Source organism: Chrysemys picta, chromosome 1 (assembly GCF_011386835.1).
Source record: "Chrysemys picta bellii isolate R12L10 chromosome 1, ASM1138683v2, whole genome shotgun sequence".
Lineage (NCBI taxonomy): Eukaryota > Metazoa > Chordata > Testudines > Emydidae > Chrysemys > Chrysemys picta.
The window spans coordinates 189,680,711-189,824,889 of NC_088791.1; the positions used below are offsets into that span (position 1 = coordinate 189,680,711).

Genomic DNA, 144,179 nt, shown 5'->3' on the forward strand with positions numbered 1-144,179 from the left:
GGGGGCACGAGGAGACGCGACCCAGTCCGGCCCCCCGGCCGAGCGGCTCCCTCTGGCGGCCAGCCAAGAGGCTCTGGCCCCAGCGGGGCTCAGGCCCTGGGACGCCGGCCAAGCACCCCCAGCCCCGGTCGCTCCGGCTCGGCTTGGGCCCTGGTTCCGGCTGCCGGCTAGCGGCCAAGCACCCCCAGCCCCGGTCGCTCTGGCTCGGCTCGGGCCCCGGTTCCGGCCAGCGGCCGAGCACCCCCGACCCTGGCCGAGTGGCATTGGTCGGCGGCATCCCAGCTTGCAGCCGCCTCCTCCCGGGCTCCGGCTGCTGCTGCGCTGGGGAGAGCGGCGGGAGCCGGGAAATTTGAACCCCGGGAAGGAGGCGGTCCCCTTACCATGCCTCCCTATTTTCCAGAACATGTTCGGCTTTTTGGAAATTCCTCCCGGACGGGGATTTGAGGACCAAAAAGCTGGACATGTCCGGGAAAATCCGGACGTATGGTAACCCTACTTTATGTATACACAGGAATTCAATACCTGAGTGAGGTACTGAATGTCCTCAACTCCCAGGGACTTCAGTGTAAGTTGAGGGGTGATTAGCTTTAGGATCAGGACCTCAGTGCATTCATGATCCAATAGGTCTTTTAAATCTCTAGATTTTATTATCCTCCCTTGTATATGTCCCTGATTGACACTATAAATACCTGCACATACTGTGTACAAAAGAGGGAAGGGGAGGAGAATGGAAGGGTCTGATTTCTTCTCCCTTTGCCTGAAATGAGGAAGATCTGCACAGAAAGGATTGCCCTTGCTCCACGCTCCACTAAGGGGGATACAGTTTATAGGAAAGAAGCTATACCAAATAAAGTTATGTTGTAAAATGCAACTTGGAATTAATCGGTAAAAACAAAATCAGGGTAGAGAACTTAAAAATGTAGAACCCACTTGTAAATAAAGTGATAATTTGAACGGAAGCAAAAGGGTGGTACTCGAAAAGCTGCATAGGAACTGCATCGGCACTCTCTGGATTTATTAACAACGTGGGGGGGGGGGGGAGAGTATTCATGCACTCACTAGCAGAGCTGTCACGATCTCAGCTCTGGAGCACATTCCACCAACAAAGGAGTGAAAAAACACACACCTGAAGTGTTCATAAGCAGAAAGGTGGGGAAAGCGGCGCAGCATAAAAATATTCTCAAGCAAGAATAAAACATGAGAAAATAAAACCACACGCATACATGTCCAGAAAAAGCACCACGTAGAATGGCTGTATCTGGCTGGGAGCTGGGATTTGCAGTCTAATTATATACAGAGAGGTGCACCGTCATGAATTTCAGGTGGCTTTTCTCTCTGGGAGAGGGTTTTTGGGGTGTTCTGTTTTGAGAGCCGTGCACTAGCAGAGGGGGAAGGAGGGGCGACCAGCGTTTGAAAATGTTCAGGCTGCTGTGCTGAGTTTAGATCACATCTGTTCCCGCCGCGTGTGATCGGATTAAATTACTGCACATTCAAACGGAATGAAGCTTTTCCCCTCCCTCCCCCATCCGAGAGGGCGCCTCAAGCAAAGAGAAAACACCTCTCGCTGCACAGTCCAGGAGAGCGAGGGAGACAGACACACACAGAGAGAGGGGAGGGGTAAAGAGAAACAGACCCAATAGGGAAACCGGATTGCACGGGGACTGGAGACAATTGATCTGCGGGAGCTGGCTCTCGCTTGCTCCTCAACGTGATGCGCTGTGTGCCAGCATTGCTCGCTCGCCTTCAGTAGTTGCTAGGCTGGCTGCACACTGCATTGTTGCCGGCGCTCTCCGGAGAGGATCGTGCTGGAGCGGCCGCCCCACCTCCCCCCCAATCTAGCCCGCGGCTGGTCGGAGGAACTTTTCTCCTTGCCTCGAGAAGGCGCCTGAGCAGCGCCCCCCAGCCCCCAGCCCCACGTGCGCTCGGGAGGCGAGCGCCTGGCTGCAGCCTCTCCGCGGGGCTTGCAGAGCTGGGAGCGGGCGCCCAGAGCCGCTGGCCACGGGGGGACCCTGCAGAGGCGGGACTTGCCCCGATGCCCAGTGAAGGCGCCCGGCGGCAGCAGCAGTAGCAGCAGCGGCGGCGGACGGGGCAGAAGCGGGGCAGGAGGATGCCGGCGGCTGCGGGCGACGGGCTGCTGAGCGAGCCGCCGGCGGCGGGCTTCGGCGATGGCGGGGAGCCGCGGAAGCCGCCCCTGGGCTCGGAGGGAAGTTTCCTGGCCGCCTGGGTCAGCGCAGCGGGCGCGCGGGAGCGGCTCCGCGATTTCCAGCACACCAAGCGCGTCGGCAACTACCTGATCGGCAGGAAGCTGGGAGAGGGGTCCTTCGCCAAAGTGCGGGAGGGGCTGCACGTGGTGACCGGCGAGAAGGTACCGACCTCCCCGCACCCACCCCGCCAGCTTCCCTCCCGCTAGCCATCCTGCCCAGCCCCGGCCGCTCCCCCCGTGCACCGCGACCCCGCTCCCCGGGGGGCAGCTCCCCCCCACCATGCACCCCGCTCCCTGGGGGGACGTTCTCCCCATGCACCCCGACCCCGCTCCCCGGGGGGCAGCTCCCCCGTGCACCACGAACTTGCTGCCAGGGGCAGCTCCCCCTCCCACCATGCACCCCGACCCCGGTCCCCGGGGGGCAACTCCCCCCCCGCCATGCACCCCGATCCCTGGATGAGCTCCCCTACTATGCACCCCCGAGCCCACTCCCCGGGGGGGCAGCTCCCCCGTGCATCCCGACTTTGCTGCAAGGGCAACTCCCCCCCCCCCCCCACCATGCACGCCGACCCCGCTCCCCGAGGGGAAGTTCCCTCCCCCCCCGCCATGCACCCCGCTCCCGGGGGCAGCTCCCCCCCATGCACGCCGATCCCGGAGGCAGCTCCCCACTATCCATCCACCACACTCACCCTAACCGCTGGGCAGCTCACCACTGTGCATCACCACCACGGGGCAACTCACCGCTGTCCACCCCATCCCAGCCACAGGGGCAGCTTCCCACACTGTCCCTCCCCAGCCACACTCACCCTGGCCACAGGCACAGCTCCCTTCTGTGCACCCCCCACCAGGTCGACTCCCGAGGGCAACTCCCCACTCCCATTTCCTTCAATGTGCTCAAAGGGCTAGGGCTCCTCCATTCCCCGCAGATTTACTAGAAGGGGCAGTTCCCCCCCGCCCCCAACAGATCCCTCTTAAACCAGCCCTTCTTCTGGCAATAAATATTGTGGTGTCCCTACAGTTATGGCCCCAAAGGCTCCCATTTACAGTTGTGATACCGCAGTGTTACTGTATGTGTGTTTAAGTTCTCCTCCTCTCACTCCCCCCCCCCCCCCCATCTCGCCCATGGACAGCTTCCCTCCACACTTTGAGAACAGCTTTCCTGCTCGCCACTCACAAAGAGAATGCACTTTTTCATTTGAGTTTTGGGTCAACTCTGCTTATTTAAGGGCGAACTGAGGCGACTTTCCCCTCCTTGTTGCTGGCATGTTGTGGACAGCTCTCTTGCAGATTGTATTTGTTCCTAAGTGGGTTCCTGGGATTTGGTTGCCTATGTGAAATGAGTTTGGTGTTCCCAGTTCCGCAGGGAGCAGATAAGGGTCTGCTACACCACCCCTTCCCCCCCATCCCAATTGGTATCGTTGCTGGCAATCTGAGCAGAGAGATGCTCCCACTAGGACTGAAAGTTACCTGTGATTGAAAGGACAGCAATTGATTAAACTGTCCTTTTTGCTAGCAGTAGTCCCTCTAACTGGATTGAGGCTCATTGGCTGGGCATTATGCCTGTGCTCTACTATTTAGATAGATGGGTACTTGTGTCCGCAAGAGGGCTATTAATCCAGCACCCAGAGGTGCAAAATGAAAAATCATGGGGTTTTTGAGGGTCACTTCCATTGATAGATAACATTTTATGCCTAAGAAAAAATTAACATGGTTCTATATGACAGTAAAAAGAAAATATCTGAATTGATAGTGTACTGAACTTTATGACTAGTTTGACTATCTAAACATTCAACACAAAAATAGTATTTTCAGTCTGTCAATAAACTAAGATTTTTGATAATTATAGATTTTGTTTTTTTCTTAAAACGTCTTAATCACTATAATACAATATAGACTATTCAATTTTCTATCTTCACCTTTTGCTTTTAGTTACAAATATGCTTTAAACATTGTGGTAAAGAACACAGCCTCTTAAACTGTTGCAATATTGTTCACTATGTGTAATCTGGTATGTCTACAAGCAAGACAGATACTATTTTCTTATTGAAATGAGAGCTAGTTTTTTTTTTTTGGTTTCAGAGTAGCAGCCATGTTAGTCTGTATCCGCAAAAAGAAGAACAGGAGTACTTGTGGCACCTTAGAGACTAACAAATTTATTAGAGCATAAGCTTTCGTGGACTACAGCCCACTTCTTCGGATGCATCCGAAGAAGTGGGCTGTAGTCCACGAAAGCTTATGCTCTAATAAATTTGTTAGTCCACGAAAGCTTATGCTCTAATAAATTTGTTAGTCTCTAAGGTGCCACAAGTACTCCTGTTCTTCTTTTTTTTTTTGGGTTGACTGTGTTTATGATTAGAAGTTGTTGACCTTGTCACACGCTGGAAGGTGTAGCACATAGTTTAGTTTTAGAGGACATTAGTAAGAGATGAAGTCATCTTATGGAGACTCACTTTTGTTTGTTTATTACTATCTTATACAGAATCTTTTAGTATAAGAATATAAGAATGGCCATGCTGGGTCTGTCCATGTAGCTCAGTATTCTGTCTTCTGATAGTGGCTGGTGTCATGCTTCAGAGGGAATGAACAGAACAGGGCAATTACTGAGTGATCCATCCCCTGTCATCCAGTCCCACTTTTTGGCAGGCCGAGGTTTAAGAATACCCAGAGCAGGGGGTTGGGTCCCTGGCTATCTTAGCTAATAGCCATTGGTGGACCTATGCTCCAGGAACTTATCTAATTATTTTTTGAACCCAGTTATACTTTTGGTCTTCGCAACATTCTCTGACAATGAGTTCCACAAGTTGACTGTGTGTTGTGTGAAGAAGTACTTCCTTTTGTTTGTTTTTAAAGCTGTTGCCTACTAATTTCATTGGGTGAGGCCTGGTTCTTGGGTTATGTGGAGGGATAAACTTCCTTGTTCATTTTCTCCACACCATTCATGATTTTATAGACCTCTATCATATCCCCCCTCATTCATCTCTTTTTCAAGCTGAATAGTCCCAGTCTTTTTAATTTTTCCTCATATGGAAGCAGTTCTATACACTGAATAATTTTTGTTGCCCTTCTCTGTACTTTTTTCACTTATAGTTCCTACAGCAATCAAAAATGAGGTCACTAATATTATTAAGAATAGTAACTACTTGGTTTGTCAGTATTAGGAGCATTGGAGGAAAACCAGCTTGTTGACAAAGAGCAATACAATTAGTCCGCCCTTGTTTGAGCCCATAAGTCTGTGCCTTTTTCTAGCCAGTTTGTCAATGGAGAACAACCAGACTTGTCTAATGCAGGACACTTTGTGATTACTAAAACCTCATTAGACCTATTGAGCAAAGTTCATTCCTGGTGTAACTCCGTGAAACCAAAGAAATTATACATCATAGGTGTATTGGGCTTTTGCATAAAATGTGTCCGGATAAAATGGATATGGTGGCAAAAAACAAAAAAGGGAGCACCTTCCAGCTAATGAAAAACTATTAATTTTGAGATAATCTGGCCTTCCTACTTATGTGCAACAAGTGATGAAAAAATTACTAATGTCAGTGTCCCACATTGACCTGAAACTTCTCTCCAAGGAAGGTTTTCACATAAGCCCTTTAAAATCTTTTTAATTTTTACAATTACTATGGAAATATAGTTGAGTAACAAAAATGGAGGCTTACTTTGGAGACAAAGTGGTCTAGTGCAGTGGTTATCAACCCGCGGCCCAATCAGCACACAGCTGTGACCCATGTGACACCCCCAGGGCCATACAGGTAGTATATATGTTGTGTGGCTGTGGCCCCCCCCCCCCATAACACACAAAGAGCTGCATATGCGGCCCATAATGGTAAATAGATTGTAGAACTAGTGGCAAACATACTACATGGGGATTCAGGAGACTTGGGTTCTAGTTCCAGCATTGCTACTGGGTGGCTGGGGCAAGTCACTTCATCTCAGTAAGCCTCTTTTTCACTTCCTATCCTTTGATTTGTCTATTGAGATTGTATGCTCTTTTGGGGCAAAGGCTGTTTTACTGTGTCTGGTGTCTCGCGCAATGGGGCCCCAACCTGCATTGGTACCTCTTAGTGCTACTGTAATGCAAACAAATACAAATAATAATAAAATGGGTTAAAAAATCCTAAAAAGAGTTGTCTCTTCAGTTGTTCAGAGTGGGTTTGACAGCTTATTTTAACCAGTCAGATCACGGTAAGCAAATGACAAGAGTATAATGTACTCTAATTATAGTGGCGCTGTAAATGCAGCTATCGTTAAGATTGTCATAATTTCCATTATAAATTCCTGTGCTCAAGTTTTTAACTGCAGTTGTAGAAGAAATTTGTTATGGGCTGAAATTTAACATGACACTTGCCCTGAAACTCACCATGGCAACAATAATAGGGTTAGTGATTATTATGTTATAGGAGTGCAAAAAAAAATTTCTTCCCTGCTCTCCTCTGTTACCAACCTCATGTTTCTCCTCAGTAACAAATACATCTAATTCTCTGGCTGATAAAAGACACCTACACATGCATGTCCTTCCCACCTCCCCTTTTCTGGATTGCTACATTCACTTTAGTCTGTTAACAACAACAACAAAAACAAAAGAGACCCACCACTGGCCTCTCTGTCTCAGTTTCCAGACTCATAGTTTCTTCATTGTCTTGAATAACAGCAATTATAACAAAAGAAACAAACAGTGAAAGTGTTGGAGAAACACCTTTCTCAGTTACGTGGGCTAGCGTCCTTATTTGTGGACAGGCAAGTTGCTTTCTTCCTGAGCTCCCCAAGTCAAGTCAGCAAGTCATAGATGGGCTGACCCTGCACCATGGAATTCATTGGAAGTTTTCATTGCTGACTTCAGAAGGCACAGGGTCAGGCCTGTAGCTTCTAATTACTGGTTAAAAGGCCCACCTTCCCAACAAACCCCCTTGTTTTATTCCTGCTCTCCTGGATAAACCACTACATAGGGAGATGGGGTGGTGGTAGAGACCAGCTTGGGGTGGGATGTTGTTATCTCAGAAGGGTTCTGCCCTAACCCCTGAGGTTCCAAATACATTCTATCACACCCTCCCTATCAAATCCTCCCTGCTCTTCTCAAAGCTATCAGTGGCCTCTCAATTTTTCGTTTCTTTACACCTGTCAGGGCCCCCAACCTTGAAACCCCAAGTTGTTTTCTGGGACCTGCATCTTTCATACAGTGAAGAACTAGATGTGACTTACTTCTGAGCCTGTCATCGTTGGACAGAAGCATTGATGTTGAGTGTTCAAGGCATCCATCTTTCTTTAGAGGCTGAGCATTCCACCTCCCTGGCATTCCAAGCCCTGGCTGGCTTGTGTCAAGTAAGCCTCTAAGTTGTTATTCAAAACTCACGTGAACCTCTTTGCCTGAATAATCGGAATGTTTTGGTGAGAATGTGAGTACATTTTGGAATACTGGAGTTGGAAGTACAGGGAAAATTGCTATGATATTTGGCATCTCCACTTTTATTTCTGGCTGAAACTAAGGAAGAGCAGGAGTGCATGGAAATAATAAAATAATAAATAATAATGATAGTGATGTGAACTTCTCTGAGCCCCCAAAAGGTTTAACTTTAGCCAGATCAGTTTTCACATACAGTATCTACTGTTTGTCCTGGGAACAAAAAGCTGCAACAATGTTCCCTTTCAGGTGCACGCATGACCCCCGACCTGAACTTCAGCCCCTGCATGGAGCTGATGGACACGCAGCTCTCCTGTACATACTCCTCTACTAAACTTCTGATGTAGCCTCCAGCCAGCTTACAAAGGCCTGGTCTACACTAGGCGTTTATGTCGAAGTTAGCGCCGTTAAATCGAATTAACCCTGCACCCGTCCACACTGCGATGCTATTTAGTTCGACATAGAGGTCTCTTTAATTCGACTTCTGTACTCCTCCCCGACGAGGGGAGTAGCGCTAAATTCGACATGGCCATGTCGAATTAGGCTAGGTGTGGATGGAAATCGACGCTAATAGCTCCGGGAGCTATCCCACAGTGCACCACTCTGTTGACGCTCTGGACAGCAGTGCGAGCTCGGATGCTCTGACCAGCCACACAGGAAAAGCCCCGGGAAAATTTGAATTTGAATTCCTTTTCCTGTCTGGCCAGTTTGAATCTCATTTCCTGTCTGGACATCGTGGCGAGCACAGCAGCACTGGCAACGATGCAGAGCTCTCCAGCAGTGATGGCCATGCAGTCTGTGAATAGAAAGAGAGCCCCAGCATGGACTGATCGTGAAGTCTTGGATCTCATCGCTGTGTGGGGCGATGAGTCCGTGCTTTCCGAGCTGCGATCCAAAAGAAGGAATGCAAAGATCTACGAGAAGATCTCTAAAGACATGGCAGAGAGAGGATACAGCCGGGATGCAACGCAGTGCCGCGTGAAAATCAAGGAGCTGAGACAAGGCTACCAGAAGACCAAAGAGGCAAACGGACGCTCCGGATCCCATCCCCAGACATCCCGTTTCTACGAGGCACTGCATTCCATCCTCGGTGCTGCCGCCACCACTACCCCACCAGTGACCGTGGACTCTGAGGATGGGATACTGTCCACGGCCGGTTCCTCAGACATGTTAGGGGACGGGGAAGATGAGGAAGGAGATGAGGAGGGCGAGGCAGTTGGCAGCTCTCACAACGCTGATTTCCCCGACAGCCAGGATCTCTTCATCACCCTTACAGAGATCCCCTACGAAGCGTCCCCAGCCATTACCCCGGACACAGAATCTGGTGAAGGATCAGCCAGTAAGTGTTGTAAACATCTAAACATTTATTTTTAACAAAACAGGAATATTAACAATTAAAAGAATGGGTTGTTCATGATTAGTGTGCCCTAGGCGCTTAACGGTTTAGTAAGGGGCAGTGCAAGTTTTGAAAAGAAATCTAGCAATGTCCGGTTTTCAGTGATTGTCCTGCACAAGCCGCTCTACTGTGTATTCCCTGCTACTGCAGCTACAGTAAAATGCGGTCTATATGTGCGGGGATAGAGCAGTAATCCTCCTGGGACATCTCGATGAAGCTCTCCTGGAGATAACTTGAAAGCCGTTGCATGAGGTTCTTGGGGAGAGCGGCCTTATTGGGTCCTCCGAAGTACGACACGTTGCCGCGCCACGAGATTATCAGGTACTCGGGGATCATTGCTCTGCACAGCAGGGCGGCATACGGCCCTGGTCTTTGGAGGCTTTCCCGGAGCATTCTCTCTTTGTCGCTCTCGGAGATCCTCATCAGGGTGATGTCGGCCATGGTGACCTGCTTTTAATTAGGTAGGGGAATGTTAGTGTTGGGACTGCTTTCCCGTTCCTTTACAGAACTGTCACCGCTGGTTTGCAGCCACGCGGTGGAGGCGGGAGAGGGGCAGCCGAAAGGGATCGTTCCCGGGGACAGCCGCGAGGGGGTGGGACAGGGGCAGAGTTCCCGCTTGCCGGATTGCTGGCAGCAGGGACTGACATTGATTTAAATGTGAAATGAGGCCAGTGGTAATATAAAAGTTTTAAACTGCCACAAGTGTACGGCTTACCATGTCTGCCTGCAACAGAAATTCCGTTGTGCTGCCTCGCTTCTCAAATGTGCTGTTCAAGACCCCAGGCACAGAATGCGAAGGCCGAGAATTCGACCTTGTGCTGAGTGCGCATGTGAAAGGTGCTGTGCATGGTCTTGTTCACAGAGAAAGACTATGTTCTTTGTTCACAACTACATTTATCTTTCAGAGGAATTCACTCCCTTTTTCCCATTTCCACAGCCCCGTCTGCGACTGTCTCACAACCTAGCTTGGAATCACACTCCCAGAGGCTAGCGCGGATTAGGCGTAGGAAGAAGAGGACACGGGAGGACATGTTCTCTGAGCTTATGGCCTCTTCCCAAGCCCAGGCAGCACAGCAGACCCAGTGGCGGGAGAACTTGACCCGAATGCACCAAGCCAACATGGATCGGGAGGAGAGGTGGCGGCAGGAAGACCAGCAGGCGACTCTAACGCTGCTTGGACTACTGAGGGAGCAAACGGACACGCTCCGGCGCCTTGTGGATGTTCTGCAGGAACGGAGGCAGGAGGACAGAGCCCCGCTGCAGTCCATCTCTAACCGCCCTCCCCCGCCACCAAGTCCCATACCCACCTCACCCAAAGTGCAAAGAAGGAGAGGCGGCAGAGTCCCTGCTAACTCTCACTCCACCCCTGCAGAGAGCTCTAGTAGCAGAAGGCTCTCATTTCCCAAAATTTGAAAAGTTCTTTCCTTCCCGCCTGACACAAGCCCACGTCCAAGTTTCACCTCCCAATGCCATGTGTAGTTGATAATAAAAAATTCGTTTCTGTTAACTACTGTTTCAATCATGTTCTTTTGGAGGAGGAGGGGAAAGGGGGTTGGAAATTGGACAGGACAGTCTCCTTTGGCAGGGTACATAGTCGGGGGCAGGCACAGCAGCAGGGCACATACACAGTGCAGTGATGCAGTGACTAGTTGCCCCGGTTAGTCTGGGAGGTTGTTTTGATGTAATGTTGGGGGGGGTGGGTTGCTCTGTGACTTTGTGGCGGGGGAGGGCAGTTACAGATCTTAAGCGCCGGTCCTTAGACAGGATCACAGAGCCACACAGCATGGGATCTGTAACCGTCCTCCCCCTGCCACAAAGTCAAATAGACCTCCCATACACACAGTCCCGATCAGGAGGGGTGACAGGCTCCGTTGAAACAAGCATCCCACCGCAGCGGAGCCTGTCAATCCTTGAGTTTAGAAGCTGCATTCGCATCACAACACTAGACCCGCCCCGCACCACAGTCTGCGTCCCAGTTTTAAAAAATTCCCGCTAAAACAGTATTAAAGAAAACGGTGTGCTTTAACAAAGTAGAACTATTTTTATTTCGACACGTGTGTTGGAGGGGGGGTGAAGGGGGTATGTAACTGGATAGGATAGTCAACATTACCTGGGTAAAGAAACGGGGGCAGGTTTAGCTTCTCAGTACACAAACTATAAAATCACAGGTTACCCTGCTCACTCAGGAACTTTGCTTTCAAAGCCTCCCGGATGCACAGCGCTTCCCGCTGGTCTCTTCTAATCGCCCGGCTGTCTGGCTGTGAGTAATCACCAGCCAGGCTATTTTCCTCAACCTCCCACCCCGCCATAAAGGTCTCCCCCTTGCTCTCACAGAGATTGTGGAGCACACAGCAAGCTGCTATAACAATGGGGATATTGGTTTCGCTGAGATCACAGCGAGTCAGTAAGCTTCTCCATCTCCCCTTGAGACGGCCAAAAGCACACTCCACCACCATTCTGCACTTGCTCAGCCGGTAGTTGAAGAGTTCTTTTTCAGTGTCCAGGGCGCCAGTATAGGGCTTCATGAGCCAGGGCATTAGCGGGTAGGCTGGGTCCCCGAGGATGACTATAGGCATCTCCACATCCCCAACAGTTATTTTGTGGTCCGGGAAGTAAATACCTTGTTGCAGCCGTCTAAACAGACCAGAGTTCCTGAAAACACGAGCGTCATGAACCTTGCCCGGCCATCCCACGTAGATGTTGGTAAAACGTCCCCTGTGGTCCACCAGTGCTTGCAGCACCATGGAAAAGTATCCCTTTCGGTTAATGTACTGGGTGGCCTGGTGGTCCGGTGCCAGGATAGGGATGTGAGTTCCATCTATGGCCCCACCGCAGTTTGGGAATCCCATCGCTGCGAAGCCATCTATGATCGCCTCCACGTTTCCCAGGGTCACTACCTTTGGCAGCAGTACATCAACGATTGCCTTCGCTACTTGCATCACAACAACCCCCACGGTAGATTTGCCCACCCCAAACTGGTTCGCGACTGACCGGTAGCTGTCTGGCGTTGCAAGCTTCCACAGGGCTATGGCCACTCGCTTCTGTACACTCAGTGCAGCTCGCAACCGGGTGTCACTGCGCTTCAGGGCAGGGGACAGCAACTCACAAAGTTCCAGGAAAGTTCCCTTCCGCATGCGAAAGTTTCGCAGCCACTGGGATTCATCCCAGACCTGCAGCACTATGCGGTCCCACCACTCAGTGCTTGTTTCCCGTGCCCAGAATCGCCGTTCCACGGCATCAACATGACCCATTGCCACTGTGATGTCCTCGGCGCTGGGTCGCCTGCTTTCTGACAGGTCTGTGCTACTCTCAGACTTCAGGACATCACCGCGGTGCCGTAGCCTCCTTGCCTGACTTTTCTGCATCTGCCTCAGGGAAACCTTTATGATAAGCTGCGAGACGTTGAGAGCGGCCACAACTGCAGCGATGGTCGCAGCGGGCTCCATGCTCGGAGTACAGTGGCGTCCGCGCTGTCAATGACTGGAAAAGCGCGCGAACTGTTTTCCCGCCGGCGCTTTCAGGGAGGGAGGGCGGGAGTGATGGACGGATGACGACAGTTTCCCAAAAGCACCCTCGACTCATTTTGTTACCCAGAAGGCATTGCCGGCTACACCCAGAATTCCAATGGGCAGAGGGGACTGCGGGAACTGTGGGATAGCTGACCACAGTGCACCGCTTCGAATGTCGACGCTATCACCGTTAGTGTGGACGCACAAAGTCGAATTACTGTCCTTAGTGTGGACACACACGTTCGACTTTGCAATATCGATTACAAAAATTCGATGCAAGTAAAATCGAACTACTCTCGTAGTGTAGACAAGGCCAAAGAGTCCAACACAGGCAACTGAGCCCTGACTGCAGCATGAGGTGGGGAAGACAAACATCTGCTTTCCTGGACTCCTTTGCTTGGTGTGTGGGGTTTTGGGGAGGAGATTAGAGCAAGCACCTCCATGAATGAAATTGGAAGAGAGAGTCACTTGGGGAGGAGAAATAAAAGTGGGAAGGGAATGACACCAGTGCACAGGTCAGTAACAAGGGAAGTTTTACTTAATAAGTAGTTTGTTGCTATGTCAATGTCCTTCCCCACCTGCATGGTAATATACCAAGAGGCAGATTAATTTACTTATTCATCAAGCCTTAATTTTTTAGGGCTGGAATCTGCCAGCCTTATATTGAGTAGTTCCTTGAGCATTCTCAATGACTGCAGTGGGGCAAGTTGAGGAGTAGCGTACTACTCAACACAAGGGTACCAGAATCTTGCCCTAAATGTCTAAGGCTTCAATACTGCACTCCTTACACAGATCAGTCAGCCAAAGCCACATTGAAGTTAATAGGAGCGCTATTTTAAGGCATGTAAGACCAGCCTCTGTATGACAGTTTCTTTATTGATTTCCCCTTGCCCCTCCAAATTGCATTTCTGATTGCTTTGCAAGAAATGTTCACTAGGTGTGACATCTTACTTGTCTCATTGTACAGTTAAGAGGGAATGTTGAGCTTGGTCTGGAGTCTGGACTAAAATCCAGGTATGCTGCCTGGCAGTGCACAGCTCTCACTAGGCCAGAAGACAGTTGTGTAACACCTTTTAGCCCATGTAGATTTAAAAAAGAAATCATTTAGGGCTCAAACCTGTAAGCTGATCTGCATGGGCAGACACTTGTGCCTGCAGGTGGAATCCCACTGACTTGAGAGAGGCTCCATGCTGGAATAAAGGTCTTCTCATGTGGAACAGTTTGCAGGATCATGGTAGTTTCTGTATTTTTCTAAACTGACATTTTTCAGGCCTGTGATTCCATGATGCTGATTAGTGCCCTTCATATATTTTGGAAAAAGGAAAAATAAATTAACAATTGATTTTGTTTTGTAAAGCAGTTATTGAGCAAGGGCACTGACTTAATTTCAATAAAAATGCCATAAAAATGTGAAGCCTTAGTGCTAATATTTGGTGGCTGCATTGGCACAACCTGAGCCCATTACAGTAATTCAAAATTCCAAGTAAATTAAGGTACCCAAAGAGACATGATGCAGGAGACCCTAACCGCTCTGGAGGAGTTAATACATATTATTGTTTCATAAATGTATGTACTTAGGCATTACATTTTTGGATTAATGAAGACCCAACTAGGTTCAGATGCATTACAATGCATTGTGTTATAGCACAAGATCAAGGCAATACAAAGTGAATGCCAAAACTCTGCTGTTACCTCACCCCATCATTGGTAGGTGTTTCAGGGACCTTAAGACAGCCTGTGATATATGATGTATGTTGGGCCAAATCCCGGTAACCCTACTCCCTAGAGTAGTCTTGCTGAAACTAATGGGACTACACTTGTGAGTAAAATAACCTGGCTTTGATCCTGTACTTCTTGCAAATACCTAGGCACAACAGGGTGAATTAAGGTTAGATTTTACAGCTTTAGCTATGAATGTCTTTCCTTTTGGAGGGTTTTAGGTCAAACCTTTTACTGTTCTTTTTGTGGTTTAAGGTTTCCATAATAACAGGCATGTGATTACTTTCTAGTCTTGAAAAAAGATTGGCTATGCTTGATGCAATTAAATGCATTTAGGCTGAGTATAGGAGAATATTGAACAGATTATTTTTTCCCATTGCTGTTTAGATGAAAATATCACACACAGCCTACAATCTGAAAATTTTTGGGGACAGGATTGATTTGTAAGATTCCTCAGTTCCGACAATCTTTCTTGCTACTTCTAAGGAAGCAGTCTCTCTTTTAGTAGCACACTAATTTTGTTTTATTCTTAAATTGCGATGATGAAATCCTTGTTGAGTTAGCTATACAGTAATTCAATGAATGATAGGAGGCTCACTCATGGTATTTTCTCAGGTAGTCTCGAACTCAGTGTCTTTAGACTCAGAATGGCCAGCCACTGAGCAATGAAAATTTGCCAGAAATAGATTTCACAAGATATTATTCCTTATGGCATTAATGCAGACAGAAGAGGCTATGTCCCTTTGAATATAATTGAGTGAGACTGTCTGTTTGTACTTTCAGTAGATTGAGGAGGCTGGATGATCTATTGTGTACTCTAATACAATATATGAAAGCCTCTGTGTCGAATCATAGAATGACAACATATTAGGGCTAGAGAATGTTTTAGAGCTGAAGGTTGTATAAAGGAACTTGAACTGAAATTACATTTAATTTCATTCTGGGATAGGTCTAGGCACTACAGAAGTAGTTGCAGAAATTGAGTTGCTTGATTCCTAACCCACTGAAAAACCTATTTATCAGTTTCTTTAGAGTTATTGTTGATCTTAAAAAGGTGCATTTTTAGGTCCTGGTAATCAAGTGTTTTGCATGACAATGCTAACTACTTAGTGGGAAGTAGCTACTAAAAATATAGTTTTCCAGGTTCTGCCATAAAGGTAAAATGACTAATATTAGAGGTGGCCTTTTCACAGAAAGTTCTGTTTTTAGAATACATTTTTGTAGCAAACAGGTGCTAACTTGTGTATTTTAGAATCCTGGAAATGCGAGGGTGGGATACGTGGGAAGAACAAGCACTCTGTAGAGAGCTGGAAATTCCTATTAACCCTCAGCAGGTACTCCTTGAATGAAGCAAGTATTTGTAAAAAGCACCTGCATAGCAGGTCCTGTAGAATCTGTCATCTGTCAATGACAGATTGTTCTGCATACAGTTTACAAAATTACATACTACTGTAGCAGGCACATTCTCTTTTGAACTTCATGGCCTGCTTTACCTTTTGAAGTGCTTATGAATGATTGAAATAGGCATATAGGGAATAGTATAGCTCCAGATCTTCTCAGCAGGTGTTGAGTCATAGAAGCGCTATTTGGCTTCCATAGAGTCTAAATGAGATTCACTCAGAGAGGTATTTACACTGTGGCTGTTCTAGACCAGCCCAGGCAATCATGTGCCAAGAATTTACTGTGAATGAAAAGACACAGGCTGCTATATTAACAGCCATTTACATTTAAGTGTGTGGGGATACTTAGAATGTTGGGAGATTCAGTATATAGGAGGGTAAGTCTCTATCTCTCTCATATCACCTACCTACCCCAACACCACCCTACTGTTCCATATGCAAACGCTTGAAGAGGCTGTAGATTGCAGCCAGTGTTTTTCTGGGCGAGACAGACAGAAGAATGACCATACTGGATCTGATCAGTCGTACATCTAACCCAGTATCCTGTCTTCTGACAGTGACCGATGTCAGATGCTTCAGAGGGAATGAACAGAACAGAGCAATTATTGAGTGATCCATTTACTATTGTCCACTCCATGCTTCTGGTAGTCAGCAGCTTAGGGACATCCAGAGCATGGAGTTGCATCCCTGACCATCATGGCTAATAGCCATTGATGGACCTATCCTTCAGGAACGTATCTTTTTTGAACCCACCTTGGCCTTCACAATTATTTCCACAGGTTCACTGCATTGTGTGAAGAATTACTCCCTTATATTTATTTTAAACCTGTTGCCTATTAATTTCATTGGGTGAGCCCTGATTCTTGTGTTATTTGAAGGGGTAAATAACACTTCCTTATTCACTTTCTCTACACCGTTCATGATTTTATAGACCTTTATTTTATTGCCCCTTAGTCATCCTTTTTCTAAGTTTAATAGTTAAATCTTTTTAATCTCTCCTCATATGGAAGCTGTTCCATACCCCTAATCATTTTTGTTGCCCTTCTCAATACTTTTTCCAATTCTAAAATATCTTTTTTGAGATGGGGCAACCAGAACTGCACACAGTATTCAAGATGTGGGAGTACTATAGATTTATATAATGCATTATGATATTTTGCATCTTATTATCTATCCCTTTCCTAATGGTTCCTAATGTTCTGTTAGCTTTTTTGATTGCTGCTGTATATTGAGCAGATGGTTTCAGAGAACAATCCACGATGACCCCAAGATCTCTTTCTTGAGTGGTAACAACTAATTTAGACCCCAACATTTTGAATCTATATTTGGGATTATGTTTTCCAATGTGCATTACTTTGCACTTACCAATATTGAATTTTATCTGCATTTTCATACCCAGTTTTGTGAGATCCCTTTGCAACTCTTGTCAGTCAGCTTTGGACTTAATTATCTTGAGTAATTTTATATCATCTGCAAATTTTGCCAGTTCACTCTTCATCCCCTTTTTCATTTATGAATATGTCATGCAGTACAGGTCCTAGTGCAGATCTTTGGGGGACCCTGCTGTTTACACCTCTCTGCTGTGAAAACTGACCATTTATTCGTATCTTTGTTTCCTATTTTTTAACCAGTTACTGATCCAAGAGGACTTTCCTTCTTATTCCATGACAGCTTTACTTTTGCTTTCTGAAAGTCCAGGTACACTAACTCAACTGGATCATCCTTGTCCACATATTTGTTGACCTCCTTAAAGAATTCTAACAGGTTGGTGAGGCATAATTTCCCATTACAAGAACCATGTTGACATGTTTTTTTTCACACCCCTGACCAATGTGACCAACAAAATGATTCAGCTGTTTCGTGAGAACAGGGCTAGGAAAAAATACGTTGTTTTCCCCATTGTGACCCTAACAGCATCTGTGTATCAGGAAGCAACTGCCTCCCTGGTTTCTGGCAGTGATTATCAGCTGGCCTGACTGGCTTAGTGTACCCCAGCTCACCAGCAGGGGAGAACACAGCATGGAGTCTACACCAGACAGCATGGCATCCACACCCATCCGGGGAAAGGAACTTTATCTGGGGATACATTTCAGAAGAATGTATTTCAAAGGTTTACGGGACTATAAAAAGAGGGGGAGTGACCCTCCCCTAAGTTATCCTTTACCTGAGGGACATGGAAAACTAGTGCCTTGGGAATCCTTGTGGGGCTCCTGATCAAAAGCTAGTCAGCCATTGCTGGAAAAGGAAGATTGCTGAGGAAACCAGCTTTTACAAAGAATGTAGCTTGTTAAGTTAGGTCTTAGCCATTAGAAAGTGTATTTTACTGTTGTTTTTTTCTAACCCTTTCTATCTTTATCCCATATATTTGAATTCCCTTAAAACCAATCTCTTTTTAAATAAATTAAATAAACTTGTTTTACTTTTTATCTCCAATCCAGTGCTTTGATTGTATGGAAGTGATTGTTAATTCCAGTCAAGGCAACAAGTTGTTGTTTCTGTCTCTTTAAAGGAGCAGCAAACTTAATCTCTTTTGTTATTGCACCGTGATAAGGCCTGTGCATTTGAGAGCAACATCTCTGAGGCGCTCGGGGGCTAGAGTTCACTAATGGTTATCTGCTAGGCAATGTTTGGGCTGGGAGAGCCCTGAAAAGTTTGTTGGCAAGGCAGACAAGCTGGTGTGCCAGGCAGTTGTCACATAGCTTAGGTGCCACAAAGCTCCCACTTACTGAGGCTGAGAGGGGTAGCACAGTGTCTCACAGCTCTGGGTATTCCCAGCAGCTTGCCAGACCCATGTTAGTAAATTATGGTGACCTTTTTTTTGAAAAGCTCTAGCGCCCCCATTCTTTGGAGCAGGAACTTGAAATTTGGCTGGGGATTGCAAAAAGCACATACCTGACATAAATGTTCGTGAAGCACTCAGATACTGCAGTGATGAGCACCACAGAAAAACCCATGAGGAAATGAATAATTCTGTTGTCAGAGCAAGATTTGTGGTGTTGGGCCACGTATACATTAAACTTTGAGGCTAAAACAAAATATTGAACAGCTGCTGTTTAAGTGAGGACTGGCCATTCTGCGCATGGAATGAAGCAGAGATCCTGTGGAACAAATTCTATGTGATCGTATAATTTAAGACCATATAATAACACAGATGTACAAGAGGGCTAAATTAAGGTTCGCCAACCATTTTAATTCTGCTTAGCTTTTGAGTGCTTGACTTTGCAGTTGTAATAATGTTCTTTTCATGTAGTTTTCTTGTATGTAATTTTTATTTAAATTATTGAACGAATGCCTATGTAAATGTGAAATACCGTACTGTATCAAATAATTTTATTTAGAATATAATTGGAAGGATTTTAAGTCAAAGTTGTAGTGACTTCAGTAGGAGTTTTGCTTGAATGAGCACTGCAGGATTTGGCACTTTGTCAGCACAGCGTGGCATAACGCATGTTATGGAGCATTTAAGGATTTTAACATAAGGCAGGATAAACACCAGGCTGCTGATGTGCAATCACCTGTTCATTATTTCTTATGTAATCACCTGCTTGTAATGGATTCATCTGGAAAATAAGCAGTTTCAACAGGAGCCTATTACAAAGCTGAACTCTTCCCTCTAACCCCCTGTTGTTCTATGTTTCATGTTTGGAGTAAGTAAAATGGTCTTTAATAGTCAGAGAGGCTGCTCACTATTCCAATCTGTCTTCCAGGAAGCTTGTTTTAATATTTTTCAGCTGTAGCTGTCACATGTTCTGCAGTGGTCTGAATTGATGCACATGTGGCAGTTGCTTATCCTCTTGAGATAATCTGCTTTCAAGTTTACATTCAGCAGTTTTAAAGGCATCGCTAACAGTGCACGTCAGTAGTGCTTGATTTTTATGTATACCATCATTCTTTTAGTTATTGGTGGCAAATAGAGGGAAATATCCAGTGTTTAGATTAAATTGACACCAGGTGTAAGTTTTTGTGTGATTCTCACATCTGGGTCCTTGTATTTGCTTTAGAAAGCTTTGTATTTTTAACATTTTTAATGAAGTGTAAAGCTGTGTGCCTGGTTTTGGAGGCATGTGTTAAATATAAATGTCTTGTTAATTAAAATGTGTCCCGCTCTCTGTGTCTCAGAATGGGCTTTATTCATCCCTGGTATATGCTCTTGAAGTTATACCATTGTTGCTTTTACACTGGTGAATAGTGGGTTGCTACTATTTATCTTCATACATTTCAGAAGACATAAAGCAACTCACTTATATTTCCCCTTCCCTTTGCCATTTGCAAGTTATGTGGTTATCCCAAATGCAGGAAAATGGAAGGTAATAGTGTATAACATTTATCTTCATTATTTCGGGGGATGATGTAAATTCCTAAGTCAAGCAGCCACTTAACTGTTGTGACAAACCATCCCGTAACAAGTGAATTGTAATAGTCTATCTAAAACTGAGTAGTTACGTGTTGTATAAACAGCAATATAAAAAATGAACTGTTAGTTATTATGTTGATTACACCCTTCTCCACGTTTTTCAAGGGAATATCTACAATTATCTGAAGAGTGTCAGTGCCAAGGTAGAAGAGGAATTATGCAGGGTGGTCTGAGGGTGTTTCAGTAGGAATAAATGGATACAACAGAGCAAAGGAAAACTTGCATTGGCTTTCAGCAAATACTTCTTAACAGCGTGATTTATTTGCCTGTCCAATTGTTTCCCATGGGAAGCGGTGGAAGATTCAGTACTAGGGTTATTTAAAACTCTATTGGTCAACCTCTATCCACCTCCATTGAACACTTTTTGGTATTTGAATTCAAATCACAAACAAGATTGAAATGCTGAAATCTAATGTTTTGAGGGTAAACATTTCAAATAGTGTTTTAAATAAATATATTGGCTTTCTTATCCCTTCCATCAGTAGCAACCTCAGGCACAGGCTGAGGGTTGTATGGTCATAAAGGTTAGAGTTGGAACCATCTCCTAACTACTATAGTGTGTCTCTCTCAAACACTTTCCCTAATACCTTTCAAAACAACATTTTGTCTGCTGATGGGCAGTGGGTTACAGCCTATGACTTTTCTAGCTGGCTGGTTCAGGAAGTGCCAATAAAATGAATGAAAATGCTTATTTTGGTATAGTTCCTGGAGTCACTGATCTCAATATGAGCAACTTTATATAGTAAAAATGTGTGTCCACACTGGGGGTTTGTACTACTTTAATTATACCTGTTCTAAACTGATATAGCTAAAATAATACAAAAACTGTGTGTGGACCAGCCCTTAATGGAGGGAACTGAGTCTAGCCCAGGGATCAGCAACCTTCGGCATGTGGCCTGCCAGGGTAAGCCCCCTAGCTGGCTGGGCCGGTTTGTTTACCTGCCGCGTCCGCAGGTTCGGCCGATCACGGCTCCCAATGGCCGCGGTTCACCGCTCCAGGCCAATGGGGGCTGTGGGAAGCGGCGCAGCCGAGGGATGTGCTGGCCGCCACTTCCCGCAGCCCCCATTGGCCTGGAGCAGCAAACTGCGGCCAGTGGGAGCCGCGATTGGCCGAACCTGTGTATGCGGCAGGTAAACAAACCGGCCCAGCCCGCCGGGGGATTTACCCTGGCGGGCCGCGGGCTGAAGGTTGCCGATCCCTTGTCTAGCCCATCCTTCACTACAGGGAAGGTTAATGCAGTAAAGATCCTATGAGAGGTTTACAGAGCCTGTGAAGAGGACCACCTGTGAAAAATAAACAGAAAGCTGAAGTTGCACTTACTAAAGATTCCTTTTTTTATGAATGCTTCACTCCCTTGCCCTGCCCTTAGAAATGATTTTTCGTTTTCGATCATGTAATGCTGTTCTTTGTTTTAGTATAGGATCAGACGTGTTACTGCTATGGAAAAGGTCTCCAAATGAAGAGAATAGAAAAGAGTAATACATAAATAAAATTTCATGACTATCTGCCTGTTGTGTTTTTTTTATATAAATCTTCCACATTCGATTTTCTGTGTGTGATATCCATGCAGCTATGAGAGACAAAATATGTAATCATTGTGCTGCCTTGAAACACTTCTTCTCTTGGTTCTCAACATTTGTGAACTTTCTGTCACTCAAGTTATAATGCCACACAAATAATGGTGCTGAGACTTAAACCTTCTGTGCATCAAAAGCAGAAGTATTTATTTCTCTGGTAAGTGTAAATTTTCCTCTAGAAAAACTATAAAGCTACATCAGCATTAAAGCAATTTATTATATGAGCGACACTGACTTTTCTGCATACCTAGTTATGCATTTCATCACTGAAATGTGAAACTGGGACAGTTTAATGTGTAACATATTACAAGTCCATGAATGTGAATGTTAGAAGATTCATAAGCAGGGGCTCTCATGCAAGGGTTGTTGTTAACGCAACATTATTATCTGGTATCAGTTCTCCGTTTTTGTTTCCCCACATGTAACCTGAGAGCCTCATCCATCTCACTGTGACAGACAAAATTGTCAGTATTAAAAAGGCAAGTTTTACTTTATCAGAAACAGCTGTGTAGGATATGGTTCATTTGTGACCAAGGCATAAACGACACTTTGCTGTATTTTAGACATAGCTGTTTTATGTTGTTCTTACAACTTAAAAGGGCCATGTTTAGCTCAAGAGACCTCTGTTTTGTAACAGTTGTCACGTTGGCTTCCCCCATGACCAGTCATGTGTAGCAATCAGTTTGGTCAACACAGAATAGGGACCACACTTGCCTTAACAAGTTTTCCATCTGCCACGGTGATCACATATCACTCCTCATTCATTTGTGTAACAGCCCCTGAAAATTCCTTTCCTCTGACTTGATTAAACTTTGTGCTCCAACTAGTTTTCTTGCTGAGTGACAGAGAGTATTATAGCAATGTGAGCTTTACCTTATGTCTGGGGAGAAATCCTTCTTCAAAAAATATTCAATATTTGGAGAGTGATATTTGATGAACACTTTAAATTGCCAGGCAAAACATGTTGTTTCAGACATTCAAGTGTATATTTTCTCCTCGCTGTGCCTAATCTAGACCTTAAGGGCTGGTTTGACAGGCTTGTAAGGATTTCCTGTCCAGTCTATGCTATCATTATGGGGCCATCATTTATATTTGTCCCTGGCCTTCTGCCTTCTCTACCTCCATCCATCTCTGCCTAATCCTAGTCTATTTGTATATAGCCTTAGATACCTAAGAAGTGAAAATTTGCTGATGTCACTGGGGATACCATTATGGCCACCCCATTCATTGGTTGACCAGGAGAGACTGAGAAGTCAATGGAACCTTCTTCTTTCTATCTAAGACTGAGTGGATCTCTTCCATGACTCTTGAAATCCTACTTGACCATGGAGAGTCACATCATCCCTCTCATACCCAGGTTTACAATGTAGCAGTGCAAAATACTGCATTCCAGTCTACTGGGCCAGACACTGGCTACATGACACCAAAATGTTGCAACTCATTGCTCCTGCTTTGGAGCCACATATTCATGGTTATTTGTCAGTCCGTCAGAGTGGAGGTGAAACAGACAGTGATTATACTTGTGGACAAGTCTGCGTTTGCAGATTGCTGTTGGCCTGGCTTATCTCTGATTTCCTTGAAATGAACAGCTAACCTGTAAGTAGGGTGAATAAAGAGTTGGTTAACTTTCTGTTGATACTTTTAAGGAATGTCTGCAATTTCCTCAGAAATCATAACTTGAAGGATGCATAAAAACACAAAGCACTAACATCTATTAAGGAGACTTATTGCTAGGGAAAATATGATGTTACACAGGATGGTAAAAAAATCCCTTAGAAAATTGTAGTAAAGGGATTCACAAAATATGCCACTTTAAAATTTACAGACACAAATAGTTAATAATGCTTTATGAACTGGGTGCTGTAAACCCCTGGGTATTTAAGCACATGCCTGACTTCAAGCACATGAGTATTCTTATTGATTTCAATGGGCCTACTCACGTGCTTAAAGTTAGGCATGTGTTTAGTGCCTTACTGAATTGGGATCCTGGGGAAAGAAGTCTTATTATGATACAGCAAAACTATGAATTCCATCTCTTGAGAACAGAGCAGTCACAGCTGGATATACACTTGTCACATTTTGGCAGCTTACATGAAAGGATTTTCTTTTTTGTTCAAACAATGGCAATGTTGGTCAATTTCAGTAATGGATTTGCTTGAAAAATCTTTGAATATGCACACCTATCTTTTAAGACCTTGGAACCTGTCATCTGAAAGACAACATTTAGAAACAAATAACTAAAGACACCACAGAGCCTGAACAGTCTTCTAGAACAAATGGTAAAGACCCAGCACTTAATGAATCTGACATTTTCTAATCCTTAGATGCTTCTAATTCATTTATTGAAAGCAATAGTCATTTTACTGAAGAAAAATCACAGAGACCTACATTTTCAAAAGTGACAACTAGTCAATTTGGGTGCCTCAGTGTTTGGGTGCCCAACCTGAGATACCTTAAAAGGGCCTGATTTTCAGAAAGCTCTGAGCATCCTACATTCTAAAAATTTGGCCTCTTTAACATGTCTCAAGTTGGACACCCAAAATCACTAGTCAATCCTGAAAATTTGTCAGATATTTTTTAGTTAAAGTAGTGTTAAATATAAAGCAAAGCTACAGGTGATGTAAAATATGTAGCCCAAAGAAAATCACCAGGGCAAAAAAGGGCAAATCCATGCTTTATAAGTATCTTAAAAAATACAAATGGAGATGGACTTACATAAATGTATGTAACATAGTCCATGCTTACACAGTGGGCCTCTTTGTTTCCCTCTAGTGTCTGGACTACATAGAGGTTTGAGTCAGTTTATAGATCTGGGTGTTTTACTTCAGGCAGTAAATGTTCATACTTTCAGATCTAGAGGACCTAGGTTCAATCTCTGCATCTCATAAACCATCTGGGGGTGCCATGTTACATCTACATCAGCCCATAACTGCAGTCCATGAAGTTTCTTCTCTCGTGTTATATTTATTACTTAGGGCCAAATCCTACAATGCTTATTTGGCCCTTACTAAGGCATACCTCCTCTTAATTCTGTGGGAGTCTTGCCTCAGTAAAGGACTGCAGGATTTGACTCTTATTTGAACTTATAAGATAAAGTGTGTGGGATAAAGAGGAGATTCATTCAAAATTATCTTTAAATTGTTAGGCCCCTATCCTGCAAATGAATGTGTGCGCTTTTACTCAAGTGTAAAGTTATACATATGCTTAAGTCTTATAGGATCAGGGCCTAAGTGTGCAACTGTTTTTCTTTTGGTAAAGGGAGATTCTCAAGCCTCTCACCTCAGACCCTGTCCACTACACAGTGACCCCAGCCTCATGGCCAGTCCCTTCAGGGATTTCGTGTTCTGCAGCCAATAGGATTTACTTCCACTGATGTGCATTACACATTCCTGTCTGACAACCAAACCTGGTTTTCCCATATGCTAGTGCAGTGTGTTACTGACCAGCCACTGGAACATTTTATAAGAGGTTCCACTTACTTATTCAGTAGAATGATAGTTTGTCTTAACTGAAGCAAGTCTTTGAGGTTTGTCATGGAAAGTTATATAGAGGAATTGGCATTTTTAATGTAAAAACATCTTGGATAAAGCTTTAGCTGCTAAAAGTACTAATGCCTTCTAGCAATTTTGTATGTATTTGAAGATCAACTCTGCAGTGAGCTCGTCTTCTTTTTTTTTAAACTTTTTTTTTGTTGTTAGCATCCTACTTTGTGATGGGATCCAACATTTGGTTTCCCACCAGCAGGACATTTCAGAGATGCCATGACTTGAATTACTTATTGATATAGGACTGAGGTTTAGGCATAAAGAATACAAATTTTCTAGCAACAAGTTGCTAGCATCATGGGGTGTTTACAAAAAAGTGGTTTAAAGAAAAATCTGTCTCTAAATAAGACTGAGCCTCTTGTCTAACAGAGCTATATTGCTTTCATGTTAGCATAGAACAGTTAGGAAAATACCTAATTAGCTCTGTGCATTTGTACTGTCCCAGAAAATATTTGTCTTCAATAACAGAAGCACAACTTTTTGGCTCCCATTTCCCCCCCCATTCACTGTTTGATTCAAAAGGAAGGGAGCAAACAATAGCCAGATATGACAGTGGCTGGCGCACCCAGAAAGGGGGGGAGAGGGAACGGCTTCCTGGCATACATCCGGTGAGCACGAGGAAGTTCCTCCTCTCCAACACTATGTAAAAGCTCAACTGCTGGGCTTTGGGTTGGTGTCAGAGGACAGTACCTGATCTGGGCAGCATGCTTCCCTCACAACCTGGTAGATTCTGTGCTGGGATTTCAATCAGGAAACAATGAGACTGGCTCAGGATAAGACTCTCTTATTGGACTCTAGACTGGCCCAAGACAAGATGCTCTGATGTAGGGGCAAAGCATTTTAAGCAGCTGGGCACTGGATGTGGAACACTTGATTAGGGGAGATCAGAGCCTGACTGCTTTCAGATCTAAATGCAAGACCTGTCTGTAGGAGAAGGCATTCCCCCAGGAATAACATTTTCCCAGGAGCATACCACACTTTGGGAGATTGGGTTGGGAGGAAGAAGAAGGCAGGGAGGAAAGAAAAACCTCTATGCTCCTCCCCAGACACATATATTGGAGACAAGGGAAGCTGTGAGAACAGTTCCATTTCAGGCATACTCCGTGCTATCTTTACTACAACTGTTGTATGGCGTTTAGATATGACCAAAGAGGAGCATTTCTGATGAGGAACTTTTGGGCCAAGTTTGTCCGTGATATATAACTCCATTGGCTTCAATAGGACCAGTTAGGCTAGGGATTAATTTGGGCCCTTCCTTTCCCACTACACGCCGTCCTCAATACACACTCACCACAATATTTTATTGCCACAATCCAGATAAGCAGAATTTGCTCTTATGATGTGTCACAGCACAGAACAAACTCAGGAAAGTGAGTGATTCTAACAATATAATTCTGGGAAACTGAAACCCAAATATGGCCTGTTACTCATCTGTGTATCTCAAAACACACAGTAACCTAAACCATTGGTTTATTTACATGGCAAAGATTTAACCGGAAGTGGAGGGTGGGATGTCAAGAACTACTGTTTCTACCAATTCACTTTAATCTCTTGCTTTATTATTTATTATGATTTCTGCTGTGCTACAGCTTAAGGACTCTGATGAGGGCTCCATTGTGCTAGGCACTGTGCATGCAACACAAAGACAGTCTGTTTCAGAGAGCTCCCAGTCTAAGGTTTGCGAGAGCAAATAAATAAAATAAAATAAAATGGAAGACCTTCCCTGAGCAGATTTTGAAACCCTAAATTTGTTTTGATATTTAGCTAATATCTGTGGCAAATGCCTTTTTCTTTATAGGTGGGTGAGGTTTGCAGCATGGGGGGGGGGGGGGGGAAACGGTGTATGGTGAATATGTAGGGCCATATTCTACTTATTTATATTGAGGTATATATGGAGTAACCCTATTGTAGTGAATAGGATAATTCCAGCTTCTCACTAGTTTAACGGAGAGCAGAGTTTGGTCCTTCAATTTTCTTTTATATGGCACAATATGAGGATGTGGGGGGAGAGAGGAACATTTGATATTTTGTATAGAGAACATAAAACAAAAACAACCTACCTCATGGAAGGGGACCCTTGCAGAGCCCCTGCACCAATGGGCGTCTTTCATTCAGGAAAGGAAGGGAACACAGGAAGGAGAGCAACATAGGAAAAAAGAATAAAGTGAAAAGGGGCAATAAAAACAAGGAATGGGCTAGATAGAATGAGAGACAAAAGAGCTAGAACTTTTATAGGAAAATACCCAGATGATGCTAGGGTAGGTATGTATTTTAGTCTGTTGTTATTTCTTTTTAAGTGTGTGCAGGCTTATTTAAATACAGAGGTTTCTGGACAGTCCATATGGTCATTTCTTTTCTTTTCTTTTTTCCCCTCCCTCAGTTGCTGGCTTCATTTCTGCTGATCACTGCTTGCAATATCTGTTCAGGGCTTCCCCATTTCTTTCCATCTCTCTCTTCTGGTGGTGGTGATTGAGATGTGTTACTTCAGTGAATGCTGGTTAGACTTTGTTGCCCCTTGGCCAGGCCTGCCCTGTTCATGGAAACAGGTGAGAGTGGGAGGGGCTGTATAATCAGCTGCTGCTGATGCAAGATCATGACTGCATAAATTTTATTTTGGGCCTCTTCCCCAGACCAATGATAAGGTTTGCCTTGCCTGCCCTCTTTCAGATGGCACTAGCTCAGGGATTGGCAACCTTTGGGTACGCAGCCCGCCAGGGTAAGCACCTTGGCGGGCCAGTCTGGTTTGTTTACCTGCCGCGTCCGCAGGTTTGGCCGATCGTGGCTCCCAGTGGCCGCGGTTCGCCGCTCCAGGCCAATAGGTAGCAGTTCTGTCAAGAACATCCCTTGGCTTGTGCTGCTTCCCGCAGCCCCCATTGGCCTGGAGTGGCAAACCGCGGCCAGTGGGAGCCACGATCAGCCGAACCTGCAGACGCAGCAGGTAAACAAACCGGCCCAGCCTGCCAGGATGCTTACCCTAGCGGGCCGCGTGCCAAAGGTTACCGATCCCTGCACTAGCCTACACTGGATTCCCGATATTAGATGTGTATCCTCCAAATGGCTGTTTGAGCAGTCCCGCTCTTGCCCCATTTCAGGGGATCTTTAGGAAATGTTAAAATTCGTATCTGAAAAGTATCCTACCAGGTGGTGGGTGCCAGCATGGAGGGGTGGGGCCTCTGGGATCACAATTATACATATCCTCCAGCCCGGTGTTTCTCAAACTTCTGTATTGGTGACCTCTTTCACACAGCAAACCTATGAGTGCAACCCCACACCCCATATAAATTAAAAACACTTTTTTGTATTTAACACTATTATAAATTCTGGAGGCAAAGCGGGGTTCGGGAGTGGAGGTTGACAGCTCGTGACCCCCCATGTAATAACCTAGTGACCCCCTGAGGGGTCACAACCCCCAGTTTGAGAACCCCTGCACTAGTCATACCCCTCCAGGTAGGGGTTGTGTAGGTATTGGGGCGCCCCCTGCTTCAGCCCAGGAGTTGTAATAGCATCTGCAAGAGGGCTGCAGAACCTCTACTGTCAGAGGGTATGTCTACACTACAAGAGTAGTTCGATTTTACTTAAATCGAATTTGTGGAACCGATATTACGAAGTCGAACGTGTGTATCCACACTAAGGACAGTAATTCGACTTTGTGAGTCCACACTAACGGGGCAAGCATCGACATTGGAAGCGGTGCACTGTGGGCAGCTATCCCACAGTTCCCGCAGTCCCCGCTGCCCATTGGAATTCTGGGTCGAGCCCCCAATGCCTGCTGGGGCAAAAAATGTGTCGAGGGAGGTTTTGGGTAACTGTCGTCATTCAACCATCACTCCCGCCCTCCCTCCCTGAAAGCGCTGGCGGGCAATCACTTTGCGCACTTTTCTGGTGAGTGACAGCGCGGACGCCACAGCACTGCGAGCATGGAGCCCGCTGCGACCATCGCTGCAGTTATGGCCATTGTCAACACCTCGCACCTTATCATCCACCTTTTTCAGAGTCAGATGCTGAGAAATCGGGCGAGGAGGCTATGGCAGCGCAGTGAGGACATTAAGTCTGAGAGGGGCACAGACCTCTCACAAAGTACGGGACCCCGCGCCGTGAACATCATGGTGGCAATGGGTCATGTTGACGCTGTGGAATGGCGATTCTGGGCCCGGGAAACAAGCACTGAGTGGTGGGACCGCGTAGTGCTGCAGGTCTGGGATGAATCACAGTGGCTGCGAAACTTTAGGATGCGTAAGGGAACTTTCCTGGAACTTTGTGAGTTGCTGTCCCCTGCCCTGAAGCGCAAGGACACCCGGATGCGAGCAGCCCTGACTGTCCAGAAGCGAGTGGCCATAGCCCTCTGGAAGCTTGCAACGCCAGACAGCTACCGGTCAGTTGCGAACCACTTTGGCGTGGGCAAATCTACCGTGGGGGTTGCTGTGATGCAAGTAGCCAACGCAATCGTTGATGTACTGCTGTCAAAGGTAGTGACCCTGGGAAACGTGCAGGTCATCATAGATGGCTTTGCCGCGATGGGATTCCCAAACTGCGGTGGAGCTATAGATGGAACTCACATCCCTATCCTGGGACCAGACCACCAGGCCAGCCAGTACATTAACCGAAAGGGCTACTTTTCAATGGTGCTGCAAGCACAGGTGGACCATAGGGGACGTTTTACAAACATCAACGTCGGATGGCCGGGCAAGGTTCATGACGCTCGTGTTTTCAGGAACTCTGGTCTGTTTAGACGGCTGCAGGAAGGTATTTACTTCCCGGACCACAAAATAACTGTTGGGGATGTGGAGATGCCTATAGTGTTCCTCGGGGACCCTGCCTACCCGCTAATGCCCTGGCTCATGAAGCCCTATACAGGCGCCCTGGACACTGAAAAAGAACTCTTCAGCTACCGTCTGAGCAAGTGCAGAATGGTGGTGGAGTGTGCTTTTGGACGTCTCAAGGGGAGATGGAGAAGCTTACTGACTTGCTCTGATCTCAGCGAAACCAATATCCCCATTGTTATTGCAGCTTGCTGTGTGCTCCACAATCTCTGTGAGAGCAAGGGGGAGACCTTTATGGTGGGGTGGGAGGTTGAGGCAAATAGCCTGGCTGCTGATTATGCCCAGCCAGACAGCCGTGAGATTAGAAGAGCCCAGCGGGACGCGCTGTGCATCCGGGAGGCTTTGAAAGCTAGGTTCCTCAGTGAGCAGGGTAACCTGTGACTATTAAGTTTCTTTAAAGAGAAGCTGAACCTGCCCCCGTTTCTTTACCCACTTAATGTTGACTATCCTCTGCAGTTACATACCCCGTTCACCCCATTTCCCCCCTTCCAACACACGTTTAAAAATAAAATAAACGGAACTATGTTAATTAACACTGTTTTCTTCATTACGGATTTCGCGGTAAAGTGTTGAAACTGGGACGCAGACTGTGGTGGGGAGCGGGCATACTGATGGAAAGAACGCTTCTAAACTCGAGGAATGACAGGCTCCTGCTCCTAGAGCGGTCCGCAGTGGTGGACTGGTTGTTTCAACGGAGCCTGCCACCCTTCCTTTTCGGGACTCTGTGTGTGGGGGCTATGTGACTTTGTGGCGGGGGAGGGCGGTTACAGATCCTCTGCTGCGTGGTTCTGTGATCCAGGCTAAGGACCGCTGCATAAGATCTCTAACCGCCCTCCCCCGCCACAAAGTCACATCACCCCCCCCCCCCCCCCGAACATGAAAACCACCTGCCAGACTGACCAGGGTGCCTAGTGACTGCAATGTGTGTGTGACCTTCTGCTGAACCTGCCCCCGTGTCTGTACCCTGGTAAAGGTGACTGTCCTCTCCAGTTACCAGCCCCCTTTCCCCCCTTCAAACACACTCTCCTCTAAAAGAACATGACGGAAACAGTAATTAACAGAAACGTATTTTTTATTAGCAACTACACAGTTAGGGGATGAAACTGGGACAGGGGCTTGGGTGAGGCGGGAAGGAAAGGACTTATCAAATTTTTGGGAATGAGAGCCTTCTGGTACTTGAGCAGTCTGCAGGGGTGGAGTGACAGTTTTCACGGCCCCAGCCGCCCCTCCTTCTTGGGACTTTGGGTGAGGGGGGTATGGGACTTTGTGGCGGGGGAAGGCGGTTAGAGATAGACTGCAGCGGGGCTCTGTCCTCCTGCCTCCGGTCCTGCAGAACATCCACAAGACGCCGGAGCGTGTCCGTTTGCTCCCTCATTAGTGCAAGCAGCGTTTGAGTTGCCTGCTGGTCTTCCTGCTGCCATCTCTCCTCCCGTTCGCTGTGTGATCGCTGGTATTGCAACATGTTCTCCCTCCACTGGGTCTGCTGGGCCGCCTCGGCTCGGGAGCAGCCTATAAGTTCTGAGAACATGTCGTCCCGTGTCCTTTTCTTTCTACGCCTAATCTGCGCCAGCCTCTGGGAGGGGGGATGCCGGAGTAGGTCGGGAGACATTCGCAGCTGTGGGATGGGAAAAAGAGAGTGAATTCCTCACAAAGATACATTTTTGTGAACAATGAACATAGTCTTTCTCTGTGAAGAAGACCATGCAGAGCACCTATCACATGCGCACTCAGGACAAGGTCGAATTTTCGGCCTTCGCATTCAGTGCCTGGGGTCTTGCAGTGGAGATCAGACAAGTGAGGCAGGACAGCGGAATTCGGGTAGCAGGCTGACATGGTAAGCCGTAGACTTTTGGCTGCTTAAAACTTAATTTATAGCAGTGCCCTCCTTTCACGTTCAAAGCAATGCTCCTAGCGTTGGCCAGTTCCTGCTGCCGGCAATCCGGCAAGCATGAACTCTGCCCCTGTCGCACCCCCTCGTGGCTGTCCCCGGGAAAGATCCCTGTATACTGCCCCTCTCCTGCCTCCACCGCGTGGCTGTAAACCGCCGGTTACAGTTATGTAAAGGAACAGGCAAGCAGTCCCAATACTAACATTCCCCTAATTCAAAGCAGGTCACCATGAGCGACATCACTCTGATGAGGATTTCTGACACAGAGAAAGACCGCATGCTGCGTGAAAGCCAGCAAAAACCAGGGCCGTATGCCGCCATGCTCTGCGAGGCAATGATCCCAGAGTACTTGATAGCCTAGCGCGGAAAAGTTTCCTACCATGGAGGACGCAATAATGCCTCTCTCACCAGGAACCTGATGCAAAGGCTTTCACATTACCTCCAGGAGAGCTTCGTGGAGATGTCCCATGAGGATTTCACCTCTATCCCCGGACATATAGACCTTATTTTCCAGTAGCTGCACTGGCAAGGACTAAAAAGTAGATCGCCTAGGGCAAACTAATCATGAAAAACCCATTGTTAATATTCCTGTTCTGTTCAAAATAAATGTTTACATGTTTAAAACACTTACCGACTGATCCTTCCCCTGATTCAGGGTCCGGGTTAATGCCTGGGCAGGGTTGGTAGGGGATCTCCATGAGGGTGATGAAGAGATCCTGGCTGTCGGGGAAATCAGCATTGTAAGCGCTGTCGACTGCCTCGTCCTCCTCATCTCCTTCCTCATCTTCCCCGTCCGCTAACATCTCCGAGTAAGCGGCCGTCGACAATATCCATCCTCAGAGTCCACGGTCAGTGGTGGGGTAGTGGTGGCGGCCGCACCGAGGATGGAATGCAGTGCCTCGTAGAAACGGCATGTCTGGGGCTGGGATCCGGAGCGTCCGTTTGATTCTTTGGTCTTCTGGTACCCTTGTCTCAGCTCCTTGATTTTCACGCGGCACTGCATTGCATCCTGGCTGTATCCTCTCTCCGTCATGGCTTTGGAGATCTTCTCGTAGATCTTCGCATTCCGTTCTTTCGATCCTGGCTCCGAAAGCACGGACTCATCGCCCCACACAGCGATCAGATCCAAGACTTCCCGATCGGTCCATGCTGGGGCCCTCTTTCTATTCTGAGATTGCATGGTCACCTCTGCTGGAGAGCTCTGCATCGTTGCCAGTGCTGCTGAGCTCGCCACGATGTCCAAACAGGAAATGAGATTCAAACTGACCAGACAGGAAAAGGAATTCAAATTTTCCCGGGGCTTTTCCTGTGTGGCTGGTTAGAGCATCCGAGCTTGGACTGCTGTCCAGAGCGTCAACAGAGTGGTGCACTCTGGGATAGCTCCCGGAGCTATTAGCGTCGAATTCCATCCACACCTACCCTAATTCGACATGGCCATATTGAATTTAGCGCTACTCCCCTCGTTGGGGTGGAGTACAGAAATCGAATTTAAGAGACCTCTATGTCGAACTAAATAGCTTCGTTGTGTGGACGGGTGCAGGTTTAATTCGATTTAACGCTGCTAAATTCGACATAACCTCCTAGTGTAGACCAGGCCAGAGAGATGGATTCTGTCCCTGCAATCCCCCTTTGCTGCACAAAGCCTGTTCACTCAGATTGTGTGTATTTTACCCTATGGGCCTGCTTTCCTTCTTCTCGCGGAGTCATAAATCCTGCCACCTTCTTCCTTCCAGTTTGTGCCATTTGCATTTTCCCTTTTCCCATCCTGAGTCTCCTTTTCTCTTTCTTGAATCTCTTCCCCACATCTCCTTTTTCCACTTCCTCTACAGAGTGTCTCTGATGTATGTCTTCTCTTTACCCTCCCTGCTGAAGTAGGTGTATGCCCTGGGCACGGAAGCTGGCTCCTGGGCAGGAAGGCATTTTAGCAGCCTGTGGCTGGGGTGGGGCAGCAGGCTGCAGAGGGTGTGTGGGGCGGGTGTCACTGTTTAGAGTGGACTGGACTTCCACAGTGCAGAGGGGAGGGAGAAATGGATGGGGCTTGCTTGGCCTAATGTTCTTTACAGTGAGCTAGCAGGGAGACCTTATGCCAGGGGCAAACCAAACCAAGGGAAAAAAATGGAAGCCTCTAATACCAAAATACGTAGGTATTTCTCTGGTGCTCTCTGCAGTAACTTGGTGCTAGGAAACAGGATGCACTCTCTCCCCAGCCAAGAGAGAAAACAGTGCTGCATAGAAATGGTAGTTTCCTCTGGGCTGGGTGACTCAGGTCCTCCTTATTCTTAACTTATGTCTTTCTCTTTTTCTCTCACCTGTATGGGGGTGTTGCTGAAACAAAGCTGCCAGTGCCTCCCTTGCGTGCTGTACATCAGCCATGGCTGTTAGACTCTTACATTACAGGCCAAATGCAAGGGGGGGCAACTAGTGTGGTTGGGATGGGATGAAGCTGATAGGACTTAAATGAGGGGAAAGATGGCCCAGAATGAAGGGATGGACTTAAAACAACCCTACAGCTCTATTTGAATAGGTGGTGTGCAGTCATACCAAGGGTCTGATCCAGCACCTGTTGAAGTCAGTGGCAAAGCTCCTATTGACTTTAATGGTGCAGGATCAGGGCCCAAATTCCTAGGTAAAAGTGAAAGAATATGGCCAAGTTGTTGTCTGGGAGTCCCACATTCATATGACTTTCCCTGCCTCCCCCTAGCAAATATAGTGAATGTGGGAGATACACATGTGCTCAGCAATGTGCTTTTATATTCAATGAATTAGGGATGACTTACTGGTATGAGTGAAAGATGATTCACAATACGCCTCAGACAACAGATTTATGTTCCATGTGGTTAATACTTTGTATCGTTCAATTATGAAAAATACCAGCATCTTTTTTTCTTCTTCTGAAGATATTGTTTCCTGCTGGTAAGATACAAGCCAGCAAATAATCTTTCTGTATCAATGTGTTTGTTTGTCCTTAGCTGAATAACTCTTATAGTTTGCTGTTTGAATAGTTTACACTAGCCTCTATGTTATTGCTCTTATCTCATTAGGTAGAGAACATACTGATTTCTTGGTGAATCACCGCAGGCTTTTAAAAGTTGTTCAGATCTGATTTCCCTGTTGTTATCTTACCTTACAATGAAATGATTTTTCTTTAATGTGACTAGTCAGAAATGTAGCTTCCAGACATTGATGGGAGTGTTGACACAGTATGTTTCAACTGTGAAGCTGTCTTGTGTTTATTGCTTCCCTGTATCTTTATATCAAAGGTATTCAACTATTTTTTTAAAAGTCAGCCTCCTACCTGAATAATTTATCCAGATAATTAAAGGTCAGTAATTATTTCTGATTAAGTCAAACTCTTAGTGCTTAATTCTTCAGTTTCTTATGAACTTGAATTCAATGGGAATTTTGGCTGTGAGAACAGTAGTCAGGTCCTTTTTGGGTCCATTTTTGTTGTAAAACTCCCAGATCATAGCATTCCCCCACCGCCCGCCCCAAAAAAGTTCATTCATTTAACCTTTTGTCTGCTTATTTCATTAATGTGAAGCTAGTGATGTGATTTAATATAATTACAAGCAATTTCCATGTTTCTAATCTAACAATTCAAAGCATTTATTTATCATAGCATAGAATGAGAACCAACCTAGAGGCTTTAAGAAATGGGCTTAGAACTCTTTCTGAATAAGGCAGAATGTAACAAATTCCTATTGCTATTTTTTTCTTCAAGATTAAAATAAGCATTTTTTAATACCCATTATTATTATATGGTGTGAAGGCCCCTATGGTTCCCTCCGCATATGCCCTAGTATGCAGAGAAAAAAACCTTTGTAGCAATAAAGCATTCCCCCCACAATAATTACAAACGCCTCCCCATACACCTTACCACCACCCACTCCTAATGTGGAAGTAATGTATGCTATGTAACATTTTCTGGAGCTCCAGGCAAGATACCGTCTTCATAAGCGAGTGAGAGCAATAGGTAGTAGAAAGCATTTGTGAAAATGTTTGTAACACACGGTGACACTTCTTGGGGATACCCAGGGTTGTGTGAGGCATATCACCACCGCCTGACCTTCGTGTGAGGAAGCTTTGTCTGTGCCTGCTGTGGATCAGTTCCTCAACTTCACCAGCCACGGTCAACACAAGCCCTGGCTTCCAGGCCTCTGTAGGCCCTGCTCTCTCTTTGCAGGTCAACAATAGGCACACTTCAAGCCCTGGGTCCTCTGAGCATCTCCCTGGAGTGGCCAGCCTCTGATCCCCACAGTATGCACAGGTCCTCTGTTCGCAAAAGTACTGTACTCCACAGCTTACCAGTTACACGGTAGACTCCAGCTCCACTTAACACACAGCACTTAGATTTGATTATAGAGAAAGCAAGGAGACATTTATTTAATAAAGAACAGAGATTCAAATGATAAGCAGAAATATTAGAAACAAAGAGTTACATATAAAATCGAATCATAACACGCTTTCTAGAGCCTAAACTTAACTAACAAGACATTGTCCTGTCATAGAGAGCAAAAGCTCACCCAAAATCCTTCCAGTGTATTACAGCCAGGCTTGGCTGTGATCTTCTGTACATGAAACAAGCACGCTGTCCTCTTGCCTCCTCAAGGGAAAAATCCAGAATGTGTCTCTGTCCCTACCGTTATAGTCCAAAAAGAATGGACTACCGTTATAGTTATCCCTGTTGCTTGTGTTTGCCTGTCTAGACTCTCCCCTGGAGACTTTGCAATCACCTGATTAGCATTTTGCTCAGACAGTAAATAGGTGTTCATTGTGAAGCACACAATAGTCAATTTACAGGTAGACAGATACATAAACACATCTTGCCTGAAAGAAACCTGTTTCTCACCTTTTGGTGACCAGCCCCAAGTCACAGACATTAAGAACATAATTTTCAGTATATAGACAGAACTCCTTACATATTATCTGTACATATATTTCTCAGTGATTATGAGGAGCGGTGTGAAAGGCTTTCATTGGAGACCTTACGTGACATTCTTTGGTGAACTACTATGTAGATACTAGGGGATCCCTACAACCCCCATGCAGCCCATGCCTTCTGCCAGTTGGCACCAAGAGGTCCCTAGTTTACACACATACTTAAGTAAAACAATGCAGAGAAGTCTTTTCCTCTCAAGCAAAACACATAGCAGTTGACTGTGGGAATCAACAGAACCACTGGCTGAAATTATAAGCCATATGCTGATCCAGAGAAAGAAAGTTTTCAGATATCTTAGGCATTTCTAGGTGCCCATCATCATAGTATCTGACAGCCAAATACAGTAATTAAAATTTGCATAGTAGTCTCTAGTGGACTTTAATATTTGTCTCTCTCAGGTATGGTATATATTTCTAGTTTGTGCCATCTTGTTGTAATTCCCTGTCTTTGGTTAGTGCAGAAATGCCTTTGCATGTCTTGAAATATACTCTAACAATGGTTCGACTTTGGCTTATCCATACCTCTTCCAGCAGTTGGCTTCACAAATGAACCCCTTTGACTATGTTATTTTCAGCTCTTGAGAGCTTCACTTTGGGCACGGTTAGCTTGTTAGCTGCATCATCTCAAAGGAATGCAGCTGTCGTAGTAGTTTGTGAACAAAGAGGTGACTTCTGTGGCGGGTCCTAGCCTGTTGAGAATATTTGTACTAGTGCCACTGGAGGATATGTTCTTGGCACTGTTTCCAGGTAGGAAAGTGATCTTATGTGATCTGTATAAGGTACAGTTTACTTGTTGTCTTAATCATCAGCCCCAACTACCATGAGTTAAAATAGTTTAGTTGGCAGGCAGTTGAAAGTATGAATTACTGTGGCTAGATCATCATCCAGAAGGAGGGATGGACATAGTTGTCTGCTAAGCTGGAGGCAGAAGGAAGATCATTTTCACTGCCATTACTGTCTGGATTAATGACTAGTCCAGTAAAATTCAGATACTTGTCCTGCATTAATTATTTCTGCTCTTAATAGGAATAAATAAGGCCAGGGTAGTGCACACAGAATTGCTTGCAACTCAGATACAGGCACACAATAATGCAGTTTGGGGAGCAGCTGTGTATGCCACTTTGAGGGTACATATGCCACATTCCACACGCTAGCCTGAATTGGCCCTATGTAGCCAGGAACCTTTCAAATAAACTACGTATAAAGTTGGTTGTCATGCAACAACACCAAGCTCTTTTTTCCTGTTTCTGAAAATTTAACCAGTGTCGCGGTAGAAATGGTTAGTGAGCTACTCGATTTCAGTGCATGAGTTAAAAGGACTCCTGTTGTTGCAGGGGAAATGTAGAACAGGAGGGAAGGGCTGAGCATAGCCTTTTGTTGTTCAGCTGACATATGTTGTTCAATCATTGGCTGATGCTAATGACCTGGAAGTCTGCAGCATCATGTCTAAATGGGAAAGCTTAGGAATTAAATAAATATCTAAAAACACGAAGCAACTAAAGGGGAGACTGTGTTTTTACTACAAACTGTTTGATGAACCTGCCAACACAATAAATAGAACTGGTGCCTCTCGATGTGTAAAACAATGGTATCATAGCATGACTCCAATGCTTTTGTTCGTCGAAGACACAAGTGGTTAATGTGTTGTGGAGGTAATGGAGAGTGTTTTTAAGTGCATATTTTTAAAGAGCAACAGAGGGTCCTGTGGCACTTTTAAGACTAACAGAAGTATTGGGAGCATAAGCTTTCATGGGTAAGAACCTCACTTCTTCAGATGCAAGTGCAAGTGCATCTGAAGAAGTGAGGTTCTTACCCACGAAAGCTTATGCTCCCAATACTTCTGTTAGTCTTAAAGGTGCCACAGGACCCTCTGTTGCTTTTTACAGATTCAGACTAACACGGCTACCCCTCTGATATTTTTAAAGAGATCGTTAAGGTTGACCAGAGGCTGAAAGCGGTGCTCTTTTTTATTTTTATTTATTTTTTTGTAGTACACAACCTGCTACTTTTCCCTGTTTGGTTAACTTTTAAGAAACTTGTGCTGGAGTTGTGACACCTCAAAACATAAGCCCAATGCCATATGCATGTCTAAATCACTTACAAAGGTCACATTCATGATTGCATGTAAATCTCATCATCAAAAACTTCTGAGCAAATAGACAAGAAGAAGACCAAGTACAGCATGTTCAGACTAAGCAGTCAAGTTTGCTTAACAGAAGTGTTTTCGCCTCTTTGATATCCCGTATCTTTGCAACAACTTTTGTCTGTCATTCCATAAAAGGAGCTGGGAAAGCAATTAGGTCTCAGTGGAAAAAAGAACAGCTTTTTCTCTGTGCTCGGCTGTTGTGCCCCAAACAGCTTATCAGTTGGTACTTACATCCCTTGATTTATTTTGAGATTATTTGTACAAGGTCAGAGCTAATAAATCATTGGTGTGTATGATGTCAACCATACCTCCTTTGTTTCTTATCAGGTGGCAGTGAAAGTTATTGACAAGAAGAGAGCCAAGAAGGATACCTACGTCACCAAGAATCTGAGACGTGAGGGGCAGATCCAGCAAATGATCCGACATCCCAACATAGCTCAGCTGCTGGATATATTGGAAACTGAAAACAGCTACTACCTTGTCATGGAGCTGTGCCCTGGGGGCAATCTAATGCACAGGATCTATGAGAAAAAAAGACTGGAAGAGCATGAAGCACGCAAATATATCAGGCAGCTTATTCTAGCAGTGGAGCATCTTCATCGGGCCGGGGTGGTTCACAGGTAAGGTAGAAAGAGCTGCTTGTGAGAATTTACCCAGGAGCATTTAAACGATAATTTATATATTTATTATTTTTTTAAACTTTGATACAAAATTTTCTGTTCAGGTTTGTGGCTAATCTTGATGTTCTTCTTATCCTAGACAATAGTGAACATCTGTCCACTTGAGCCCCAGCAAAGTTCTTAAGTATGTGTGCAACTTAAGTAAGCACGAGTAGTCTCATTGATTTCACACTGAAAGTTATGCATGTGCTTTGCTGAAGCAGGGCCTTACTTCTACTCTTTATATCTAGAGCTTTGCATCTTCAAAGCGCTGTACAAACATAACTTGTCTTCCAGCCATCCCTGGAGGTAGGTAGGTATAGTCTCACTTTAAAGATGGAGAAACTGCATCACAGAGAGGTCAACTGACTTGCCCAAAGTCTCACATCTGATGAAGTGGGTTGTAGCCCACGAAAGCTTATGCCCAAATAAATTTGTTAGTCTTTAAGGTGCCACAAGGACTCCTTGTTGTTTTTATTGAGCCAATAGTTAGAACATGGTAGTTCCTGGTTCCTACTTCTCTACTCACTCCATTAGATTGTGTTGCTTCCCAAAACTTCCACATGATTTAAAAATCGAAACAAAACACAGAACTTGGCACATTTCAGTCCATGTCACAATCTCTTCTGAGGATAAATCTAGAATTGGCCTGGCAGGAGCATTGCAAGAGTCGAGCAGAGCACTGTTAGAGAGGAAGGATGATCTTGTTAAATATACATACATATGGGTTCAATTCTTGGCTCTGCCTCAGATTTCCTGTGTGACCATGGGCAAGTCACTTAGGCCCAGGTCCTCCAAGGTACATGGGCTCCTAAGAGGATCTGGGCCCTAGTTTTTCTGGGTCTCAGTTATCCACCTGTCAAAAGGGGAATAAGTATAATTCATTTCTCCCACTTGTTGTCTGTCCTGTCTATTTATATTGCAATCTCTTTGGGGCTGTGTGTATACAGCATTTGGCACAATGGGGGCTGATCTCAGCTGGAGTTTCTAGCACTACTGTAATATAAATAAGTGTGGGAAAAATTATTTCCTCTACTGGTTCCATTGCAACAATTAGGTAAATTGAATGTACTGACTCAAGTTGAAATAGATCCATGACATGGAGCGTTGTCATTGCCCTTGCGAAAAGTGCCACAAGTAGTCTGGGCCTTGATTTTCTATTTTTTTCTAAAAGTATGGGCAGGAATAGAGGCAGCACAGTGTCCCTTCACACCACATTGAGGTCCACATTGCGCCTTTCAAGGATAAAAGTCTCAGGTGGGGGCTTTGGGCGAAGAAAACTGCAAGGATTTCCTCACTGAGATTCCTGTGTCATCTTTTTCTGAGGGTGAGGGGTTTGTGTGCCCCTCTTGTGTCCCCCTTGTGTCCCTTTCCTGTTCCAAAACCTGACTGATCTCAAGGATTCATGGGAGGCCCAGGTTATCCATGCAGAGCCCCAGTGTTGGTTCTGGCCTCATCTCCCCTCTCTCAGCTCCTCACCAGCACACATCAAAGGGAGTCATGCTGCTATGCACCATCTGGCTGCAGCGCCCCCAAAAAGGGAAGATATGACCTGGGGTATATTAACTTTTCCAGACAAGTTTCATGGGATTGGAAGGAGGAGGACTCTTCTGCACAGAGAACTCTCCACAGGTGCTAGGGAAATAGGGGGAGCTGCCCTGAAACCACCCAAATTCCCATCTACATGGAGGGGCTGAGCTCCATGCATGGACGCGCAGATATTGGAGGGCACGATCTGTCTCATAATGTTAGTCTAGTATTTACTTAGAAGAAAAAGTGCCACCTACTGCATTACTAGTACCACTATACTGCCCGTAGCTTTTCCTTGGAAGTCTCCTATCCAAGTAGTGACCAAGTCCAAACCTGCTTAACTGATACAATTTGGCAGGATCAGTCAGTATAGTTGTAAGTATTTTCTATGGAGGCTTAACCATTCAATATCTTGTCTTTCATTACATATGTGATATTTGGAATATCGGAAAGAGACAAGAAAGCCCACTGGAAGGATAATTAGAATTTGTTGCATTGGATCTCTGTTTGCATAAGAAAGAGAAATGCTAATAGCTGCCTCTGGAGTTGTCCTTCAGCCTGTTGGGCTTTGAGCTATAGAAGCTCTGAAAATAGACTACTCAATCAGTAGCATTAAAAAAACAAGAAAGAAAGAAAGAATCAGTGCGGAAGTCTGATTCATTCTCACCCTGAATGCAATGACAATATTCTCTTGTTGTTGTTGTTGTTATTTTTAAAACTGTTTCAAAAATAGCAGCACTCAAATCTATTTTGTGATCTGTGGGTGTTCACATTCCCTGTTTGATAAAGAAAACACAGCCGCTGGGGTCTAATGTGGGTTGACATTGTTGGTCCCCCTTTCAGAACTGGTTCTTTTGATCATTCATCCTCTTGAATGGAGATGGGCATTTAAAGAAAATAAGTAAATTGTTGAATATTTTGTTCCAAAAATTCAACAAATTTGTCAGCTAAATTATTCACCGAATATACTCACAAATTATCTTCCTGGTTCTGTAAGCTGGGTGAAAAAAATTAGTTAAATAACATATTTGAAATATTATAATGAAACTCAGCTAAGCTATCTGATGGATGTTATTTTCCCAGCTCCACTCATTATGATAAAGTCTTGGTATGGTGAGAAATCACTCTGATTTCAGGATCAGATATGGGACCCTGAATTCAAAGGAAATGTGTCTTTTAAGAGTATAGTGACATGCAAACAGAAACTCCAAGCAGCCTCATTTATTTTAGAGATAAGTAAATTGCTTGTGTATATGTATTGTAAGTGATGTATGTTGCCATAGACACATGCCTTCCTAGACCTTTCTGAGGCCAATACTGACTGTGAAGGATGTAGATGGTAAACGCCTCAGTGCAGGGACTGTTTTCTCCCGAAGGTGTAGCCAGCACTGAGAACTCTGGAATACAAGATAATATATACCCTAAATATAACTTTGTGTAAAAAAAAAAAAAATGTGGATCATTGTTATGATGAGATGAGCTGGTTGGTTGTTAAAATTGTGCAAGTAGCAAGCTCAAATATGACTCAGATAGGAATCTTTATCTTTCCCTCTGACAGAAGAAAACAAACCCAAATGGCAGTATATGGTGAAGCTTTCTCTTTTCAGAGGGTGTTTACACAGGCCTTCATGCTGTCAAAAACCAGGATGAACATTAAGCCCCTTGGGAGCATAAGGACAACAAAGAAAATGAAGTGAAAGCCTGGGTGCTTGCAACAGCATCCCACAGGAAATTCTCAACAACCTTTTTAAAGTAATTTTAACAAAATTCAATCCTATTCAGTGCAATTACTGTCAGAATGTCAAAGAAAGGAATTTAATAATGTATTGGGAGCAAAGATAGAAAAAACAGGGTATACAGAAAGCTATCTTTTTTCTTCATGGAAATATATTCATACCTTCTGTTAGGATTGTGCAATTAAAAAATATCAGAACTGTTGCAGACAAGAGAAATATATATGGATAGGAGTGGAATATCTATATTTTTTCATCCACTGCCTCTCTTCTGCCCCCCCCCCCCAAAAAAAAACAACACATTGAGAAGAGTGAAGGTAGTGTCCTAGGATTCAGTCGTTTAGGACATCATAAGATTCGTGCGTTGACACCCCTTGCTTGATGTATTAGCTTTGATAACTTTCATCCTATTAATTTTAAGTGCAAGTAGTCTGGTGGCTGGTGCAATATTTGTGACAGATCTTTGCACTAGAGAAGAAGATCTCCTTTTGAAATGCAAAGCTGGTTTGTCTTTCTATTTTATGATATATTTCAAAGTTACCATTAGTCATTCTCTGTTGGAGCACAATGTCATTAACAAACTAAGCATTGCTTTAAGGATGTCAGTCCAAATTCCCTTTTCACTTACACTGATACTACCACGTTGACTTCAATGGTCTTGGGCCCAATGAATATTGTTTGGTAACAAAAATGGTCCCTTTGGAATGTACATAAGCATTATAACTGAATCCATGCAATCTGCTGTCTATTTCACCTCCAGCTCTTCTTGTGGCTATAAAGTGGTTGAGGGTGGGTGAATTAGCATTGGGTTGGTTCTTTTCTTATTTTGAGATGGAGAATGTAATGCAGGATGCACCCACCATCACTACTGCTTTGCAGCTGCCTGCTGATAACAAAACATTGACTTCCAGCAAACATGTTGACTCCCTGCCCCCCACCTATCATAAAAATAAAATGCAGAATGCAAAAGAAGCCGGAGTTTTGCTGTGTGACACCTGCAATGGTAGTGAATATTTATAAACTTATTTTAAGCTGCCCAACTAAAGACTTGAACTACTGGCTGGAATAAGGGTTTCAAAAGTGGGCCCTAAAGTTATGCATGAAACAAACAAAAAAACAAAAGAGGGAAACATATTTTCAAAAACGGGGAACGACGACAGCATGTTCATAGTTTCACAGCGCAGGAAACTATAAGTATTCTCTGTTTCTCTGTATTATAGTAATAGAGCTTGGTTTGTGCTGAAGGTCTTACCATTTCTAGACCTTAGTAACTAGCAGTACTGCCAGCACCAAGTGTTGGCTCAGCCCCTGCAAAATCAGGAGATTTAAAAAAAGAATGTTGGGTTCTTTTACTTAGTCTCCTGGTTTCTGAACCTTTAGGATGCACCCAGGTCATGTGTTCAAGCTTTTCACTCATGAAGGCTGGAAACTTACTTTTGTGGAAAAACAAACAAACCAAAACATGAAAACTGATATTTTCCTGTAGTCTTATGCCACGAATCCAGGAACCTGGACTTTAAGGAACACACCAAAAAGTGTGAAACTCATGCCAAAATCGTGAAAGTCGCAAAAATTGCAACGTTGACCTAGGGCCTTGATCTTGCAAAGATTTCTGCACGTGCTTAACTTTACACACGCTGTGTAGTCCCATTGATTTCAATCAAGGCCAGATTGGTTTCTGTGTCCCTGCATAAGTTGTACATGCGCTATGTGGCTTGGCCATTTTAAAAGCATCCTTAGTCAGAGTAGATTAGATGTGTGTTTGTTTTTATTTTTGTTTTTTACTTTCTGTAAATCAGCACAATACGTTTTCCTACTCTCTCTTACAAATACAGCTATGAGTGTCCTCAGTTCAAATGAATTATCATGAACTTTCTCAGCTGAAGATATCATTTGGACACACTCATTCACTCAAAACAGAATTAACAGAGCAGAGCAAAAGAAAACAACACAGAAACTTCAATGCAATAACAGTCAATCCTGTTCCTGCAGGATGAGCCCAAACCAGGCATAAAACCAGTTGTGATCAAAATGAGATAAATAGCATGTCAACTCCACCTCTCCCAAGGCACTGACCTATTCATTCACTAATATTCTATTCTGTAAGTGCTCTGTCTGCTAGGAAAGGGCCCCACACTGACTGTGTGGCTCTTTTCCTGAAAAATTTCCCATCATTACTAACACCACTGCAGCTCCATTGAAGCATCAGAGGTCAAATGCCAGAGACTGCCTGGAGCCTTAAGCACCATGTTATCTAACCCTGCTCAGAGCAGGTCTGTGTGGTATAAATGCTGGCGGGTGCCTTGTCTATGTTAATGCTAACACTGATACAGCATAAGCAATGGTGGGACATTTTCCAGCAAAAAGATGTAGTGTACACAAGGCTCCTCTGGGGTACTCTGCTTCCTTTTGCAGCACCTCAGACATAATTTACTTGATGGGAAAGGTGTGTCTAACTAATTGGAGCCAAAGTTCACTTGTTGGTAGATAATAAGCTGAATGTTTTTAAAAGAGTCATTTTGCTGTTGCTTTTGGCTTCATCCACTGAGGTTAAAAAAAGAAACATGCACTCACTGGGCCTGAACCAGCGTGTCCTTAGGTAAAACCCCACTCACTTCAATCACTTTTTAAAAGCGATATGCTTGTAATAATCGAAAATGGAATATTAATGAAAAAAATCATTCTTGGGAACTATCCCTTTGAAATATAAACAGACTATAGGGACAAGAAGGGGACCTTACCTCAGTTACTACCACTTTCTATTGACAATATTCCTTTAAAATATTCTCCAGATGTACCCCTCTCCAGATTTGCTATATTGTTGTCAAAAAGACTGATACTAAGGGTGTGTATGCACCTCCTCCATGCATATTGAACAGGATCATTGTACACAGAGTGGGCTTACTCATTCATACGCTCAGAGTCCACATCCCTGAAAGCAAAAATAATTGTGAGGGTATGGCTTGATTTGACAGGGAGGTGGGTGTTGCTTTAGTTTCTGATTTTACTGGTTTGGGGTTTTGTTCTTTATTTCAAAGAAGGATTAAAAAGAAATAGAACAGCTCTCAGGTATAAAAAAGGCAATAATCATTTCCACTATCAAAATGCTGAGTTGTTCACCAGGTAAGGGCCAGTCTACACTAGAAAATTAGTTTGACCCAGCTACACCACTCAGGAATATGAAAAATCTACCCCCCTGAGCGATGTAGTTAAGCCAACCTAAATCCCCATGTGGACAGTGGTAGATCAATGGAAGAATTCTTTCGTCGACCTGGCTACTGCTCTTGGGGAAGTGGATTAATTACAATGATGGGAGAACCCCTCCTGTCGGCATAGGTAGTGTCTAAGCAAGCCCTAAGTAGAAGTATACTGATCTAGTTCACAGTGCTGCATTTTAAAAAACTTTCAGATTAACAAATTTGTGGTACATATGGACTACTAGATCAGTTACCACTTACCGGTAAATCTGTTGAGAATGCAGACATATGGGTAAACAGCATGGATTAACCAGGTCTGACTGCACTCTACGGTACAGCCTGTCTATTTTTAGCTATTTTATTTTTCTCTCTGTCTGTGACACTTTTACTTTCTGTGTTTTTATTTTTCTTAAACTTTCTTTTACATGTCTTTAGTTGTATGTATTTTTAGTCTTTCTATTCTTTCACTCATTTATCTTGTTATTCTAATTACCTTTGTGGCTTTTTTATTCCTTCTGTGGGCGTTTTGCCTGCTTTTCACTGATTTTCAGCTTTCATTTCATCTAGCAATTCTCTCTCCTTTTTAAAAATCTTACCTCTTTCTCGCTAATACTTTGTCTTAATCCTAAAACTTTCTTTTAACTTCCAAATCATTTCTCTCCCTGGTCACAGATGTAGTATCATCTAGTACTGGACAATTCACTTTACTGCATGAAATTCTGTTTGCGTCTCCTGATTTCACACCAGATCAACTTTTTTCCTGGTGGTTTGGCCCTGTTCAGTGGTTCCCAAACTTGTTCCGCCGCTTGTGCAGGGAAAGCCCCTGGCAGGCCAGGCCGGTTTGTATACCTGCTGTGTCCGCAGGTTTGGCCGATTGCGGCTCCCAGTGGCCGCGGTTCGCTGCTCCAGGCCAATGGGAGCTGCTGGAGGCGGCGGCCAGTACGTCACTCGGCTCACGCCGCTTTCTACAGCCCCCATTGGCCTGGAGCAGTGAACTGCAGCCACTGGGAGCCGCGATCGGCCATACCTGCGGACACAGCAGGTACACAAACCGGCCCAACCTGCCAGGGGCTTTCCTTGCACAAGTGGCGAAAAAGTTTGAGAACCACTGCCCCTGTTAATTCCCAGTGGTCAGTATCTACCTGGTTGTTAAGCATATGACAGCCTCTCTGAAAGTCTGTGTCTACAGGCACTCAGACAATGAAGAAATGAGATGTAGAAATCTAAGGCCCAAAGGATAAGGGCTGTAATTTTGGAGAGAAACACTATATTCTTTATATGTAACAAAATGCTTTAAGTGTAAAACTAAACTCAGCTTTAACCATGGAACCATGTCCACTGCTTCCATAATTCATAATATCTATTACTATTTCTGAATCTTGTTAAAAAAAAACAGTTGAGAATGACAAAAAGTTGTTTCATCATTTCAGATGTTCACTCAAAATATTTTATTTCTTTCAGAGACTTGAAGATAGAAAATCTGTTGCTAGATGAAGACAACAATATCAAGCTTATTGGTATGAAACTCTTTTGGCAATTCCAATAACAGAAGTCTGTGCAATCATATAAAGGGAATTTTTGAGTCTTCACAATCCTCCACGTGACAACACATAATGGTGTTACAGAGAGATGCTGAGAGAGTGCAAATAGCATCCAAGCTGTTGCTAAAAGCACCCTGTGAAAAATGTTCCAGTGAATTCAGATTTATTTATTAAAGGTCCGATCCAGCAGTTTTTACTTAGGCAAAACTGCTATGGAAATCAGTGGGAGCGATGCCAGAGTGAGGATTACCGAAGTGATCCCACAAAAATCATTTGTTTTACCCTGTTAATTTCATATTTATTAAGTGCTGGATTCTGCCCTCAGATGCACATGCTTCTGCTGAAGTCAGATGAGAAATTGATTTAGAAGCTTTTTTTAAAAAATAAAATCAACAAGGGGCTCTTGATTGTATTACGGCACGCATTGTAGGCAGTGCTCAATTCATTCAAGTCCTGCAGACATTGTAGATTAATTGTCTATGAATATGTTCTTCTTTCACTGCCTGTGTATAACTCCCATTAATGTTAATGTGGGCATTGAAAGGAAAATATGCCCCTTATTAAAGAACATCTGTTTATTTATTTCCATGCCTGCACATTTTCCAGCAGCAGTATCTTTAGTTGTCTACTTAGAAGCCAGATTCTTTCTTTCACTCTGTCTTTGAAAGAGAGGTTTCATCATCTCAGACTTGATGAAAAGTGTTGACTAAACTTAGGTCAAAAGGCAAGCCAGTTCATCTATATGAACGATACACATCTCTGTGCAAACAAGAAGGGACTACTAATGTATTTTAAAATATCCAAAATCCACTTAGGAATTCGGTGTTTTGAAAAATGGCCATGACTTGTTAGTCACTACATTTTAGTGAATTAAGTAACTCTGGAAGGATAATAGCAAAACAAAATGTTGCATTGCCTCAATTGCAGGTCAAGAGGATATTGATATGTTACCATGAATCATTCATCAGTAATGATGGATACCACCCATTATCTCAGTTTAGCAGCTAAGTGAGACCAGATGGTTTGTAACACTGTAATGAGAATATCTGATGGATTTAAAGAATTTATATAATTTTCTTGTTATTCGAGGTTTGATTACCCAACAGTACATACACTTGACATCCAAATACAGACACAGTCAGATGATTCATATACAATATAAAACTGGTGTGCCAAAACAAAAGAAAAAATTTCCAAACTGTTTCCACAGTCTTGCTTCAGTTGCATAAGTAAGGTCTCTTCACAGTGGGTGGCATGGAAAGGATAGGGAAGGAGATGTTTAGATCTTCCTTAGACTAGCTAGCATTAAAATAAATTGTTCTCTAGTCCTCACAACTGACAGCATCTTAACAGTAGCAGATTGTACTCAGTATGTGTTTTTAAAACAAGGCAATTAAATCCCATTGTCCAACTGTATATGTTATAAAACATAAAGAGCTTTTTATTAGACTAATAGTTTATTAGACTAAAAGTAAAAGCAGATTTACAGTCAATCCAAACAGCTACATTGTATCACAAGTTCGCTGAAACCCCTTGTTTCAGGTTCTCCTATTCTGTAAGGAAATCCTCGGATTTAATTTTCTTGAGAAGGCCACCGTTTGATGAAGTAATCCAAAACAGATATGAGTTATCTTTTAAGTTATCCACCAATTTGTTGGCTAATGCGTCTCCTCTGAACAGTTCTTTATATGACACCTGTAGTGATGGTCCTGATACCTTAGCGACACCAGTTCAGGGCAACTGCATTTGTATTCCCGCTCTATCGTCCAGAAAGGACGTCTACTTTCAGGCTTCTGGCTCCCCAGCTGTTGACTCTCGTGGGTGGAGACGTGTCTCTCTTCCTCTTGACGAGGGTATCTCCAGGCCACACAGCTCCCTGCTTTCACTATAAATTCCCTAGCAAAGTCAGGCACCTAAACCAGCCTGCTTTACTTTTCTCTTCAGAGACAATACACAGTGTAATTGCCACATTAGTTACCACACGGCGCTTTCTAATCAAGCACATTTACTCTGAAGGTAAAAGCACTACAGAGAAAACGGATTAAAAACAATAAAAGAACCTACATGCATACTAATCAGCTTACCAGAGATCAGCCCCTCACTCCAACAAGGGTTCTGGCTGGTGAGCAGTGCTTCAAACCTTACCCAGGGGTTTTCCTGTGGTTACCCATTCATAACTCCTTTAGCTCAGAACAAGCACCCCCATGAATCCGTGAGTTACTCCTTTATGTCGTTTGGGCCTTTTGGTCCTGGGAATAGGTGATTTATAGACAAAGGTCTCATCCCCCAGGTGAATCTCAAAAGATCAGGTTAGGAGGTGGGTATTTGCATTTCCCTCCTCCAAAGTATTTCCTAGGAAACCTACTCAACTAACAGCTCATTCTTGTCTTAACCCATTATTTAAGAGTCCTTTGAAGCTCATAACACTTCCCAAGGTTTGGATTAGTCCTGTGTCCTAGACAAGTTACATACAATCCCCCAACAGCACAAACATTTTTAATACTATGAGCTCCTAAGATACTTAAACTTAATTCAGTAAGGTTTGTCCTGGATAATGCAGGAAATTGCCATACCTGTCACAACACACAGACAAGTATTTCTGAAAATTTTGTTCTGAAATCCTTATGGCTGTGGTTTTTTAAACTGTGGTCCACAGACCCACTATGTCTAAGATTTCCAAAGGGGTCCGCACCTCCATTTGAAATTTTGTAGGGGTCCACAAATGAAAAAAGGTTGTAAAAAGTCTATTGATTCATTCCATTGGAGCTACGTTTGGGTGGAACAGAGAAGAGGGACCACAGGGAACTGGTTGCAGCTCCTGATTCAGGATCCCCGGCCCTGGTGCAGGTTAGGGCACAGAGGCAGCTCTAACTTACACCAAGTGGAGGATTGAGTGTAGTGGAGATTCGTGCCATGCCTCCACCCTGTCCTGCCCCGGCCATGCCCTCACATTTCCCTTAAAGGGGGCAGCTGGCAGCAGAGCTGCCTCTGCCAGCCTTCTGCGAGCAGAGGAACTCTTCTGTGTAGGGGGAATTCTCTACTGGCAGACTTGTGTTGAGAGAATCTGCCCCTCCCGGCTCCCCTGCACACTCTCTCATTTAGATGATAATGAAATATTTTATATCACCATAACTATGAAAGGTCTCTCGGCGGAGGCTGTCATTGTACGGATGCTTTCCAGCAAGGGTTTCTGAGTGGCAATGAGTCTGATTTGGAGGATGAAGCTCTCCTTTCTATGCATGAATATGCAGAGATGTTCAGCTACTAAGATAACTTATGGTAAGCTCCTTGGGGCAGGGACTGCAGTCTGATGTGGAATAGGACTCTGGGAATTCAGTTCCCATGGGAATGCATGAGTAAACAGGAACTTTCGAAATCAGATGACTGTATTAGGTCATTGCTCTTCAAGTAACCAAAACATTTTTTATTTATTTTTTACTTTGATCAACATAAGAGTTACATTCTGTATTAGGTGCCAGTGTGCTTGGTATTGTACAAAACACAGACGAAGACAGTGCCTGCCCTAAGGAACTTAATACAAGTTATCTCAGTAACAGAATGCCTCTGCTTACTCACGCATACAAATGAGAGCTTAATTCCTTGAGTCTGCCTCCTGTTCTGCATCACACTGTCAGAATGATGGCTTCTGATTTTGTCAGTTCTTCTTTGCTACATATTAGGATGATTTAAAGTAAGTTGTTAGTGATTTGTATTAAGTGCATTGGTTATAGTCTGTTATACATATTCCTTTTATTGCATGAAGTGTCGCCCTCGTCAGCTGCTTGCTAAGACTCAGATCTGAGAAGTAGGTTTTTGAGGTCTGGGTGAAATAAATGTGTTTCTCTATAGCCAGCAGCCCTTGATCAGAGGTATCTGATAAAGACACAATCGTAATGCTAGTTATGCGGCTTGGGGCATTCTTGGTACCACAGGTTGGCATTCTGTTCAAGAAATAATGGGCCAAAAGCAGCTCTAGTGTAAGTGGATGCAACTCCACTGAAGTTGCTGCAGCTTTGCCTGCTTGCACAAGGGCTGAATTAACCCGTAAGTTCTTATATTGAATGTCTGAGAGTACTAATGGCCCTGTTATTTAGTAACATTCCCATCACTGTAATAGTCTAGTTTAATCAGTAGCCCATATGCTGAGCTCACTATTGTGTTCTTGAAGGTGTTACAACATAGAAGTGTAATGTGATGGTTCCCTGGTTCAGCATTAAGAGGAACAGTGAGGGAGTTTCCTCATGTCATAATATTTACTTTGAGGAACCAATGATGGTCTTTGATCTTAATTCTGCAAACAGCAAAGGTTACAAAAGATATTGGATAAAGACAATACCAGTATTACAATTATCAGTGTTAGTGCCAATTACATTCTGTCATTAAGATCAAAAGTAAATATTTATTTAAAAGCCCAGTGCATATACTACCAATATTTTAACAAAGAGCTTCTTCAAAAATGTTCCCCTTTAGTCTGTGATAAAATCCCTGTCCAAGGCACACCTCTTGGTAGTGCAAAGAAAGGAAGAGTGAAGAACTGGGGAATCTACTCATTTGTTTTCTGCAAGGAAAGAGTTTTTGTTTCAGTAAGCACAGCTAAAGAAGGACACAGCATCACTGTGCAAACCACCTTATATTTAGTTAATTCCCTGGACGTATTTATAGTTTAAACAAATATGGTGCATCAGATCCTCAGCTAGTGTAAAATGGCACAGGTCCATTGAGTGTCGTGGAGTGGTGCTGATTTACACCTGCTGCGAATCTGACTCATTAAGTATTTTGTCAGTAAAGCACAGTGTTAAAGTTGTGCAGTTTGAAAGGGCAGGGTTGTGGTAGGGTAAGACCTTATTCATAGATTCATAGATTCTAGGACTGGAAGGGACCTCGAGAGGTCATCGAGTCCAGTCCCCTGCCCTCATGGCAGGACCAAATACTGTCTAGACCATCCCTGACCTTGTATGGGTCTATGGAGGTATCCTTCCTAGGAATCTTATAACTATCTTACACTGGATGTAATCTGGTCCAGTCTATGCACAAAATAATAATAACAACAACAACGAGAATATTCAGAAGTATTTGTATAAACTCCAGGGATAAGTCATCTTTGGCAGGGATGATTAATCAGTATCCAGACAGGGTAGGATTCCATCATAGGCAAGAAATAGTCCCAGCCCTTCCTTCAGTTTTAACAATGTGCTCCTGCAGACTCCCTCCAGCACATTTTGAATGCTCAAATGTAGCATAGTGCACATGTATTCTGTGCTTGCCTTCCTCCCAAATAGTCAGTCAAGTGGAAAGTATTCATGTGCATTCACTTAGACACTTCAGCTCACATGGTAATCTTTATAACTTTATTTTTTCCTAGGCATTATTCAGTTTTCCTGTCTAAACTGATTCATTTAAATCACCCTGAGATACATATACGTTGTATGCATTCTGGGAATTTGTAAGAAGCATGAATCAAATCAAAACATTCAACTGGAAATGGAGACTTTACATGGATAGATCATATATCGCTAAGGGCTACAAATACATTACTTCAAACAAACAAAAAACCTAAACAAAAAACCCCCAATTTTTTTTTCCACCCATATTTTTCCCTATTTGCCATTTCAGAGTCAGAGTGCTGACTCTGCAACCTTGTGTTTATATATTACCACCACAGCCCTAGAAAGCAAAACCTCTTGTTAAGGTTGACGGCTCATTTACACGATTTAGTGAAAAAGTTTGAAGCTCTAAGATTTAGACTTTGCCTTTTAGCAACGTTTTGCAATAATATAAAATATTTGACAATCTTAAGGTCATCTTCTGCCCCATACACATGCACACGCAGGCCAAATTCTGCTCTCAGCTGTACGCCTGCAACACCCATTGAAATCACGCCGTTGCAAGTGTGCATCTGACAACAGAATGTATCCTAAGTTTTGTTTCTCGAATAAATTAAAAAATTACTTGTCAAAATCTTTTATTCTTTCAATCCATAAAGGTAGCTAACTCTTGAAAGTTATTTTTCAGGATGATTTCTTATTATGGCAGTAGACTGCATATGTCTGGCAAAACTATATTCTTTTCACTAATGTTTCAGTGCATGTGTGTGTATTATCTAGTATTTCTTTCCTTTTCACAGACTTTGGCTTGAGCAACTGTGCGGGTATCTTGGGTTACTCTGATCCATTCAGCACACAGTGTGGCAGCCCCGCCTATGCAGCTCCAGAACTTCTTGCAAGGAAAAAATATGGTCCCAAAATAGACGTTTGGTCCATGTGAGTTATGTAGCTTGTAACAGCTATTTTTTTATTTTTATTTTTTTTACTGTAGATCATATCAGATATATTAAAGTGTTTGGTTACTGTGATCAACCAAATTCTCTAGGAATAGCATGACCCACTGCTTGGGGGATATCTGGATTAGAAAATGAACTTTATTATATTTTATATTGATTATTTAGATTTGGAGGAGCTGAAAATGTGCTAAAAACTTTCCAAACACAGAGGAAGATATGGTTTTTACACTGAAGGGCATAGAATATACTGTATGTAGTTCCTTTTACACCTAAGGATCTCCAACTCTCCCATTAAATCCATATATTATATACAGTCAGCTCTGGCATGAAGGCTGGAAACTACCCAGTTCACTGTATAAAGAACATAATAGTAAAGGGAGAAGACATTTCAGCTGAGGAAACTTGGACAAGCCTTTTCTCATACAAATACAAGAAATGTTGTGAGATTTTTAATGTCCATGCAGTGCAGACAAAAGAGTCCATTGCCTGAGGTAGGGGAATACTAAAGATGTTTTGGAGCCAATGTGTCTGCATTACTGGAAAGGCTTGGACTGCACTCCTCTATTTGCCCACCTGTTGGCCCATATGTGGTGTCAGCTGTATATACGGACACTTGTTTCTTCTCCTGGTTGGAAATAAACACAGTTGTAATCCATGAGCAGGAAGAAGTGGGGAAAGTGGCATAAGATCAAACATTAAAGAGGTGCTGCCTTCCTGAGCAGTAGAAGTTCTAGCCCTGCTCTGCTACTGACTGGCTGTGCAGCCTCAGGCAAACCATTTAACCTCTCAGTGACTTAGTTTCCCTGTCAGTAAATTGGGGATCACAAAACTTACATGCTTGAATTGTGAGCATTCACTAATTAACTTTTTATAGCCCTTTGAAAATGTAAAGTGTTATCTAGGTATTAATACTGCTAAGAGGGATAGACCATAGATATACATAGCAGTAAGAGAATAGTCAAATGTATGCTTATGTACAATGGGTTAATTTCTTCTATAACTCCATTGACGTCAGTGCACCAGGGCTGAATTTGATCCAATCATATCTTTTTACAACTAATCATTTTTAAGGAGCTTTACAAGTCGGAGCCTAATTTGTAGTCTCTGCTCTGAGGAGATCCAGAGCTAAACTATCATACAGCTACTTAATCTCTCACTCCTGCACAGGGTCATCCGTCTACATCAGGGATAGGGTTACCAGCACTGTGGAATGCAGAAGCTCTTACTGTGATTGAAATGCAGACAATTAGCAGGCTGCCATTCTTCTAAACCCTTAACCTTTACCAGCAAAAATATCCTGTGCCAATATTTTTTTTTAATTTAAGAAAAAATATAGTTAGTGCCTAGCCTTCCCTGTATTTAACCACACTATTGCTATGGAGTATGACACTTTATAATACACTGACTTCATTTCTATGCTGCGCACGAGTTACTGAGATTGCCAGCAAAATGGAAAAAGTAAATTCTCAAAGGGAATTTAATTTAAAGGCCCTTTTAGGAGCGAGGAGAAATAGACGAAACATAACCGAGTTTTCATCAGTGAATTGGCCAGTTTTGGGGAGTTAATACCAAGAATTGTTCAGGTCTTGTTAGAGAGCTGCTTTATGGGCCTGATTCAAAGTCCATCGATATCAGTGGGAGTCTTTCCACTGGCATTGGCTCTGGATCGGGACCTTTATGTGAAACTCCCACTGACATCAGTGACCATTCCACGTGCAGAGCAGCAGTAGAATCAGGCTCCTATTCCAAAGGTTCTGAAGACCCTAGAGAAATGAAAGTTGCACATTATTTTTACAGTTGTTGAACATTAAAGTGAAAGTATTGCAGATAACTGCAACGTCTACGCTTTCCTACATGCCTTTCCCCACTCCTGATGGCATACTTTTAGTTCCTTAACTGTTTCTTCTCTGCTTCTCTTTTCAGTGGAGTGAATATGTATGCTATGTTGACTGGGACTTTACCTTTCACTGTGGAGCCATTCAGTCTGAGAGCTTTGTACCAGAAAATGGTAGACAAAGAAATGAATCCTTTCCCTGCCCAACTCTCCACAGGTAATCAGCACAGCATCCCCAAGTCTATTCATATTCATTCAGGTGGAACCATTGCATTTAACTGTGGATTTCAAGATTTTGCACCAGCATAACATGTTAACTGTGAAAGAATGTAGATTTTTTTTCATTATAGTTAAAAAAAAAAAAAAAGATCTGCATGTGCCACAATAACATAATGCTTTGCTTTTTGAACACAAGATAGAGAGGGACAATGTTGCAATGAATCTGAGGTATGAGCATGCTGCAGTATTGTGGAGAGGAATTTGTGGAGTTGCTCTGCTTTTTCTGGTGTGTTTGGTCTATTTTTCATTTCAAATGATTCAACTGAGTTAGATTACAAAATTATTAGTTATTATTAATAATAATAATAAAATATTTGTTCCCACAGTAGATCGTTGCCGTTTGCAACAGTATCATTGCTAAACTTCAATACAAATTGTGTCAGCATGTGTCAAAAACCCTGGCTTTTTTCTTAGGTTTCATTTGCCTATACAGAATTTGGTCTTTCCTCTTATTCTCCAAACAGAGATAGAATTTTAATTTTTTTAACCTCCTGTGACAATGAGTTCCACAGTCAAAATATGCACAGTGTGAAAAAATATTTCATTTGATCAGTTCTGAGTTTGCAGCCTTTTAATTTCATTGAATGTCCCCTTGTTCTTGAGATATCAGAGATGAAGAACAGATGCTCCCGACCTGCCTTCTCTGTATCAGTCATCATTTTATATATTTTTATCAGGTACTGCCCACATTTGCTAGTCGAAGGACAAGGTGGAGGACAGAGGGACTTGCTGAACCTTCACTTGCTCTCAGCATGGGAATGTTGTGGCAGGGAATTGGGAGCGTTGAGTTGTAAATTGGGGGATCAGCACTCTGTGTGTAGGAGTTAGGATAGTCAAGACTAGGTAGGGAGAAGTGGGTGATGGTACCGAGGGGGAGTAGTACTGGATTGTTGCTGAGTGATGGGTAGTGGGTAGAGTGTAGGGATATGCAGTTGGGGAATCCTGATTGGGGATCAGTTGCTGATCCGGAGGTGGGTCTGATGCTTCAGTTGGGAGGGGGGACTATCTATGCAGGTTATTGGAGGGACTATGAAGGTAGAAAATGGTGAGGGGGACAGGAAAATGGTGAACAGCGAGGAGGGCTGTAAGCAAGGACTGCCTCCCACAGATTAGCAGCGTGCCAGCTAGGGGCATGTAGAGTGGGTGCTTCTTTTGCAGTTATTTATGTAGAGTTGGGGACAGAAGGCATGTTGGCAGTTGCAGAGGAGATGCAGCTAGGTCCAACATTCAGGGGTGGATTAGGAATGCAGATAGAGAGCATGTTGGAAGTACACATAAGGCGTGGATTTTCCACTGGTTCCCTTCCTCACAGTAGAAGGTGCCCATGGTCACTGGGCCATTATTTTAGACGATTTGTTGCATTTAGGAATCACTGGGTAAAATTCAATGGGCTGTGTTATACAGGGGTCAGACTAGATGATCATAATGTTCCCTTCTGGCCTGGAATCTATGAACGTGTGTAATGTATGAATGTGTTTTGCTTTTTCAAATGTAATTGTACTTGTTCCTTCATAACGTGCAGTTGGTTGGAACTTTTCTTGTTCACATTGAAACATGTGAAGGTATTTATGTGAATTTCACTTAGGCCTGGTCTACACTAGGAAATTAGGTCATTATAACTACATCGTTCAGGTGTGTGAAAAATCCACACCGCTTGAGGAGGTGGACTACCTACACCCTTAGGAGAATCCCTCCTGTTGGCATAGGTAGGGTCTGCATGGAAGCACTACATCAGTGCAGCCTCAGCGTTTACTTCCCATTCACTATAGAAACTCACTGTAAAAGTGTTTTGCTCCTATGGAGATATCTGTGTGCCTGAAAGAGCCCCAAGAATCCCCCTAGTTATTGCAAGTTTGTAGAAGTGGTAAATATTACTGCTGCTGTTTACTATTAAATCCCTTCCATCCATGCTTTCCAGGCCCTGAATCCCAGCCTCTGTCTTCTGACTGAGGAGAACTAAAGAAAGCTCTCTTTGGAGTCTGTCAGCATTGCTCCTTGTTCATCCCGGACCTGCGTGTGGCACTCCTCTTCTGCCCAAGATTCATGTGCTAGTGTTTTATGAGTGAGCTGCAAGTCTCAGTATCTATCTAATACAATTAGAGTGTTCTCTATTCCCATTCCAGAGTCTTCCTGATAGGATTCTGTTGCATTAAATTGCCATTTTTATATCCTAGTCCACTTTCTAAAGCTCCACTGAGTAATTGTGTTATGAGTAAGATTATAATAACTGCTTTATGCTGTACTGGACAAGGTCCCAAATCTTGATCCTCTTGAAGTCAATGACAAAGCTCTTATTGACCTCAGTGGGACCAGGATGTGATGCTAAAACCATACAAAGCTGGGATTCAGAGAGGCCTCTACCAATGCAGGTCTGTTTCTTACTGGATATTTTCTAGTGTACTTGAACCAGTGGGCTTTGTCCATTATGCGTTTTCATTGTCAGGATAGAATTCTTCCAAAAATTGCATCTTTGTGTAATTTGTAGCCATCTGACATGAAGCTCTACAGCGAAAGTAACATTTTATTTATCCAGTGGAAGTTACAGTAGTTACTTTGAGCTTTCAGAAATAGAAGATTAATGGAACAGACTTAAATCTGTTAGCCTTTACCCTACTGTACATAAAGGTATGCCTCAATTCTTGATTTAAGGCAGGGGACCTGCACATTCACTGATTTGGCAAACCGTGATTTAAGATGACATTTGTTCTTGCCACTGTTAGGTTGTGGGTCAGTAGACAACAGCTATTCTGCTCCTCTGCTTGGCAAATTGTTGAATTTGTTAACTCTTTAGGGAGACAGCCCTTTTTCTTTAGCCATGTAATGGTTTGAGTATTTTTCTGATGCATGTGGAGGTCTGAGGAGAAATTATTTGCAAAAGATTCTTTAATTGTGCAGTATATGTTGTATCAACATATAATTTCTTGAATACAAAGTCAGTTACATCAAACAAGCAGCCACTCTAATCTGCAAAAGATAATAACAAATAGTTTATCCAAAAGTTAAAATTTTCAGTGACCATGAGCACCCAAAGCAACTATATGGCAACAATGGGCCAGAATTTGAAGTTGGTGTTCAGTCTTCCTTCTAGGAATCCTTTTTTCATTTGGCCTCTTAGACAACAGAGCCATCCTGGTATTGGTTTTAGATTAACAACATTTCCATTGGTAAAGAGCTTGACAGCAACCTCGCACAGATTCTTGGCTTCTCTCTTTACTTCTTCTGTACCTCAGATATTTTCCTTTGGGAATAGAGAGATGAAGTGAGGACTACAGGAATGCTTCCAAAAGGGTGTTCATCTACACAGTGCTTTCCAAACTCTGAGCCATAACTCCCTTGGGGAGCCACAAAGGGTTCATGAGGACCCCATGAGTGTTTGGGAGTAAAATGGAATTGCTTCGCCCATTTTTTGTTTTCTAGTTAAGAGACTATTAAACTTGCCTTAAAAATCACCCGTGTTTTAACTAAGGGTTCTGCTTCTTATGCTGCTGCCAGGGCTGGGAGTCTCTGTGTATATCTACAATACAGTTGGGAGCAAGCCTCGCAGCCTGGGTAGACAGGCTCGCGCAAACTGAAGCTACCACATTAAAGATAGCAGTGTGGATGTTGTGGCATTGGTGGCATCTCGGGCTAGCACCCGGAGCCCAGATCCAGGGGATCGGGTGGGCTTGGATTCAGGTGGCTAATCTGAGAGACCGTCCCTGCTGCAACATCCACAGCGTTATTTTTAGCATGCTATCTGGAGTGAAGATAGCACAAGTGTGTCTGCCTAGGCTGGGAGACTTCGTCCCAGCTGTAGCATAGACACACCCTCTGTGCCCTTCTCTCCTGCAGGGAGCCTTCTGCAGAGAGACTTCCTGTTGGAGGAGTTAGTCAGCTGGAAGTCTCTCAGCTGAAAGCCCACAGTTGAGGTAGAGACAGGTGCATCTCCTCTTTATAATGGAATGATTTTTGCCAAATGCTAAGCCTATATGTAACAATCATTGGGCTGAAGAGGAAGATGATTTTCATAAAGTTAAACAGAAAAGGAAGCAAAGTAGATACTATGACAATAGTTACATTATGTTTGGATTTTTGTGTCTTGCTATTACTGTGGAAAATCCACAGCCACAGTGTGTCATTTGTTTTCAAGTGTTAGTAATTGAGAGTGCAAGGCCTGGGAAATTAGAGACATTTGGAAACCAAACACCCAGAATCTGTAAACAAGAGGCATGAATTTTCCCTTCAGATACACGAAGAATTAAAGTGGAAAAAAACCAAAAAAGTCATGTCTAAAGAAGCACTGTTCTTCAGAAAGCCGTAGAATCACCTTTTGGTGCGGCCATGTGAATTGCGAAACGCAAACACGCACACACCACTGGCAAGTCCCATCGATTTCCAGCAGCAATAGACGTGTGTAGAATTATGATTGGGAAACATGCAGTCATGACACTGAAAACCATTCCTATGCCAAATAATACCATCCATCGACACACCGATGCTCTTGCAGAGAACTTCCAGGGCCAGTTGATAGAACAAGTGAAGAAGAGTTAATATTTTGCATTGCAGCTTGATAAATCTGCAGACATAGCCAAGCTTCAGGCTCAGCTTTGGTGTTACGTGAAGATTTGTCAAAGCCGGTACAGTAGTTGAAGAAATTCTCTTCCTCAAAGAAATCCCAATCTGAACAACCGGTGAAGAAATGTTCAAAATCCTCAATTAATTCATAGTAGATGAAGGTCTCGACTGGGCTATGTGTGTGGGGCTATGCACTGATGGGGCAGCAGCCAGGACTGGAAAGAACAGTGGGCTTGAATTATGAGTAAAGAAAGTGACACGAGCAGCAATTTGGACACACTGCATGATTCATCACCAAGCTTTGGCTCAAAGAAGTTGCAACCTGAAGTACACGAGGCCCTCAATGTTTAAATAGTTAATCTTATAAGCAGGGCCATACCAAATTCCTGGCCATGAAAAACGCGTCATGAACAGTGAAATCTGGTCTCCCGCCATGAAATCTGGTCTTTTGTGTGCTTTTACCCTATACTATACAGATTTCATGGGGGAGACCAGCGTTTCTCAAATTGGGGGTCCTGATCCAAAAGGAAGTTGCAGGGGGGGTCATAAGGTTATTTTAGGGGGGGAATCACATATTGCCACCCTTACTTCTGCACTGCTGCCTTCAGAGCTGGGTTGCCGGAGAGGGCGGCTGTTGGCCTACTGCCAAGCTCTGAAGGCAGCACCCAGCCAGCAGCAGCACAGAAATAAGGGTGGCAGTGCCATCCTTACTGCTGCTGGTGACGGTGCTACCCTCAGAGCTGGGCTCCTGGCCAGCAGTCACCGCTCTCCAGCTCTAAAGGCAGCACCTCCACCAGCAGCAGCGCAGAAATAAGAGTAGTAGTACCACAACCCCCCCTACAATAACCTTGTGACCCCCCCCCACAACTCCTTTTTGGGTCAGAACCCCTACAGTTACAACACCATGAAATTTCAGATTTAAATAGCTGAAATAATGAAATTTACGATTTTTAAAATTCTGTGGCGGTGACATTGACCAAAATGGACCATGAATTTGGTAGGGTCCTACTTATAAAATCCTGGGCAGTGAACACATTGTTTCAATATTCTGTGTGAAGCAAAGAGCTCTGCCCACACTCAGCTTCTGTTTTACAGTGAAGTTAGGTGGTTGTCACATGGGAAAATGTTACAACGTGTCCTTGAATTGTGTGACAAAATCAGAATATTCCTCCTTAGGAAAACAGACCTTGCAGATTACATATGTAAATGTGGACTTGACTATGTTAGTTACCTGGTGGACATGTTTGGCATACTGAATATACTGAATCTAATACTTCAAGGAAGGAATACAAGTATACTAGATATATTTGAGAAAATATACTAGAGAAAATCAGGGGATTCTTGAAGCTTTGTCTTTGGAGATGCTACGTTTAAAAGGGAGTTACCAAGATGTATCCAGTGTTATCAAACTTTTAAAAAGAACAGAGTGAAAGTGATCAAAACCTCTTAGAGACCAAATATTAGCTCATGTGTCTGGATTGTATTCCCTTTTTGATGAATATTTTTCTGGAATTGAACATGAATCTCCAAATACCAACTGGATTCAAATCCCATTCTCAATAACAGTTGACTCCATTCCAACCTCAAGCTTTCGTGCTCAAGAAAATCTCTTGGAATAGACAACTGATCACACACTCAAGACAAAGTTTTCAAATCTAAGAAAGCAGGAATTCTGGATTCTGTTAAAGGAGGGTATGAAAAACTCAGTAGAAGCTATAAAAGTGCTGCTTCCATTCATCTCTGTGGGTGTGTCTACACTGCAATTAAACACCCCGCTGTCTCATGTCAGCTAACTCAGGCTCACAGGGCTCGGGCAACAGGGCTGTAAAATTGTGGTGTAGATGTTTGGGCTCAGTCTGGAGCCCAAGTTCTGGGACCCCACATGGGGGAGGGTCCCAGAGTTCGAACATCTCACCTCAATTTTACAGTCCCGCAACTCGAGCTGTGCAAGCCCAAGTCAGCTGACCCAGGCCAGCGGTGGGTGTGTAAGTGCAGTGTAAACATACTCGGTGAGTCTGGGCTTTCAGCAATGATTTCTGTGAAAACTAAACACAGAAATAATTTAAATTTTGAAAAATGACTTATGGCTGGTGCTATCAGAGAGTCAACCATCAGGCAAACTGTGGAGTTTGAAACAGACCCAATATTTTCACTAAAATCTTGGACTATGTCCAAACACACCCCAAAATCCATATTTTTAATTATAGTTTTAAAAACATGGATTAGATTAGATTATATCTTTAAACAAATTGTATGTGGTTGAATAAAGTCCCCAAACTGTCCAGGTTATAGTGTCTCTCTTGAAACTAGTGTTCTGAGTTGGTTAAAAAAAATAAAAAGACATTTGGTTGTGGAAAGCCACCAAGTTTTTAAATATTTGTAAGAAAGCTGCAGTACTAAAAAGTTTGGGAACCACATCTGTAGAGCATTCAAGTTTAATCTCAGTTTCTTTTATTTTAAGGGCTTTCCCTCTCTCTGCTTATTACAACTTATTTATGTTACAGAACTCTTGATAGTCCATTCACTGGTATTTTATCTTTTAATTACTGCATCCCAATGATTGTGTTTGTAAAGCCTATCAAACAGTATCTCCAGGGTGTGTAAGCGCACGTGCCATTAAGCAAACCCTGTGAAGCAGAAAATGAGGTGTTAGTTAAAATTCCATAAATGAGTTGCATCATCTAATGACCTCTATCGCTAATATAGTTTTAAGGGGTTTTAAAAATTGGGTCTAACTTATGGCTCAATGGTATGAAATTGCCTTAGCTTGTTTCATGTGGTCAGTAGTACAGACAGCAATTCTATGCATAATTTCACCAAGCAGACATTCACATTCGGCATTCTCTAAACAATAGAAACCAAATTGTTTCTGACCACTGCAAGGAATGTGGCTTCTCAGTGTCAAAACAGAAGAATGTTTGTATTCCTATTAATAAAACTCGTTCTACAACTTTTTAAAACTGAGCTTGGTATCTGAATGAAATTTAAAAAGAAACTAAGTTTCCAGTGATATTGGTCTTGAAACGGTAAAGAGAACAAACATTATCCCAAAATTATACCACAGAAAGAAAATTCTGTCAAGTGTAAGGTCAGTGGCTAACAAGATTAGCACCATCCTTGATTTCATCATAGATGAAGATAAACAACAGTTGGCTGGATAATTCAGTTATACCTTTGTTAGCTCAGCTACTTTGTTCAGCATGGACCAAGGGAATGGTATAACAGTTTTATTTACATCTGACTTCATATGTAACATGCTCCACCTCCAAAGATCGATCTGTTAGCTTCATGTTTGCTTTTCCGTACAATTCATGGGGTTAGGTCTTATGCCTAGGACCCTACCAAATTCACAGTCCATTTTAGTCAATTTCAAGGTCATAGGATTTTAAAAATAATAAATGTAATGATTTCAGCTATTTAAATCTGAAATTTCTTGGTGTTGTAATTGTAGCGGTCTTGACACAAAAAGGAGTTGTGTGTGTGTGGGGGGGGGTCACAAGGTTATGTAGGGGGGTTGCGTTACTGCTAGCCTTACCTCTGTGCTGCTGCTGCTGGTGGCAGCCCTGCCTTCAGAGCTGGGTGGCTGGAGGGCGGCAGCTGCTGGCCGAGAGCCCAGCTCTGAAGGCTGTGCTGCTGGTGTGGCAGCGGCTCTGAAGTAAGGATGGCATGGTCTGGTATTGCCACCCTTACTTCTGTGCTGCTGGCTGCAGAGCTGGGCCCTCAGTCAGCAGCTGCCACTCTCCGGCCACCCAACTCTGAAGTCAGTGCAGAAGTAAGGGTGGCAATACTGCAACCCCCCTAAAATAATCTTGTGACCCCCCGCCCCTGCAACTCCCTTTTAGGTCAGGACTCCCAATTTGAGAAACGCTGGTCTCCCCCATGAAATCTGTATAGTATAGGGTAAAAACACACAAAAAACCAGATTTACGTGAGGAGACCAGATTTCACCGTCCGTGATGCTTTTTTCATGGCCGTGAATTTGGTAGGGCCCTACTTATGCCTGTAGGGTTTGGATCCTGGCTAACTGAGAAACTGCCTCTCTCCTTCTGTGCCATCACAACGCTTAAGATTAACTGAGGTACTTTTTCTAGATACTAGATGCAGAGCAATCTCAGTGGAGGGTTCTTGCCTCTGGAATTCATTTCATCCATCGTGAATCTTTTGATCTTTCTAGTATGGTATAAGTCTCATCCACTTAGTCATTTGCTGGAGGAAAAGGGAGCTTGTATAGGGAATTGAACTCATTTGGGGACTGAGTTTATTTACATAATACTTTCAATAAGCATTGTGCACTGTTGTAACTGTGCTCAGAATCTATTGGGAGGTGCATTTTATAATTGGGGAAATGGGAAAAATGGAAAGTCATAAGTCAAAACAGAAGAACAATGGATTTGTTGTTCTTGACAATAGAAAATTCTTTACCTAAGAAATGTGACATGAGGATTGCAGTTGCAGGATGCTCATGGAACAGCCATAACATCAAGTTCCAAAAGATTTATGGACAGGTTTCCAGTCTTTCCCTGCTGTTACTGCAATATTATTGTCGTATGAAAATATGGAAAAGTCAGGAGAGATTTAAGCTAAAATAGCACATGGTAATTAATGATTTATGAAGATAGAAATAACTTTACAAAAATTCAGTTCATGCTTAGGTGACCTGGTAACTGCATAATCGTAATTCTCTCTGTCTGCCAAATGTAAACTTCTTGACAGTAAGCTGTCTAAATTGGATAGTCTCTCAGGGCCCCAGTTTCTGTAGGATGTTGAACACAGAGGCTCTCAAGTTGGTAGAGCTCAGCACCTAGAGAACCTCATCCTGACTTACATAATACAAATCTCTCCCCTCCTTGTGTCATGAATCCACAGGATCTGTGCTACGGCCCAGCTTTTAAACAGTCCCCATTCAATGTGCTAGACCCCGAAGGCGTCCCACTGTTCCTAAAAGATAGGCCACATGGCCTCAATGCCTCTGAAGGCTTGACTACACTTGCAAGTTAAAGCGCATTAAATCAGCCCCGGGCGTCCTAAATCCTGAGGTGTCCACACTGGCAAGGCACGTAGAGCGCCTAGACTCTGCAGCTGGAGCGCTCCTGGTAATCCACCTCCACGAGAAGCATAGAATTTGCTGTGCCCTGGCTGAAACGCCCGGGAGTCACTGTGGATGACGTGTTGCATTACTGCACTGTGAGTGGCCTCTGGAAACGTCCCATAATCCCCCGAAGTCAAGTGGCCATTCTTGTCATTGTTTTGAACTCGGCTGCAGGCATGGGGATATCCCCTTTCAAAGCTCTGTTTCTGACAGCTTATCTGCTCCAGGACAAAGCAAACCATTACTGTGAAATGCTGCTGCTGTGAGTGTGTGTGAGAGAGAGAGGCGGGGGAGGGGGTGTCTGCTGCTCTCTGAACTTACAAGACAGCATGCTGACACACTCTCTGCCCCCCAAAACACACTGTCCCCCCACATACACACAACATACTCCCTGTCACACTCCACACCCTCCCCCCATTTGAAAAGCACACTGCAGCCACTTGCATGCTGGGTAGCTACCACAATGCACTGCTCTCTGTGGTGTTACAAGAGCTGCTAATGTGGCCACGCCAGTACGCTTGCAGCTGCCAGTGTAAACACACGGCAGCATTTTCCCTACTGCGGTCTCAGAAGGGTGGTTTAACTCCCAGCGCTCTACATCTGCAAGTGTAGCCAAGCCCTGAGACTCAGCCACGGGGCTCCAGCACTCCTGCTTCTCACTGTGAGCTCTGTCCAGCAAGTCCAACTGGGAAGGATTCCTGTTCAGAGACTTGCACCCTCTTCAGGGATCAGTGCACCTCTGCAAGCATTTGCAGTGACACCAGGCAGCCTTTTCAAAACAGACTAGGGTTTATCAGTCAACTGGAATGCAGCATTGGGAAGTTCTTAGTTGGCATAAAGAAGCAAAGGTTAAGGCAGTAGCCCACAGCAGGGCTCTCTTGAGCCATTCTGCTATAGGAACCATCAGGGTTTCTTTTCTCTGTCTTTTTCCATTCTCAATCCCAGGCAGGAGCTTCCTGTGTCTCTGTGAGCTCAGCTCTTAACGCAGACATCTGACAACTTCTGGGCTATTGTCCTCCTGCTGGGGAGCCCCGCTGAGTTCCCATGTTCCACCTGCTGGAGCTTCCCACTGTTAGGTGTCAGATGTTCAGTAGCTGAGGTTCCTGTTGTCTTTCTGGATCCTTCCTTGAAATGGGTTGGTTCTAGTCAGCCCCGAAGGAGCCATTCCTATCATCCCAAACACCTCATGTCTCCTGCTCTGGCACAGGAGCATTTTAACTTCTTGCACCCACTGGGTAGCAATACTAAGTCAAGAAAGTCACTGCCAGGCATAAAAATACAACAGAAAATTCACAACTTTAGTCATACCTTATCCACTGATCTGCTTTAGAATATAGGCACACACTTCCTCTTCCGGACCCCACATAGACCAGGCTTCATGGTGACTTCCTGAGCTGAGCATGCTCAAAGGACCAGTGATGTACATAAGGGAGGGGACTGGATAACAACATGACTGCAGACAAGAGCCTTTTAAAGGCAAGTGCACTTTATCTTTAGTTAACATTTATGCCCTTTTCAAATGGTTACATCCCGGCCTAGAGAGCGAACATGCTGCTCTCCTAACACAAAGGAGGGTACGGGAATAAAGAAGCCGATCGTTTGTGTTTCTGGCCCCTGAGATGCCCATTGATTACTGTGTAAATGGCAGTCCATGTAGAGCATTTGGGACGATGGTGAAGAGGCTATGCCATTGCTACTCTAGTGCAAAAATGGATTCAGTTGTAAAAGACAAAAATGGCATAAAACAAGTGGGTAGTATCCACTGACCCAAGATTAATGGTCTATAAGCAAGAAGCGAGTACATTGCTTTTGGTGTTTGCTGTGGAATTCATCCGGAATTCTTTTGGCAGCTCGGCTGACTATTTTTTCCTTAGTATGTAGCCCATGTGTGCTAGCCACATTATTATATTTGGTGGCTTCTCTGGTGCGTATAATGTGTCTAATTTCGGCGTACGTGAGGCTGACTGCAAGCACTTGGGTGATCTCATGTACAAAATCTTTAAAAAAAACCATCTCCAACATTAGGTTTCTGTGTCTGATCCATGAAGAATTCTAGAGAGCATATTAAATTCCTTAAGATTGCACAAGCAGAAGGCAGGATTTAGCCATGATGGTCTGGAGATTAAAATTCAAAGTCAAAACGGAAATAAATTTCCAGCTCAAATACTGACTTCCTGTGTGGCCTTGGGCCAGTCACTTTATCTCTCCTTGTAACTAACAACCTCAGAGGCATGACGTCAATGAATGTTTGTAAAGCACTTTGAGATTCTTTGATGGAAAACTCGAAAGGAATGGAGTCAAAACATAGGCCCAGTGCTGCCTTCAGATTCTCTCTTGCAACTCTGTGGCAGTCAATTGAAGTACAGGGGTTCATATCTGAAAACAGAAATGAACCCACTAAGTTTACTGCTCTGTTTTAATTGGGTCAGAGTCTCCTATCATTGATTTCAGTATGGATGCACCATTTTAACTGAGAAACTAATTTGGTCCCCCGGGCCTGATGGTGTGTGATACTGAGCACTGGTACTGATCGGAGGTTAATGGGAGTTGAGGCTGCTCAGCCCCACACCAGAGGCATGAAGTTCCCTTTTTAGATTGCACCTTGGGCCTCTAACATTATACTTCTGCTGAATTTTTGAAGGAATGTATAAGGAAGAAACCCTTATGTTATTGGCGAGGGAATATTTAAATAATGAAGAAATGATTGTGATGCTAAGTCCCTGATTCAGGAAAGCACTTAAGAATGTGCTTAGGTCCCACTGAAGTATGTGCTAAAATGTTTTACTGAACTGGGGCTACGTTCTCTCCTCTCTCATGTTTAATATTGGGCCAGATCTCTAGACAGGTAAAATTCCAGATGACTTCTCTTACTGTTTGTCCCAGACAATTTGCTATTGAAATATGTTGCACAGGGAAGTCTCTAGATTAGATTTGTATCAAAGATTTTTTCCTTTTTTTTTAATGGAAAATTAGATCTGGTGCATGTTATGATCCTCGTGTCTAGAATAGTATTATCTGACCAGAGTCAGGGTTTGGGGCTAATTTGGAACAAATGCCTCTCACCCTGCTGGGTTTTTTTTTTCTCGAAGCATGAAGGTTACCTTCAGAGCACACACAGATCATTGTCCCTCTTCTCATTTACGATTCCATAAAACATTATTTATTTTACATATGGATTAACTCCTTATCAGATAATTTTCTCAGGGACATTAGAGCACATCATAAAGGAAACCGTTGCTTGGTAGTATATTTTTGGTAAGGTTATTTACCATAGTAACTCAGTTGCTAAGTTAAGTTGTAAAGCATATGACACAGCTGTTGTCTTTTCTTAATATCTTCACAGCGGCCATAAACCTTCTACAATCTCTGCTAGAGCCAGATCCTGCAAAGAGACCAAACATCCAGCAAGCTTTAGCAAATCGTTGGCTTAATGAGAATTACCCTGGGAAAGCACCGCATAATGTCACGTATCCAAACAGGTATTTTAATTAATACAATACTTTGCAAATGTGAGAACACATTAAACCATTAGAGTCTTGATCCTGGATACTCTTACTCAGATAATGTCACGTATCCAAACAGGTATTTTAATTAATACAATACTTTGCAAATGTGAGAACACATTAAACCATTAGAGTCTTGATCCTGGATACTCTTACTCAGATAACAAAGTCCCATTGAACTCACTGGGATTACATACATGAGTAAGGACTGCTTATGCTTATTTCAGGACTGGGCCTGAAATAAATGGGAGATGTTATCAGTTTTGAGAGAGTTCTTAGTGCAAAAGTCAAAATGACTTCCTTAAACTAGCAGAGAGATGCCATACTGCTCCATGGTGACCCAGGATCAAGACCACATACTTAGTTGACTCCTGGAGCTTCTCAGAATTGATGGGGGCAGCGCATTGTACATCAGTCTTGGGCACCCCTTTGTTTGCCATTGGAGTGATATTACTGTGTCATTGGAAGTTACTGCCTTTCTAAAACTCCAGCTTAGATTCTGTGTGATAAATACAACATTATTATGGTAACCGTTATGGGAAGGATCAGAGTTAGATGAACCTGCTTAGATGAGTATTGACCTTGAACACCTCAACAGACACAGAGACATATGACCAGGTTCAGGTGGATGACAGATCTCATGGCTAAATGTGTATGCAGCCGGGGGAAAAAAGTGCTATTTTTGGTACACTTAGGGCTAGATCCACCGAGGGATTTAGGTGCTTAAATGTCACTTTAGGCACCTAAGTCCAAAATTTACATCCTCAAAACCCCTGCCGCTTACGCTGTTGGCACCTAAGTTTCGGCCAGTGAACATGCGCAGTGCCAGCTACATCCTGACACTGCTGAGTTGCTCAGTGTCTAGCTCACACCTAATCCATACTGCCTGATGCAGTAGGTGTTTCCAAAGGCTGTCTGTCAGATTGGGCCCCACACAAAGCATGCAATCAGAGGAGGAGTGCATGGTGTGTGTCCCGCCTCCCCTCCCCTTTGCCTTGTGCCTTATAGCTCAGTGGTTTATGTGTTCACCCAGGATGTGGGAGGTCTAGATTCACATTCCTGCTCTGCCTGATATGGAATGGGGACCGGAACCCAGGTCTTCCCACTCCCTGGTGAGCTCTGGGGTGGGACTCTTTCTTGCTTAAGTTGTTCAGTTTTTGTACAATATACTTAAACATTCATTGGACCAGGCACAGACTGAGAATGATTATGTAGCTAAGTGGTTAGCTGCGCCCCTTTCTCCCCCCTGCCGCCTGCCTCCCAGAGCAGTGAGAATCCGGTTCAAGTCTTTGTCCCAAATCAGGCAGAGGGGAAGATTTGAACCTGGCTCTCTGACATTCTGTGGGAAAGAGCAGGTCTGGTTTAGGTGCCTCACTCCAGGAGAGGGATCATGGTGAGAATCCTGAGTGGAGACAGGCATATGCCACCAGCCCACAGTTAGGCACCTATCTGATTTTGAGGGGCTTGGCCACACCCTTCTTCTCAGCATTTCCTACTGGCTAGCTTAAGCAGCTCAGCATGGTGACTTTTGTGAATTCCATTCTTAGGTGCCTAACTCTCCGCATGCATTGTACAGGAAGCCTGGGTACTTACCTTTATGTGGCAGGGCATCTAAACGTTAGGTGTTGCAACCACGAGTCCCCTTTGTGGATGTAGCCACTGGTCAAAATGTAATAGCTTTTGTGTAATACGCAATTCAGCACCAGCTGTGGGCTTATGCCCAAGGATTGCAAGCCTAGAGTCACAAAGAAAATAGCAGCTTCTAGTTCTCGAAAAATGGGAGGATAGAACTTGAGTGAGATTGAGGTCTTTTATTCTGGAAAGAAAGTTCATAAGAGAGATCCGGTGAAACAATGAATCATTAGGCTGGCATACAGGGGAACACAGAGTTGTGGTGCAGGGAAATGTGATTGGCTACATTCATGGCTGGAATATAAAGAAGGAATATAAGAGTGGTTGGTTTACAAGGGATGTGGCAGAGAATGAGATGAATCATTGTCTCAGAATTCTTGTCCTGATACCAAGTCTAATTAAGCTAAAACAAAACATACACAGCAGATTTGAGGAATCCTGGTGCATTGGACTGTGCTAAAGTATGGTACATATGAACATTTTGTGTTAAAGAAAGGGAAAATAAGTGTAAACTGAATGAGTCATTATGCTAATTAAATCACTGTCATAATGAGTCTAATCAATCTACTAAACGTGGCATCTGTTAAGCAAATGTAACTGTAACTGAGAGCTGTGTGGGTAACTTAATACTCTCACTCCTAGTCTTATCTCCACTAAAAACAACACAAAGAAGGCTTGAAATATATTTGATTTAAAACTCTTCTCCATTTGTAGATGCACTTTTATATTTATATATATTTTTAAATCCCTGGCATGCACTTGAGTTGCACTATTGGAAGTGTTCTTTCTTAGTTTGATCACAAGTGTAACTGATTATATGTATAATTATTTAGGTGACTTGTAAAGGAAGCTGGAGTCTAATATGTTAGAGAAAAGAGCAGTGCAATGGCCTTTATTTACCAAGTGCCCACTAATCATTCTGTCTTGAAGGCAAAGGAACCTTAAATATAAGAACAAATGAAAATCAGAGTCCTGAAATACAGAGAGTGAGGTGTGGGTGGGTGGGTGTTAGAAGAAAATAAGTGCCTTTTACAGCTCTTAAAATATATATACTTCTTAAGCAAAATCAATATGGAACTTTTATGCTTTAAGGACAATTAGATGTTATCATCCGATAATGTAATAACAGTTAAAAAACAAGAAAGAATGGAAGACCTAGCTGGGACGGGAAGTATTCTACATAGTCTAGTTTAAAAGAATATCCCTTTTTTAAAAAAATCACTCTTACAATAAATATTACAGTAGAACTTCAGAGTTACATACTAACCGGTCAACCACACACCTCATTTGGAACCTGAAGTGTGCAATCAGGCAGCAGCAGAGACAAAAAAAAAAAAGCAAATACAGAATAGTACTGAGTTAAACGTAAACTACTTAAAAAAATAAGGGAAAGCAGCATTTTAATTCTGCATAGGAAAGTTTCAAAGCTGTATTAAGTCAATGCTCAGTTGTAAACTTTTGAAAGAACAACCATAATGTTTTGTTCAGAGTTACAAACATTACAGAGTTATGAACAACATCCATTCCTAAGGTGTTTGTAACTCTGAGGTTCTACTGTATGTACAAAATCAGTTTTTCTCATCACTTGCCTCTCTGAAAAATCAGAAAATTAGACCCGCGTGTATTTGACCCCTTTTTGTGCTGAAGTCAGTGGAGTTCCATAGTCATGTAGATTATTGCCTTTCTATTTTTGCGCTATAGTGCTTTTTTGTTCTTAACTAGCTTAGGTCCCAAACTTGACCTACCTACAAGTTGCTATATTATAGTGTGATAAGAAAAATCCTCTTGATTGTAAATATTTAGGGCCATATTTTGCTTTCATTTAAATTGATGTAAATTTGGAGTAACACAATTAAATTCAACTTTGAAAGAGTTCCTCTGGATGTATGCCAGAGTGTGTGAGCAGGATATACACCATAGTTCTTATCCACCACTTAATCACCAACAAATCTCCACTCTCATCCCAAGCACTATTTTTATTGAACTAACAAAAAGCAATGTATTGTACTCATGGGTACCCCTTCTGTCCTTTTATGGGCGTCACTAAATGCTCCTTAGATAGGGAGTTGGTAGGAGTGGATGGGGAGAGGATGTAAAACTGAGATGCAGGAGATTTCTCATAAAATAATTCTCCCTGACTTTTTACAAGCTTGCTTTTATTAAAGAAATTCTCTGACAACAATAAATACTTGGCATTTTACAGAATACTTCCAACAACAATTACCTGGGTTCTTTTTGCTATCCAGAAGACAGACTTACTTACCATACAGCAGCAGATACAGTTTGCCTATTAACTTCTTAAAAAAAAACCCCTAAAAGCAGTCCCTTAGTACAAAATGAATTTTAATAAGCATATTGAACAAAGGGAAACGTTTGCTAGTCAAGATTTACCAGACTTGATTTTGAATATTATTTAGAGTCCTGCTATGGTCAGCCCCATCTCACATGCAGTAACGGCTGAAAAATAGCGATGCAGGGGGTGAGATGGAGATTTTTTTAAAAGCTCATCACCCAGCAGTTCTTAGTAAGGCACCTACATAAGTGGCAAAAATAGCTATTGAGAACAAGGAATATCTTTTTTAAAAAAAACAATTATTTTTGAAAATAATGGGAGCTACTGGGTGCTGGACACACCTGGAAGTCTGACCAATTCATTTAGAAGCCTAAATGAGCTCTTTGGAAAATCTGACCTTCCAATGCACTGTTAAAGGCACTGTTATAACTGCACAAAGCTATTGCTATCCATTCCTCATCTCAGATAAGTCCATTATTGAGAGCATGCGCAAACACACACATATTTTATGTATAACTTAGCTTTATATAGTGCCTTCCACCTCAAAGCACTTCTACAAATTTAACAAACTGCTATAGAAATGTTACATATAGCTCACTTCACCTACTATTGAAATACACTGATCTGTGGGATGAAACACTCTAGCTAGCTACTTAATGCAAGGAGAAACACCCAAGCAACGGTTAACAATAGCAGATGAAGATGTATCGAATCTAATGGAAAGAACAGAAACATATAGGTAAGCAGAATGTAGCTAGCTGAGTTGGATTTTAGCTCTTCTCCTCCAAAAGAAGCCAGGGGATGTTTAATGACTACAGTGGTCAAGACCTTGGGTTTTATGTCTTAATCAAAATGTGGCATCTGCAGCACTGCAGTGCCTCTTAGCACCATGCTGGGCCATTGGTTCACTATTGACTCAGAGGGAAGAATGCCATCTATTTAATGATCAATGTCCCTTCCTGCAGCACATACTGTAGCTGTTCCTTGGCAGTCTACCATCCAAGAAGTAACTAGCCTTGACCTTTTTTAGTTTGTCAGATCTGAATGGAACACAGCATAGGGTGGTAGGGCTGAAAGCCACATAGAAAACTGCACCCAAAATCCTCGAGTACAGAGGGTATGCTGAGTTAAGTATCAGAAGGTATTCTTTATCGCTAAAATAATTTTTGGCTGCTTTTTGAACTAGAGCTACCTTCACAAGAACGTAAGGCTAGTCGTGTTTGTATTACTTAGCTATATAATGGCCTTCAGATCTCTAGTGCATACTCTTCAGGTGTCCTCATTGCTAACAAGTATTCTAATGTCTCATCTGGAGGGTTGTAAGAATAATTTGTTCGGTCTCTCTTTGTGTAGAATTCACCTAGAAGACCTCAGCCAAAGTGTGCTGCTCCATATGACTGAAAAGCTGGGCTACAAGAACAGCGATGTGATCAACACTGTCCTCTCTAATCGGGCAAGCAACACTCTCGCCATCTACTTTCTACTTAATAAGAAACTAGAGCGCTATTTGACAGGCCTGAGAGTAAGTATTGCTTGATACTGATTCTTTAAGACAACAACAACAACAATAATAATAATAAATATAAAAAGAGTGCTGTAATATACAAACATTTTCCCACACACTGACATTTGATTCTGAGTCTTTAACTTAGTGAAGTGTAGCCCCTTGAGATTCACTGTTCATATAACATTAGTTGTGAAAGGGAGATAATGCTGGTAAATAGATAACATTAATTCAGATCAGAGTTCCCATGCATGGGAAATAATTGCTTGTAAGTTGTATGTACATGGTTTCCAAATGTAGGCATTGGACAAAGAGGCTCCTGGGAAGGCTTTTGGCTTACAGAAACAAAGTCCTTGCCATGTAAGGCTTTATTTTTGTCCTAGAGTTGTGTCGGGTTTATGCTCTTTAGATATAATTCTTCTGTTATTAAGAAACATCCATTAACGTAATGTGATTCTTGGCAGGAGAGGTGGGGACAGTTGAATAGTCATTAAAATATGTTTGTTTGTTGTGAAGTGAAAACTTTAAGATAAAAGTTGTTCTTAAAAATAATACGTATGTAGATTTTGTTGATTAGTTTTTGACCCTCTTGGCCCATGGCACAAAGCATTAATACCTAATAGCTCTTGCATAAGACCTTGGGTCAAAAATCCTGTTGTCCAATTTGCATTGCAGGTTTTTTGCAGTGTAAATTGTTATTGCATATTCTGCATTCAGTTTCTGCACAAACCTCCCCTTGGCTTCAATAGATGTCTACACTGGGGATGAGAGGAGCAATAGGTGACTTAAGAGACTGACAGTGCAGTTGCAGCCCCAGGGTCTCCCTCACATAAGTTATAACTAGGGTTGTGTGAAATTTGGCAGTTTCACTTTGCAAGGGTTCTTGCAAACACTTTTCTTTGTTCTTTGGTGTCAGTCTCCTTAGGGTCACTTCTACTTCTCCAGCTTCCCCCCCCTCCCCCCCCCCCCCCGCACTGCCCCCCTCCCATATTTGACTTTGAGATTTGGATTCGAAGCAAAGGGCCATTGAAACTAGCAAGTTTCTCCTGTTTTCACATCAAAACAATGCAAAACTCTGTAGTCCACATAGTTGTGATTTGAGCCCATAACAGTGGGAAAGCATGCACTAGAGTAGCCATCTTAACACTTTTCGTTGAACGAGTACAGTCTGTGCACTCTTTTATGCTGGGTAAGGAGCGGGGGAGCCATCACCCTGCCCCTACCCCACCTCACCTAAGCTCACCCCTCCCTGCCTGCTTAAGGGAGCCTAGCACTGCCAGCACTGATAGTTTAGTGCTCTCTACTCACATAATGGGTGGCCCCTGCACAAGTGTATGGGGCCTGCAAGGGGCCAAGACGCCTTGTACTCTGTCTTCCCTTGGCATCTGTGCATAGCGAGGCACAATCTGGGTCTGAGATGTAAATAGTGAGGAAGCTGTAAGCATCTACAAGGCTGCTTATAAGGTTCAGGGTTTTATGGGTTTTTCCTTTCAGCTTATTAGTTTCTGTTTTATCTCAGAGGGATTCCATGTCTGATGAATGACCATGGATTCTTCACTCCTCCTCAGAGCATAGTTATATTAGAAAGGCCATTCAGATGTTTTAATAATGATGTCTCGCTGGCCATTTGCGGATCAGCATGAATGATATTTAAATATAATGGGCCAAATCCATCATTGCCATAAGCCAGTGCAACTCTGTTGAAAGCCACAGTGAATTTGGCCAAGCAGGTTGTAGTTTCAGTTTCGTTGACTCTAATTATCTCGCTTTTTTTTTTCCCTCTTCAACAGAAGTCAGATGTCCATGATAATGTTTGCTACAGGAACCAGCTATACCAGATAGAAAAATACAAGGTGAACCAAGATGCCTATGAGGTAGAGCTTTTTATGATGACACTTTGATACCGGACTGAATTTAAGAATTTCCCACTGATTGTGAATAAAATTGATGGGTTTCTGGCTCTGGGGGGAAAACAGAAATAATTCCAAGCCCAGAGAAATAGGGAAACTTGCTTACAAGAGAGAAAGTTACCAAACGACTCATTTCAAAAGAATTGCCAGGGAGGTTTGGGCATCTTCATTAAAAAAGAAGTGACTGATCTGCTTGCACAGAACAAATGGACAGAAAGATCAGAATAATACCCCCAACATGTAAGCCTAAATGTGAATCTCGGTGACAGTGAAGAATATAAGTTAGGGATGTGAATGTTCTAGACAGCGAATTCCACTTGTCCATTCAGGTATTCTGAACCCCTCAATTTGACTTTGAGAACATTCCCAACACTGATGAGTTCATAATAACTGCTAGTCACTAAAGCTATTGTGTTCCTCCTCAGATATATTCTGCTGTAATACAGGCTGCATGGGGCTGTATGAAATTTTCTTAGGGATATAATAAAAACACCTTAGCGCCTCTACAATAACTTCTAGCTGATTCTGTCCAAACACTCAGGGCCTGCTCCAGGCACCAGCTTACCAAGCAGGTGCTTGGGGTGGCCACTTCGGAGAGGGGTGGCACATCCAGCTGTTCGGCGGCAATTTGGCGGATGGTCCCTCACTCCTCCTCCGAGCGAAGGACCTCCCGCCGAATTGCCGCCGCAGATCGCGATCGTAATCGCAGCTTTTTGTTTGTTTGTTTGTTTTCTTTGTTTGTCTGCTTGGGGCGGCAAAAACCCTGGAGCCGGCCCTGCAAGCACTTCACAAGAATTTATAAATTAAGCCTCACAATATTTATGAGGGCTAGTCTCCCACTCCAAGATACAAGTAGCGCCCATTGAAGGCGATCGGTGTTGCATGTATCTTGCTGAGGAAGAATAGAGCTCTCTGGGATGTAGGAGTATTATCATCCCCATTGTACAAATAGGAAGCCAAAGAACCAAGGACTTAAGTAACTTGCCCCAGTTGACAGCCTTCACTGCATTTGAGCAATGTAACTCAAAAATTAGACAGCATTCAGCCCAGTTTCATTGACAGGCTGTGAGCAGAGCTGTTTGAAAAATGGGTATTTTTCCCTATGAAAAATTTTGGTGAAGATTTTTTTTCTTCAAGTTTTTCAAGACTTGATTTAAAAAAAAAACTAGAAAACTTGCAATTTTAGGCAAGCAAAAGCCAAAAAATGTCATCCCAAACCCACAACATATTGGGTTTTGCATCAATGTTTAATTAACATTTAGGAGAAGTGTTTCAGGCAGGGCCGGCCCTACGTGTTTGGTTGCCCAGGGTAGAAAACTGTGGTGTTCATCACTTCATTCTGCACACCCCTCTCCACCCCCTTCCAAAAAAAACAAGCAAAAGGAAAAAGACAACAAATGGGGATTTGGCACTCCTGGATGTTGACTGCCCTGATCACCCGCCCCTTAGGCCAGTCCTGGTTTCACAGGAATACTGCTAGCCTGTTATATGCCCAATCCTACTGTCCAGATTTCAGTGAGAGGTCTGTGTAAGAAATGGCTCTCTGGGCCTATCATTGCACACTTTTGATGATTATTTATTGTTTGTATTACTGTAGTGCCTAGAATCCCGAGTCACATCACTGTGCTAGGCACTGTACAAATGTTCTCTGCCCTCAAGAACTGTGCTTCATCCTTGGACCTAGGAGTGTAAAAAAACACTATTGGTAAAAGCCATTCTGGTGTTATTGTGTTCTGCAATCTGCTAGTACTGTTCTGTCTGGAGATAGAAGACATGGGTCATGTAAATTAGGATGCTGACTGATGGGGAGTGCCTATACTCAATGGTTCCCTCTCAGTGGTCACAAAGATACTTTTCCATTCATTAGATAGAAGGTGTTGCCTGTCTCCATCCTTTTTGCCGGGGTTTTAGAGGAATCCACTCCAGATATTAGATATCAAATAATCCTTTGATTTTAGGATTCCCTTTTCCTTTCCTTTGTTTGACGAAAGGAGGAATTACAGTGATGCAAGCATTATGCAGGTTTCATCTAACAACCATAAGATAAATGACAGTATTCCCAAAATATTATCTCTTTCTAAATCTGATTTTCAGAGTTATAATGGTGGTGGTCACTGTATTATTTAAAATGGTTTCCAAACCCAAAATTACATGGGCACATTTATATTGTGTCTGGTTTTGTTTGTTTTTTTAAAAAATGCATTTACCAATTTAATAGACAAGTTGAATTGCAAGCCAGATGGAAGTATCAGGGCAAAGCACGTGCTGCATGATTTTATTTTTTTAACTGGAATAGCTATACTGGTACAGCCAGTAGTGTGGATGCAGTTATACTGATATAGCTTCTTCACCTTCCCACATAGGAATAACTTTATATGCCTCTATACCAGTATAGCTGTGTCCACACTAGGTGGGCTGTAGCGCATTTACAATACCAGGATAGTTAAAACAGTACAGCTTTTGTTTGTGGGCAAGCCCTATGATATTGTTTTGAAGGTGGACATGAAAGCCTTCTTCTCTCCCTTCTTAAACTAAATTTAAAAATAATCACTAGCTTATAACTAAACCTGTTTCTATAAGGACTCTTAACAAATGCTTCATGATGGAGACATCCTTTGGGTGTCTTTTCAGATTCTTTGGGAAATATCCAGTGTCCGTCCCCTTATTCACTCAAGAAGGAAAGGTTTACTTACAAACTAATCCTTATTAGGCTATTCGGGATCTCCCAATTTGACTGTGTTCTTCCACCACTGCGGCAAGTATGAGCATCCCTCTCAGTCTGCCTTTCAGCGCCAAGGAGAAACATGGGAGCACTAGTCCCTAGATAAATGATGTAGCTGTGTTGCCATGGAGATGCCATACAGACGTCTCCTAAGGTTCTGCAGCACCTGGCTGAAATTCTTCCACATCATTTTAGCAGCAATGTAAAAAATGCAAATGCAAGTGACTGTGGCCAGAGTGGTTGTAGCTCGTAGTGCCCAATATTGCTAGTGAGGAAGGATTGCAATAGGGCTGTAGCTGTTAGCATGGCAAGCCCCCTTTCCCATAGGGCTCATTGGAGGGGGAAGTTAGCAGCAAGCTCTGCAGTGGTGTCGCTATGAGTGCTGTGAACTGGTGTGCAAAGAGTTCCAAGATACAGGTTCCCTACCCGCACAGGGTATTTTAAAGGCTTGTTTCATATTTATATTTAGCACAGGTGTGTAGGCAAGCAAGAAGGGGTGTTGGGAGGACTCAGGGGATTGGGAACAGTAGTGCTAAAATAAGGGTGCCCCATGTACAGGATCCATGGAGGCTGGAATGGTTGTGATGCTCCCCATGCAAAGTAGCTGCCGCAGTCAGATTCAGGTTTGGAGGGAGCTGAAGGAATTCTAGCACAGAGAGATAGTGTTGTGGTCCTATCATAACAATAGACAAAGCCAATATAAACACCAGTTATCTTCTTTTTAAATCTATTGCTGGGATTAGGGGAGATTTTGGGGTTGAGGTCAGGACAGGAAATAGCATAGAATGAGGTAATGCCAAATATTCCCAAGTATACTGGTACAGCTCTTTCATTGTGTGAGCTGGATGTATACAGTATGTTGAAGGCTGAACATTTATAGCTCCTCTGAAGAAAATCTTCCTTTCCTTTTCAAAATATAATGGCATTTGGCACCTTGGGACTCAGGTTTTTTCTTTTTCTTTTTAGAGGAAATAGTCCTAATAAATTTTAAAAATAATTAAAAGACTATTTCCAGCATGTAGCCAGGGTGAAGTAACTCACTGATAACACAGGATGTGTGGATTTCCTTTGCACATGGATACTTGAGTCTGTACAAGACAGCTGTGTTACTGCTCCATGAAAATGTTACAGCAGCATAAACGTAATATAATATCAGGGTCACTTGAAACATATTTCAGAGTAGGGCAGAGTTCTGGTTTAGCTCTGTCTGTTGTACCACTAGACTAAAAATAATTGCCATATTGAAATGTTCTCGCTGAGGCTGTATCAACCAAAATGCAAATCCTTCCCTCAAAATACCAAATAGCTGTTGAGAGTCTTGATGGCCTTTTTGTGTTGATATTTCGCCATCTGGTCCTCTCCTCACAAGTACCTTTAAAAAAATGCTTCTGAAAGAACCCCAGTTTCTGGTGGGCTTGGCATCATAGTTGCAGAGCCTCATGTAACTATTCAACGTGATGTGCAGGGAATTAACGGCACAACTCCCATTGACTTTATTTTTATGATCTATTATTTATATAGTGCCATGTGTGTGCATGGTATTTTGCAGACATGCAAGAAGGCCGGGTGTATCTGCTTCAAAGAATTGACAGAATAGACCAAATGAGAGATGTGCAGCTAAAACCACATTCAATGGATTATCCATGTAGGAGTTAATCTGATCGTTTGCACATAGTCCACAGCCTGTGTGAAAGAGGTTTTGTTGCTCAGTAGAGATTTCCAGAGATGCTTTAGATTCTAAGGGAGATCTCTTCTGCAGCCCTAAAAACGTCTCTTTACAGCTTTTGTAATAGGTTATAAAGCCTAAAGAGTGCTGTTCTTCTGTGAGTCACTGATGCCCTTCCTCAGGAGTATTTAACCTTCCAAAGGTCAAAGGGCAGCAAGCATGGGGAAAAATTTGAGAGCTCCTTTTCATGGTCCATGGATGGCAACAATGAAGTACCTGAGCCATTGGAATGATTAAAATGGACTTTGCCCACCTATTTTCCTAATGTGTTTCCTAATGTGTTGGTCTCAATGTTCTTTGTTGTAATAGCCCCTAGAAGATTTGAAACTAACTTCTGCTTCTTCATCCGAACTGGTTTTCCTCTATTCCATGTGTGTACTGATTTGTTACTATAGGGATGGCAATGAAATGAGTGCTCAGCTGATACCATTGATTTTTTTATAACAAAATCTTAAAATGGGCCCCTTTTAGTTAATATTTTATCCATCAAAACATATATGTAAAGACTTAATGGGGAAAGAGCTCTGAAGCATTTGTTTAAAAAAAGACTTGTAGTTTCACAGGCTTTTCCGAATATAACAAAAAGGTGGCTAAACAGAGAGTTTATAGCAGCATGAAGAGCGTTGCTTTAAAAACAACACATGACTTTTTTTTCCAGCACCCTCCACGCACGCCCGCCCCCCCCCCCCCAAAAAAAAAAAAAAAAAGAACACACAGGTCCAAAACTGGACCAGGCAAAGTCTTTCTAGGAAAAGTGTAAGATTCTTGCAGTCTAGCAACTAAATCTAAATGTGAATTGCAAATCTGGAGCCTGATTTTCCAAGGTAAAATAGAATCTGCAGCTTCCACTAAAATCAAGGGAGTGGAGGTGCTCTGTGCCTTGCAGAATCAAGCCCCATGTGTTAAAAAAAATGCTAATTCATTTCAATTTTAAAACCTAATTTTGAAAATTAGGGTGTTTTTACTTACCTTCTGAGTCCTAAAGCTCAGTATATGCTTCTCACCCCCCCACTGTCAGTTGATATAAAATCATTTGTTTTAAGATGTATGGATCTGTCATGTTTAAAGGGCAAACCCCCAATCATGCAGTGAGTGCCAGTCAGACACACAGAGTTCATTGCAGGATTGGAGCCTACGGGCTTAATTCTCGACTGTCGTTCATCTTGTGTAGACCCCTTTCCGTAACAGCTTTAAAATGTTACCAAATTTTAATTGCAGTGTTTTACATCCTGTTGGACTCATTTTTCACAGGTGTATGTGGCTATGCAGGGTGCAAGACAGTGGAGTATCAGGCCCTGAATCTGCAGGATCAGGTCCATATTCTTCAGGTCTGGGCCCAGACAGACTGTAAATGACTTGGGAGTTTAAACTTCTTTAAAGCTTCATAGCTCACCTTTTAAAATGTCAGAGGAAATACAATAAGCAGAAATCAAAGGTCTTTTTTTATGTTTAAATTTGGAGGCAAATTTCAGATGTGAAAGAGCACAAATCTTGCATGTTCTTACTTCAGCAAGCTCTCCTAGGATTGAGTGGCTTCTGAAGAAAGAGCTTTTATTTTGTTTGAGGTTCTGAAAACAATTTTCACACTGCATGAGTTTTCAACATAGATGAGAGCCATGAAATCATGTTTAACAGATCAGAAGAAAATGTTACACGGAAGATTTAGTTATTTTGAGTAGTCAGATGCATTCCCGTTAAATCTTTGAATTCAGCTAGATAAGTGGTGTTTTTATTTCGTTTTTTTCTTAGGGCATGTAAACTTTCTAAAATAAACCAAACTATTTTTGTTTGTTTTATAACTTAAAGGACAAAAAGCAAAAAGAACAAGAAAAGAAAGGGGAGCTTCTCCACCACCCAATCCCAAAGAAAATAGAGAAAAATTCACCTTCTTACAGACAGCCCTCCTCCTGCCTTATCGCACAGATACAGAACCCCAAGGCACTGCTGAAAGAGAGAAAAATCACCAAGACTGGTGTTCCTGAGAAAGGTTAGTAAAAGAGTCGCGTGTGAGTGTGTGTGTGTACGCTATCTACCACACGTAGAAGGAAGTTGTAAATAAGAGAGGATTGAACAGAAAAATCATGCTTTAAACACAATTCCCGAAAGACACAATGACAATTTTGGATAATCATGAACTCTTGGTTTTGTGTCTCTTCTGATTTGCCTTGTGATAGAGTTGCCATGGCTTTGTTTAAAGTCTTCCTTCCTCTACACACATAAATGCGTGAAAAATCACCTTTATTTTATACCAGCACTTTAAAAGCAACAGCACCCTCCCCAGCACCCTGCAGGTTTGGTCAGCAGATGAGTGAACCTGACAAAGAGATTTCTTTCTGCTGCCCATGGAATGCAGTAGGAGTGGAGTAAAAGGAAGCAAGGAAAGCAACCACTGAGCCAGAGGAGGAGAGTTTTGGTAATGAAGAGCAGCTGGAGAAAACAGAGGGGAATGATTGGGTGATGAAGGAAGGAAAACAGCCAGCCAAAAGGGAAGGGGAGGGAAAACCCAAACCACAATAAACCCTGAAAACAAAAACAAAGGGAGAAAGCAAAATATGTAAGAATAGGGAGAGAGGTCAGAAAAAGTGTTAATCATGCTGGAGGGAGGCAAGCAGGGAGAGAGAATAGGGGGCAGGGAGCACTGCAGGGTGTGACAAGACAAAGGAATTGAAGAGAAGAACATTCAATAAGGAAAATGGGATAGTATGTATGTGGCGCAAGTACTGTGGGGGAGCGGCAGTGAGAGAAGGGAGTGAAGTTAGACCTAGATGTTTGTGGAAACACACATACATTTAAACCTGTGTTTATCACATGCTTTCCAGTAATCTGACATTTTATTCATTTGATTATTTAGGTTTTGTAAAAAGAAAAAAAAGAGTCCAATAAAGGACATTATCAGGCCATGGCATTATCTGCCAGAAGGTATCAGTAATCCATTGGGCTGGTCAGAAATGGTACATATTTTCCATGAAAATGTTCAAAAGTAATGGCAAATTTTAATTTTGTTGAAATTTTTAATAGATTTTTTTGCAAATAAAATGATTTTTTCCATTTGTTTTCTTTTTTCCTTTCTCCCTTTTTCTGAAACTAAAACTAGAATGAAAATTTTCCACTCACCAGACAAAGATTTTGACAAAAACTTTTGACCTGCTTCAGAAAGCAGATCAATCAGACAAAACCCTATCAAGTGTGTCCCAGATGAAACTCAACCCAAGTAATGAACATTCACCACCCACCCACAGATCTCAGCCCCTTGCCCACATTCCTCCCTTCCTAACATTCCAAGGAAATAGATAATAAGCTTTGCAGTGTGCCCTGAAGATCAGCAGACCTGAGCTATTTCAGACTAAGGATACTTTAAAGCCATGGGATCCCAGTCCTCTCTCTAAATCAAGGGGAATCCAGCTAAAGCGTCTCTGTGGATTGATTTTCACAAACACAACAAACATTTGTTTTGTCTCACATTGGTTCTAGTTACAATCAATTCGGTGTAGGTAGATGCAAACATTCAGTAAAAACCAAGGAGATCTCCTGGTTGCACTGTTATTTTATTATTGGGCCAGATCATGAAAACCTTGTTCCATTTGAATTCAGTCCGTTCTCAGGCAAAATTCCCTCTGAAGTCAACAAATGAAATTCTGCTTCCAGCTATAACTGTGTAAATCTGGAATGCAGTTATTCTATATATAGACCTGTGAAACTGAGGACAGATTTTGTCCAATGGGAGTAAATACTTCAGGATTAACCTTATTATTATTACATGTATCTCTAGGCAGTCAATAGGTAAAGTGTTTAGTTCCTGCTAAGACTCATGCAATGCTCTAATAAGATTAAAAAATAAATAAAAAGGAAATATCATATTTCCTAGATTTTGCTCAAAAGTTCGTGATTAATTCAAACTATTAAGACATCAGCATGTTGTTGCTTATTTCAAGCCCTCTTCTTACTGAGTCAATGCACTTGTCCTGCTACTGAGATCACTGGCAGGTAACAAACCCACAGAACAACCATGTAAGTACAAAATAAAAATCAGAGCATTAGCTCCAGGGCCGCCCGGGGGGGGGAAAGGGGGGAAAGGGGCAAGTGGGGCAATTTGCCCCGAGCCCCACAGGGGCCCTGCGAGCCCTGGCCCAGCGGCGGTCCAGGTCTTCAGAGGCATTTCGGCCGCGGGTCCTTCAGTGCTGCCGAAGACGCAAAGCGACTGAAGGGCCCTCCACTACCGAAATACCGCTGAAGACCCGGACCGCCACCGGGTGAGTACAAGCGCCGCAGTTCCCCCGCTTTGCCCCAGGCCCCCTGAATCCTCTGGGCGGCCCTGACTAGCTCCTTGATCATTGCACTGAGTATACGCTGCAGGGCCATTTGTTTTTTATGCTGCATCCATCCTGCCAGCTAAAACTTCTGTGGAATGTGAGGTTAAACACCCTCTGCCCTAGGCCAGAGCAAGTATTAGAGAATGTCATTCACTTTTCTGATTTCTTTTCCTTTTGTTCTGTAGATTCTACCGGTGGTTTAAGCCCTTACCACGAGCCCATGGCAACCAAGACCGGTTGTGTCACTTCCTTTTCTCTGGAATATCTTGAAATCCAGCCACCTCTTCCAAGGACACCTAGACTCCTTAAGAGGCAAGATTCTCCTCAGCAAGAGTCTGCAAGCATCAGAAGTCAGACAAAGGATGCTCCTTTGATCCTAAATATTGTGCATTCTTTTGAATCTGTTGATAGAGAAGACCAAATAGACCAGATTTCCCCCTCTCACCAGTATAGAATTTTAAGTTCACCAGTGAATTTTGGTTATAAAAGCTCAAGTGAAAGGACACTGTCTCCACTTCTTCAGCCTGGAAGCGCATCTCCTGCCAAAACTCCAGTTCATGGGACTCAAGTCTCTTTCACATTTGAAGAAAAGACAAGTCCTTTGAGAGAAGAAGTCATGTCTCCTACTCAGCCAGCTTCAAATAATCTCTCCAATCCTTTGGGGAGCCCTAACTGTGTTAAAAGCAGAGGCAGATTCCCCATGATGGGGATTGGACAGATGTTACGGAAAAGGAATCAGACCATGCAGTCAACCACTGACAAGTCGCTGGAAGCAAGAATGCCTCAGTTGCAGCAAATGAATCCAGCACAGATTTCATTTAATGCACCAGATGCTGTGAACGGCCAGTGTTAATCTGACACTTTTGAAAGCCGGGATTTGCAGTGCTGCTTTCTGGGACTTCAAATGTTATAGAAGAAGAGAAAACTGCAGGCATGTTGGTCTCCCTATATAATATATTATAGCAGCCAGCCTGGCAAATCAAAGGTCTGCTTGTAATGTTTTGATGGGTTCTAGTTACTGAAATTGAAAGAAGAGGGGCCCACTTATGCTGTTAAGAAAATTTAGCAAAGGTGACATTCATTTGGTTTGACTCTACAGTGAAATGTGTCTTAAAAGATCAACTGAAAATCTGCGTAAGGAGATGCTATATTCTAGTATTACATTAAGGTTTTTAGCTTCAAAAGAAGAGCAAGCATAACAGCTTGATTCACCAGTGTTACCTGCATTAATAAACTTGCCCTTGGCTTTCTGCTGTCATGACTGCTGGTCCCAGCTAGGACCTGTGATTGAGACTACAGTTGGTCTCGTATCGTACTGACACAAGTATTGTTCATGTGGCTGAAGAAGAAGGAAAACACTAGAGATTGTATTGCTGAGACCAAGAGCTACACTTCTAATTCAAGAACAGGCTCCATCAAGAAGGAAAAGCAGATCAGTGGGAACTTGGATAACAGCATGAGTTCTAGACATTCAGAGCAAGTGAAGGCTTTGATTGTCAAAGCAGATTTTACTGTTAATCTTACAAACTAGATAATAGTTGAATCTTTTTTTTTCTTAAAGAAAATGTTCATTTTATAGGAGATGTTATGGAAAAGAAACATTGTTTTAAAACTAGTTTGGTGAAATGGACATTTTCCTGCTCGACTCATAAGACAGGTCTGCAAGTGGATGATTAAAACAATAGTCAAAACTGCAACTTGGTCATTTAAACAATCCAGTCACCTCTGACTTTTGTATTTGTACTAATTCTATGGAAGACGTAATGGGAGAATTGCATTAACCTCTGTTTTAGCAAAATAGCATACATGACCGTACATGAAGGCTTCTCTGAGAGACTGCAGTAAATGTAAAAGCATTAAAAGGACACACCAGTGCCATTTCAGACTGCAAGGATGGTAATGCAGTGGGTACCAAAAATTTAGTTGTATTCTGAGCTGTGAAGATTAACTTTCCTAACAGGCAACATACTCTGCACACTGGCATTCTTTTTCTAAGTAAACAATACATCTGAATAAAGGGGGTAACATTTTTGGTTAATTTTTTTTGCAAACCATTTGCTATAAAACTTAGACAGTTTAACCAAAGACTATTTTGTGGTTTGTCTGTACTGTGCTTGCATTGAGTTGTGTGTACTGGACTGTTCGATAACTTTATCACTAACCCGGGTCAGTGGCAGGTAACCACCAATGATGTATGTGCTTGTCCTTCCCCCAGTCCCTCCACATATAGTCAATGGGTTCTAATGCTTTTTTAAAAGACAAAGCAGAAAAAATAGCAAAAAAAATTGGCTCACGGGATTGGTAATGAAATATGGGGACCTTCATCTCAAGATCATCATTTTGAATCCAACCCATATCTTCTTGGCCATAGTTATTATTTGTATTATGGTAGCACTAGAGGTCCCAGGTGACACGGGGGCCTCATGGTGTCAGATTCTGTGCAAAAGCATAGTAAGAGACATTACCTGCTCTGAAGAGCTTTTGGTCTAAATTGAAAAGACAAAGGGCGGGAGGGGAAATAGGAGCACAGAGAGGTGAAGTGACTTGCCCGTGGTCACACAGTAGGTCAGCAACAGCCATGAGTAGAAATCTGATGCCCTGACACCCAACCCAGCACTCTGTTTTCTAGGCCACACTGCCTCCTAAGTTATTACCCCTGTTTGATGGCCTATGTGACATGAGGTAATGGTTAGTCAAGCTACTGATGAGATAGATAGCCCTCTCCCTCAAGTAACCCCCACATTGGGAACCAATGTTGGCAATGCCAACAGAGGATCAGGACCTGAATGGGCATGGAGGAAGAAATACCTTCTTCCCTGGAGATGAGCCATTCAGGTCACAGCTAAAGTTATGTGGTAGGTCAGTATAGGGGGCCTTGTTCTGTTTGATGTACAGAGGGGTCAAGTCTCTGGGGCTGTCAGACCAGCACTAGAAAATATATAGATATATAATGTCTCCCAGATAGTTCAAACGGTATTTTTAAAAATAACTAAAAGCATTTTTACACATTTTTGGGTTTCAAACTGTCCTATTTTATTTGCATCAAGCACCTGTGCATCCTCTGGGTCCATTTTACCGCTGCTATTTGTGTAAACCATCAGGTATCTTTTTAAAAAAAAAAAACAACAACATACACTAAGAACATGAAAATGCTTGCATTCAAGACCAGCGTAGTGAGACAAATCCTTTGCATGCTTCAGAGTTGTGTACCTAAATATGTTGCAAATACTAACTTGAACTATAAACTCAGGTTTCTTTGGAACCCAATAGAAGATTGGGAGAGACAGGAAAGAGAAGTGTATTTTTGTGAACTCACAGTAAATATATGTAAGTAACAGAATGAAAACAAATGTTAAATCTTTTATTATTTTATTATATTTATATAGAATATATGAGTATTACATTGGTAAGCATAAATATGTATCCAACTTAGCCAGCAGCTATTTACCATCAGTCTGCAGTGACCACAGAAGAAAGTTACAGAACTATAGTAGTGTAAATTCCAGGAGAAAAACAACGGATCCATTTTCTCATTCTTTAGAAAAGAATGTATTTGCTCTCATTATTAAATATATGTGCTTTTTAAATGAGATCTCAATGGAATGCTGATTTTGTGTGCCAGGCCACCCACCAGCATATGCACCTAAATGTTTACATTGCAAATGTCTACACTACACAAAAAATGAAGGTATCTAGATGATTATCACTTACATTAACTTCACCCATCAAAGGCTTTTGCTTTAAATCCAGCAGTTGACTGGTGCGTATAGGCCCTGATTCAACTAAGAAGCAAATTAAGCACATGCTTAACTTGAATGACATAGGTAGTCTTGTTGATTTAAACTTAAGCATGTGTGTAAGCGCTTCTTTGCTGAATCAGCATCTACTGTGAGCATGGAGTAATTGATGGTAAGTCAGTGGGACTACTCACATACTTAAAGTTAGCGTAAGTTTAACGCTTTGCTGGATTGTTCCCTACAGCCTGGCTGTCAAACTTAGTATTTCGTTCAGAATATTTTTTGGTTGTTATTCCCATAACATTTTTTTTTTGTCATAAGGCCTGATCCAAAGCCCTTTGAAATCAGTTGAAAATTTTCCATTGATTTCAAAGGGCTTTTCATCAAGTCCATAATGAACTTGCACCATAGCTGAAAATATGCAGTACGGTGACTTTGTCCAGATTTGCCTAATCTATAACAATAAATGTCAGATGTATTCAGCAAGGCAGAGAAGGCTGTTTAGCATCTGTTCTAAGGGACTTGGTCTTCACTTTCTCCCAGGAATGAATTCTAAAATACCAGGGAACATGAGTGCTAAAGGAAATGCTGCTATTAAAGCCAACATTGCCTCCATACTTCCACACTTGATGTTCCAGTCTTTATCCTTGACATAATATGGCATAATGCAAATTAAAAAAATGATGGCAATCTGTGGGCCAGAGGTTATGGCCCCTGTGCACCACTAAGGTAATCTGCCTTCAAATTCCCAACAGACAGCTGGGTCTGCACCTATGGCTGGTAACGGGAGCCTTTTTGTGGAGGGAAAGGGTGAGGCCCGGGTAGGGCAGAGCATAGTTCCACAATGTTAGGCCACCACCACTTAGCATGGGGCCCATTAAAGACCTTATGACAGTGGCACATCTTATTGCTGCTTCCTGGCATTGGGGCAGGAGCTGTGACTTAGCATCAGGGAGCTGTAACTAGCTCCTTGACACAGACAACCTCCCCCAACCCCCTCCCTCCCTCCATTTCCTGTGCTGAGTGGAGCTCTTGATGCAGGAGCAAATCAACTCCTTACTTATTTCTGGCCAAACTCATCAGGAAATGGGCACAACTCCATTGAATGCAAGTGAATTGCTCCTGCTTACAGCTGTGGTGAATTTGACTGTCTGGCTGCTCATTTTCTTTAATACTTAGTTTCCTCATCAGGTCAGTTTTCCTTCCCCCCCATCCCAACTCCAGAGCACAATGAAACTACGGGGTACACTGCAGACACCTGTTTTTCCTACTAAACAGTTATCATAGTTCTTTGGAATAAAATATATAAATCATTTGGTATGCAGGAATATAACAATGTGTGGCAAATTCATAAAGCACTTGTGACTCCTATGGTCTGTAAGTCCCCCCTGCTTATACTGTTTGTTTTCCCTCTCTCAGACTGAAGGCTCAATAAGGATAATTCAGAGGAATACTGGGAGCTGGTTTATTTAATGATACCTCTTTTCAATTAGAGAAACGTGCTCCCTCAGCAGTAAATGAGTGTATTATTTGTAGCAGTTTTTCTGCAACAGAGCTTCTTAAGCATTTGATTTGAAAGACAAATGGGTTATCATTTGCATATCTTTCCATGAACATGTTTTCATTACACACAATTGTCTTTCACTATAATGACTTGTAGACTCGTGGTGTGGGGGAGATAGGTTAGATCACTTGGAGTTCTTTAAATATTTAGCAGCAAAATAACCTTCTAATATTATGCATTCTATTATTTATAATTAAAACAATTCCAAAGGACAGAAGGATAGAATGCAAAATATGACCTGGAATTAATTTGACTTTCTCTGCTGTGGCTTGCTAATGCTTTGGCAATGGTATGCCCCAGAGAGAAGGAATAAGAAAAGCTGCCTTGATTAAAGGTAAGCTGCAAAGCTTGTTTAAAAAAATAAGGTTAAGATCCTAAGCAGTACCAGAATGATTGTGCAGACTTAGTTCATAAAGAAATATGTTTCAAATTTTGTATTTGAATATCAAAATCTGAATGAGGCAGGGGTTCTGTGGAAAAAATACTATGTGATCATGTAATTAAAGACTATACCATAATATATACAAACAAGGGGACTGAGGTTGTACAGGCAATCTTAATTCTGGAATTTCCTATCTTTTGAGTGCTTGACTTTTCAACCTTAATAGTGTTCTTTTAACGGAGGGGGTTGTGTGTGAGAGTGTGTGTGTAATATTTTATATGATGCAGAAATCCACACTTATATGTAAGATAAATAGGGCTGTCAAGCGATTGAAAAATTAATCACGATTAATTGCACGATTAAAAAAATTAATTGTGATTAATCGCGCTGCTAATAATAGAATACCATTTATTTAAATATTTTTGGGTGTTTCCTACATTTTCAAATATATTGATTTCAGTTACAACACAGAATACAAAGTGTACAGTGCTCGCTTTATATTTATTTTTTATTACAAGTACTTTTTTTTTTACAGTGCAAATATTTTTCAATTCACCTAATACAAGTACTGTAGTGCAATCTCTTTATCATGAAAGTTGAGTTACAAATGTAGAATTATGTATAAAATAAACCTGCATTCAAAAATAAAACAATGTAAAATTTTAGAGCCTGCAAGTCCACTCAGTCCTAGTTCTTGTTCAGCCAATTGTTCAGACAAACAAGTTTGTTTACATTTGCAGGAGATAATGCTGCCTTCTTCTTGTTTACAGTGTCATCTGAAAGTGAGAACAGGCGTTCTCATGGCACCGTTGTAGCCGGTGTCACAAGATATTTACATGCCAGGTGCGCTAAAAATATATATGTCCCTTCATGCTTCAACCACCAATCCAGGGGACATGTGTCCATGCTGATGACGGGTTCTGCTCGATAACAGTCCAAAGCAGTGCAGACTGACGCACGTTCATTTTCATTATCTGAGTCAGATGCCACCAGCAGAAGGTTGTTTTTATTTTTTGGTGGTTCGGGTTCAGTAGTTTCCTTATTGGAGTGTTGCTCTTTTAAGTCTTCTGAAAGCATGCTTCACATCTCGTCCCTCTCAGATTTTGGAAGGCACTTCGGATTTTTAAACCTTGGGTTGAGTGCTATAGCTATCTTTAGAAATCTCACACTGGTATCTTCTTTGTGTTTTGTCAAATCTTCAGTGAAAGTGTTTTTAAAAATGAACATGTGCTGGGTCATCATCCGAGATGCTATAATATGAAATATATGCCAGAATGCAGGTAAAACAGCAGGGGACATACAATTCTCCTCCAAGAAGTTCAGTAACAAATTTAATTAATGGATTATTTTTGTAATGAGCGTCATCACCATGGAAGCATATCCTCTGGAATGGTGGCCAAAGCATGAAGGGGCATATGAATGTTTAGCATATCTGGCATGTAAATACCTTGCAATGCCTGCTACAAAAGTGCCATACAAATGCCTGTTCTCACTTTCTGGAGACATTGTAAATAAGAAGACATTGCATTATCTCCTGTAAATGTAAACAAACTTGTTTGTCTTAGTGATTGACTGAACAAGAAGTAGGACTGAGTGGATTTGTAGATTCTGAAGTTTTACATTGTTTTGGTTTTGAGTGCAGTTATGTAACAAAAAAATCTACATTTGTAAGTTGCACTTTCACGACAAAGATTGCACTACAGTACTTGTATGAGATGAATTGAAAAATACTATTTATTTTAACATTTTTACAGCACAAATATTTATAATAAAAAATAATATACACTTTGATTTCAATTACAACACAGAATACAATATATATGAAAAAGTAGAAAAACATCCAAAATATTTAATAAATTTCAATTGGTATTCTATTGTTTAACAGTGCTATTAAAACTGATTAATTTTTTTAATCATGATTAATTTTTTTTTAGTTAATCGCATGAGTTAAAGATAAACCCTAAAGATAAACAGTTTCCTCTCTCTTGGTATCTCTGACAGCGTAGTGAAAAAAAATGAAGTGAAAACTACGTAAGAGATTTTGCTCATTTGAGAAGTATGAATTTTCAAATTATGAGATCAAATGGGTTTTCAAATCCATTTCTGATTTGATCTTACTGAGTCTGATCCAATACCAACTGCAGTCTATGGAAAGACTCCCAAGCAACTTCAACGGGTGTTAAAAAGAGTCTACTGAGAGGTTTGTTTTTTTTCATTTGACAGATCAATATATTAGTTTGAAGAAAATAGGTGCAGTGTCCCTTTAAAAGCCCATGAAATAGAAGACTGGAATTCTAGCTGTCCCAAGAAGATTATATAGAAAAAACTCCTCCAGAGAATATTTTAATGAACATGGGACAGTCTTCCATGCTAATGGTTTAATTAGGGCCTTCATCATAACTCTCCCAGCTTCTCTCTCAGTTTACCAATTACTACTTCCAAAGACCAAGTTAGAAAAACAATAGTGCAAAACAGTTTCATAGAAGTGAAACAAGTACTTTCTCACAGCGTGCTTTCCACAGCGAGAAGTCAGCCACCCCAACAGTAAATTGCTTAAATCACTTGTCCCAGTAGAAGCCTCCAATTTGCTGTGGTTTATGGATTAATTAGATTTTACTTTGAACCCCATGGCTACTGTTAAAATCTTCATGCTTTTTCCTTACGGTTTAAGGCTTAACTTCTTAATAACCACACGCATGACGTAAGCCTTCTTATTTAGTTACTTAGGCATTCAGCAAAATTACAAGTTACAAAACCAGCTTTTATTTTAAATCCTTTTTTTCAATGATGTTGATGGGGTTGCAACCGACATTCTAACTTACCCAGCTGTTAGTTTTATCAACTACATTTGGCAATGAAAAAAGGAAGAAAGAATAGGTGTCTCTCACTTCTATTGTTAGGTGGGTGGTTAGTGTTAGCTTTCAGCTGACTGTGGGGCTAGTTCTTCAGGCAGGCAGGGTTCCTGGACCATTTGAGATCAGGCTGGAGGCTGGACTGAAGGCAAGGTCCAATTGTGAGCTGAAAGTTTTGTTCTGTTATGTGGTGGTAGGTCCCAGAGGTGAGGATATCAAATCAGACTCTAGTGCTCTGTGCAGCGACTAAAATTGGCATTGTGGCAAGCAAGTTTCATATATGTATCTCAATAATTTCCATATGAACTCTGCACTGTTTACAAGTACTTCCCTAAAGCCAGCCTTGCAAACTCAGCATGAGATCTGAAAGCCCAACTGAATTCTTTCCTCCTCATGCATTAGCAGCAGTAATAAAGGTCCCTCAGTCCAAGCTTTTACATCTATGCAGCAACCTCCTTGACTTCAATGGGCTGCACAATTCCAATGGCAGGGCTAATTTTATTGATGATGGATTTATTGATAAGGATTAGACTCCAGCTAACTCTCACTCTTACCTGTTAGCTCTGCAAGTTCAATGGGAGTAAACATTTAATTGTCCCTGAAGGCAGCACTCCGAATACACAAAAGAAATGATCTGATGAGTAAGAAGGTGCTGTTTTTACAGTCTTTCCAGAGTAGAGCCACACTTTAAGATGGCACGGTGTGCATACTTGTCAGTAACTCACCAAGAGTCACCCATCACATTAACAGTATCAGTAGTGCCTAAGGGAGAAAAGTTACCGAGTAACACCTCCCAGAGAGGCAGGCATCCAAGAGGAAAGAAAAAAACCCTTTCATTTATTGCTGAGTGTAAATGGCATAAGGATATGACCTGCTGCTCTGAAATCACTGCTAGTTGATGACTTCATTAGCAAGGAGGACAGGAGTACTTGTGGCACCTTAGAGATTAACAAATTTATTAGAGCATAAGCTTTCGTGGACTACAGCCCACTTCTTCATATGCAGCCGAAGAAGTGGGCTGTAGTCCACGAAAGCTTATGCTCTAATAAATTTGTTAGTCTCTAAGGTGCCACAAGTACTCCTGTTCTTTTTGCGGATACAGACTAACACGGCTGCTACTCTGAAACCTTTCATTAGCAAGGGGAGAAGTAGCTCTGTTCTGGTTTGGGCTTATTTTCTGTGTGCTAAGTGGAAAAATCTGATTTTAACCCATCCTATGCCAGGCTTTGCTGGACAGGTCCATATATCTTGGTTGTGGCTACGTAAATCAAAGGCACAGCAGGATCCATCTTAAGGCATATTATAAACCCAGCAGAAGATGCAAGTTCTGCTTTCCCACTGGTTACTGTACTGGCTACTAACTTGTAGAAAAAGATTGGTGTCATTAACAGAGAAACCCTTCACGTCCATAGCAGCAAAGTCAGAACAACAGATAGAAGAAAGGAAAATAATATGGGATTTGCCTCCTCCAACTTGAGGTTTTCTTGACAGTTAAGAAGTGGTTTGGTTAAGATCTCTCTGCTTTGTCTTGGGCATTGAACTTTCCCAGCCAGTCATTACATTCCAGATAATGCTCTCTCACTGGGTCACTATTGCTCATTTTAGTACCAATTGTTCAGCCTTAGGGGCAAATCTTGCCCAACCCTGCCTGGGTGCACATGGCTCTCAAATAAGCAAAGCTATGTGGAGCCACTGTGCTGGGGAGTTAGGATGCAGAGACTGCTTGTGCAAAGAGATTCACATACCTTGTCTACTATGGAGCTGTGCTTCAATGGATGCTTAAAGTATAGTAATATGCGGGGAAGGCGGTGGATTTAGGGCAGGATAAGGGTGTGGCCAGTGGATCAGAAATTATGAGGTTCCACCAACTAAAAATCTTCCATGTGTGAGATTAGGGAGTATAGGTACCATTAAAATTACGGGAGTTCTGAGGCTGTAATAGAGGCTGCAGAATGACTTCAACTGGGAATTCCATCACGGACAGAGTTCCCCTGTGCAAAATATGTTCACTTAGGTAGGCTGTGCACAAGGGAAAGGATTTGATGTTTAGACAGTGGGAAAAAAAAGTGCTTAAAGTGAAAGGGGGTGCAGACTCAGAAAAGAAATCAAGCTGGGTTGCTCAGGGACGCACTTTAAGCACTATCTTACCAAAGTTGCTGCCTCCAGTTTATGATAGACCATGCCACCTTTTTCAGACCACATTAATCACAGGAAAAGGATCCACATTATAAAGATACTGGAACAAATTGCACCCTGATTCACAAACTGTTCAGCTCCACGATAGTCAATGGACATGCATGGGGTGTAAACCAGTGCAGAATTTAGGCCAAATTCCAATTTAATCATTCTCTTTCTTATAATTCAGATGGGCAACATAATTCTGTTTGCCACCCCAGTACAACCATAATAAAGAAAGCATAAAGGCCCAGAACCTCAAAGATATTTAGGCATCCGACTTCCATTGATTTAGGCACCTAATACCTTGAGGACCTGAGCCAAAGTGGCCACAAGCCAAATAGAAATGGAAAACATACATGTTTGCATGTGTCACAATGTAGATAACAGAGTTAAAGAAAGTTGATCTTCGTCTTAACCTGCAGCCCTGCTGCTAGCCTTTTCCTGGGTTTCTCTTAAACCAAGACTGTTGATCATATTATTCCTTTATATTTAGGCTTGCAGGTGACCTACATTAGGACTGAAACCAAGGTTGGGTGAAGGGACTCAGATAAAATCAGAACTGACCCAGCTCTTCAACCCAGATCCAACCCTAATCCTCTTCTGAGATTTGAAAATGTTTGGTTGATTATTTTAATGTTGTGCCTCTGCACGTATAGGAAGTGTTCAAATACCACAAAGGGGTGGGCATCATGTGAGATTTCTCAGCCTCATATTTCAGACACACAAGATTCTAAGAGTTTGGATAAGCATCTACATTTTGGGTGCTCTTCTGAACCATCAAAGCTTTTGAGGTTTGCTGCCTATTGCTGAATAAAGCCAATGGGCCAATTTCATTACTAGACTCACATTGAACTTGGAGCAGGACCCAAAGGGATGGGAGGCAAAGGTAGTTTTACACCTCCTTTACATTTACTTTAGTCTGGGATTGCCGGGTGACTGATTCAGCCCCTACACAAGTCAGAGAAGCCTTGTAGCTGCTCTAACTTGTGCCTGGCTATATATGCCCCAAGGGGCCTTTACAGCAACCAGAGCTCAGCATAGCCAGACCTCAGCAGTGCTCTGATCATGCCCCTTTACATTCAAAGCTGTTATGTAGATATGGTGGAGCCTCTGGGGGAAATTCTTCTACAGTGGGGAAACTATCCAAGGATTAAATGAGACCCATATGCTGAATGAGGCCCAGAGTCTTCAATAGTATAAGGCTAGTTCATTAACAGACTTCAATAGTCCCTTTCATAGTCATCTATGTAAACATTGCATCCCTGAATTTATTTGGACCCTTCTGTATCTTTTCACTGTTTGGATAAGTATCCCAACTGCTGGCAATGCTGCGAGTTCCATATGTTATAGTGATGACGGCTTTACATCAGAAGCACCTGCTTATGAAATGTTTAACTTACATAGCCATGGGGCCTTTGGATGCATTTATTCATCACCCTTGCCTGCCAGACTGTAAATTCAGCTGTTCAGAGACTGCTGTAGTGCAGAGGGGATTCATCTGCTTTTCATACACTGTAATGCACATCTAGAGCTCTCCCACTCCTGCGGGTCATATGTCAGATTTACTTGTCTAGAGGGGGATGGGGAGGTGGAGGACTTCCTAGTGTGTTTAGCATGATGTTTAAAATTTACTGGCACAGTAAGTCACTAATCTTGTAAATCCTGTGGATGTTCAGAATTTTCTTTAGCTCAGACATGAGCCTTCTTGTCCAAATGGAAAAGACGACACATTTAGCTTTAGTCTCCAGAAGGACAGTTTAAACTGCTTAGAGCTGATTACAGTTCTGCAATGAGCACTCATTGGCAACAGGCTGACTTTATGCTCAGGCTGAGGCTGTAGGAAATAAGTCAATTTCAAAGTTAAATTCTAATCTCAGTTCTCTGTCATACAAAAGTATGTTCACATCAAGCTTTGTAGTTTAGATTCCTTTCAGGAGGAAACTCATTCCCCTAGCTGTAGGTGGAGAGATGAAAGATTCTACTGCCCTAGTCCCTGAGTTAAGAGGTAGGCTGGCTGGTGGTCTGAAGTTATAATTTAGGCATGGGATGGTGCTCACTGTATAGTCATGTGTGTAAATGACACCAAGGGGACCAACCTTCTCAGTGTTTTTCTGGGGAAAGATTGTATCCTTGCATTTTGGACTTTAAACTAGATTCAGGGAAGTGCTGAATACTTCCAACCCCCACTGACTTCTGCACCATTTTAGATCAGGCCTTGAATGAGCAGCTAATGCCTCACAGAAATGATTCTGCCTATGCACATATTTTCAAGGGGATGTTATTACTAAGATCACCTGCATGCAAGCAATATTCTTGTTTCCTAAGAGCTCATCTGGGCTGCATATTAGCAAGTTGAAGCCCTAGTCCTCTGTTTGTGACATTGCAATAATCTCCATAGCAATTCACTGTAATGTCACAAACAGAGGATTATGACTTTGACAGGCCAATAAAAAGTAGGAGTAGAACCCCTAGGATATAAAGCTCTAGAGATGGGTATCCCAGTGTCAGAGATAGGACATTCTGGAGTCTTTGTGGAATAACAGTGTATTTCATTTTCATTCTTGCTGTATTTGTGCATCTTGAATTTGGTTGAGACTGTCAAAGCATTAAAAAAAAAAAAAGTCTGACACTGCCATGGAAACTTTCTTCACACCTTGAGGTACTGACTTCACAGAAGGTGACACTTCAGCCATCTTTCATGTCTACTGTACCTGTACCTAAAGCCTCAGTATTGAAAAGGCCAAGACTGGCAACTCAGGAAGAGACTAGGCTTCCCTAGCAGGTACTGAAGTAGAAGTTTAAACTTCATTCTAGAAAGTAAGGGCTTGAAGCCCATCTAGGTCCACTGGTCAATTAGTGGTTTTGTCTTGCTATGATGAGCACTTCATTAGGATGACTGAAGGACAGTAAATCAATAGCCATGAAATCTGTTAGAAAGCAAAGAAGTATCTTAAATCTGTATCTTTGTGGACTAGCTGGGAAAGCATAGGGTCTGCGTATTTCGACAGCTGCCTTCCACTACAACATTTTGATTAGATATTTCCCACTTCTGCTCAAATTGTGGCTTCTGGGATGTAGCCTGTTAGAAAAGTGTCATTTTTGACAAGTCCAGTTAAGTCCTTATTCAGTTACTTTTGACACTTCGTATGAAAAAATCAAATCCTCAGCATACAGCCAGATTATAAAACCAATTAGTTACTTGTGGTTCCCATGCGGAAGTGTAGGGTTATACTGTGATTATAGAGGATTATACTGTGGCTCTAGTTAAAGGGACACTGACATCCTTGAAATACTCTTTAAAATGTTTTTACACTAAGCTTCCTTACTAGTAAATCCCTGAGAATTTAAACAAAATCGGTTTTCAGATCAAAGTTTATCTCTCCAAAACTATACACGTCTATTGTTGTGATTATATCTTTTGTGGAAATAAGAGCAGACTTACTGGTGTCTTGGTCCTTCCTGATTCCCACGTAGCAACATGGTGGGAGCACCTATGTTCATATACCTAGCTGGAAGGATAATGTGTGTTTGTGTTCTTTTAAAGACAAAGTAATTGATACATTGGAGCTGCTGCCATGGCTTCAGTGATGCTAAAGCCTTATTGATTGTATGGCATTTTTGGGTAAGTATTACTGTAACCCACTGGTGTGTTAGAGGTCTCCCTGTGTGCTGCAGCTAGGGTTGCCAATCTTGGAGGTTTCATCACATGATATAATCTTTAATTAGAGAGTAATCTTTAACTACTGGAGACTCCAGGACAATCCTGGAGGGTTGGGAACCCTAGCTGCAGCCCCAACTAGCAAGCTTTAACTCAAGCTATAGCAATTCATGCTTTTGGCTCTGGAGATACTTGCTTCAATCCTTGGTGTGTCACCCAAGATGGCTGATGCCACATTAACAAGTGCAAGCATGCAGGTTTTCAGCTATTTTATATATATTCACATTTAACCTTCAATCAGTAATCATTTTCAAACTTTCTGGCTCTCTACCTATTCTCCCAGGACTTCCCATACCCCAGTACAGATTGATTCCCTTCTCCTGGCAAGTCCAAAATCCACGCTTCTTCAGATACCCCTCAAATCCCAATTTCCCTTCATAAGCATTTTTCAGTTTGGTACCAATACTCACCCACACTCCTCCTTCACCAGGCTCCATGCAGTGGGTCCTGATTTCCTCTTCCTCGCACTTTCCATGACCATAGAATATTATATATTAATTTCCACCAACCAAGCGCAAATTCTAGCCCCCATCACCAACCATCAGCATTTCCCAGTCTTCCAACCACTACGCTCAAGTCTCAAAACCACCTCCTTTAACTCCAGGGATCAGATTGAGTCACAATTGTCTTCTCCCTCAGCTTCCCTCAAGCCCCTCAAGACTTCTCTTCCCATCCCCCAGCAATACTTGATTACATGTGGATAAATACAACTTAGTGACAACCTTGTTAACACTGAGAATGGCCTACACTGGATGGGCTGGTTCTATATTACACCAAGAGAGTTCACTATGGTGCTGACTTTGCCTTTGAAGGCTTGCATTCTACTCCAGTTTCACCTTTGCAGGTTTGATTTAATATCTGGAGGGTAAATGCCTCTTCTCATCCAGAGAGGTGGTGCTACCCCATTGGGGACCTAAAGCAGGAATATTTTTGGGCCCTCTCCCCACACAACACATACTAAAAAAGCGAATAGGGGGCTCCTTTGAGCTGCTCAGGGCCCTAAGCAATTCCTTAGTCTGCCTATGCCTAGTGCCGGCACTGCTCATCCCAGTCCCACTCGCAAGAAAGTCCATGGCAAAACTTGCATTGATTCCAGTGGAAGTAGGTCATCCCATCTGTCTTCCATGCAGTCTGTAAGATCCTTGTTAAGAGTTCCTCTTCCATATTTCTCCCCAATTTATGTTAGTTCTCTGTAAGTAAGTCACAGCCCATCAGGAGCTGCTGTGGGGATTTAAGATGTCTTCAAGCCAGTTTTGCAAGTAAAATTAAAGTAATGTTTCTTCTGGACACACACAGTGAGCTTAAACTAAGTCTTGCTCGTGCCCCCTACATTAATCATCATGCCCCTAACTCTAATGAGTGTTCTGATGTTGAGTCATATAACTGTATATCTTCAGTTAGGAACCCTAGCTTCCACTAAAATGCTTCCTGTAGCCGTGTTGTGGCAGGCAATTGGACTCTGGAAACACGCATGTGTTCTGTTCAATGGAATTCTTTCCCCCTGGTTTGCTCCTGTTATATATAGAGCACCAACAGTGTTCTAGGTATTGTACTGGCAATGTGAAGACAGAGTCAAAGTCCCAAAAGGTGGAACTCTAGATGGAGAATGTATGAATGGAAGATGATGGGAAGGGATGCAGAAAAGAGCAATGTGTGTAAGCAGTGAAGCTTATCATGAGTCTTGCTTGTTACACAATTTGGTTATTTCCTATAATCTATCTGGTGATGAGTGAGGGGAAAAGGGTGCTGGGGTTTATAGGCCTTCTGGGAAAAGTCTCCTTTGAGTTGTGACATGGAGGAGTGGATGGAAGCATGGCAGACAGATTCAGGAAAGGGGTCCCAGACATAGGCATGGGTGGAGCAAAGAACCTGAGGGTGGGGTAATGGTGACAAGGGATAAGAGTGAATACAGACTGGAGCTAAACTGTTGAGGGTTGTAAGGGTGAGGAGTGGGGGATATTAAATTTGATGCAGAATGTATGGGGATGAAAGAATGTAATGAGGACCTGGACATTGCCAGAGCAGCAAACAAGGTTTGTATGGTCAGAGTGTAGCCACTAAGCAAGCGTGGCTTCTAACCAGCACAGCAGTAATATCTTTAAGATTGATGGATGCCATCTAACTAAGAACATAGAAAGGAAATATTGATATAAATATGTAAATAAAACAAAGAGCCTGTTTTCCTGCATGAGGTCAGGATAATTAACAAAAGGGAAGAAATTCTTTTCCTGAAAAGATAAAACAAAACTTTTTCTATATAGGTTTTTCACAATGGGCAGATACATCAGTAGCTCTGTGAGTGTTCCCCACCCCTCCATCCCCCAGAGATCTTTTGTGTGGCAGAAAGGGTGGGTTTGCTTCAAGGTATTGTGCCCAAGAAACATTTGCAACGCATGACTGCTTCCTCACTGTCCTTTACATGAGGGCTGGCTGGACATGCATTGAATGCTGATTTCCAACAATCCCCCCTTTAATGACTATTTAAGGGAGCAGCATGGGTTTTACTGTGCAATAAATGTCCAGTTTACGCATTATACTCCTGTCAAGTGTCCGCCTCCACACATCAGCAGAAAAGTTACAGGGACCATGCTGGTTTATTGGCGATGAGCTGCCCTTCTCAAGTAATGAAGCCAAAGCTACCAAAAGAACCCTTTCCCCCAAAGAGTAGAAGAGTCCAAGTCCTTGCTCCCTCCAGCATTTTGGAATAACAAGCAGGAGAGCAGGACTCTCTTTCTTTTAGACTGTAGATACGTCCTCCTTAAAATCAGGCTTTGGGTTTGTGTGTGTGTCTGATCATTACAAAAAAATTAAAGTAACAAAAACACTGTAGCCAGCTCCTCAGCTGATGTAAACTGGTGTTGCTCTATTGAAGTCTAATGACCAGTTGAGAATCTGGTCATAGAGAATGACATCCATTATTTCACAAGGGAGGCAATTGCTGTTTCAATTGACTTTAATGCAACAATACTGATTTACACCTGCTGGGGATCTACCCATAGAAATAGGTCGGGATTTCAACATTTGGATTCAGAATCAGATCAAAATCCAAACTTCTCCAAATTCTGGGCTTCATTGGGCTATGAGGTTCTGATTTGTTCCGTCCCCTAAAGAAACGAAACAAGAAACCAACTAGATTAGATTCAAGAATAGACAGATAAAAGGTACATTGCTAAAAGAACAGATACAAGAAATTGCTGACCATGTAAAATAAAGAGTAGTTTTCTCTTTATCTACATCTTTTGATGTCTCCTTTCCTTCCTTCTCTCCCTTGACCTTGGTCTGTTGTCATTATTTGATATTTTTATCTGTTTAATTTACATTGTGAGCTCCTGCAGGGTAGGGTCATTGTCCTTGTATATGTCTAAAGCACCATGCTGGCTAATGGAATTGCCAAAATCATAATAATGAGCAATTTGAGTATCCTAACACTATTATGTAAAATAAAGACAAATCTTTTTCCTAGCTTATAAAAATAATGTCCAACTGTTTGTCTGGATGTACTGCACATATATGAAGCCAGCTACTCCCACAGGTCTGGTTGGATTTAGGTGAGTGAGATGTCACCTAAATAATATATTTTGGCAGATGTTCCTGTAATCTAAAATAAATAAATACAAAATAAAAAATTCGGACCACAGATTTACTTGATTAAAAAAAGATTTAAGACATTTTTGGCACTTTATCCAACAGGATCAAATGTCAACTGTGGTGTATGAGACAAGGTGGGTATCTTTTACTGGACCAACTTCTGTTCATAATCTTGTCTCTCTCACCAACAGAAGTTGGTCCAGTAAAAGATATTACTTCTCCAACCTTGTGTCTCTAATATCCTAAGACCAACACAGCTACAACTACACTGCATAAAACTGTTGTGTGTGGTGACTGGCTGAATAATTATTGATGTCACAATGCCACCACCCAACCAAAGGGTTGTGAATTGGGGGCCATGAGCCTCAATGCACAATTGATTGGGAACAAAGGGAGATAAAGCAGGAAATGGAGGAGGGGAGAAGTGAAGGAGAAAAGGGAAAGAAAGAGCTGAAAGAAGATGACAATGATGGAGGTGGGTGGCAGGGCAAGGAGGAAGGGAGTGAAATGGCACCAGCTGTGAATGTCCAGAACTGGGTAGGTTTGGGGTAATATCACCAACAGTCATGAGCTGCAAACTTGCCCCAGCTGAAAAGATTGCTGGAAAGCTGAGATGAGGGCAAGTACTTGGGAGCTTGGAGGAGGGAGAGGAGACTTACTGTTCTGTTGCTAGGTGATGGATTTCTTACCATGCTAATAACAATAAATGATGATACTGATGCTAACAGAGCACCTTTCATCTGAGAATTACCAAGGTTTCCACAGACATCTATGTATTGTTATTCCCATTTCCCAGAGGCACAGACAGGGCTGAATTGATTTGCCACAGGTCACGCAAAGCAGCAGCATAGATGGATAAAAAATTGTCCCATTGTGTTCTATTAGGTCATAAAACCTCCCTCTTCAAGCAATCCCTTCTCCTCCCTCCCCTCATCAATCATCCTCAGGCCCCTCTCTTGCCACGTTGTCCTGTGTCTTGTTTGTTTCTCTTGTCTTATTTGGATCTGTATGCTCTTCTGGGCAAGGAGCGTGGCTTTTCTAGGATTGTAAAAGGCTGGCATGGGTGGCAAGTGACTCTTTCATTTGGGGAGGCTGGGTGCGCCCGGACTGTAGCCCTGCCCCAAGGCCCGCTACGCTCGGCCTCCCACTCCCCCATGCTCCACCCCCAGTTCCGCTCAGCCTCCCTCAGGAGTGGGGCCTTGGGTTGGAACATGGGCTGGGGCACCCACCCTTTCAGTGGTGGCACATTCCAAAGGCAGTGGGCCAGCTGTTTGGGGAGCTTAGCCTCCCCTGGCCTCTTATACCCACTGCCTAAGAAGGCTTGGTAAATGTATGGGCCATATTGTGCTGTTTCCGCTCTGGTCTGAATGAGACATAGTGTGCAGCTGTGTCAGCTCCCCCACAGGAGGGGCTCTGGAAGGGGTTGGATCTCAGGGAGTCACAATCCCTCCCTTAGCAGCCTGGTGCACAGGCTGTCTCAACCTTTTTGGGTGGTGCAACCTGCTCCTTGCTGTGCACAGGCCCAGTCCATGGGTTGATGTGAAGGGGGGACAAGGCTGTGGCCCTGCCACCTCCCTACTCCCACTTTTGGGGTGATCCAAAGGAGCAGGTCCTGTGCTCCACCACACACATGGTGATGCTATTGAGATGGGTGCTTGAATGGGCTGTGAAAGGGGGAACAGACTTCTTGTATCTCCCCCCCACACACACTTCTTGTTACCCTCATGCTCCTCCTGTGTAAGGGCCTGTGACAAGCTGGCCTTAAATGCTTGCCTAGGGCAATAATAACTGGCTTACCCTCACTTCCTGATCTATGACAATAAATTGTGTTAAGTACCCCATTCCCCACAAATATGTTTTAGTATTTGCTGGGAAAGCCTAGGGCCTTGGCTACACTGGCGCTGTACAGAGCTGCAACTTGCTGCGCTCAGGGGTGTGAAAACGCCTCTCCCACCCCGAGCGCAGCGCTGTAAAGCGCCAGTCAACGAATGGCTACGCAGGTGGTGTCGGAGAGAAGGCTTTGGATTCTTCGACCATGGGATGGTGTTCCAAGAAGAAGGAGTGCTAGGCAGAGACGGGCTCCACCTAACGAAGAGAGGGAAGAGCATCTTCGCCAGCAGGCTGGCTAACCTAGTGAGGAGGGCTTTAAACTAGGTTCACCGGGGGAAGGAGACCAAAGCCCTGAGGTAAGTGGGGAAATGGGATCCTGGGAGGAAGCACAAGCAGGAGAGCGCAAGAGGGGAGGACTCCTGTCTCATGCTGAGAAAGAGGGACGATCATTGAGTTATCTTAAGTGCCTATACACAAATGCAAGAAGCCTGGGAAACAAGCAGGGAGAACTGGAAGTCCTGGCACAGTCAGGGAATTATGATGTGATTGGAATAACAGAGACTTGGTGGGATAACTCACATGACTGGAGTACTGTCATGGATGGATATAAACTGTTCAGGAAGGACAGGCAGGGCAGAAAAGGTGGGGGAGTTGCGTTGTATGTAAGAGAGGAGTATGACTGCTCAGAGCTCCGGTATGATACTGCAGAAAAACCTGAGTGTCTCTGGATAAAGTTGAGAAGTGGGAGCAACAAGGGTGATGTCGTGGTTGGAGTCTGCTATAGACCACCAGACCAGGGGGATGAGGTGGACGAGGCTTTCTTCTGGCAACTAGCAGAAGTTGCTAGATCGCAGGCCCTGGTTCTCATGGGAGACTTTAATCACCCTGATATCTGCTGGGAGAGCAATACAGCGGTGCACAGGCAATCCAGGAAATTTTTGGAAAGCGTAGGGGACAATTTCCTGGTGCAAGTGCTGGAGGAACCAACTAGGGGCAAAGCTTTTCTTGACCTGCTGCTCACAAACAGGGAAGAACTAGTAGGGGAAGCAAAAGTGGATGGGAACCTGGGAGGCAGTGACCATGAGATGGTCGAGTTCAGGATCCTGACACAAGGAAGAAAGGAGAGCAGCAGAATATGGACCCTGGACTTCAGAAAAGCAAACTTTGACTCCCTCAGGGAACAGATGGGCAGGATCCCCTGGGAGAATAACATGAAGGGCAAAGGGGTCCAGGAGAGCTGGCTGTATTTTAAAGAATCCTTATTGAGGTTGCAGGAACAAACCATCCCGATGTGTAGAAAGAATAGTAAATATGGCAGGCGACCAGCTTGGCTAAACAGTGAAATCCTTGCTGATCTTAAACGCAAAAAAGAGGCTTATAAGAAGTGGAAGATTGGACAAATGACCAGGGAGGAGTATAAAAATATTGCTCAGGCGTGCAGGAGTGAAATCAGGAAGGCCAAATCACACTTGGAGTTGCAGTTAGCAAGAGATGTTAAGAGTAACAAGAAGGGTTTCTTCAGGTATGTTAGCAACAAGAAGAAAATCAAGGAAAGTGTGGGCCCCTTACTGAATGAGGGAGGCAACCTAGTGACCGAGGATGTGGAAAAAGCTAATGTACTCAATGATTTTTTTGCCTCTGTCTTCACGCACAAGGTCAGCTCCCAGATTGCTGCACTGGGCAGTACAGCATGGGGAGAAGGTGACCAGCCCTCTGTGGAGAAAGAAGTGGTTCGGGACTATTTAGAAAAGCTGGACGTGCACAAGTCCATGGGGCCGGATGCGCTGCATCCGAGGGTGCTAAAGGAGTTGGCGGGTGAGATTGCAGAGCCATTAGCCATTATTTTTGAAAACTCATGGCGATCGGGGGAGGTCCCAGATGACTGGAAAAAGGCTAATGTAGTGCCCATCTTTAAAAAAGGGAAGAAGGAGGATCCGGGGAACTACAGGCCAGTCAGCCTCACCTCAGTCCCTGGAAAAATTATGGAGCAGGTCCTCAAGGAATCAATTATGAAACATTTAGAGGAAAGGAAAGTGATCAGGAACAGTCAGCATGGATTCACGAAGGGGAAGTCGTGCCTGACTAACCTAATTGCCTTCTATGATGAGATAACTGGCTCTGTGGATGAGGGGAAAGCAGTGGATGTGTTATTTCTTGACTTTAGCAAAGCTTTTGATACTGTCTCCCACAGTATTCTTGCCACCAAGTTAAAGAAGTATGGGCTGGATGAATGGACTGTAAGGTGGATAGAAAGCTGGCTAGATCGTCGGGCTCAACGGGTAGTGATCAATGGCTCCATGTCTAGTTGGCAGCCGGTTTCAAGTGGAGTGCCCCAAGGGTCGGTCCTGGGGCCGGTTTTGTTTAATATCTTTATTAATGATCTGGAGGATGGTGTGGACTGCACTCTCAGCAAGTTTGCAGATGACACTAAACTAGGAGGCGTGGTAGATACACTAGAGGGTAGGGATCGGATACAGAGGGACCTAGACAAATTAGAGGATTGGGCAGAAAAAAACCTGATGAGGTTCAACAAGGACAAGTGCAGAGTCCTGCACTTAGGACGGAAGAATCCCATGCACTGCTACAGACTAGGGACCGAATGGCTAGGTAGCAGTTCTGCTGAAAAGGACCTAGGGGTCACAGTGGACGAGAAGCTGGATATGAGTCAACAGTGTGCTCTTGTTGCCAAGAAGGCTAACGGCATTTTGGGCTGTATAAGTAGGGGCATTGCCAGCAGATCGAGGAACTTGATCGTTCCCCTTTATTCGACATTGGTGAGGCCTCATCTGGAATACTGTGTCCAGTTTTGGGCCCCACACTACAAGAAGGATGTGGAAAAATTGGAAAGAGTCCAGCGGAGGGCAACAAAAATGATTAGGGGTCTGGAGCATATGACTTATGAGGAGAGGCTGAGAGAACTGGGATTGTTTAGTCTCCAGAAGAGAAGAATGAGGGGGGATTTGATAGCAGCCTTCAACTACCTGAAGGGGGGTTCCAAAGAGGATGGAGCTCGGCTGTTCTCAGTGGTGGCAGATGACAGAACAAGGAGCAATGGTCTCAAGTTGCGGTGGGGGAAGTCCAGGTTGGATATCAGGAAAAACTATTTCACTAGGAGGGTGGTGAAACACTGGAATGCGTTACCTAGGGAGGTGGTGGAGTCTCCTTCCTTGGAGGTTTTTAAGGCCCGGCTTGACAAAGCCCTGGCTGGGATGATTTAGCTGGGAATTGGTCCTGCTTTGAGCAGGGGGTTGGACTAGATGACCTCTTGAGGTCCCTTCCAACTCTGATATTCTATGAACGCCTCTCCCACCCCGAGCGCAGCGCTGTAAAGCGCCAGTGTAATCAGCGCCTGCAGCGCTGCACGCTCGCTCGCAGCGCTTCAAGCTATTCCCCGCGGAGAGGTGGAGTACACAGAGCGCTGCGAGAGAGCTCTCGCAGCGCTGGCGGCGCGACTACACTCACGCTTCACAGCGCTGCCGCGGCAGCACTGTAAATTCCCAAGTGTAGCCAAGGCGTAGGAGACTCTGAATTGCCAAAGGGTATGTGATTTCAGTGTGCGGGGCCTCTGGCTCATTCTCCTGTGAACTTGAATTAACCAGTTAATCAGCCAATTATACTCATCACACTTGTAAAATGCTCAGAGATTGCAAAATGAGGAATGCAAATTACTCCAACTCACCATTTAACAACTCTCCCTGACACTCTCAGCTACTCGATGGCACTGATCTTTCGAACACCAGGGCTCCTAAAACATGAATAAATAAAATACATGAATCTTTTTTCCATCATCATACTCTGTGAATACTATAAGGGGAACATAAGGGAACCTAAATATTAGGCCATTAGAACTACAAAAGTGATTTCCACTCCTTCTTGTCAACTGTTACGAATAGTCCACTTCCAACTTAATTGAATTGGCTTGTTAGCACTGACCCCCCACTTAGTAAGGCTGTGTATTTATACCTCCCTACTGTTTGTTCCACTCCGTGCATCTGATGAAGTGGGTTCTAGCCCACGAATGCTTATGCCCAAATAAATTTGTTAGTCTCTAAGGTGACACAAGGACTCCTCATTGTTTTTGCTAAATATTAGAACTGCTTAAAAAATGAAATTCCCATCCCATGGGAAATTCCAAGATTTCATTTCATGCTGCATCTGGATGAAAAGTAGAGATCTCGGCCTTCCGCTCCCCTCCCAGCCCCCCAAAAAAATCATATTCCAAAATGTTGTCCTTATTGAAGTGTTTTGGTTTAATTGGGTTGAGGTATTTTGTTTTGACTTATTCTATTATATATTTGTTAAGGGTTTTATGTTATACTACAAATTATAATACAGTATAAAATTTAAATGATAAAGTTGAAACAAAATAGTTTGACCCTATCCAAATGAAACATTTCAATAATTTCCCATTGAAAATTTCAACCAAATCGATAAATTTCCGCAAGATGTTTTGATTTAATGAAATCAGTATTTTTTGATGGAAAAATCTTCCATTGGAAAATTTTCAACCAGCTCTGTTAAATATTAAGAGGCAGTAAGAGTTCTCTTGTAGGCCCACAATAACTATTTGCTCTGAAGCAAACTGAAGGGGAAGGCACATGTAGCTGATGGGAAAGAAAAGCTGTATGTCCAACATGCTGTAGAATTTGTTCAAGAACAAGGACAGCTGAGTAGGTAATGGTCATGTTATTAAAGCTGCCTAAGGCCAGCTATAACGCATATGAAACACTGTGACTCCATGTGTGGTTTTGCACAAGTCACTTAGGCTCTGACCCAGTTGATCCCCCACTGACTTAATTGGGCGTTGGAACAGGTCCTTAGGCTGTTTTTCAAAGGTGCTGACCAGCAGTTGACTTAAAGAGGAATTTTGGGCACACGTCAATTCTGAAAATCAAGCCTTTAACTCTTTCTTTCAGTCAGAGCCAGTGCTAGGCATAAGCAGACTAGCAACTGCTTAGGGCCTCAAGCAGCTAAAGAGGGTCCCCTATTAATTATTAGTATGTGTTGTGGGGGGGACCCCTCAAAATATTCTTGCTTAGGGCCCCGAATGGGCTAGCATCGGCACTGAATGTCTCAGTTTTTTCATCTGGAGAATAATGATAATACTCACCTACCTCCTAATGTCATGGTGAAGATTAGTTAATCTTTGTACAATGCCTGGGAGATAGATATGAAGTGCTACCTACAGACACACTAAGTATTTTAATGATTTTTCTTTCTTGTTTATCATCTACCGCTCAGGTTCATGGTAAATTTCCTGAGATGCTCACATATTTGCAGGTGAGAGAATACAGCTGTGACAGATAGCCCCCTTGGCAAAGGGTCCCTTGTTCTTTGCAAACAACTCTCATTTTAGGCCTGACAAACTCATTACCTAGGGTGACCAGATGTCCCGATTTTATAGGGACAGTCCCGATTTTTGGGTCTTTTTCTTATATAGGCTCCTATTACCCCCCACCCCCGTCCCGATTTTTCACGTTTGCTGTCTGGTCACCCTATCATTACCTCAAACCCATCTTACAGGATACTTGTCCATAAAAGGTAACATGATGGTCTCTATTGAAAGATGGAAATTTATTGATGGTCATATTCATGGTGTGATGTATATAGGGGTAATATTAAGAAATAATGGAATTATATTGAAGCTTATGCCCATACAGTCTTAAGGTTAAGAGGAGTCACCAGGAAGTGATAATACTCGGTGGTGGCCTACTCATTCAGGAGGGAGTTGCCACCCCTACCTGGTTAGCTGATGATGTAATGCAAGGCTCAATTGTCTACTGTTGTCCTGTTGCAGACCAGTCAAGAGAAAACCATCAAAGACAACAGCAAACAATGAACCACTTGGAGGTAAACAAGGACCATTTCAATAGACAGAAGATTGCCCTATCTAGGAATAGAGACAAAAGTTGTTTAAGGTAAACTGTGGAATACTGCATCTTTGGGGCCAGAGGATCAGGGATTTCTGTAAATAGCCAGGGTCAGGAGCTGGATACCAGAGGGGAACACTTCAAAGAAACTCAGGGACTGGGGTGCACCTTTGTTAACCTGCAAGGCAAAGACAGGGCTGGGGGGCAGGGCCAGCCTTAGGGGTGGGTGGGCTGGGTGACCACCCAGGGTGCCTTGCTGAGGGGGGCACCTCTGGAGCATGGGTGTCCTGTCCCTCTTTCCGCCGCTGCTCTGCGGCCATCTGCAGCTGCCGCTGCTCCTGCCCCTCCCCCCCCGGCTTGGAGTCGCCCCTGGCCAAGCTGCTCCCGGGAGCTTGCTGTCTGCTCTGCAGAGCGAGGTGTGGGGCTGATGTTGATCTATCCCCATCCCCCCATCTGTGTACTCCACTGAACTGAGTCTGTGCTGCTGCCTCTGGGTCATGAGTGGGAGCTACTGGCCGCTGCTGCTGGACTGAACAAGCCTTCAGACTAGTGTGTGCCGTGCTTAAAGAGAGCGCACTATCTCTCACACTCCCCCAACACTCGCCCCTCTCACACACACACATACACACACATGCACTCTGTCTCTCTCACATCCTCCCAACACACACCCTCTGTCCCTCACACTCCTCCAACACATACTTTGTCTCTCTCTCTTTCACACACACATACACACACTCTCTCACACTCCCCCAACACACACATTGTATCTCTCACACTCCCTCATTTCATAATTTTATTTCTCTCTTATGTTTAAATTTAATTCTTGAGTAGTGAGTTCTAAAATGCCTAACCTGTCCTGGCTGGAGTAATTATCATTACTACTTTTATTACCATACTGTGCTTTGTCATTCATGATTTAAAATGGTGCAATCAAATAACAGTATACTTCTTAGCAGTGCCAGTTTAAAAAAAAAAATTAGCTAAACACATAACTTTAGACACTGTGCAGATGAAGGTTGCTTATTTTCAAATTGTATTTTAAGTTATATCTGTAAAATAACTTGAAATTTGTATGAAAATAAATGCGGTTCCAAGTATGATCCTAATAGCAATGACGGAGTCAAATGTTAGTGAGTCACGTACATGATTGTGATTGGTAAACATTAATGCCAAAATAATTAGAAAAATAAATTCCCATTCTTAATAAAAGAGAAAAAATTAAGTAAATACATTTTTAGTGGAGTGAAAAACAATTGACTAAAAGAGAGTAGATAATGGCACTAACACAGAGTGTGTCTGTTAGAAAAAGTAAGCAGATTTTATTTATTTTTATTTATCACTTGTTACCTATCAGCTTTGTGTTCTTGGGGAACCAGGGCGCAGTACCCAGCCTGTCTGACCTTCCCCCGCTCGTCCCAGCCTCTGCTTGAACCAAAGCCGATCAGAAGAAAGACTTGCAAAAAGCAATGAAAAGGCAGTGGGAGACACACCTAGACCCCTCCGGACAAGGGTAACAGGAGTAAGGAACCTTCCCTAGCCTCATTTGCATCAAAGATGGGACAGGGAGGCATCTCCATTAGCATACAGAATGGAGAACAGAGATTCCAAGGCAAGAACCGCACTGAACTCTGGGACCAGAAAAGCAGAGAAGCACTGCATCCTGGGGGATCTCTGCTCCAGATGTTAATGAACCCACACCTGCACACCCCCAGCTCAGTAGTTATCAGACCAATTCTAGTAATAAATCCTTTATTGGTATCCAAAATACTGAAGCTGCCTAATTACATTGTGAGCTCCCTCGAAGGAACACCGCCCATAGCCAGGAATGATCAGATCCCATTGTCTAGCCTGAACAAAACAACTCTGGTATACTCCCTTGAGCCATCAGTTTACCCATAAACAAATCTAGTGTTAGGGACATATAAGGGTGGCAGCTTGAAAGTGCTGCTCAACCCAGCCTGCTCTATTCCGGTGTGGTGCCCATGGCATATGAGGGTGACTGCATGGATGTGCTGCTCGACCCAGCCTGCTGAGTCCAAGGACGTATAATGGGTCAGCTTGGAAGTGCTGATTGACCCGGTCCTCTCAGACGTGCTCTGTCAATGTGTGTGTGTGAGAGTCTGATTCTGGGGCTGGAGGAACCCAGCCCTGGGGAACCTAGGTCCTGCAGGATAGCTCCATTGGGAAGGAACTTGCAGAAGGGAGAAGTAGAGCTCCGTATGAGAGCACAAGTGACACAAGCAGTACATTGACAGAATTACAGACATCCCCCCTCCCCCAGAAGAGTACCCTAATAAATGAGCGTACCCCAAAGTAACGGGAAAATCTAGTAACACTCTACTAAACATAGTGTACAAAGTATCAAATTTTTATTTCTGATATTTGTGTTAAAGCTCCAGAATTGATACCGCAAGGCTTAGGATTGGGAATATCTTGTTGCATTATCTCCTGATTGTTTTAAATTTACATATAAACTTTAATTGGAGTTTGTATATACTTTTTCTTTCTTTATATAGGAATTAGGTACAGAGCTACTGTCAGCTAATTCCTAAGTTATTATCAGCAAAAAACCCTAGAGTTTTCAGGTGCCTAAGTAGCCCCTGGAATCACAGTTAAAGTTGCCCCTCCCCCGCCCCCAATCTGAAATGGTGCTCCTGGTGATCCAGGAGTGGCTGGATGGCCATGAGCTTTGGCAAGATGCAGCCCCCCCAAGTGACAGTGCGAAGCCTGCCTTGAGCAACAGGCTGAGTGCCGGGCACCATGAGCCACATCAGCAGCGCAGAAGTAAGGGCGGCAATACCTTCAGAGCTGGGCGCCTGGCCAGCAGCCGCTGCTATCAGGCTGCCCAGCTAGTGCTTAATTTGTGCTGGGGCTGAGCTCTGGCACCTCTTTCAGTACAAATTAAGCACTGGGGGCAGGCAGCAGGGCCCGGAGGTGATGGGGAGGGAGCCCAGGGAGCCCATGGGGGCCAGGGATGGGGGGGGGGCAAAATACAAGTTCACCCAGAGTGCCATTTGTCAAGTGTTTTTGTAGGCATCCTGGCAAGGGAGGGTTTTTAGGAGGGATTTGAAGACGGATAACAAGGTAGCTTTGCAGATATTTATGGGGATCTTTTCCCAAGAGTGAGGGTGCAACACAGGGACCCCTTGGCAAAGGGTCTCCTGTTGTTTCCAAACAACACTTACCTCAGACCTGGCAACCTCCTCACACCAAATACATATCTTGCAGGGCATTTATCTATAAAGAGTAACATGCTATGTAGCGACAGAAAGCTTGTAATTTGTCAAGAGTCATAATCATTGTGAGATGTGTGATGGGTAATATTTAAGGAATAATGTATTTATATTGAAAATATGCTTTATGCACTTGGAGGAAAAATTACTTACCAGGGCATAACGTGTTGGGTCTGGTCTACACTACAGACCCACGTCAGTATAACTATGCCGCTCAGGGGTGTGAAAAATCCACACCTTTAAGCGATGTCGTTATACTGACCTTAACCCCCTATGTAGACAGCACTATGTTGATGGGAGAGCTTCTCCTGGCAACATAGCTACCACCTCATATGGAGCTGGAAACTATGCCAACAGGAGAGCTGCATCAATGCAGCATTGTAAGTGTAGACTTGCCCTCAGTGATGGCTCATTTGGGCAGTGGGGGAGTTGTCATCTCCACCATATTTAGCTGGTGATGCAATGTCAGACTCAATTGTTTAGCTTTGCGTAATACTAAGACTTTGAATGGGAAACCATCAGAGGCAACTGCAAACAATCAAAACCACTTGACGGTAAAAGGGAACTTAACAAGACATGGGTTCACCCAGGGTGACATTTCTTGAATAGAAACAATATGCTGTTTTCAGTATAACACAGAGGAGGGAGAAGCACTCGGTATCCATTCACTGAGAAAAACCTTTGTGGAACGGGAGTGTTTTCAGGAACGTTTGGATCCTGGTTCTTGTGAAATAGCCAGCTCTGTAAGAGACTGAACTTTGGGGTGGGGTGGGGGGTGGAAAATCTACTTTATTGGGTAGGAAAGATAATTATTCATAAGTGTAGACTCAGAGTTGGGTTTTGTTTTCTATTGCAACCATTTGTTTCCATCACTTTCTTTGGGCTTGTCTACATTGTGATGTTGTCGCCAAAATTTTTGTCTTTCGCGGATACTTAAAAAAGCCCCCCCGCAAAAGACAAAAGTTTTGGCGACAACGTCGCAGTGTGCATGTGGCTTTGTCGGCAGGAGTGCTATCCTGCCGACAAAGCTTATGCCACTTGCGGGGCTGGAAGTATTTTGTTGGCAAAAGTGCCGATAAAATACCGATAGAGAGCGTTCACACATGCTGACTTTTAGTGACAAGGCTGTGTCAACACAGCCTTGTCACTAAAAACTGCGTAGAGTAGACAAGCCCTTTCATTTCTAGGTAAATCTTTACTCTTTCTTAAATAAACTTACTTTTGTTTTATTATAAGCACTCACAAGTGCCGTGTGCTATACAGGAGTGGTGGTTTAAGGTAAAACTGGGATACACTGTACCTTTGGGTGCAGAGGATCTGGAATTTCTGTGAGTAGCCAGTGTCAGGTTGGCTATCACAGGGGAATGCATGAAAGGGACTTGGGAATGGGGTGCACCTATTGTTAACCTTCAAGGCAAAGACAGGGCTGGCACAGCTTGAGTGGTGGAAAGGCTGATGGTGTTACGGACTGGACATCCAGCCAGACACAGGCAAGACTCCCCCATGCTGGAGGCAGGAGGTAACAAGGGGACTCACACTCTTGGGTATACAGAGAGGCTGCATGGGAGAAAAGTGTTTGAAAATGACACAAGTGGGTGATGGAGGCTGTTATCATGTGTTGATTGGAAGTGGGAGTTGACATCTCAATAGTGAATGAGAGATGATAGTTCGGTGAGGATAGGCCATGAAAGGCCTTGAAAGTGAAGACAATTAGCTAATGATTGATGAGATAAAGAAAGGAGAACCAGTAGAAGAATGCAGAGAGAGAGGGATGACATGATCAAAGCGACAGACTAGGAAGGCTTACCTTCCTCAGACACCCAGCAGCTGCCTGTGGTAGTACGGTTTCCCCAACCCAGCTCCGCAGCAAGAACCTTCCCTCTTGACAGAACAAGAGTGTCCCTTTTATTCCAGCCAGAGTCCCTTTGGTCTCGTCCGTTCCTAGGCTTTGGCCTTGCTTATCAAAACATATTCAGCAGGATCAGAAAGTCAAGTCGGACTCTTAAGAGCCAATGGCTCTTCCATTGTTCCAAAACAACCCTCAAGAATTTGCTAGCGGGTGGCTTCTCTTATCTTCCTGATGGTTTTTCCATGCTGCCCACTATTAAATTAAGGCAACATATTCATACAGTAAACATCCTAATAATTAGGTCAACATACAGTGTTCATAAATGATTACCAAGCAGCTCCACATCTGCAACAGTCCCATCTATTGTGTAGATAAATCCTCTACACGTCCCCATAGTGGTAACATAACAACAAATGGGTTGTACTATTAAAAAAACAAACAAACAGTGGCTGTACAGATTATAAAGTACTTTCAGTTGTCTGCATTAACCTGTTTCAGTCGCCCAGAGACTGCAATAAGCTATCTTGTATGTGAATACAAGTTAAGGGATGGTGTTCCCAGCTTCACTAGCAGGTTGCTGTGAAAACCAATAAGCAGTAGCCTCCAGCAAATGTCTCTGCCTCTGAGTGTTTTCTGTTACTTTTGAAAACTTTTAATATTCTCAGTGGTGCTTCGATGCCTGCATGATGCCTCTAGCAGATTTCTGCTGCCTGTTTATTACTTCTATTTCACAGCCCAATATTTCCCTAAGCTTGATAGGTACGACACATAGGTGTAAAAATATCCACTCTTAGTTCTGCAGTTACCAGTAGAATGGTACCTTGGAGGAGGAAAGAAGGAAATTCCTTCAGTCTAATATAATACAATTCATTGTTTAGCAAAGAAATCAAGAGGGACCTGGGAAAATTACATATATGTGCAGTCCTATTTTTAGTGACTCAAGTGCCTGTTGTTTTATGCTCTTGTTGGCAGAGAAATTCAGGGTTGATGGAATGATGAACCTGTATCTGACCTTCCTGAATTGGCACTGATGGCTAAATAGAGACCTTCATAAAGGGCCATCTCACTGTTAGCAGCAGAGATGGGTAAGTATAAAACATATTGTTTCAGCAGGATGAGTGGGCTGAAGGAAGTTTCCAGGAGGTTGTAACCCCATAAAGATCCAATGCACTATACATAATGTAGATCTGCTCCTAAAGTTGCCACTATTCCACTTTTCCTTTTCTTACTCCTCTTTAGGTGGAGCTTGGGAGCCAGTCAGAAAACATCACAAATATTACAACCACCAACAAAAAATTCACACCTTTATTATCTCACCTATGAAACTAATTCCCCCACAAACATTTAAAAAACAATCAAACAAATACAGCATGATTAGATTTTTATAAGCTTAGCACAATCTCCTTTCTTATTAAAGAGTCGGAGCAGCATTCCAGTGCTGTTCCAATCCAGTGTAATCCCGAGTGACTGAAGCCTACTGAAATTGTATCAGTCTTTCTAAAAATCATTAAAGTAAGATTAACATCTCTCTCCCCTAGCCCAACCCCTTAGCTCTGGCTAGTTGTTATGCTTCCTTCAACAATAACTACTTTGTAGGGAATCACATGCATATTAAATGTTTCCTCTGGTTCTGATAAACTTTGAGGCTAGAGGCCAGTGTGTTTATTTTCTTGCTATGAGGGATTCCTTTTGCCAAATGCTCTACACTCCAGTTAATTTATGTGCTGCAGCATTATTTGGAAAGCAGTCAAGTCCTTTACTTGTCTCCCAGAAATGAAAAACAGCATACTGTCCAACACACTACAAAGCAGTTAACCTCACGGCATGGTATTTTGTAGGGAGTGGAGGTTTATGATTCAATCTGTAGCCTTCTCAATGCTCTATGAACCTAAGATGTACAGCCAACAAAGTGACATATAGAAGGGTCAGTGGCTGTAATGTATGCTGGATGTGTGTACACCAAACCCGTGATGATCTTTTTGGTGCAGTGCGCAGGTTAATTAGGGAAGTGATGTAAACAGCTGATGTTAAGCACATGAGGTGTTCCTGGAACAAACACACTTTGTAGCACATTTTTCCAAGACTAGGAGGAGATTATGTCATCACTGTCATTAGGGAGACACACAAGTCTACAGAGCCAGCCTTAAAGATTTGCAGCACAGCCTGATGTCTCCTGGTTTACACAGAAGAAGAAGAGCTCCCTCCTCTGAGTTCGTATAAGGTCCAACAAGATGGGGATTCCCTCCTGCAGACTTTAGCAAGTCCACAGGCGGTCGTGTGGTGTGGGTGGAGTTATACCTGGGTGGAATATGGGGACAACACACACTGGGCAGGAATGAAAGGGGGGAAAGGAAGTCGGTGCAGGCTGCAGTATACTAAGGTTATTCCAGAACTTGCTTGTTTTTTGGCAAGAAGTGCTCGGATCTTGCTTCTCTTGAAATCAATAGGAAACCCCCCATTGACTTCACTGGCAACAGGATCTGACCCATAATGTGCCACTTATTTTAGATTTGGAAGTTTAGTTTCTTTAAATATGGGAAAACAAGGGCCCTTAATTTCTCTAGAGCAGGGATTCCCAAGCTGTTTGCCAGCCTGACCCCATTTTAATGAATTATTAACTCACGGGACCTGGGACAACATGGAGGATACCATTTTAAAGAGCAAAATTGTGTCCTCTGTCTGTGCAGTGTGACCTCACACACAACATATGTGCGAGGTCACACTTCATGGAGGATGCCATTTTGTAGAGTATGTGGAGGATGGGGTGGTACAGGAGCCCTGGAGTAGCAGGGCAGAATCCCTAAGTTTTTAACATAGAATTGTAATGGCCTAATTTGTCCACAAAATTAGCCTTGATTGGTTAGCTATAAAATAAGCTACACATACTGAAGCAAAGCTGCTCTCTCTGTGTGTTCTTTGTTTAATTACTAATCACTACTGTGCTGAGAATGTTTATTGCTGTCTAAAGAAGATGCTGTTCACATGGAGTCTCTGTGTAGGTGGCTGGTAAGTCTGTTGGTTTAAATTATTAAAATTATTCCCAGAACCTTAGAGACAATAAACAGATAACACACACATTGTGTCAAGTATCAGAGGGGTAGCCGTGTTAGTCTGAATCTGTAAAAAGCAACAGAGGGTCCTGTGGCACCTTTAAGACTAACAGAAGTATTGGAGCATAAGCTTTCGTGGGTGAATGCCCACTTCATCAGACGCAAGTAATGGAAATTTCCAGAGGCAGGTATAAATCAGTCTGGAGATAACGAGGTTAGTTCAATCAGGGAGGGTGAGGTGCTCTGCTAGCAGTTGAGGTGTGAACACCAAGGGAGGAGAAACACATTGTGCATTTTCTCATAAAACTGCTGCACAAAATACTCAAACCAACTTTACTTTTCAGTCAAAGTGGAGAGCGTTTTTATTACATTATTTGTGTATTTATTTATTATAGGGAAAGAAAATGACTTGGCTATTCTTATAACAAGCTGCTTCAAGAGTCAGATCCAGATACTGGGGGTGTTTGGATCTGACATTTTGGGGCAGCTCATTGTAGGCAGAGGAGTCAGGGCAAAGCTCAGCTCCAAAGCTGAACTTCCGCAAAGTTGTGATGCGTTGGGATTCCGTGATTGGGATCAGCCCATTGTACAGACACAAGCCACACATTTTGAATCCAGAGCTGAATCTCCCCAAAGATCCAGACTGTTCAGACCTAAAGCATGGGCCCCAGAGCTTGTCTAACCCATATTTGCTTCCTAAAGAGAGAGAAAGACCTACAACTCCAGGTGGAAAATGGAAAGGGTGGATTAAGCTTTATGCTGGGGATCCAGGCCCCTGGACAGAGTAGTGAGATGGAATAGCAAGGGGTAATGCAGGGCTCAGTGATTGCTGGCCTTCAGCTGCCTGGTAGGCTGGGCTGGGTTTGCCTCACTCAGGAGAGCAAGGCCTCAGGAGTGGGAGAGAGACAGTTAATTTAGAGAGGAGCTGGAGGAGACAAGGGAAATGAGGTGTTCATATATCACGTTGCCTGTTGATGTATATAGATGATATAGGCCGGGATGGGCCGGGATGGCATATATTGAGAGCAACCAGTCTTCGGGGCGGGTATAGGAGTAAAATTTTGGTGCATTTGGACCGCATTTATCCTTAATCCCTGGAAAACAGGCAAAGTTATATAAAAAATAGATCCAAGTGTACAACATTTATATCAGTCAGAGAGCCAAGCAAAAAGGTCTCAGTGTGTCGAGTTACAGGATCGCTGTTGAATCTAATTTTCTTTTAACTGATTTCATTTAAAAATGTCAGTCATTAATGTGTGCTGTGTGTTAGGATTGAGGGATTGTCAGATCTAATTCTAACCTTAGTTCGGGGGATATCCTGGAATTGTTGTTCCAAAAACTGGATTAAAACCGTTCCAGGCCCTGAAATCTATTCAAGACTCCACAAGAAGGTGTTCTTCAATTAAATTAACTTCTGAGGTAAAAATGTTTCTACTAAGGGAAAAATGAAAACCTGGCATATGAGCTACTTATTAAGTAAGTGATAATTTGTGTGCAAAGATCTTCTGGACCAGTGGTTCTCAAACTAGGGCTGCCACTTGTTCAGGGAAAGCCCCTGGCGGGCTGGGCCGGTTTGTTTACCTGCCGTATCCGCAGGTTCGGCCAATCGCAGCTCCCACTGGCTGCGGTTCGCCGCTCCAGGCCAGCACATTCCTCGGCCCGCGCCACTTCCTGTAGCCCCTATTGGCCTGGAGCGGCGAACCGCGGCCAGTGGGAGCCGTGATCAGCCAAACCTGCGGCAGGTAAACAAACCGGCTCAGCCCGCCAGGGGCTTTCCTTGAACAAGCGGTGGCCCTAGTTTGAGAACCACTGTTCTGGACCATTAAACAAAGCAAGGATGTTAACTTAAAAACAATAAGGATTGTTAGGAGCAGTTGAAAAATCTCAGAAGCCGTGCAGCCCTCCTGTTTTATTGTTTCCACGCACAGTTTCATAATTTCACAGTGCCTATTGCTTATGTTTGATTTACTTCACTGGTTTGAGACGACACACATATGGCATCAATCAGTACATTACCTTAATATAATGCTATGCTAGAGTAGTTGTTCCTTTTAGTGCTATCCCCTGTGCTTAAAGAAAGCCTAGTTGAGCTTAAAATACCCGCACCGTTTGTGTGTGCATATGTTGGCCTGTTTTGTTTGTATATCTAAACAATACACAGTATGAAAAAATGGCATGAATGTAATGTCAATCCTCAGATCTTCCTGAAAGTGCACAGGAGTATTCTTATGCAGTGGTAGAATATGTTTCGCTATTATTATAAGTGTTGTATTTTTGCTAATTAATATGTGACATTGCACAGTGTTGTATAATCATGTAATGAAAAGCCTCACTGTAATGAATAAAAGCAAATGGGCAGAGTTAAGGTTACTATATAATATAAGATTTCTAGAACTACATTCCATCAATGCTGTTGTGTATGTAATTAAGGCCATGTCTACACTACGAACTTTGGTTGATGCAAATGATGTTGGTGTTCAGCCACTTAACTTTTGTATATTGCTTATGCATGTGCATACTTGGCTGCTTGCATCAGCACTGCACATATTCACCAGGAGTGTTTGTGTAGATGTAAAATTCAGTGCACCATGGGTAGGTATCCCAGTATGCCAGGTACTGCCATCCGGCATGATGCCTTTGGGGATATTTTCACAGTGTTTGTGGGATAGTAATGATTCCTGAAGGAATTTCTAAGGGCATAGGTGGAGCAGCTGGCTGCTGACTTTGAGCAGTCAGACACAAGGGCTATTACAAGACCCCAGCATGGAGCTGTGCAGTTGAGGAAGGCTTTGAAAGAGCACTGTGATGAAGCAGAGAAACTGCCTGCCAGCACACCAGGGGTTAAAGAGAGCCTTTGGGCCCAACTAGCCCCACCCCATTATACCTGCAGCCAATGCCAGGCCTGGAGGGGGGAGAAAAGGAGGGAACCTGGCACAGGTTGGGGCTGAGTGGTGAAGAGGCAGGAGCTAGCTGCCTCCTTCCTGAGGGGAAGCAACACTACCCTGCCAGCCAAGGCAGCCACCTGGGAGGAAGCACTGTCTCCCCAGCCAAGGGAGACTGTGGAGGATACCCAGGAGCCTCTAGCACCTGAGGTAATTGAGTGAGCAAAGCCCAGGGACATTATGGGACTTGGCCTCACCCACTTGTGGCTGCCCTGCCAGAAGGAGCCTGGGACTGTGGCAGGACTCCACCCAGGATCCGTGAGAGGATGCTACGGGAGATAAGCCACACAGTGAACTGAACTATAGGTCAACCATGGCACCATGCCATTTTGGGAAGTGGTTTTACTGCATTTCTGTAATGGGTGCTTACATCAGTCAGAACAAATTTTGCTTGTAGACGTGCACAAAGAGGTTGACGTAGCATAGACCAGGCTAAGAAACTGGGCTGCTTTTCTTTTCTGGCTACTGCACCATCAGCATTTCCCAGGACTCTGCTTGTGCACAGAGATTGCAGCAATTTTGCTGTCAGAGCTGCTGCAGCTTGTGGTAAAATGAAGCACCACACACTGTGCACTTTCACAGAGATTTTAGATTTATTTTTGTTTTTTGTTTGTGGGGTTTGTTATTTTTTTTGGTTATGGCTTGTGTATATTAGAGAAGTTGTACTAATGTAGGCCTAAGGCTAGTCTACACAGTAAAGTTGCTCTGCTTTAACTATATTGGATTAATGTACAACCCTCCTAGTGTGGATGCAGTTATACTGATATAAAGGTGCCTTATACCAGTGAAGTGTATCCACCCTAAGAGTCCATCCCAGTATAATTATAGCAGTTAATCAAATCACGCCCCTAACAAAACTAGCTTTATTAATATTTAAAACTGATCAAGTTACACTAGTGCAAACCAATAAGGTAGATGTCCTTAAACTGGTTTAAATCTTGCTTAAAGCGGTTTAAATGAATGTGGTAATTTACTGAATTTAAGAGAGTCTTAAATCGGTTTAAATTCATCTAGTTTGTAAATTCAGTTAAGAGTTAGGCTGTGCTGTATTAATACACATCTGCGGCCAACTTTTAAAAGTTATTCATCCATTTCAGTCTTTTGCCTTTCTTTTTACAATCCTCTTGGTGGCTTCTTTACCTCATTAGGCCATAGAATTCTGAAATAAAAACTTGGTGCCTGACTTCTCTGTTCTAGGTCTGTTTTTAAAGCCCCTTTTGAGGATATTAAATCAAGATTAGAGTCATTAATGTTCTGGTTTAATAGCACAAAGTGACTATTTAAGGTGTTTGGAACTTCTATAAAATGATTTATCATAACATTATTCCACTCCAAATGCATAATTATAGTGTACTTTCAAACTCTTTTCCAGAACCTCTATAAATACCTGGTTGACATCTGAAGATTGATGTTGCCAATATTTAAAACTGTCTTCTAACACAAATTGGCCTTTGATTCTCCTCCACAGGTTGTGTTTATGTATCAGTGTTGTACAGAGTAACCAGGCAAATATGTGCCCTCCCTTTTCCTCAGTCTGTTTAGGCTGGTTGCATAGATGCATAAACCTTACTTCGAAAACTCAGTTCTGATCCAGTCAGAATGCTGACTAACTCTCCAAACCAACGAAGAGACTTGTTGTCCAGAGCAGAGACTGAAGAGAACATTGAACTGACCTCAACTCCTATATGAGAGCCCAGGAGCGGTGCCAGGGTTTTTGCTGCCCTAGGATTTGGGGGGTGGCATTTTGCTGCCCTCGGCAGAAATTTGGCGATGGGGGTCCTTCCGTTCCGCGTCTTTGGGGCACTTCGGCGGCGGGTCCCGGAGCGAGTGAAGGACCTGCCGCCGAATTTCCGCCAAGGGCGGCAAAATGCCACCCCCCCAAATCCTGCTGCCCTAGGTGACCACCTAGGGTCGCCTAGTGGAAGCGCCGGCCCTGTGAGAGCCCCATTCTTATCTCCTTCACAACAGATTTACAATGGAAGAATGGTGGTCTTCAAAGGAGTTTCTTCTGATTTGCAGTGATGTGAGATCAGTGAATGATATACAGAAAAGAACCTACTTTCTCTCATACAAGAACAAGAGGACAATTTGATGAAATTGAGGGGCAACAGATTTAATGCCGATAAATGGAAATACTTTTCTATACAACAAATAATTAGCCCAAAGAGCTCACTAACACAGGTATTACTGAGGCCAAGACTTTGAAAAGGATCAGACATTTATATGGATATGGAGAAAATCCGGTGACAGAAAAAGATAAGAACTCTAACCACTCATGATTCAGGGCATTGGTTAACCACTTATTAGAGCCAGGAGGAAGCTGCCCCTATGAGTATGTTATCCCACCATTGTTCATTGCAGGGTTATTTTTTTAACTGTCTTTGAAGCATGTGATACTGGCCACTGTGATTACATTAATAACAGGATTGTGGGCTAGATGAACTACTGGTCAGATCCAGTATGGCTATTCTTATGTTCCTATCAGAATCAGCCCACCACAGGTCAGCAGTGGTTTCTTGAAAACGTTGTCCATATTTATCTGGAAATGTTCAGTGGGGGGGGGGGGAGGAATTAATTTGACTGACATTTTTATTTTTGACTGTAAATACCTAGTCCAGTGTTATACATGCCAGCTGAACTGGGTTTTCTTCCTTACACAGCACCTGCTGTGACTCAAAAATAAATGCTTAACACATGGATGTGCAGTCTAGTTTGGAATTAGTGTACAAATAGGAACTTCCCACGTGCTATTCATTTAAAAAGCAAAACTTTTCAGCTCAATTGTACACCTATTTTAATTGCAAATCTTCGGTCCCCTATGGTCTTGCACATCTCAGTTTGACACACAGCTCCACAAATATAAAAAATTAGTATTGAACTGAAAATGGCTTATTTTTTCCATATAGGGTTAGTACGGCATCTAAAACACCCACTCCCACTGATGACATGCACTAAAATTAGCCGTTAATATAAGCCTCAGTCCAGAAGTCATCACACAAATAATCTGTAATAACACACAATCCACAATGCAATCAGCTAAATCAATATTTCTATAAGCAAGGAAATGCCTATACTTGTTAAATAAAATTTAGGCTGATTTCTGTATATCAGGGATTACCCCAGTGTTAAACTGATAAAAAGGTCAGAATCCGCCTATTTGCATATGTTTAAATGCTTACACAAATTTTAATCCATTGAATCAGAAATGTAGGGCTGGAAGGGACCTCAATAGGTCATCTAGTCCAGTCCCCTGCACTGAGGCAGGATTAAGTGTTATCTAGACCATCCCTGACAGGTGTTTGTCTAAACTGTTCCTAAGACTCGCCAATGACTGAGATTCCACAGCTTCCCTAGGTAATTTGGTTCAGTGCTTAACTGTCCTCACAGTTAGGAAGTATTTCCTAATGTTTAACCTAAATTTCCCTTGCTGAAATTTAAGCCCAATACTTCTTATCCTGTCTGCAGTGGTTAAGGAGAACAATTTATCATCCTCCTCTTTATAATAACCTTGTATGTACTTGAGGACTGTTATCATGTCCACACCCCCTGCCCCACAGTCTTCTCTAGTCCAGACTAAAGCAAACCCAGTTTTTTTCAATCTTTCCTCATAGTTCATGTTTTCTAGACCTTTAATCATTTTTGTTGCTCTCCTCTGGACTTTCTCCAATTTTGTTCACATCTTTCCTGAAATGTGGTGCCCAGAACTGAAACAGTCCAGTTGAGGCCTTATCAGTGCTGAGTAGAATGAAATAATTACTTCTTGAGTCTCGCTTACATCATTCCTAATACATTGCAGAATGATGTTTGCCTTTTTTGCAACAGCGGTACATTGTTGACCCATATTTAATTTGTGACCCACTATAACCCCCAGATCCTTTTCTTCAGCACTCCTTCCAAGGCAGTCATTTCTGATTTTGTATTTGTGCAATTGATTATCCATCTCATTTATGAAGCTATTAAAGTTGAGATATAGGACTGCTTCTGCTTCCACCCCTACCCTGTTAAAGGAAGATATTAGGTTGGTTTGACATGATTTGGTCTTGACAAATTCTATGTGAAGTGTTACTTATGTTATTTTTGTCTAAGTGCTTACAAATTGATTATTTGATTATTTTCTCCATTATCTTTCTAGGTTCCGAAGTTAAGATGACTGGCCTATAATTTCCTGGGATTTCCTTATTCCCCCTTCTATAGACAGGCACTATATTTCCCCTTTCCCATTCCTCTGGTATGTCTCCTATCCTCCACGAGTTCTTAAAGATAATTGCTAGTGGCCCAGAGATCTCTTCTGCCAGTTCCTTAAGTATCCTAGGATTTATTTCATCTGGCACTGCCGACTTGAGGACATCTAAGTCATTTTTAATTTGTTCTTTTCCTATTTTAGCCTCAGATCCTACCCCATTTACACTGATATTCTCTATGTTGGTTGTCCGATCACTGCTAACTTTTTGGGTGAACACAAACAAAAAAGGCATTTAATACTTCAGCCATTGTTGCATTTTCTGTTATTGTCTTTCCCTCCTCCAGGGCAAAGAACTTACCCTCTCCCTGGTCTTCATCTTGCTTCCCATGTATTTGTAAAATGCTTTCTTGTTACCCTTTATATCCCTAGCTAGTTTAATTTTGTTTTGTGCCTTAGCCTTTCTAAGTTTGTCCCTACATGCATGTGTAGTTTCTGTATTCATCCTTTGCAATTTTACCTACTTTCCCCCTCTTGTATTCTTTTTTTGAGTTTCAAATAAGATCTCTTGCTTAAGTCTCTTACCATACTTCCTGTCTTTCCTAGGCATTGGTATAGTTTGCTCCTGTGCCATTAATAATGTCTCTTAAAAAAACTGCCAACTCTCCTGAACTCTTTTTTCCCCTTAGACTTGCTTCCCACGGGATCTTACCTACCAATTCTCTGAGTTTGCTAAAGTCTTCCTTCTTGAAGTCTATTGTCTTTATTCCGCTTTTTTCCCCTCCTACCATTCCTTAGAATCATGAACTCTGTTATTTCATGATTGTTTTCACCCAAGCTGCCTTCCACCTTCAGATTCTCAGTTAGTTCCTCCCTGTTTGTCAGAATCAAATCCACAATAGTCTCCCTTCTTGTTTCTTTCTCTACCTTCTATAATCAAAAGTTGTCTTCAATGCATTCCAAGAACCTGTTGGATAATCTGTGCTCTGCTGTATTTTCCCAACAGATATCTGGGTGACTTCATTAGTAGTTTTTAAAAAGTCTCATCTACCTCTTCTTCCTGGTTAGAGGGGTCTATGGTAGACCACTACTGTGACATCGCCCTTATTTTTTACCCCTTTTATCCTTACCCCGAAACTTTCAACAGGTCTGCCTCCCACTTTTATCTTAACATCAGTGTAAGTGTATACATCTTTGATATACAAGGCAACACCTCCGCCCTTTTTCCCACCTGCCCTTCCTGAACAAGCTGTACCCTTCTAGGCCAATATTTCAGTCATGGGAATTATCCCACCAAGTTTCTGTGATGTCAATTATGTTGCATTTCTGATTATTCGCTAGTATTTCTAGTTCTTCCTGTTTAGTCACCATACTTCTTCATGGCCCCTATACAACTCCCAGTCATTGGAAACTCTAACTGACTTCCAGTAGGATCAGGATTAGGCTCCATGAGAGCACATACATATGAGACCTGCCAAAGTCTAAAATCTTTAAAATCAAGGGAAACACACCTAGAACTCCATGACTTGGGAGGGAGAGGACTTATAGTGCCAATACAATGATGTGAACCACAACATTGCACAACTCAAGTGGAAACAGATTTTGACAATGAACAAAAAGCTCTGTGAAATCAATAGGTTTTAAGTGCAGTTAGCAAGACAATATTTTAAACAAATATTCCCACATTTGAAAGGTTTCCAGGGCACCCTGCTTAAAGAGCCACATACTTTGTGATTGCAAATACAAAGATCCATGCATAAATGCCTAGAACCCACTTGGAAGGCTTAAGAAGCTTAAAGTAAAGCATGTGTGTAAATGTTTTCAGGATTGGGGCTTTTTGTTTTTGTTCTTTTGAGCATCAATAAAAGTTTGGTAGGGAAAGAGTGAGATGACAGCATGGTAGTTGGTCAGAGGAAGGGAGCTACAATTTCTCTCACTGAAGGGTGCCAAAATGGACTGATGCCAGCTAGTCTGGGCACTTGGTAAGTAGACAAGACACTTGTTTGCAATTGAAAAAAATGATTGCATTTCTTTTATGTGTTGAAAAACAAGCTGAACCCACTTTATTTTGTAATTACTGTGTTCTCAGTATACACTAGTATGGGTGATCAAAAATGAACTTTCCTCATGATTTTTGTGCCTTTCTCTTTGGCATTTCCCTTGACGTACTCTTGATTTCCTTCCCCGCCCCCCTTATTAATTTGATGGAAATCTTATGTCTTTTTTGTTACACCATGTGCAACTGTTGGATACAGAATGAAATCACTCAGGTTTTGGAAAATGTAGAGGACATTTAAGTTGACCCGAGGAATAAAGGAATGAACTAGCCACAAACCAAAAATAGAAATTTGTTTAAACTGGAGATTACAAACATTTCCTAACCTTACGCTGAATGGCCCTTGTCCAAGACCACTCATTTTCCATTCTGGGGCTACTAATCAGTTCCAGGACTACTGTTACCAGCCAATACCACACTAAATTGCCACAAATCTTTTGCCACTTTTGGTTCTGCAAACCTCTGTCTGACACATGGATTAAAAATTAACATCAATAACTGTATGTAACCATACCAATAACTGTGCATTACATGCATTAGCTAGAAGCAACACACCTACTCAAAAAAGGTGGCACATGCCAATGTCTAAATGAGTCCCAAAATTCAGATGGGTTGCAGAGAAAAGTTATCATATGATAAAGAAATATTTTCAGGAATTGTCCATCTCTTCACTAACACAATACTGCCCTCGATGGGTGTACTTCCAGCAACAATGCTTTAGCAAGGCATATGATTCTACGTGTAATATTGACCCTATGACAGGCGGTCAACTCCTGCACGCTTCCCTTTACCTGTGGTTGGCACATACCACTAAAACTGAATGTGCTATAGTCTTTGTGTGAAATTCTGGCCTCAGTTACGTCAATGACAAAACTCCTACTGACTTTAGTAGTCAGGATTTCACCCTCTGTGTGTGATTTCCAACTCATTCATCTATCTGTTTAGCCATCCATATGTGGTCCATCACTGTTGTATGTGAGTGCCTCGCATGTTATGGTTACATAGGGTATTTTTGCTAATTCAGCTTGATTCCTATTAAAGACTCATTTGACTGGAGTTAAAGTGATAATAAAAAAAATTGAGTGTATAGATGTAAAGCAAAAAGTATTTATAAAACTTCTTTTTTTTTAAAAAAGTAAGTCTATCATTAACACTAAAGCTCGGTATAATTTTTAACACAGTTTTTGCTCCTAAGGTTCTTTATTAGATTGGACTAGATTTCCAGCTTCGATATAGCAAGGTAAGTACAGTATATGAGTAGATGTGCAAAATTAAGGTACCAAATCCTGTAAAAAGTTACACATGTTCATAACTTTAGTTTAGTTAACTTAAAGTTATGCATATGTGCACGTCATTGCAGCACTGGGGCCTGTATGTACAAGCATGCAAGTATGGAAAAAAGAAGTAACTACTCAAAATCCTGCCTAGGAATTCCATTTCTTTTTGCTGTGTTACTTGAATGTAGTTCTGTATGCAGCGCACATATGAATTTCTTTGTAGGAAGCAGACTTCTTCAGTTGCTGACTGAAGTGGGGATTTCTCATCAACATTTATTCTGTTTGCTATTTATTGAAGGCTTTGGATTGTGGACAGAAAAGATCAGGATAAAAGTTACTTAGGGCTTCACTGAAAAAATGTAGAATTTCCTTTTGAATAGCTATTTAATGAAGAAGGCTTACACAACCTCAACATAGTGGTTTTGTAGAAAACTTTCCCTGTAAGTCTAACAGCTCAATTCTTTTACCTTCACTCATTTTACTAGTGAAAATACTAACAAAGCCTAGAAAATGTTTGGTAAAACCTGATGTCTCTGCCTGTTACTTGTACAACTAAGTAGTACTGGATACTTGATGGGGAAAATCTGATTTTGTCTCTTTTAATCAGTCATATGTACTGACTACATCTGTATTGTGTCTTTACTCTCTGTGCAATATTAAGAATGTGTGGAAATCACAAGCACACATTTGGGTTCCAAATAACGGAGTGTACTAACTATATACAAATATGCAAGGCCTAGCTACATATGTATATGATTGGTAGGTCTCAGTGGATGTGAAGACAGGAGCTCACTTCCTCTCTCTTCCCGCCTGTACCCTCTACCTAGCCAATCCTGAGGCAGCTTCTCAGCAGTCTTCTCCTCCTCTCTCTACCCCACACTGCTAAACTCTGAGGGAAGAGGAATGGTACTTCCAAAGCTGGCCCCACAGCCTTGTAAGCCTCTGGAATTGGCACTACCCCAACCTGAGTCCTATGCAGGCAAAAGGAGGTGGGAGAAACTCCTCCAGACCAGCACCCCCACCCCGTCCAAGACCAGTCCTCCAGCCAGCAGCCACCTCACACCAGCAAACACCCGTCCCACTCCACTACTTCCCCACCTTTTACTAGCACAAGCTCCCTATCAGCTAAGCTTGTTGATACAGTCCGATAACTGATTTTTGAGAGAGGTTGCCATAGCAGAAATGATATATATACCTATCCTCTGTTACACCAGAAGTAGGATATTTTACTGTCTCAAGTTTGGGGCACAATCTCATGAGATTCTAAGCACCCTCAATTCTCTTTGCCTTCAATGGCATTTGAGAAGACACAGCACTTCATAGAAGCAGGCCTATGGTTTGCTAACTGCTGGGTGAAAGAGGAGCTTTCCACAGCATGTACCTTTCAGAATGTGCCATATCACAAAATTCCCGGAGAGACAGTACTATAATCCCTTTCCCGCCACTTCTACACAGCCCTTGTTATCTGAAATCTAAATAAGTTTTCAGAGGCAGAAAGTAGCCATCTACTAGCTCAAGGGAGGGCAAACTATGGCCCATGGGCCGGATCCAGGCCATCAGGGCTTTCAATCCAGCCTGCAGGATTGCCAGCCCCATGGCGCAGCGGGGCTAAGGCAGGCTCCCTGCCTGCCCTGGCCCTGGCCCTGGCCCTGGCCCTGCGCTGCTCCCAGAAGTGGCTGGCACCATGTCCCTGTGGCTCCTGGGGGTGGGGTGGGGCAGGCGGCTCTGCCGCATGCTGCCCTCTCCTGCAGGCACTGCCCCTCATTGGCCGGGAATGGGGAACTGCAGCCAATGGGAGCTTCGGGGTGGCCACTTCTGGGAGCAGTATGGAGCCAGGGCAGGCAGGGAGCCTGCCTTAGCCCCACTGCGCAATGCTGACACCCCGGAGCTGCTCGAGGTAAGTAGTGCCGGAGCCTGCACCCTAAACCCTTCCTGCACCCTGTACCACAACCCCCTGCCTTGAGCCCCCTGCTGCACCCCTTCCTGCACCCCAACCCCCTGCCCTGGTCAACCCCCTGCCCTGAGCCCCCTCCTGCACCCCAACCCCCTGCCCTGAGCCCCTTCCTGCAAAGTGCACCCCCTCCCACACCCTGCATTCCTGCACCCCTGCCCCAGCTCTACATTCATGGCCCTGCGTACAATTTCCCCACCCAGATGTGGCCCTCGTGCCAAAAAGTTTGCCCACCCCTGTACTAGCTCATTCCCAGTGCTGTTTTTGCTAGTTAGCAGAGGCCTTTGACATGAGGGCTCAGGGGAGGAGTTTCTCCTCCACCACCAGCACCACCACCAGCACCACCCGCTCCAAGGAGAGCTGTGCCTGGGAACAGCTGCTCTCTGTTTGAACTGTTATGAATGGATTTTTATGTAACACTTTAACCAAAGCAGATCCGTTTCTTGCTGAGATCCCTGCAGGTGGACAGAAATGGACACAAAAAGGGAATTTTCTGGCTTTGAGAGAGAGTCTAAGAAGCAAAGTTATGTCAATATTAGCTTTAGAGTCATTTTGTGACCTTACATTTGTTTTAAATTAAAATATTAGTTTATGAGCCACCTTTTGAAAAGACATTATTTACCCTTCCATTTCCTTCCATGGAATTCCATCAGGCCAGGATTTTATATTTGAATTTTTAAACTTAGTTTATAACAAGAGCAAAAGAACAATATACATTTCAAGAAAATATAAACAGGTCATAGTCCTAATCCTGAGTCTGGGGTACTAATGAAAATTCAAAAATTGTTTTTCCTCTCTGATTTATAAGAACTGGTTAGAACTCACAATTAGGGGCAGGCTGCCTGTTTTCAATGAGTTAAAAAATGAGGACCTGCCTCTTCCTAAATTAATTGAAGACAAAGCTTGAAAATATTGGGTCTCATTCTGCTCACATAGGTGTATATCAGGAATATCGCCACTGGAGTCAATGGAGTTGTGCCAGAGAGCAGAATCAAGTCTGTAATACTTGCAATCACTGCCTAATTGACAGACTGAGGGAAAAGGAGGGGAATGGCTGTGGAACTCAGCCAATACTTGGAAGTATGGTATGTATTTTGTTTGGGCTAATACTGCACACTTTATTTTAATAGCTTTTTTTGTTTGGAATCACTAGAACATCTGTAATTTATTTATGAAAAGGAGAACTTCACATATTTTTTATTGGTAGAATTTCAACAAGCTAATGTTATTCCTAATTATAATTTATTTTCTTTGGAATGTTAATAAAGACTTCTGGGGACCACCATTTCCCTTTTTCTATACATTACTTATGGAAAAGTGATACCTATAAAGATAACATCACTTTGAAATATTGATTGCTTTGCTTTAAAAATATAAAGGAAATGAACTGAAACTAGATAAAATATAGGCACGGAATTCATTTGCTAAAAATTCCACAGACCCACAATACAGCAGTCCCCATGAAAAAGGTAGCACTTGCCAACAGTCACCACAAAGTGGTATCTTGAGAATACCACTATTTCTCTGACATTTAGAACAGGAGATAGCTGTAGTAAATGTGGGTTCACTGTGGGTGGTATCTGTTGGCAAATGTTGACTTTTTCATAGCAATCACTATATATACTTTCTATCTTTTTCATGACCATAGGCCCTAAGCCTCTAGTTTAAAAGAGAATGCATTTTTCAAGAGCAATTTTTTTTAATGGGAGTAAAAAAATAAAAGTACTAGACATTTATATGGATAATGAAAATGTTCACAGTTACATGAGACAAGATTTAAAAATGTTTTTAGAAGTCATATAAATCTTCATGCTTCAGATCATCAGCCAACTTCCAGCTGAAGCTTCTCACTAACATTGGGAAGAAGCTTTTCTTATGGACAGGATATTCCAAAATTATCCACTACTTTGTTTTGTGCACCTTGTTCTGAAGCGGGTGGTACTGGACACTGTCAGAAACAGGATACTGGACTGATGGACTCTTGGTGTGACCTGTTATGGGAATTCCTATATTCCATCTGGAAAAAGCAAATGGTACTAAATGTATTGGCGTATAAAGTAATGGAGAGAAAAATCTGTTAATGTATAGAAACTATGTTAATAAATCTCTAAGGCCTGGTCTACACTACGGGGTTAGGTCGAATTTAGCCACGTTAGGTCAATTTAAAAATGAATGTGTCCACACAACCAACCCCGTTCCATCGACCTAAAGGGCTCTTAAAATCGACTTCTGTACTCCTCCCCGGCGAGGGGAGTAGCGCTAAAATCGACTGTGCTGGGTTGAATTTGGGGTAGTGTGGACGCAAATCGACGGTATTGGCCTCCGGGAGCTATCCCAGAGTGCTCTGTTGTGACCGCTCTGGACAGCACTTTGAACTCCGATGCACTAGCCAGGTACACAGGAAAAGCCCCAGGAACTTTTGAATTTCATTTCCTGTTTGTTCAACGTGGTGAATCAGCAGCACAGGTGACCATGCAGTCCCCCAGAATCATAGAGCGTAGAATGTTTCTACGCTCCCCCTATCATTTCTATCCCTGAGGTTATCACAGATTAGAAGGCGAAAACAATGCACTCGTGATGACATGTTTTCCTAGCTCATGCAGTCCTCCTGCATTGATAGGGCACAGCTTAATGCATGGAGGCATTCAGTGGCAGAGGCCAGGAAAGAAGTGAGTGTGAAGAGCGGAGGCAGGATGCGATGCTGAGGCTAATGGGGAGCAAACAGACATGATGAAGCATCTGTTGGGGGAGCAAACGGACATGATGAAGTGTCTGTTGGAACTGCAGGAAAGCCAACAAGAGCACAGACCTCCGCTGCCTCCACTGTATAATGGCCTACCCTCCTCCCCATGTTCCATAGTCTCCTCACCCAAACGCCCAAGAACGCGGGGGGTGGGGGAGGGCCCTCTGGGCACCTAGTCACTCCACTCCAGAGGATGGCCCAAGCAACAGAAGGCTGTCATTCAAACAGTTTCATTTTTAGTGTGGCTACAATAAGCAATGTGGCCTGGTCCTTCTCTCCTCCCCCACCCCACCCAGGCTACCTTGTCCATTATCTCTTTTTTTTTTTTTAATTAATAAAGAAAGAATGCGTGGTTTGAAAACAATAGTTACTTTATTTCGAAGGGGGGAGGGTGGTTAGATTACAGGGAATTAAAATCAACAAAGAGGGCGGGTTTGCATCAAGCAGAAACACACACAACTGTCACACTGAAGCCTGGCCAGTCATGAAACTGGTTTTCAAAGCCTCTCTGATGCGCAGTGCACCTTGCTGTGTTTTTCTAATTGCCCTGGTGTCTGGCATGAAACGATTGTCTGCCGTTGCTTTCACGGAGGGAGGAGCGACTGACAACATGTACCCAAAACCACCCGCAACAATGTTTTTGCCCCATCAGGCATTGGGAGCTTAACCCAGAATTCCAATGGACGGCGGAGACTGTGGGAACTGTGGGATAGCTACCCACATGCACCGCTCCATAAGTCGATGCTAGCCATGGTAGTGAGGATGCACTCTGCCAACTTAATGCACTTAGTGTGGACATACGCAATTGACTGTCTAAAATCGATTTCTAAAAATTGACTGCTATAAAATCGACCTACTTTCGTAGTGTAGACATACCCTTAGACCCATTCACTGTAGCACAGTAAATGTTTTAATCTGATTACCTTTCAGTGATATGTGTAAATTACACACAGGAGCGTACAGTGAATGCAATTTGGGTCATTTGTACATGCAATATCTAACTCATTTGAAGTGTTCAAATGAACATGATTATGTTTTTCTCTAATAAATGTGCTGTGTGGGACTTTAAAATATGATACAAGAAACTGCATTTAATTCAAACACCCTGTAGTGAGGCGGTGGGCTACCCCACAGCCCCGCTGAGGGCCGAACCTCCCCTACTACCAATGTGGGCGGAGCCACCGGGTCCGGCACCCGCCCCTCCGAGGTCACAGCCCCGACCCGGAAGTATAAAAGCTTGCCTGCAGAGCTCAGTGGAGGCCAGGCCGGCGGAGAGAGCAGACGTCCCTGGCTGAGCTTCCGCTTGGGAACCAGCCGCAGGCCGCGAGCAGCCTGCTGACTCACCAGGCCGGTCGAGCCTACCTCTCGCCAGGTACCCCGAGGAGGACTGGCCAAGTCCGCCCCGTGCCAGCTACCCCGAGGAGGAGCCGAGCCTGCCCTTCGCTACCTAACCTGAGGAGCCCATGCTGGTGGAGAGCACCGACAACACTAAGATGGCCCAGGTACCATATGAGGGGGAGTGTGGAAGTAGCCTGGGGGCAGCCAACCCCAGTCTGGCTGCAGCACTGCTAGAACCGATGTCAGTGTGTTGCGGCCAGGATCCCCACTGACAGCAGCGAGTTTCCGTCGCTGCTAGGGCCCCGGGCTGGGACGCAGTGGAGTGGGAGGGCCTGCGTCCCCCCTGCCACCCACTCCTTGGGTGGCAGACTCCCCCCCCTTTTTCCCTGGCCTAGAGAGGCTGGGGGCTGCTACAAACCCCGACCCAGCCCCTGCTTAAGGGCCTGGGCCTCTGCCTGACTATTTGCTTGTTGCCCTGCCCTGACCTAGGGCCTGGGCTGCCACAAACTGACCCAGCCCCTGCTTAAGGGCCTGGATACTTGCTTGACTATTGGTTTGCTGCCCCGCCCTGGCCTAGGGCCTGGGCTGCTACCAACTCCGACCCAGTCCCTGCTTAAGGGCCTGGGTATTGGCCTAACTGTGTGATTACTGCTCCAGCCTGATTGGGGCTCAGGGCTCTTTTCGGACTGTAGCGAGGCGGTGGGCTACCCCACAGCCCCGCTGAGGGCCCAACCGCGGCCCAAAACTACTACATGCCCATTTCAAAGCAGTGCCATTTTATGTCATGTAATATGCTGATTTGGCCTCTCCCACAATAGCCCAATATGGCATCATGCCAAAATGGTCATTTTCACAACAGCAGCTTCATACGCAATTACTGGGCTAAATTCATCCCTGGTGCAAATCCAATAGATATAACGCAGAGACAAATTTGGTCTAAAGCAAAGATGTGCAGAAATATGAAAAAAATATTTATCATGCAACATAATCCAATATATTTTTATGTCAATACAAAATTTCTTTGTTAAAGACTGTTAATGTTGCACTATTAAGTACTCAAAATTCTGTTAAGGTTCAATGTACAAACTGAACTCTGCTCCCTTACTTGTATGCATGATGACAGAGCTGAAATCCTCGTCCCACTGAAGTCAGTGGCAAAACGGTCATTATTTCATATAGGGCCTTTAATGATCTGGTCAGATTCAGTACCATTTTCAAATATTACGCTGTAATGTAATACCACTATTTCTCCAACCGTAGAGCCACATTTGGATCTAAGACAAAATGTGACTAACATGGAAAGTCTATGTAACAATGCATACACACAAGGGGAAAGGGTTAAGTTTGTACATGTAGTCTTGATCTATGCATAATGGGTGAAATTCAACCCCCCTCACTCCCCCCCCCCCCAAGCACAGGGCCAGCACAAGGCCTATCATCACTTAAATCCCACTTAAGCTCTATTTTGATGGCTGACATGGTGCATAAGACACACAATAGTTTTTTATATGAATGAATTTCATGTTTTTTTATTTCCCATATCAAAACTAGTTGCTAGAGGAATTGATCAAAACACTGCTGTATTGTGTTTGTTTGTTTTTTATAGTGTAGTATCATGGACTATACCTGGAGAATACTGATTTTGGGAGCTTCACTACGCAAACCTTACTGTTGTCTCAAATTAGTTTTTTATATATTAATTTTCAAAGTACTTGTTATAAAGGAGAAAATCCCCCATGGCTCTATTACTAACACGATAGAGGGTTGTTTGCAGTGTTGTTGCAGCTGTTTTGGTCCCAGGATATTGGAGAGACAAGGTGGGTGAGGTAATATGTTTTATAGGACTAACTTCTGTTGGTGAGAGAGACACGCTTTTGAGCTCCACAGGAGAGCACAAAAGCTTGTCTGTTTCACCAACAGAAGTTGTCTAATAAAGAATAGAGTGTTGTAAGACCTGAACCAAAGCCCAATGAAGTCAATGGAAAGACGCCTATTGATTTCAGTAGGCTTTAGATTAGGTCCATAGTGCAGCCTTGACTATAGTTGTTACAGTTATGGTTATAACTGTATTCTACAACTGTATCAAAACATCTTACAAAGGAAGTCGTGATCTATGGAAAAGAGTAAGGTTTTAGTATTCTATTTAAAACAGAGTAAGGAGCTCAGTGTCTTGACAACAAAGAATAGCCCCCAGTTGTGGAGAGCTGAGGCTGAAACTGGAGAAGCAGAGTAAGTTGGTAGTTTATTTGAAGTCTCAAGTATTTCAAGCCCATTAAGAATTGTGAAAATCACGCAGAGAGTACTGAATGGAACACAGAGATCCATGGATAGAAGTTAATAAAAGTGAACAGGAAATGAGGGTGATTTTGTCCCACTTCCTTGCAGGCAAGAGTAGCCTGGCAACAGCATTTTTGTAATTGTGAATTTAGAGACATGGCAAAAATCCCACAGACTTTGGTACAGCCAGGATTTCACCCTACACTTTAACGTGCCTTGTGTGGTCGCGGTACAGCACTCTAAAGCAGCCCACCACAACAAGGGGCGTAGCTCCCAGCGCTGGGGCACTGTTTACACTGGCACTTTACAGCTCTGCAACTTGCTGTGCTCGGGGAGGGGGGGGGGTTCACCCCTGAGCAAGAAAGTTACAGCACTGTTAATTGCCAGTGTAGACAAGCTGCAAGAGGGAATTACAGTAGTTGTGATGGAAAGAAAGGCATGAACTAAATAATTAAATACAGGTAAGGTCAAGGTAATTCTGTCAAAGTCCTCAGGATGGGCTTATTTACCTATAGGGGAGATCTGTGAGAAAAATAAAGTGTTAGGCAAAAGCTCACTCCCAGCTTTGTGGCAGAGGACTTTTAAATCTGAGTAAAAGAGAGAGAGAAAGTCAAAGACATGGACAAATGAATTTTTACTCAGAAGGTCTTAAGTCTTGTATAGTAGAAAGTTATACTGTAGCCAATAGCTGATGGAGGGCCACATTGCTCCATGCTTACTCACATGGAGTAGTATCTTATTCCATGAGGAGTCTGTGACGTTCTGTCCCTCATGGGAACACCCTACACAGGGCCGGCTCCAGCATTTCTTCCGCCCCAAGCAAAAAAAAAAAAAAGCCGCGATCGGTGGCGGCAGTTCGGCGGCAGGTCCTTCGTTCTTAGAGGGAGTGAGGGACCTGCTGCCCCCGAATTGCCGCACGTGCTGCCCCTCTCCCTTGGCCGCCACAAGCACCTGCTTGTTAAGCTGGTGCCTGGAGCCGGCCCTGACCCTACACCCCCATGTTCATCCTTATAATAAGATTGGGTGGTATCTAATGCAAAGTTTGTCATGTTGGGTGTCTTCGGAAGGCTCATGATGCACTGAGCACGGTTGTTATAGCGATGTTACAGTAATTGTTGTTACAGTAATGTTATAGGTTATAATTTCAGGTATATAGTTATGAGGCTGAAAATGTATCCTCATGGCTTAAAATAAGCCCAGGCAAAAACTCTCTCAGAGCAGAGGGGCAATTCACACCTCAGCAAGGCATGTATAGGACAAACCCAGCCCAGCCTCACAGGAACAAAGGACGCTGGCCTAGGCAGTAACAAAAGGATCTGTTGGACTCTTGAGTGAGTCACCCCCCTTCCTTCGTCAGTTTGGGACTGCGATGAGGTAATTCTCACCTGACTCTGAAGGGGGGGGGCAAAGCCAAGAGGGAAGAAAGAACATGATAAAAGGGAGAGACATTTGCCATGCTCTTCCTCTCTCTTCCACCTCCATCTACAGACATCACCACCAAGCGACTGATGTGCTAATCAAAGGGAAGAGCCTGTGGTGAGAAGCATCTAAGTTTATAAGGGCACTGAAAGTGTTAAGATCAGCTTAGAATGCATTTTGCTTTTATTTAATTTCACCAAATCTGACTTGTTGTGTTTTGACTTATAATCACTTAAAATCTATCTTTGTAGTTAATAAATCTGTTTGTTTATTCTATCTGAAGCAGTGCATTTGGTTTGAAGTGTGTCAGAGACTCCCCTTGGGATAACAAGCCTGGTACATATCAATTTCTTTGTTAAATTGATGAATTCATATAAACTTGCAGCGTCCCATGGGCATAACTGGACACTGGAAGACGGAGGTTCCTAGGGTTGTGTCTGGGACCAGAGATATTGGCTAGTGTCATTCGGTTGCACAATCCAAGGAGCATCTTACATGCCAGAGGCTGTTTCTGAACAGCCCAGGAGTAGGGGTTCTCACAGCAGAGTAGGGTAAGGCTGGCTCCCAGAGTCGAGGATTGGAGTGACCTAGCAGATCACCGATCCAGATAACACCATGGGGGAATGTCACAGAGTCCCATTTTTTTCAGTTAGACTTCTTGGGGACTAAGATACTGCTATGAATAAGATTAGCAGAATATGTACAGAGTCAAAACAAGGAGATAAATGGAAGACAGAACACTAGAGAGTGAACTAACAAAGCTGTAGCATTGAGCATTATCTGCATAGAACTGATGGTCATTTCTGAGACAAAATAAGATTATCTTGATCAAAAGCATCAATCAATGAGTTGACTTCACTGAGGCATGTCTCATGAATCTAAGACATTCCACAATTTATCTGTCTCCTAGTGTTATGTATATTATGAATTTCACATCAGTTGTCCAAAACTAGTATTAGGGCTTGATCCTGCAAGGTGCTAAGCACTTTTGCGAAGTGCTAAACATCCTCAGTTCCTACACAATCATCTCTTATTAACTTCTGTGCTGGAGAATGACAAATGTGGTACCTGTTTTTAAAAAAGGAGTTAGATTTAATTGTGGGTATTACAAGCTAGTAAGCCTTCTTTAGTACCAAGCAAAGTCTTTGAAATTTTCATTAAAAACAGAATTGTAGAACACCTAGATAAATATGATATGATAGGGACAAACCAGCAAGGCTTGTGTCAGAGAAAATCATCACTTTAATTAAGAAAAGTCTTTGAGTGTTAGCAAAATAGTGGCTAAAGGGGAACAGTTGATATCATTTATTTGGATATGCAAAGAACCTTTGGCAAAATCCCTCACAAGAGGCTATTAAAAAAGGATTAGAAACTGGCTAAGCGACATAAATGAAAGAGTAGGAATGAATGGTCAGTTTTCATCATGACAACCCAAAGGTTCTGGAGTAGGACTGGTGCGATTTAATATATTCATTAAAGCTCTTGAAAAAGGTGAAAGCAGTGAAGTAAGGTGGCAAAATTTGAAAAAGACACAAAAAGCTTTAGGGTTAGTCAAGACTATAACTGCCTGGTGTTAGGGGCAGCCCTAGACTAGCTGCCAGAAAGTTGTGCCCTAGGCAAACCATGCAATCGGCCCCCTGCCCCCAAATCCCAAGGGTAGATCTAGGCTGCGTTTTTTAGTAAACTGGGAAACATTTTGCCCCTTTTTTCCTTTTAATGTTTTTAAGTGTTTTTTTTAAACAGAGGCTTAATTATTCAGTTTGTCCGTCCATCCATCTGGCCAACCACTGGACAGATCGTGCACGGGAATTGAAATAATGACATCTTTGTTATTTTTATTTGTATTTTTTTCATCTTTTTCATTTGATTTTTTTTCCTCGAATTTGGCGACCCATTTAACTTGGCACCCTAGGCGACCGCCTAGTTCGCCTATATGGACGGGCTGCCCCTGCCTGGCGTGATTAGAGGACTGTGAGGAACTTCAGAGGGACCTAACAAAGCCAGGTGAACAGGCAACATATTGGCAAATGCAAGATAATCTGTTTGTGTGGAGAGGATGGTGAACTTTCTTCAGGATGAAAAATAAAAATAAATTAAATAAATACCCAAATAGAGCTGTGCGAATAATGGACTTTTCAGTCCACTGGGAATTCTGAAAAATTGAAAAAAAAATTAGTTTTGGGTCAACCTGAAAAAAAATTAAAAAACCTTGTTTGTGAATCGACAAGTCAAAAAGTACTGCATTTTGGGTTGGACTAAATATTTTGTTTCCATTTAAAGCTTTTTTTTCTTTTAAAATGTTTTTAAAAATAAAATTCAAGGTAATTTTCAAAATAAAAAATTCAAAATATTTTGTTTTTAAAACATCTAAACAAAATGCTTTTACTTTTTTGGATTTTTAGTTTTTTTTTAAATCAAAACAGTTCACCAAAATCTATATAAATTTGCAAAATATTTCAATCAACCAGTATCTGTATTTCCCACTGAAAAATGCTTTTTATAAAAAATTTCTCCCAGTTATTTGCTCAAATTAAAAGTCAGTATTGGCGACAGAGAAGGCATTCTCATTTAACAGGTGCTTTCAGACTTATTTGTGTACAGAGCAACATATCTTTTTTGCATTAAATGGGATGACTATTCTTTTAAAACACAAAAACTGAGCAGCAAGAATAAAACTTATTGGTAATTTTTTCTTTGCTATTGCAAATGGAAAAGCAAGTATCAGAGGGGTAGCCGTGTTAGTCTGTATCCACAAAAACAATGAGGAGTCTGGTGGCACCTTAAAGACTAACAGATTTATTTGAGCATGAGCTTTCATGGGTAAAAAACCCATGGACTCCATGCATCTGAAGAAATGGAAAAGCAATTACCTCACCAAAATTCTTCTGTCCATAAACACATGTGTGCACTAGTCTGAAGAACTACAATAACTCTCTTTTGCAAGTCTTCTAGGCCATGGAATTGAGATTTTTTTAAACTCATCATTAGATTGCCTATGTTTTGCATTGTTCAACAACTCTAGCCTGAGATACAAGCTGCACAATGGGAAAAGTAGAAAAGATGTGGGTTTCAATAAGGGATCATGGATTATTTTTCCTCTATGTAAAGAGTTTTTAATATGAATTGCCTTTCAGTGAAGACCTTTCTTCTTCAATAGAAAAACTCAGCATTTATCGACAGGATGCAACATTTCGTACATTGCCAATAAATTATACCTCAAGTTCTCATGCACCCAGATGATGGGAGAAACAGTTCAGCCTAGTTTCAACTGAACTTTACAGATCAAAGACAATAAATAGTCTTAACTGCCTTCCCATTTGATATCCTGAGTTTGAAACTAATTTCTTATAACTAGTCGTCTTTTAAATCAACTAGGAATATCACCTAGGGTGGGAAGATGAGACTAAATAGAATAATGTTCAAATGACTAGACGTCTTGATTTAGTTAGGGCAGATTGATATTCAAAGGGCTGTCCCCCTGTGAAGGAATCCTCTCTGATGTCTACTGATAATTTGAGAAAACACTGTATTTAGCAACAGCAATAACATGAACTTGGGAAATGGTCAGGAAAAGTGGCAGAAAGTTTCCAAATTTCATTCTAAAATTGCTGTTTGTTTCTGGCTGCTCAAAGTACTTAAGTCCATGACAAACCACCTATTAGCATCAACAGACACAGGATTGGGCCCCCCAAGAGAAATCTGGCCGTGTGCTCCACATTGTCCTCCAGCTCTACTTCCCCATGCGCCACTTTGTTATCGAGGTTAAGTCCGCTGGCCGCACCTCCAGTCCCCCCGAAGTTTCCACAGGGCTGTTGGTGGTGGAGGTGAGGTCGCCGCCAAGGATGCTGTGTAGCTCCTTATAGAAGGGCATTAGGGTGACCAGATGTCCTGATTTTATAGGCACAGTCCTGATTTTTGGGTCTTTTTCTTATATAGGTTCCTATTACCCCCCACCCCCGTCCTGATTTTTCACATTTGCTGTCTGGTCACCCTAAAGGGCATGTCTTTGGCACTGCACCAGAGCAATGGTTGGCCTCCCTTGACCATAGCACAGCACTGCTGCATGTCCCTCTCATGCCCCTTCTCCTGTATGCCACTAGCAATCAGCCCATAGGTATCAAAGTTCCTATGGCAGGAATGAAGCTGAAACTGCACAGCCTCTTCTCCACATAGACTCAGCAGATCCAGCAGCTCCGGTGTGCTCCACGCAGGAGAGCGTCTGCTGCGGAAAACCGGCATGGTCAGCTGGGCTGAGCAAACAGGAAGAGGAATTTCAAAAATTCCCAGGCCTTTAAACGGGGGAGTGGTGCATGCCTGTGCACCTTCAGGACTGCGGAGCTCAAACTGCTGACCACAGCAGTCAAGGTGGGCTTGTGGGACACCTCCTGGAGGCCAATTAGGGCGACATAACCAAGCGCAGGGTGTACACTGATGCTGTGTCGTGCTAACTACGGAGCCAAAAGCTCTTTGCAGCTCGTCGAGGTGGTTCTATTATGTTGGCGTAGCAGGGGAGTTACATCGGTGGGAGCACAGGCGCTGGCTTTTGTTTTTGCCGGTGGATACTTTTGAAGAGGTGTTTGTGTTGGGGAGGCACTCTGCCAGTTTTGAAGGGAGGCTATTTTCAGCATATTTATACACTTCTTTCATATTCTAGTTATTGAATGTGTCTATCATGGATATCTTTACTATTTTAATAATGATTCAATTGTTATGAACTACATAATTACATTATCATGAATTACTGTATATGAAAATCATTGCAATCATCTAAAAGCTGTCTTCACTAACGTCCCAGTTTAAAGACATTATGTCTCACTGTAGCTTTTTGGATGAAACTGTCAGAAATCTTATTTACATCTAGGTTCCCTGGTATTGTTTTGATGAGTGGAAATAAT

The 144,179-nt window shown here is 43.0% G+C and overlaps 1 protein-coding gene across 2 annotated transcripts; it reads left to right on the top strand.

Annotated features, from left to right (window-relative positions):
• Positions 1-1,960: 1,960 nt before the first annotated feature.
• Positions 1,961-87,338, top strand: HUNK (hormonally up-regulated Neu-associated kinase). 2 transcript variants are annotated; one of them, XM_065576938.1, is made up of 11 exons: positions 2,227-2,365; positions 7,326-7,522; positions 39,282-39,574; positions 47,535-47,590; positions 53,739-53,874; positions 55,818-55,945; positions 68,994-69,129; positions 74,432-74,600; positions 76,373-76,456; positions 82,747-82,927; positions 85,436-87,338. In XM_065576938.1, the coding sequence occupies exons 2-11, from the start codon at positions 7,436-7,438 to the stop codon at positions 86,101-86,103; spliced, it is 1,938 nt and encodes a 645-aa protein (XP_065433010.1). In that variant the 5' UTR covers positions 2,227-2,365; positions 7,326-7,435; the 3' UTR covers positions 86,104-87,338. The 2 variants fall into 2 exon arrangements, with proteins under 2 accessions (XP_065433009.1, XP_065433010.1); XM_065576937.1 differs by lacking the exon at positions 7,326-7,522 and having other exon boundaries at positions 1,961-2,365.
• Positions 87,339-144,179: the final 56,841 nt, after the last annotated feature.

What these genes read in the sequence shown, in the direction of transcription:
- HUNK (XM_065576937.1), top strand. Translation starts at nt 2,108, where the DNA reads ATGCCGGCGGCTGCGGGCGACGGGCTGCTGAGCGAGCCGCCGGCGGCG. An exon ending in CAACAATATCAAGCTTATTG is followed by an intron (nt 47,591 to 53,738) that starts GTATGAAACTCT and finishes TCCTTTTCACAG; the next exon opens with ACTTTGGCTTGAGCAACTGT. An exon ending in GCTATTTGACAGGCCTGAGA is followed by an intron (nt 74,601 to 76,372) that starts GTAAGTATTGCT and finishes CCTCTTCAACAG; the next exon opens with AAGTCAGATGTCCATGATAA.